The sequence below is a fragment of the Hyperolius riggenbachi genome, chromosome 9 (genome assembly GCF_040937935.1).
Source record: "Hyperolius riggenbachi isolate aHypRig1 chromosome 9, aHypRig1.pri, whole genome shotgun sequence".
Taxonomy (NCBI): Eukaryota; Metazoa; Chordata; class Amphibia; order Anura; family Hyperoliidae; genus Hyperolius; species Hyperolius riggenbachi.
Window position 1 is genome coordinate 78,725,415 of NC_090654.1, and position 130,880 is coordinate 78,856,294.

The 130,880-nt window shown below is 44.6% G+C and overlaps 1 protein-coding gene across 5 annotated transcripts; it reads left to right on the forward strand.

Annotated features, from left to right (window-relative positions):
* Positions 1-48,996: 48,996 nt before the first annotated feature.
* On the forward strand, positions 48,997-121,254 carry LOC137532517 (protein SSUH2 homolog). 5 transcript variants are annotated; one of them, XM_068253106.1, is made up of 14 exons: positions 48,997-49,085; positions 66,601-66,666; positions 89,188-89,255; positions 90,334-90,537; positions 98,757-98,832; positions 101,295-101,424; positions 101,619-101,679; positions 102,728-102,852; positions 104,245-104,307; positions 104,397-104,476; positions 108,419-108,511; positions 109,903-110,008; positions 113,480-113,587; positions 116,555-116,952. In XM_068253106.1, exons 3-14 carry the CDS (start codon positions 89,216-89,218, stop codon positions 116,693-116,695), a joined length of 1,227 nt encoding a protein of 408 aa, XP_068109207.1. In that variant the 5' UTR covers positions 48,997-49,085; positions 66,601-66,666; positions 89,188-89,215; the 3' UTR covers positions 116,696-116,952. The 5 variants fall into 5 exon arrangements, with proteins under 5 accessions (XP_068109207.1, XP_068109206.1, XP_068109208.1 ...); XM_068253105.1 differs by lacking the exon at positions 66,601-66,666; XM_068253107.1 differs by lacking the exons at positions 48,997-49,085; positions 66,601-66,666; positions 116,555-116,952 and adding exons at positions 82,645-82,752; positions 121,187-121,254.
* Positions 121,255-130,880: the final 9,626 nt, after the last annotated feature.

Here is a 130,880-nt window from a genome sequence, read left to right on the forward strand (position 1 = left end):
ATTTCATTGCGATAAATAATGACAAAGTTATAGACGAATGAATAGAAGGAGTGATGAAAGGTGAAAATTGCTCTGGTGCTACAGGGGTAAAACCCCTCAGTTGTGAAATGGTTAAAGTGTGAGGACCTGCTGGGGCTCAGTAAAGGGTCATTCACCTTGTAGTGTAAAATAGTCTGTGCTATGCTGTGTCAAAAAAAACAGTGACCTAAAAACACAGGTGTCCTTGGCTCAGAGAGTTTCTTTTTTTTTTGTTTTTTTTTGCCATCTGCCCATGTCCTGGGTGGTACTTGAACCGCTAACCTTGTGATTAGCAGGCAGTGACATTTACCCTCTGGACCATCTCATCCACCTGACATCATCAGCAGCTAAACTGCCTTATGGCAGTTGAAAGCGACAGTTTAAATTTTCCAACTGCTGTCACTCTCATAGCTTTGAATTTCTACTCAGTGGGATAATTAAAAAAATGCTGCCATTCATGAAAGTATTAATGTCAGAGTCCAAATACTTTGTATAGTTAATCACAATGTCACAGGGGAAGGGGTGTGTAAAATGTTGAAACTATGTGTTGGACGAACAACACCCAATCAAATTTCACCTATTGTTTTCAATGGAGAGATTCAAACTACCGTATATACTCGAGTATAAGCCGACTCGAGTATAGGCCGACCCCCCAACTTTTACCAAAAAATCCTGGAAAAAATGATTGATCCGAGTATAGGCCGAGGGTAGGAAATGCAGCAGCATTAATAATAAAAATAATTCCTCCTCCTCATCTGTCTAATCACAAATTGTAATTTGAACTCTCCTGTGTCACCTGTCAAGGTAAATAAGCTCATTTGAAAGCACAGGATGTTAATATGTCTGCTTCCATGAAAGCAGGAAGTAGACGCACTGCAGATGTATTGCAGGATTTTGTATCAGCTGTAACAAAGAATTGTTTTTCTTTACTATCTTAAGGTGCGTATCTTATAGAGCAGAGAGAGAGTACTGAGTTCTGCGTTAAAAGCTATCACTAATGGCAGCGTGCCCCCCTGCACTCCCCCACCGCAATGTGTAAAAAAAAGGGAAAAAAAGCTGAGCAGCACTAATGATCACATAACTCCCCCCTCCCCTCCTGCTCGTGGCTATGTGTACTGTAATCTGTGCCCCCTTCCCGTTTGCCGCAATGTGTACAGTAACCCACATGCCCCTCTCCCCCGCTATGTTTAACTTGAGTGCCCACCTCCCCGAGTGCACCTTCCTTCCGCAGAGTGTAAAAAAAAAAAGCTGAGCAGCGCTAATGGTTGATTAACTTCCCCCTCCCGCTCGCCGCAATGTATACAGTAACCCGCGTGTCCTCCTCCCCGCTATGTGTAAAGTGCTGTAATCCATGTGACAGTCTCTCCCCGGCAGACTGGAGTGTGTTGCCAACCTTGGAATTGTCCTCCGTGTCCCCCGAGTGTCACCATATGCAGCGCAGCTTTGAGTAACTCACAGTGATCCGCGCTGTGTTCGGATGCCTCTTCCTGCCTGTCGCAGGCTCGTTGCTATGACGCCGCACGTGGTGCACGTGATTGAGTCATAGCAACGAGCCTGCGACAGGCAGGAAGAGGCATCCGAACACAGCGCGGATCACTGTGAGTTACTCAAAGCTGCGCTGCATATGGTGACACTCGGGGGACACGGAGGACAATTCCAAGGTTGGCAACACACTCCAGTCTGCCGGGGAGAGACTGTCACATGGATTACAGCACTTTACACATAGCGGGGAGGAGGACACGCGGGTTACTGTATACATTGCGGCGAGCGGGAGGGGGAAGTTAATCAACCATTAGCGCTGCTCAGCTTTTTTTTTTTTACACTCTGCGGAAGGAAGGTGCACTCGGGGAGGTGGGCACTCGAGTATAAGCCGAGACCCCCACTTTTGGGCCACTTTTTTGGCCTCAAAAACTCGGCTTATACTCGAGGATATACGGTACTCCCATTTTTACATTACTGATGCCAAGAACCCCAAAGTTAACACAGTTGGTTTTTGGGTGACTTTGTTTTAGGGTACGTTTCCACTTGTGCGTTGCGTTTTTGATGCGAAAATCGCGCCAACGAATATGCATGTGGGTGCGGATTCGTTTGCGTTTCCATGCGGTTTTTCACGCGGAATCACTCGCGGGTTGCGCTATGCGATTTTAACCATGTCAATGCCGGTAAGCATTGACATCGGTTTTTATGCGACGACGCATTCGAAAACGCATGGAAAACTGCAAGACAAAAAACGCTTGTGGTTTTCCTATTAAATTACATTACCGGCGGTTCGCGTGCGGGTGTGCGGCATGCGAATTCTGACGGGTCTGCCGTACAGATTTTTTCTGCACAGCAAACCGCACAGAATTCCTGACAAGTGGAAACAGGCCCATCCACTTGTATTGGTTATGCGAATTTGCATGTAGACAACGCATGCGAATTCGTGTTAGTGAAAACATGCCCTCAGGGTTAGCAAGTGGGTGGAGCCACCAATCAATCACATTTCTTTGCAAGATGCTGCACACAAAGATGCTGTACACATTCAAAAGATCAGTATCTGCAAAAGATCCGCCCCTGCAAAATACATTCATAGTCTATGATATCTGCAGATCCTCATACACACCTTGTTTAACAGACTTCATCTGCAGATCTGAAAATCCATCCTGGTGGATCTGATCTGCAGATGATCTGCAGATGAATGTCTGTTAACAAGGTGTGTATGAGGATCTGCAGATATCAGACTATGGGCTCAATTCTGTTAGCTATGTGAGGTAAATACATTTTTGTAGCTAAAATACCTCATGAGGTATTTTCCTCTTCTTTTATTAATTCTGAAAGATTTTTCTCCATTTCCGAACATGAGGTAAAACATGAGGTAAATGCATAGAGTGAGGTAAAACATGAGGTATTTCAGTAGGAAGCCTGCAGCAAATAAGTAATAGTCTTTAATTGTCTTCCATAAGTTAGGCTAGTCTTTGGAAGATGTTTGTTTTTGAGGTGGGAAGGTGTATTTGATTATGTAGCAACCCATGAAAAGTAAATGTATAGGTATCCATTATAAAAAGGAAAATAAAAATAATCCAGCTCATTTACCTTTAGAGGCTGGGGGTGGGGGTAGGAGCACTTTTAGAGGCTGGGGGGAGGGGGGGGGGGCGTTGGAGCACTTTTAAAAGCTGGGGGAGGGATCAGCACTTTTAGAGACTGGGGGTGTGAGTACTTTTACTTTTAGAGGCTGGGGGTCTGGAGGGGGGGGGGGGGGGGGTTTAAAGCACTTTTACTTTTAGAGGCTGCTGGGGGGCGGGGCTTGGAGCACTTTTAACCAGAGGAGGAGGGGGAGGGAAATCGGTGCTTGCCGCAGTTTTACCTAATTTTTTTAAAAATAGAGGCTGTGGGTTGGAGCATTTTTACTTTTTTTTCCAACCAGAGGTTGGGGAATGGTAATGTTGAGGAGGGGGGGGGGGGGGGTGCGGCAGATGAAGGATTGTACAGGGTTTGGAGCACTTTTTCTTTTTTAAAACAAAATGGAAGCTGGGGGGGGGGGGGGGGGGATTCGTTGGTCAGGTCACTTTTACTTGTTTCAGCAAAATATGGGGGTCCTGAACACAGAACAAGCTGAAAAGGCTCCATGTTATGTGACAGATATCACAATTCTGTCACAGCACTACATTTATCATGTGGTAGAGGTAGGTCTAATTATGTGAGGTAAAAGACATGCAAACACGCCCCTTATTTCTCTTCAGAATTCATGTGTGAGGTATTTCACTTCTAAATACCACACATTTTTAGTCGAAAATTACCACATGAATTACCTCATGAAATTACATGAGGTAAAACTTTACTTAAAGAGACTCCGTAACAAAAATTTCATCCGGTTTTCTTCCATCCTACAAGTTCCAAAATCTATTCTAATGTGCTCTGGCTTACTGCAGCACGTTCTACCATCACCATCTCTGTAATAAATCAACGCATCTCTCTCTTGTCAGACTTGTCAGCCTGTGTCTGGAAGGCTGCCAAGTTCTTCAGTGTTGTGGTTCTGTGATGCATCTCCCCTCTCTGCACACTGCCTGTGTATTATTTAGATTAGGGCAGCTTCTCTCTTATCTTTTACAAGCTGGATAAATCCTCCTCTGAGCTGGCTGGGCTTTTACATACTGAGGAATTACATACAGGCAGAGCTGTCTGCACTCTGCAGGAAGAAACAGCCTGACACTTCAGTGGAAGATAGCTGCAGGGGGAAAGAAACACACAAATGATCTCTTGAGATTAAAAAGGAAGGCTGTATAAATCCTGATTGTGTATGGATGTATTTTCTATGTGTGGACATACTGTACATCAACCTACTTCCTGTTTTGGTGGCCATTTTGTTTGTTTATAAACAAACTTTTTAAAACTGTTTTTAACCACTTTTAATGTGGCGGGGAGCGGCGAAATTGTGACAGAGGGTAATAGGAGATGTCCCCTAACGCACTGGTATGTTTACCTTTGTGCGATTTTAACAATACAGATTCTCTTTAAACTACCAGAATTCAAAAGTTTATTTTCCTCATGAGGTAAATCAAATTCCATGAGGTAATTATTTACTAAACGCTACCAGAATTGAGCCCTATGAATGCATTTTGCAGTAACGGGTCTTTTGCAGGAACAGATCTTTTGCAGATACTGATCTTTTGAATGTGTACAGCATCTTTGTGTGCAGCATCTTGCAAAGATTTTTATCTGATGGCGAGTTCAGCTAAATAGAGTAGACAATGTAGAGTATGCTCTCATACTACATGGAAGGGGGTAAAATTGGTCTGTGATCTTGCCTTTTCCAAAGACTTTTACCTCAAGTGTGTATGTAGCCTTACGCCGCAGAGTGGCTCTCCCAGGACCGCCGAACGCCGATTGGTGTCAAGTCCTGGAGGGCGGAGATTAGCAGAGAACGCAAGCGCGCATGCGCACGTGTTCCCTGCTCTTAAACAGAGCGGGGATCCGTGATCAGCCAGCCACGAATGGAGCATGTAGTGATTGGATCTACATTATCTTACTCATGGATCTACGTTATCTTACTCAAATTATATTGTGGTTGGATCTCGGGGGCGGGGCAGGGAGGGGGCATATATGGAGGGAGGGGGCATATATGGAGGGAGGGAGGGAGGGAGGAAAAAAAAAAATTATATCGCAGCAGCAATCAGATACCACCAACTGCAAGCACTGTTGGTGGGAAGAGAAGGAGGCAATATTAATTTGGCTGCTAAGTTGTATGGCCGAGTAATAAACTCATGGCCGGATTTGTACTCATTACCGCCCAAGGCCACTGTCACCAGCTCCCCCCCCCCCTTCAGTATAGGTAGCGAGAGAACCTCTCCCTTCCTCCCTCCAGTATAGATTGCCAGATGAACCATCCCCCCCCTCTAGTATAGGTAGCCTGATTGCGGCTAGCAGCAGTGTGCCGCAGTCAGGCGCTCGCCTGATCTTCCTGCATTGCAGCATTTTCAAGCTTGCCAATGCTGCACCAGTTTAGCCTGCTGCTTTGGTGCCCTTCCCCCTGTGGTGCCCTAGGCCATGGCCTAGGTGGCCTTGACCTAAATCCGGCCCTGAATAAACTGTTAAAGCTGCAGAGTGTTTGGTTGTTTTGCTGCTTCAGGACCTGGAAGGCTTGCTGTGATAGATGGAACCATGAATTTACTGTCTACCAAAAAATCCTGAAGGAAAATGTCCGGCCATCTGTTTGTCAACTCAAGCTGAAGCAATCTTGGGTGCTGCAGCAGGACAATGACCCAAAACACACCAGCAAATCCACCTCTGAATGGCTGAAGAAAAACAAAATGAAGACTTTGGAGTGGCCTAGTCAAAGTCCTGACCTGAATCCTATTGAGCTGTTGTGGCATGACCTTAAAAAGACGGTTCATGCTAGAAAACCCTCAAATAAAACTGAATTACAACAATCCTGCAAAGATGAGTGGGCCAAAGTTCCTCCAGAGCGCTGTAAAAGACTCGTTGCAAGTTATCGCAAACGCTTGATTGCAGTTATTGCTGCTAAGGGTGGCCCAACCAGTTATTAGGTTCAGGGGGCAATCACTTTTTCACACAGGGCCATGTAGGTTTGGAGTTTTTTTCTCACTAAATAATAAAAACCATCATTTAAAACTGCATTTTGTGTTCAATTATGTTATCTTTGACTAATAGTTAACGGTTTTTGATGAGCAGAAACATTTAAGTGTGACAAACATGCAAAAGAATAAGAAATCAGTAAGGGGGCAAATAGTTTTTCACATCACTGTATATAGTTTTACATTAACTCATTACCTCCCACACTCCACATTTTTTTTTTGTTTTTTTTGTTGGGGTAATAAAAAAAAAATTGAATAAAAAAAAACCACACAAATAGTTACCTTAGGGACTGCACTCTTTAAATATTTATGTCAAGAGGGTATAACACTGTTACTTTATAAATGATGGGCTTGTAATTAGGGATGGCCTCAAAACTGAAAAAATGCACCTTTATTTCCAAATAAAATATTGGCACCAAACATTGTGATAGGGACATAATTTAAATGGTGTAATAAAGGGGACAAATGGGCAAGTACATTTCATGGATTTTAATTACAGTAGCATGCATTATTTAAAGACTATAATGGCCGAAAACTGAAAAATAGTGATTTTTTTCCCACATTTTTTCCTATTTTCCCATTAAACACATTTAGAATAAAATAATTCTTGGCAAAATGTCCCACCTAAAGAAAGCATAATTGGTGGCGAAAAAAACAAGATATAGTTCATTTCATTGCGATAAATAATGACAAAGTTATAGACGAATGAATAGAAGGAGTGATGAAAGGTGAAAATTGCTCTGGTGCTACGGGGTAAAACCCCTCAGTTGTGAAATGGTTAAAGTGTGAGGACCTGCTGGGGCTCAGTAAAGGGTCATTCACCTTGTAGTGTAAAATAGTCTGTGCTATGCTGTGTCAAAAAAAACAGTGACCTAAAAACACAGGTGTCCTTGGCTCAGAGAGTTTCTTTTTTTTTTTTTTTTTTTGCCATCTGCCCATGTCCTGGGTGGTACTTGAACCGCTAACCTTGTGATTAGCAGGCAGTGACATTTACCCTCTGGACCATCTCATCCACCTGACATTGTCAGCAGCTAAACTGCCTTATGGCAGTTGAAAGCGACAGTTTAAATTTTCCAACTGCTGTCACTCTCAAAGCTTTGAATTTCTACTCAGTGGGATAATTAAAAAAATGCTGCCATTCATGAAAGTATTAATGTCAGAGTCCAAATACTTTGTATAGTTAATCACAATGTCACAGGGGAAGGGGTGTGTAAAATGTTGAAACTATGTGTTGGACGAACAACACCCAATCAAATTTCACCTATTGTTTTCAATGGAGAGATTCAAACTACTCCCATTTTTACATTACTGATGCCAAGAACCCCAAAGTTAACACAGTTGGTTTTTGGGTGACTTTGTTTTAGGGTACGTTTCCACTTGTGCGTTGCGTTTTTGATGCGAAAATCGCGCCAACGAATATGCATGTGGGTGCGGATTCGTTTGCGTTTCCATGCGGTTTTTCACGCGGAATCACTCGTGGTTTGCGCTATGCGATTTTAACCATGTCAATGCCGGTAAGCATTGACATCGGTTTTTATGCGACGACACATTCGAAAACGCATGGAAAACTGCAAGACAAAAAACGCTTGTGGTTTTCCTATTAAATTACATTACCGGCGGTTCGCTTGCGGGTGTGCGGCATGCGAATTCTGACGGGTCTGCCGTACAGATTTTTTCTGCACAGCAAACCGCACAGAATTCCTGACAAGTGGAAACAGGCCCATCCACTTGTATTGGTTATGCGAATTTGCATGTAGACAACGCATGCGAATTCGTGTTAGTGAAAACATGCCCTCAGGGTTAGCAAGTGGGTGGAGCCACCAATCAATCACATTTCTTTGCAAGATGCTGCACACAAAGATGCTGTACACATTCAAAAGATCAGTATCTGCAAAAGATCCGCCCTTGCAAAATACATTCATAGTCTATGATATCTGCAGATCCTCATACACACCTTGTTTAACAGACTTCATCTGCAGATCTAAAAATCCATCCTGGTGGATCTGATCTGCAGATGATCTGCAGATGAATGTCTGTTAACAAGGTGTGTATGAGGATCTGCAGATATCAGACTATGGGCTCAATTCTGTTAGCTATGTGAGGTAAATACATTTTTGTAGCTAAAATACCTCATGAGGTATTTTCCTCTTCTTTTATTAATTCTGAAAGATTTTTCTCCATTTCCGAACATGAGGTAAAACATGAGGTAAATGCATAGAGTGAGGTAAAACATGAGGTATTTCAGTGGGAAGCCTGCAGCAAATAAGTAATAGTCTTTAATTGTCTTCCATAAGTTAGGATAGTCTTTGGAAGATGTTTGTTTTTGAGGAGGGAAGGTGTATTTGATTATGTAGCAACCCATGAAAAGTAAATGTATAGGTATCCATTATAAAAAGGAAAAAAAAAATAATCCAGCTCATTTACCTTTAGAGGCTGGGGGTGGGGGTAGGAGCACTTTTAGAGGCTGGGGGGAGGGGGGAGGGGGGCGTTGGAGCACTTTTAAAAGCTGGGGGAGGGATCAGCACTTTTAGAGACTGGGGGTGTGAGTACTTTTACTTTTAGAGGCTGGGGGTCTGGAGGGGGGGGGGGGGGGGTTTAAAGCACTTTTACTTTTAGAGGCTGCTGGGGGGCGGGGCTTGGATCACTTTTAACCAGAGGAGGAGGGGGAGGGAAATCGGTGCTTGCCGCAGTTTTACCTAATTTTTTTAAAAATAGAGGCTGTGGGTTGGAGCATTTTTTAACTTTTTTTTCCAACCAGAGGTTGGGGAATGGTAATGTTGAGGAGGGGGGGGGGTGTGGCAGATAAAGGATTGTACAGGGTTTGGAGCACTTTTTCTTTTTTAAAACAAAATGGAAGCTGGGGGGGGGGGGGATTCGTTGGTCAGGTCACTTTTACTTGTTTCAGCAAAATATGGGGGTCCTGAACACAGAACAAGCTGAAAAGGCTCCATGTTATGTGACAGATATCACAATTCTGTCACAGCACTACATTTATCATGTGGTAGAGGTAGGTCTAATTATGTGAGGTAAAAGACATGCAAACACGACCCTTATTTCTCTTCAGAATTCAAGTGTGAGGTATTTCACTTCTAAATACCACACATTTTTAGTCGAAAATTACCACATGAATTACCTCATGAAATTACATGAGGTAAAACTTTACTTAAACTACCAGAATTCAAAAGTTTATTTTCCTCATGAGGTAAATCAAATTCCATGAGGTAATTATCTACTAAACGCTACCAGAATTGAGCCCTATGAATGCATTTTGCAGTAACGGGTCTTTTGCAGGAACAGATCTTTTGCAGGAACAGATCTTTTGCAGATACTGATCTTTTGAATGTGTACAGCATCTTTGTGTGCAGCATCTTGCAAAGATTTTTATCTGATGGCGAGTTCAGCTCAATAGAGTAGACTGTGTAGAGTATGCTCTCATACTACATGGAAGGGGGTAAAATTGGTCTGTGATCTTGCCTTTTCCAAAGACTTTTACCTCAAGTGTGTATGTAGCCTTACGCCGCAGAGTGGCTCTCCCAGGACCGCCGAACGCCGATTGGTGTCAAGTCCTGGAGGGCGGAGATTAGCAGAGAACGCAAGCGCGCATGCGCACGTGTTCCCTGCTCTTAAACAGAGCGGGGATCCGTGATCAGCCAGCCACGAATGGAGCATGTAGTGATTGGATCTACATTATCTTACTCATGGATCTACGTTATCTTACTCAAATTATATTGTGGTTGGATCTCGGGGGCGGGGGGGGGGGGGGGGCATATATGGAGGGAGGGAGGGAGAAAAAAAAAATTAAAAAAAAAAATTATATCGCAGCAGCAATCAGATACCACCAACTGCAAGCACTGTTGGTGGGAAGAGAAGGAGGCAATATTAATTTGGCTGCTAAGTTGTATGGCCGAGTAATAAACTCATGGCCGGATTTGTACTCATTACCGCCCAAGGCCACTGTCACCAGCTCCCCCCCCCTTCAGTATAGGTAGCGAGAGAACCTCTCCCTTCCTCCCTCCAGTATAGATTGCCAGATGAACCCTCCCCCCCCCTCTAGTATAGGTAGCCTGATTGCGGCTAGCAGCAGTGTGCCGCAGTCAGGCGCTCGCCTGATCTTCCTGCATTGCAGCATTTTCAAGCTTGCAAATGCTGCACCAGTTTAGCCTGCTGCTTTGGTGCCCTTCCCCCTGTGGTGCCCTAGGCCATGGCCTAGGTGGCCTTGACCTAAATCCGGCCCTGAATAAACTGTTAAAGCTGCAGAGTGTTTGGTTGTTTTGCTGCTTCAGGACCTGGAAGGCTTGCTGTGATAGATGGAACCATGAATTTACTGTCTACCAAAAAATCCTGAAGGAAAATGTCCGGCCATCTGTTTGTCAACTCAAGCTGAAGCAATCTTGGGTGCTGCAGCAGGACAATGACCCAAAACACACCAGCAAATCCACCTCTGAATGGCTGAAGAAAAACAAAATGAAGACTTTGGAGTGGCCTAGTCAAAGTCCTGACCTGAATCCTATTGAGCTGTTGTGGCATGACCTTAAAAAGACGGTTCATGCTAGAAAACCCTCAAATAAAACTGAATTACAACAATCCTGCAAAGATAAGTGGGCCAAAGTTCCTCCAGAGCGCTGTAAAAGACTCGTTGCAAGTTATCGCAAACGCTTGATTGTAGTTATTGCTGCTAAGGGTGGCCCAACCAGTTATTAGGTTCAGGGGGCAATCACTTTTTCACACAGGGCCATGTAGGTTTGGAGTTTTTTTCTCACTAAATAATAAAAACCATCATTTAAAACTGCATTTTGTGTTCAATTATGTTATCTTTGACTAATAGTTAACGGTTTTTGATGAGCAGAAACATTTAAGTGTGACAAACATGCAAAAGAATAAGAAATCAGTAAGGGGGCAAATAGTTTTTCACATCACTGTATATAGTTTTACATTAACTCATTACCTCCCACACTCCACATTTTTTTTTTGTTGGGGTAATAAAAAAAAAATTTGAATAAAAAAAAACCACACAAATAGTTACCTTAGGGACTGCACTCTTTAAATATTTATGTCAAGAGGGTATAACACTGTTACTTTATAAATGATGGGCTTGTAATTAGGGATGGCCTCAAAACTGAAAAAATGCACCTTTATTTCCAAATAAAATATTAGCACCAAACATTGTGATAGGGACATAATTTAAATGGTGTAATAAAGGGGACAAATGGGCAAGTACATTTCATGGATTTTAATTACAGTAGCATGCATTATTTAAAGACTATAATGGCCGAAAACTGAAAAATAGTGATTTTTTCCCCACATTTTTTCCTATTTTCCCATTAAACACATTTAGAATAAAATAATTCTTGGCAAAATGTCCCACCTAAAGAAAGCCTAATTGGTGGCGAAAAAAACAAGATATAGTTCATTTCATTGCGATAAATAATGACAAAGTTATAGACGCATGAATAGAAGGAGTGATGAAAGGTGAAAATTGCTCTGGTGCTACAGGGGTAAAAACCCTCAGTTGTGAAATGGTTAAAGAGTGAGGACCTGCTGGGGCTCAGTAAAGGGTCATTCACCTTGTAGTGTAAAATAGTCTGTGCTATGCTGTGTCAAAAAAAAAAACAGTGACCTAAAAACACAGGTGTCCTTGGCTCAGAGAGTTTCTTTTTTTTTTTTTTTGCCATCTGCCCATGTCCTGGGTGGTACTTGAACCGCTAACCTTGTGATTAGCAGGCAGTGACATTTACCCTCTGGACCATCTCATCCACCTGACATCATCAGCAGCTAAACTGCCTTATGGCAGTTGAAAGCGACAGTTTAAATTTTCCAACTGCTGTAACTCTCATAGCTTTGAATTTCTACTCAGTGGGATAATTAAAAAAATGCTGCCATTCATGAAAGTATTAATGTCAGAGTCCAAATACTTTGTATAGTCAGGGGCGGACTGACAACTCATGGGGCCCCCGGGCAATAGGAGATTATGGGGCCCCCATACCAGTGTTTCCCACCTTTCACGTTATATTTTTCCAGACTAAGATATAATCATTTATTGACAACAGTAAATATATTGAGATATTGTACAATGACAAAAATCCCTGCGCCGCGCTAAGCGCGGCGCGCCAAAAATGGATGTGGTCACGCAACAGAATGTGGGCGTGGTCATGGGTGGGGCAAAATATACATGACCTTAGCAGTGGTGTAAAAGGTCTGGCGGGGAAGTCTGAACTCTGCCATAGTGTTTCCCCCCAAAATACATGTAATCTGACAGCATTTCACCAAAAATCCATGCAATTTGGCAGAGGTTCCTCCAAAATACAGATAATATGGCAGTCGTTCCCCCAAAATAGACGTTATCTGGCAGCAGCGGTTCCCCCAAATACACATAATTTGGCAGCGGATCACCAAAAATACATGTAGCAGCAGTGGTTCCCCCAAAATACACAGAATCTGGAAGCAGCAGTTCCCCCATTATACACAATCTGGCAGCGGTTCCCCAAAAATACACATAATCTGGCAGATGTTTCTCAAAATACACTTAATCTGGCAGCAGCAGTTTCCCAAAAATAGTTAATCTGGCAGCAGTTCCCCCAAAATAGGTGCCCCCAGTATAGGTAACCAGGTCAAAAGGTATCCCCAGTGGAAGTATCCAGGTCTATAGGTTTTCCCAGTGCAGGTATCCAGGTCTATAGGTGTCCCCAGAATAGATAACCAGGTCTATAGATGTCCCCATTTAAGATAGCCAGGTCTATAGATGTCCCCAGTTAAGATAGCCAGGTCTATAGGTGTCTCCTGTATAGATAGCCAGGTCTTTAGGTGTCCCCAGTATATGTAGCCAGGTGTATAGGTGTCCCCAGTATAGCCAGGTCTATAGGTGCCCCCAGTATATGCAGCCAGGTGTATAGGTGCCCCCAGTATATGCAGCCAGGTGTATAGGTGCCCCCAGTATATGCAGTCAGATGTATAGGTCTCCCCAGTATAGCCAGGTGTATAGGTCTCCCCAGTATAGCCAGGTGTATAGGTCTCCCCAGTATATGCAGCCAGGTGTATAGGTGCCCCCAGTATAGCCAGGTTTATAGGTGCCCCCAGTATATGTAGCTAGGTCTATAAGTGCCCCCAGTATATGTAGTCAGGTGTATAAGTGCCCCCAGTATATGCAGCCAGGTGTATAGGTCTCCCCAGTATATGCAGCCAGGTGTATAGGTCTCCCCAGTATAGCCAGGTCTGTAAGTGCCCCCAGTATATGCAGCCAGGTGTATAGGTCTCCCCAGTATATGCAGCCAGGTGTATAGGTCTCCCCAGTATAGCCAGGTCTGTAAGTGCCCCCAGTATATGTAGCCAGGTGTATAGGTCTCCCCAGTATAGCCAGGTGTATAGGTCTCCCCAGTATATGCAGCCAGGTGTATAGGTCTCCCCAGTATAGCCAGGTCTATAGGTGCCCTCAGTATATGTAGCTAGGTGTATAAGTGCCCCCAGTATAAGCAGCCAGGCTTGTAGGTGTCTCCAGGAGGGGAGACAGCCAGTGAATGAGGGCAATGGGCATAGCAGCGGAGAAGGGGGGAAGTTCCCTCCCCCCTCTCTCACCTTGGGGCCCCCCTTCCTGGCTCTCCCCTCCATAATCTGTAATGTGTCGGACAGCTGGAAGCGGCTGACAGCAGGCGGAGACTTACCGCTGTTCAGCCACCGGAGGCATCGCTGATCTGTGTGCAGCTAGTCTGGGCTTCTCAAGCCCACACTAGCTGCACACAGATCAGCGATCCCTCAGGTGGCTGAACAGCGTCTCCGCCTGCTGTCAGCCGCTTCCAGCTGTCCGACACATTACAGATTACGGAGGGGAGAGCCAGGAAGGGGGGCCCCAAGGTGAGAGAAGGGGGGGGAACTTCCCCCCTTCTCCGCTGCTATGCCCATTGCCCTCCTTCACTGGCTGTCTCCCCTCCTGCTCAGGGTTCTCTGGCGGGTGGCGGGCCCCCCCCTGACCACGGGCCCTCGGTCCGTGCCCGACTGCCCTAATGGTCAGTCCGCCCCTGTGTATAGTTAATCACAATGTCACAGGGGAAGGGGTGTGTAAAATGTTGAAACTATGTGTTGGATGAACAACACCCAATCAAATTTCACCTATTGTTTTCAATGGAGAGATTCAAACTACTCCCATTTTTACATTACTGATGCCAAGAACCCCAAAGTTAACACAGTTGGTTTTTGGGTGACTTTGTTTTAGGGTACGTTTCCACTTGTGCGTTGCGTCTTTGATGCGAAAATCGCGCCAACGAATATGCATGTGGGTGCGGATTCGTTTGCGTTTCCATGCGGTTTTTCACGCGGAATCACTCGCGGTTTGCGCTATGCGATTTTAACCATGTCAATGCCGGTAAGCATTGACATCGGTTTTTATGCGACGACGCATTCGAAAACGCATGGAAAACTGCAAGACAAAAAACGCTTGTGGTTTTCCTATTAAATTACATTACCGGCGGTTCGCGTGCGGGTGTGCGGCATGCGAATTCTGACGGGTCTGCCGTACAGATTTTTTCTGCACAGCAAACCGCACAGAATTCCTGACAAGTGGAAACAGGCCCATCCACTTGTATTGGTTATGCGAATTTGCATGTAGACAACGCATGCGAATTCGTGTTAGTGAAAACATGCCCTCAGGGTTAGCAAGTGGGTGGAGCCACCAATCAATCACATTTCTTTGCAAGATGCTGCACACAAAGATGCTGTACACATTCAAAAGATCAGTATCTGCAAAAGATCCGCCCCTGCAAAATACATTCATAGTCTATGATATCTGCAGATCCTCATACACACCTTGTTTAACAGACTTCATCTGCAGATCTGAAAATCCATCCTGGTGGATCTGATCTGCAGATGATCTGCAGATGAATGTCTGTTAACAAGGTGTGTATGAGGATCTGCAGATATCAGACTATGGGCTCAATTCTGTTAGCTATGTGAGGTAAATACATTTCCTGGTGCCTCCATGGCATCATAACAGCTGGGTTAGCTCCGCCCCCTAACCCCCATAGGACAAAGATTTCTATAAGTTACCTCCCTATGTGCGGCCCTATATTCTTTTTTCTGTCCTCCCTCAGGACATAGGTTTCTATGCGGTGTCCCTTTTAAAATTTTAAATATTCCCAGCAGGTTTACCCTTTCCTGCTGGCAGACTTTGTGTTGGGTGCTAAAGGCCTCTTATCAAAGTATCCGGGTGCCTGTACCGGAATACGTGACCGCAGCTCACAAGGTGGTTTGGTCACGCGCGTGTAAGCTGTGGATCCTCTTGATGATCCTCCATTTAAATTCCTCTATGGTCTCCTTTCTATCCTTTTATGCGGAAAGTTATTGGTGGTCAGTGGTTTCGCTTACCTGAACTGTACAGATAGCGTGAGCTGGACAGCGGGTAGCGGCTCGGCGTCTTCCGCATTCTTTCTACTCCTTCTCTCCCCGGCTACCTAGTGCGCGCGCGCGCGAGGAGGAGGATTCTTATGCTGTGCAGGGCAACCGGTCTGCGCGGCGAGTCCTTATGACGTGGTGCCCTCATGTGTATGCTGTCGGCCATCTTGCTTGTGGGCGGATGGCTGCGCGGAGCATGCTCAAGGCTGGGGGGAGGTCCCGGGCAGTATTTAAACAGCCACTACAGCGCTTCACTTCGAGTAAGAAGCTGGAGACGCTGGTGGACTGTACCTACTCAGGATACCTCTGCTCTTTAGGTAGATTTTAATAGTATATATACCTGCTGCATAAAAATTTCTTATATGGCTGTAGGTGTATATGGGACAAGAGGAGTATATATACGTATATAGGTATATATATATAGAGATATGTATATATAAATATGTAAAAAAAAAAAAAAAAAAAAGTATATATATGTATAGATATATATATGTATATAGATGGGTAGGTGAAATAATGATGTGATAGTATAGTTCATTCCTAGATTCAACCTTTTAGTAAAATATTCCGTTCTCGTTTTCTTTTTCTCTCTCTCTCTCTCTTTCTATCCACAGCCTACTCTACTAGAGATATAGTATGGAACGCGATACAAATGATCAGGCGGATTACCGCAGGTGGGACAAATATCTTTTTCTTATTAGCGGCCTAAAAAAAAAAAAAAAAAAAAAAAAAAAAAGGAGGGTAATAAATTAAATTACCTATTATGGTCTGCTCTTTTTTTGCAGTTCCAAAAGTTCGAAGAAGACTTCAGCGTCCACGTCTGCGAAGAAATCTTCTCATAAAGATCAGAGACCTTCATCGAAAGATCGTCACTCAGACGATGAATATCGTTCGATGAGAGAGTCAAGATCAAGATCGAAGAGACGTTCCCAGGAGAAACAGACTTATAGGGAAAGCACGCCCAAGGAAAGATCGAGATCGCCTAGGGAGCGCATTAAGCGTTGTTGGGCATGTGACGAACCAGCACTACAAGATAAAAAGCTCTGTGCCAATTGCTTTAGGGATGCATCGGGACAAAAAGAACGAGATTCCGCTGAAGCCTTAGAACTGATTAGGAAAGCAGTAAGGGAAGAACTGGAAAAGGAAAAACAATATAGTGCGACAGCCACACAGGAACAAGTTATGCTACAAGGGCAAGAAGAGGAAGAACTTACGGGAAGTTTCGACTTCGCATTAATCCCAAAATTGATACAGGCGGTAAAAGAAGCAATCGATTGGGAAGAGACGGAGGAGATTCCGGAACCGGAGAAATCAGCTAAATATTACCCCCATCTCCAGAAGACTGGACCCACTTTTCCTTTCATGCCGGAAATTAAAAACCTTATACAAGAAGAATGGGATACACCTGACAAGAAGCCATCCCTTCAAAATAAATGGGGAAAGTTATAGCCTTTAAATCAACAAGAAGCATTTTCCTTAATGAATACTCCAGCAGTAGATGCATCAGTCTCGGAGCTAGGAAGGCATACCACGCTCCCCATGGATAATTCAGCTGCATTTAAAGGGAACCAGAGACGAAGCACCCTTGTGTATTTTACCATGTATATCAGTAAGAACATTAGAGAAACACTTACCATGCTCTCTGTTTCCTCCTCACTGCTAAAAGTGTCTGTTAACAGCAGTCACAAGAATCCCAGACTGAGCAATTAAATCTGGCTTTGCTGGGAATGATTATAGCTGAGTCATTATAGCAAAGCCACAAGGGGGCAGGCTTGGGCTTGAAATAACACCACAGAATACAGATTTAGCTATAATCTTTCTGTAGCAAAGCTAGACGGAGCAGCCTGACTTCTCAGTCGGGGATTCTTATCAGACGTGATAACAGTCAGATTACACAGAGAACAATGAAACAAAGGGCAGATTAGGTGTTTACTGTCATGTTCCCACTGATTTATAAGGTAAAATACAAGAGGGTGCTTCATCTCTGGTTCTCTTTAAGGATGTTTTATAAAGGAGAATTGAGAGTGACTTGAGAAAAATCTATATGTCAGCGGGCGGTGCATGTAGACCAGCAATCGTATTGACCGCTTTAGCAAAAGCAATGAAGAACTGGACTTGCAACATAGAAGACGCGATAAATAATGGAGGAAGTAAAGAAGAAATCATTTCTATCTTACAAGATCTAAAAGTGTCAGCTGACTTTATGGGAGAGGCAGCTATAGACTGTGTCAGAGCTTCCGCCAGATCTATGCTTTCAGCTACTATAGCAAGAAGAGCACTATGGCTTAAGCCGTGGTCGGCCGACCTAGCCTCAAAACAGAACTGGGTCAAAATACCTTACGACGGGAAACTTTTGTTCGGTAAAAAGATGGATGAGGCCATTACAAAAAAGACAGGTGGAAGATCTGGAATGCTGCCACAAGATAAAAAAGTTAGAGCACAGAGATTTCAACAAAAGTTCCAACCACAAAATAAGTACAAGGAGACCAAAACCTACAGGCCGGGTAAACAATATCGGCGTAATTGGAGAAGTGGACAATCCGGTTCTAGCAGAAGCAATAAGCCAGCTACAACCAGTCAACAAACCCATGGGAAGTCTTTTTGAGGGTACGTCCACCCACATCGATCAAGTAGGAGCAAGACTTGCCTTATTCACTCAGGTGTGGGTGGAAAAGACGACGGATTCTTGGACCCTAAATACTGTCAAACACGGTCACAAGTGGATGTTCAAAAAGAAACCACCAGACATATTCGTGCAAACAAAAATGCCTCAAAACCACGAGAAAAGACACTGCCTATTTCAGTATGTGGAGTCATTGGTGAAACAGAATGCAATAGAAGAAGTACCGACTCATCACAGATTCGAAGGGGTTTATTCCAGAGTGTTCCTGGTACAGAAAAAAACTGGAGACTGGAGGCCAGTGATAGACCTCAGAATATTAAACGAACACATACTACTTCAGAAATTCAAAATGGAATCCTTACAATCCATAACATCATTAGTTCAGGAAGGAGACTTCATGCTTTCAATAGACCCCAAGGACGCTTATCTTCATATTCCAATACACCGGCAGTTCAGAAAATTTTTGAGATTCCATTTTGCAAACATCCACTTACAGTTCAAGGCACTTCCGTTTGGCCTATCAACATCCCCAAGGACGTTCACAAAAATACTGCAAATAACAATCGCACTGATCAGAGAAAAGAAGATACGTATATTCCATTACCTGGACGATATACTAATCTTGGCACAATCAGAAACAGAACTACTGATACACAGAGATACAGCCCTTACTCTACTCCAAGAGATGGGGTGGCGCATAAACTGGGAGAAGAGCCAGTTAATTCCCACAAGAAAGATGGTCTTCTTAGGAGCATTGTTCGACACAACCCGGAACATAATATCTTTGCCGGAAGAAAAGGCGTGCCACCTGGTGAACACGATAAAGAAGATATTCCAATCAACCTGGATCACAGCCAGACAATGTCTCAAGATACTGGGACTGATGGCCTCCACGATCCCCACAGTGAGGTGGAGTCATTGGCAAATGAGATCGCTACAATGTCACTTTCTGGATACATGGAACAAGAAGAATTTGTCACAAAAGATTTATATTCCACAAAAGACGAAGGAAGAACTAAGATGGTGGCTAGACGTTCAAAATCTCACTCAGGGGAAGACGTTCCTGCTTCCGAACTGGATCGTCGTGACGACCGATGCCAGTGCATGGGGATGGGGAGCCCACTGTCAGGGTCAACTGATACAAGCCCCGTGGTCATCCAGACAGGACCATACCCAGTCCAATATATTAGAACTGAGAGCAGTACGAATGGCGCTGGCGAGACTAACCCCACTATTAAGCAAGCAGTCAATATTAGTGAAGTCGGACAACAGAACAACTGTCTCTTATATAAAAAGACAGGGTGGAACGCACAGCCGGACTCTGTTGGAGGAAGTGAAACCTTTGATGTCTTGGGCTCAAAAGAATGTTTTGGAGATTTCTGCAACATATATTCCTGGCAAAGAGAATACAACAGCCGATCAATTATCCAGGGGATGGAAAAACAACAACGACTGGTCTCTGTGTACAACAGAGTACAACAGGATAGTGAAAATATGGGGTCTACCCGAAATAGATCTGTTTGCTTCAGAGAACAATTACAAGGTGAACAAATTTTTCTCCAGAACGAACTCCGAGCTGTCGGACGGAGTAGATGCTCTAATTCAGCCATGGAGAGCGAAGTTAGTATATGCTTTTCCACCAGTACCTCTGATTCTACGTTTCTTGAAAAGGTTGGAGAAGGAGAAGTTAATAGCAATTGCCGTAATACCGAATTGGCCAAGAAGGATATGGTATCCACTTCTACTTCAACTCAACACTACACAACCGATCACATTGAAAGTGACCAGACGACTATTGACTCAGGGGAGCACTTGCCATCCGAATCCAGATCGATTACTGCTGACGGCCTGGAGGCTGAAAGGTCGAGGTTAGAGCAACTGGGATGTACAGATACGGTAATTCAAACACTCTTAAAATCAAGAAAGGCATCAACTAATGCTACCTATTCCAGAGTATGGGGAAAGTTTCAAGAATTCTTGAAAGTGCAAAGCCTGGAGACTTCGGACATAACGACTAATCACATTCTTGCCTTTTTACAAGCAGGACTGGAATTGGAACTCGGATATAATACTCTAAAATCACAAATCTCGGCCTTGGCAGCTACAACAGGGAAGCCTTGGGCAAAAGATCCTCTGATACAACAATTCTTAAAAGCAGTGTTGAAAATGAGACCTCCAAGGAGGGATTTCCATCCAAAATGGGATCTAACAGTTATCTTGGATTGCCTATCAAAACCCCCATTCTTCCCTCATGATAAGTGTAATATACTCAACTTGACTCAAAAAGTGACTTTCCTGACTGCAATTACTTCAGCGGCAAGAGTATCTGAATTACATGCTATTGGATGTAAAGAACCTTCACTCACCCTTTATGAGGATAGAGTAGTCCTACGCCCAATGGAGCGTTTTCTGCCAAAGGTAGTGTCACCTTTCCATCTTAACGCAGAATGGACACTCTCTAAGATGTATCAGGACTTACAACTGCAGTCCACACATCCGTTATGTGTGCCATCAACAATAAAGGCATATTTAGATTTGACAGAATCCTTCAGGGTTTCAGAACAACTATTTGTAATACCAACGGGGAAGAGAAGGGGGCAAGGAGCTTCTAAAAGAACTATCGCTGCCTGGTTAACAAGACTGATCAAAAGAGCTTATGTTATGGCAAACCTGGAACCTCCGCAAAAAGTCACAGCCCATTCAACCAGAGGCGTCTCCTCTTCCTGGGCATGTTTAGCGGGAGTGTCTTCAGTGGCAATCTGTAGATCTGCTAACTGGTCTTCTAAGAACACTTGTGTAGATCACTATAAAATTGACTTGTCGAATCTTGCCTCTGCACAATTTGGTAAATCAGTACTGAATGTAGCAAGCAATGTAAATAAAGTGTGAAAATTGCTATTGTGGTCCCGCCCATTTGTCTGGGTAGATAGTTAAGACCCAGCTGTTATGATGCCATGGAGGCACCAGGAATACAGGAAAATTGTATACTTACCTACGGTAATTTTCCTTTCCTGGTGCATACTCCATGGCAGCATAACAGACCCTCCCAATGTCCTTCGGGAGGAGATAGCAATTAGAATATAGGGCCGCACATAGGGAGGTAACTTATAGAAATCTTTGTCCTATGGGGGTTAGGGGGCGGAGCTAACCCAGCTGTTATGCTGCCATGGAGTATGCACCAGGAAAGGAAAATTACCGTAGGTAAGTATACAATTTTCCTGTATTTTGTAGCTAAAATACCTCATGAGGTATTTTCCTCTTCTTTTATTAATTCTGAAAGATTTTTCTCCATTTCCGAACATGAGGTAAAACATGAGGTAAATGCATAGAGTGAGGTAAAACATGAGGTATTTCAGTGGGAAGCCTGCAGCAAATAAGTAATAGTCTTTAATTGTCTTCCATAAGTTAGGATAGTCTTTGGAAGATGTTTGTTTTTGAGGAGGGAAGGTGTATTTGATTATGTAGCAACCCATGAAAAGTAAATGTATAGGTATCCATTATAAAAAGGAAAAAAAAAATAATCCAGCTCATTTACCTTTAGAGGCTGGGGGTGGGGGTAGGAGCACTTTTAGAGGCTGGGGGTAGGGGGGGGGGGGGGGCGTTGGAGCACTTTTAAAAGCTGGGGGAGGGATCAGCACTTTTAGAGACTGAGGGTGTGAGTACTTTTACTTTTAGAGGCTGGGGGTCTGGAGGGGGGGGGGGTTTAAAGCACTTTTACTTTTAGAGGCTGCTGGGGGGCGGGGCTTGGAGCACTTTTAACCAGAGGAGGAGGGGGAGGGAAATCGGTGCTTGCCGCAGTTTTACCTAATTTTTTTAAAAATAGAGGCTGTGGGTTGGAGCATTTTTACTTTTTTTTCCAACCAGAGGTTGGGGAATGGTAATGTTGAGGGGGGGGGGGGGTGCGGCAGATGAAGGATTGTACAGGGTTTGGAGCACTTTTTCTTTTTTAAAACAAAATGGAAGCTGGGGGGGGGGGGGGATTCGTTGGTCAGGTCACTTTTACTTGTTTCAGCAAAATATGGGGGTCCTGAACACAGAACAAGCTGAAAAGGCTCCATGTTATGTGACAGATATCACAATTCTGTCACAGCACTACATTTATCATGTGGTAGAGGTAGGTCTAATTATGTGAGGTAAAAGACATGCAAACACGCCCCTTATTTCTCTTCAGAATTCAAGTGTGAGGTATTTCACTTCTAAATACCACACATTTTTAGTCGAAAATTACCACATGAATTACCTCATGAAATTACATGAGGTAAAACTTTACTTAAACTACCAGAATTCAAAAGTTTATTTTCCTCATGAGGTAAATCAAATTCCATGAGGTAATTATCTACTAAACGCTACCAGAATTGAGCCCTATGAATGCATTTTGCAGTAACGGGTCTTTTGCAGGAACAGATCTTTTGCAGGAACAGATCTTTTGCAGATACTGATCTTTTGAATGTGTACAGCATCTTTGTGTGCAGCGTCTTGCAAAGATTTTTATCTGATGGCGAGTTCAGCTCAATAGAGTAGACTGTGTAGAGTATGCTCTCATACTACATGGAAGGGGGTAAAATTGGTCTGTGATCTTGCCCTTTCCAAAGACTTTTACCTCAAGTGTGTATGTAGCCTTACGCCGCAGAGTGGCTCTCCCAGGACCGCCGAACGCCGATTGGTGTCAAGTCCTGGAGGGCGGAGATTAGCAGAGAACGCAAGCGCGCATGCGCACGTGTTCCCTGCTCTTAAACAGAGCGGGGATCCGTGATCAGCCAGCCACGAATGGAGCATGTAGTGATTGGATCTACATTATCTTACTTATGGATCTACGTTATCTTACTCAAATTATATTGTGGTTGGATCTCGGGGGCGGGGGGGGGGGGGGGCAGGGAGGGGGCATATATGGAGGGAGGGAGGGAGGGAGGGAGAAAAAAAAAAATTATATCGCAGCAGCAATCAGATACCACCAACTGCAAGCACTGTTGGTGGGAAGAGAAGGAGGCAATATTAATTTGGCTGCTAAGTTGTATGGCCGAGTAATAAACTCATGGCCGGATTTGTACTCATTACCGCCCAAGGCCACTGTCACCAGCTCCCCCCCCCCCTTCAGTATAGGTAGCGAGAGAACCTCTCCCTTCCTCCCTCCAGTATAGATTGCCAGATGAACCCTCCCCCCCCTCTAGTATAGGTAGCCTGATTGCGGCTAGCAGCAGTGTGCCGCAGTCAGGCGCTCGCCTGATCTTCCTGCATTGCAGCATTTTCAAGCTTGCAAATGCTGCACCAGTTTAGCCTGCTGCTTTGGTGCCCTTCCCCCTGTGGTGCCCTAGGCCATGGCCTAGGTGGCCTTGACCTAAATCCCGCTCTGAATAAACTGTTAAAGCTGCAGAGTGTTTGGTTGTTTTGCTGCTTCAGGACCTGGAAGGCTTGCTGTGATAGATGGAACCATGAATTTACTGTCTACCAAAAAATCCTGAAGGAAAATGTCCGGCCATCTGTTTGTCAACTCAAGCTGAAGCAATCTTGGGTGCTGCAGCAGGACAATGACCCAAAACACACCAGCAAATCCACCTCTGAATGGCTGAAGAAAAACAAAATGAAGACTTTGGAGTGGCCTAGTCAAAGTCCTGACCTGAATCCTATTGAGCTGTTGTGGCATGACCTTAAAAAGACGGTTCATGCTAGAAAACCCTCAAATAAAACTGAATTACAACAATCCTGCAAAGATGAGTGGGCCAAAGTTCCTCCAGAGCGCTGTAAAAGACTCGTTGCAAGTTATCGCAAACGCTTGATTGCAGTTATTGCTGCTAAGGGTGGCCCAACCAGTTATTAGGTTCAGGGGGCAATCACTTTTTCACACAGGGCCATGTAGGTTTGGAGTTTTTTTCTCACTAAATAATAAAAACCATAATTTAAAACTGCATTTTGTGTTCAATTATGTTATCTTTGACTAATAGTTAACGGTTTTTGATGAGCAGAAACATTTAAGTGTGACAAACATGCAAAAGAATAAGAAATCAGTAAGGGGGCAAATAGTTTTTCACATCACTGTATATAGTTTTACATTAACTCATTACCTCCCACACTCCACATTTTTTTTTTTTTGTTTTTTTTTGTTGGGGTAATAAAAAAAAAATTTGAATAAAAAAAAACACACAAATAGTTACCTTAGGGACTGCACTCTTTAAATATTTATGTCAAGAGGGTATAACACTGTTACTTTATAAATGATGGGCTTGTAATTAGGGATGGCCTCAAAACTGAAAAAATGCACCTTTATTTCCAAATAAAATATTGGCACCAAACATTGTGATAGGGACATAATTTAAATGGTGTAATAAAGGGGACAAATGGGCAAGTACATTTCATGGATTTTAATTACAGTAGCATGCATTATTTAAAGACTATAATGGCCGAAAACTGAAAAATAGTGATTTTTTCCCCACATTTTTTCCTATTTTCCCATTAAACACATTTAGAATAAAATAACTCTTGGCAAAATGTCCCACCTAAAGAAAGCATAATTGGTGGCGAAAAAAACAAGATATAGTTCATTTCATTGCGATAAATAATGACAAAGTTATAGACGAATGAATAGAAGGAGTGATGAAAGGTGAAAATTGCTCTGGTGCTACAGGGGTAAAACCCCTCAGTTGTGAAATGGTTAAAGTGTGAGGACCTGCTGGGGCTCAGTAAAGGGTCATTCACCTTGTAGTGTAAAATAGTCTGTGCTATGCTGTGTCAAAAAAAACAGTGACCTAAAAACACAGGTGTCCTTGGCTCAGAGAGTTTCTTTTTTTTTTTTTTTTTTTGCCATCTGCCCATGTCCTGGGTGGTACTTGAACCGCTAACCTTGTGATTAGCAGGCAGTGACATTTACCCTCTGGACCATCTCATCCACCTGACATCATCAGCAGCTAAACTGCCTTATGGCAGTTGAAAGCGACAGTTTAAATTTTCCAACTGCTGTCACTCTCATAGCTTTGAATTTCTACTCAGTGGGATAATTAAAAAAATGCTGCCATTCATTAAAGTATTAATGTCAGAGTCCAAATACTTTGTATAGTTAATCACAATGTCACAGGGGAAGGGGTGTGTAAAATGTTGAAACTATGTGTTGGACGAACAACACCCAATCAAATTTCACCTATTGTTTTCAATGGAGAGATTCAAACTACTCCCATTTTTACATTACTGATGCCAAGAACCCCAAAGTTAACACAGTTGGTTTTTGGGTGACTTTGTTTTAGGGTACGTTTCCACTTGTGCGTTGCGTTTTTGATGCGAAAATCGCGCCAACGAATATGCATGTGGGTGCGGATTCGTTTGCGTTTCCATGCGGTTTTTCACGCGGAATCACTCGCGGTTTGCGCTATGCGATTTTAACCATGTCAATGCCGGTAAGCATTGACATCGGTTTTTATGCGACGACGCATTCGAAAACGCATGGAAAACTGCAAGACAAAAAACGCTTGTGGTTTTCCTATTAAATTACATTACCGGCGGTTCGCTTGCGGGTGTGCGGCATGCGAATTCTGACTGGTCTGCCGTACAGATTTTTTCTGGACAGCAAACCGCACAGAATTCCTGACAAGTGGAAACAGGCCCATCCACTTGTATTGGTTATGCGAATTTGCATGTAGACAACGCATGCGAATTCGTGTTAGTGAAAACATGCCCTCAGGGTTAGCAAGTGGGTGGAGCCACCAATCATTCAAATTTCTTTGCAAGATGCTGCACACAAAGATGCTGTACACATTCAAAAGATCAGTATCTGCAAAAGATCCGCCCCTGCAAAATACATTCATAGTCTATGATATCTGCAGATCCTCATACACACCTTGTTTAACAGACTTCATCTGCAGATCTGAAAATCCATCCTGGTGGATCTGATCTGCAGATGATCTGCAGATGAATGTCTGTTAACAAGGTGTGTATGAGGATCTGCAGATATCAGACTATGGGCTCAATTCTGTTAGCTATGTGAGGTAAATACATTTTTGTAGCTAAAATACCTCATGAGGTATTTTCCTCTTCTTTTATTAATTCTGAAAGATTTTTCTCCATTTCCGAACATGAGGTAAAACATGAGGTAAATGCATAGAGTGAGGTAAAACATGAGGTATTTCAGTGGGAAGCCTGCAGCAAATAAGTAATAGTCTTTAATTGTCTTCCATAAGTTAGGATAGTCTTTGGAAGATGTTTGTTTTTGAGGAGGGAAGGTGTATTTGATTATGTAGCAACCCATGAAAAGTAAATGTATAGGTATCCATTATAAAAAGGAAAAAAAAAATAATCCAGCTCATTTACCTTTAGAGGCTGGGGGTGGGGGTAGGAGCACTTTTAGAGGCTGGGGGGAGGGGGGGGGGCGTTGGAGCACTTTTAAAAGCTGGGGGAGGGATCAGCACTTTTAGAGACTGGGGGTGTGAGTACTTTTACTTTTAGAGGCTGGGGGTCTGGAGGGGGGGGGGGGGGGGGGTTTAAAGCACTTTTACTTTTAGAGGCTGCTGGGGGGCGGGGCTTGGAGCACTTTTAACCAGAGGAAAAGGGGGAGGGAAATCGGTGCTTGCCGCAGTTTTACCTAATTTTTTTTAAAAATAGAGGCTGTAGGTTGGAGCATTTTTACTTTTTTTTCCAACCAGAGGTTGGGGAATGGTAATGTTGAGGAGGGGGGGGGGGGTGCGGCAGATGAAGGATTGTACAGGGTTTGGAGCACTTTTTCTTTTTTAAAACAAAATGGAAGCTGGGGGGGGGGGGGGGGATTCGTTGGTCAGGTCACTTTTACTTGTTTCAGCAAAATATGGGGGTCCTGAACTCAGAACAAGTTGAAAAGGCTCCATGTTATGTGACAGATATCACAATTCTGTCACAGCACTACATTTATCATGTGGTAGAGGTAGGTCTAATTATGTGAGGTAAAAGACATGCAAACACGCCCCTTATTTCTCTTCAGAATTCAAGTGTGAGGTATTTCACTTCTAAATACCACACATTTTTAGTCGAAAATTACCACATGAATTACCTCATGAAATTACATGAGGTAAAACTTTACTTAAACTACCAGAATTCAAAAGTTTATTTTCCTCATGAGGTAAATCAAATTCCATGAGGTAATTATCTACTAAACGCTACCAGAATTGAGCCCTATGAATGCATTTTGCAGTAACGGGTCTTTTGCAGGAACAGATCTTTTGCAGGAACAGATCTTTTGCAGATACTGATCTTTTGAATGTGTACAGCATCTTTGTGTGCAGCGTCTTGCAAAGATTTTTATCTGATGGCGAGTTCAGCTCAATAGAGTAGACTGTGTAGAGTATGCTCTCATACTACATGGAAGGGGGTAAAATTGGTCTGTGATCTTGCCTTTTCCAAAGACTTTTACCTCAAGTGTGTATGTAGCCTTACGCCGCAGAGTGGCTCTCCCAGGACCGCCGAACGCCGATTGGTGTCAAGTCCTGGAGGGCGGAGATTAGCAGAGAACGCAAGCGCGCATGCGCACGTGTTCCCTGCTCTTAAACAGAGCGGGGATCCGTGATCAGCCAGCCACGAATGGAGCGTGTAGTGATTGGATCTACATTATCTTACTCATGGATCTACGTTATCTTACTCAAATTATATTGTGGTTGGATCTCGGGGGCGAGGGGGGGGGGAGGGAGGGGGCATATATGGAGGGAGGGAGGGAGGGAGGGAGAAAAAAAATAAATAAATAAAAAAATTATATCGCAGCAGCAATCAGATACCACCAACTGCAAGCACTGTTGGTGGGAAGAGAAGGAGGCAATATTAATTTGGCTGCTAAGTTGTATGGCCGAGTAATAAACTCATGGCCGGATTTGTACTCATTACCGCCCAAGGCCACTGTCACCAGCTCCCCCCCCCCTTCAGTATAGGTAGCGAGAGAACCTCTCCCTTCCTCCCTCCAGTATAGATTGCCAGATGAACCTTCCCCCCCCTCTAGTATAGGTAGCCTGATTGCGGCTAGCAGCAGTGTGCTGCAGTCAGGCGCTCGCCTGATCTTCCTGCATTGCAGCATTTTCAAGCTTGCAAGCACAAGCTGAAGCAATCTTGGGTGCTGCAGCAGGACAATGACCCAAAACACACCAGCAAATCCACCTCTGAATGGCTGAAGAAAAACAAAATGAAGACTTTGGAGTGGCCTAGTCAAAGTCCTGACCTGAATCCTATTGAGCTGTTGTGGCATGACCTTAAAAAGACGGTTCATGCTAGAAAACCCTCAAATAAAACTGAATTACAACAATCCTGCAAAGATGAGTGGGCCAAAGTTCCTCCAGAGCGCTGTAAAAGACTCGTTGCAAGTTATCGCAAACGCTTGATTGCAGTTATTGCTGCTAAGGGTGGGCCAACTAGTTATTAGGTTCAGGGGGCAATCACTTTTTCACACAGGGCCATGTAGGTTTGGAGTTTTTTTCTCACTAAATAATAAAAACCATCATTTAAAACTGCATTTTGTGTTCAATTATGTTATCTTTGACTAATAGTTAACGGTTTTTGATGAGCAGAAACATTTAAGTGTGACAAACATGCAAAAGAATAAGAAATCAGTAAGGGGGCAAATAGTTTTTCACATCACTGTATATAGTTTTACATTAACTCATTACCTCCCACACTCCACATTTTTTTTGTTTTTTTTTGTTGGGGTAATAAAAAAAAAATTTGAATAAAAAAAAAACACACAAATAGTTACCTTAGGGACTGCACTCTTTAAATATTTATTTCAAGAGGGTATAACACTGTTACTTTATAAATGATGGGCTTGTAATTAGGGATGGCCTCAAAACTGAAAAAATGCACCTTTATTTCCAAATAAAATATTGGCACCAAACATTGTGATAGGGACATAATTTAAATGGTGTAATAAAGGGGACAAATGGGCAAGTACATTTCATGGATTTTAATTACAGTAGCATGCATTATTTAAAGACTATAATGGCCGAAAACTGAAAAATAGTGATTTTTTCCCCACATTTTTTCCTATTTTCCCATTAAACACATTTAGAATAAAATAATTCTTGGCAAAATGTCCCACCTAAAGAAGGCATAATTGGTGGCGAAAAAAACAAGATATAGTTCATTTCATTGCGATAAATAATGACAAAGTTATAGACGAATGAATAGAAGGAGTGATGAAAGGTGAAAATTGCTCTGGTGCTACAGGGGTAAAACCCCTCAGTTGTGAAATGGTTAAAGTGTGAGGACCTGCTGGGGCTCAGTAAAGGGTCATTCACCTTGTAGTGTAAAATAGTCTGTGCTATGCTGTGTCAAAAAAAACAGTGACCTAAAAACACAGGTGTGGAGATATATTGAGGTGCTGATGATATTAAGGATAACAGGAACATATTTCCTTCATTTTTTGACTGTAACATATGGGATTGTCTGTTAGCCAGTCTTCCTGGAATTCCGTATAAAGTGTAAATTACCTATCATTGCCTGCTTCTAATGAGGAAACCCTTAATTAGACAGTTGCTGTGAAGCCTATACAGGTGGTCAGACCATGTTGTCTGAATAATGCCTCAGATGTGTATTGGGCTTGGGAGTAATTGGTCACCTGGCCAGAGTAAACTGAAGTCTGTCTAATGTAATTCTGTATGTAGATGTCCATTACCTCTGCCCCATTGTCCAGCAGGGGAAACTGTGTCTACTGCTAATTACCTGCCAATTGAGGAAGAATAGGCTGGTCAGCATGGCTTTTGAGTCTGGTGTCAGCCATTGGGACAAGGCAAGCCTGCTAGAGTCTTGGGGGCAGGGGGAAGCTGACACCTGAATGTTTGAAATGTATTTGACAGCCTACTGGAAATTATTGAAGAGGTGAAGTCCTTTTGATACCATTTTCTACCTGTGGAAATTGAATTATTGGTGGAGTTGAAAAGCCTCATTTAACAATCTCTTGATGTAAAGACATTGTAACCTGGGGAAATTGGGCTAAGGAAGTCTTTTGTTGGGTGTGTGGACTATAGTGGATGTTGGATCTCTGGAAATCCAATTATGACTGAGGATGTAATTAAATCCAGCTTCCCCCCCCCGTCCACACAGGCTTACAGCCTCGAGGCGAATATTTCATTATAAAAACCAGGGGACAGCTACCTCAAATTAGTTCTCTTCTGACGGTAGTGGCAGCCGGTCTCCTGGCCCAAGCTAGTGAACTCCTGGTCTAGCCAGACTGTGTCCGTCCACACCAAAGTCCACGATTCTTCTATCGGGATCCCTTTATTTTGGTAAGCAAAATCGCTTTGTGTGTTATCTTTGTACATTTTATCTTGTAACTATTTTTACTTGTTTTTTTTGTAATCTCTTTGTATATCTTCAGTTTTGCACTGTTCTATGTTTTTCTAGAATATTAAATTATTATTTAATAAGTTTGACTTCTGCCGTACTAAACTAACCCTCATAGCCTAGAAGAGACTGAAGTGTAACCGTGTATAAGTTCATGCCTAATTGTACGCTTGAGCAACACTACCGTATGAAATTGTAATTGCATTGTGTGTGGGGGCGTTTGTCATACGTTGGCCTAAGCGCGCAGCTGACCCAACGTACGAACAACGCCAGTGCGAGTAGCGACAGCAGAGTGGCTAACAGTATCGTTCGGAACGACTGTTAGTGGGTCTTTGCTTCACGACAGTGTAAGATTGCAACTGTGTGTGTGTGTGGGTGCGTGGCGTTCCCGTATTTGGCCTAAGCGCAAAGCTGACCCAAAATACGAAAACGCGGAGTGCGCGCTGAGGACTCGACAGCAGAGTGGAAGTGTCTAGCGAACAGCTAGTGGTGGCAGTGAGAAGTGTTTGAGGGGTTCCAGCCTTGTTTGTAGCTTAAATAAGGCTGTTCCCCGCTTAATCTGGTCAAACCCGCAGTCGGGAACCGTATACGCAGGCGTGCCGCGGGCCGGTTCCTGACATAATTGGTGGCAGTGGTGGGATACTGGCAGGTCCCTCTAACAGCTGAGGCACGGGAGAGGTCTGCCTTTATCACCCCCTCAGGTCTGTTTGAGTTTAATGTGATGCCTTTTGGGATGAAAAACGCCCCAGCCACCTTCCAAAGGGTTGTAAATGGTCTCCTGGAAGGTTTGGAACACTGCGCTGTCGCCTACCTAGATGACATCGCCGTGTTTAGCGCCAACTGGAACGACCACTTAGCGCAGCTGTCACAGGTTTTGGGGCGCATCACTGCAGCAGGACTAACAGTCAAGCCTAGCAAGTGTCAGATAGGCATGAAACAGGTACAGTACCTGGGACATGTGGTGGGGGGGGGGAGAGCTTCGTCCAGATACTGGGAAGGTAGATGCCATTGTGTCCTGGCCCACCCCCCACACGAAGAAGCAGATTCAGTCCTTCTTAGGGACTGCGGGGTACTATAGAAAGTTTGTCCCCAGCTACAGTGCCCTCGCCAAGCCCTTGACAGACCTCACAAAAAAGAAGCTGCCCAAGCAGATTCTCTGGACACCAGAATGTGAACAGTCATTCACAGCTCTGAAGAGGGCCCTAGCCAGCCCTCCCGTGTTGCAAGCGCCAGACTTCAGCCGACGGTTTGTAGTCCAGACGGACGCCTCAGCCTTTGGCCTAGGTGCTGTATTAAGCCAGGTAAACCAAACTGGGGAAGAACATCCGATTCTGTACTTAAGTCGGAAGCTGCTACCCCGGGAGGTAGCTTACGCCACCATAGAGAAGGAGTGCTTGGCAATTGTATGGGCCCTACAAAAGCTGCAGCACTATCTCTACGGTCGTGTATTCACCGTCGTAACCGACCACAACCCTCTTAGTTGGTTACATCGGGTTTCTGGGGACAATGGAAAACTGCTGAGATGGAGCTTAGTTCTCCAACAATATAGCTTCACCATTCAACATAGGAAGGGGAGCAATCATGGGAATGCTGATGGGCTGTCCCGTCAAGCAGAACCAACAGTGTAGGTGCAGGCAGGATGATCTGGGAAGATCATCTGCCTTGCACCAAGTTAACGGCGGAGGTGTGGAGATATATTGAGGTGCTGATGATATTAAGGATAACAGGAACATATTTCCTTCATTTTTTGACTGTAACATATGGGATTGTCTGTTAGCCAGTCTTCCTGGAATTCCGTATAAAGTGTAAATTACCTATCATTGCCTGCTTCTAATGAGGAAACCCTTAATTAGACAGTTGCTGTGAAGCCTATACAGGTGGTCAGACCATGTTGTCTGAATAATGCCTCAGATGTGTATTGGGCTTGGGAGTAATTGGTCACCTGGCCAGAGTAAACTGAAGTCTGTCTAATGTAATTCTGTATGTAGATGTCCATTACCTCTGCCCCATTGTCCAGCAGGGGAAACTGTGTCTACTGCTAATTACCTGCCAATTGAGGAAGAATAGGCTGGTCAGCATGGCTTTTGAGTCTGGTGTCAGCCATTGGGACAAGGCAAGCCTGCTAGAGTCTTGGGGGCAGGGGGAAGCTGACACCTGAATGTTTGAAATGTATTTGACAGCCTACTGGAAATTATTGAAGAGGTGAAGTCCTTTTGATACCATTTTCTACCTGTGGAAATTGAATTATTGGTGGAGTTGAAAAGCCTCATTTAACAATCTCTTGATGTAAAGACATTGTAACCTGGGGAAATTGGGCTAAGGAAGTCTTTTGTTGGGTGTGTGGACTATAGTGGATGTTGGATCTCTGGAAATCCAATTATGACTGAGGATGTAATTAAATCCAGCTTCCCCCCCCGTCCACACAGGCTTACAGCCTCGAGGCGAATATTTCATTATAAAAACCAGGGGACAGCTACCTCAAATTAGTTCTCTTCTGACGGTAGTGGCAGCCGGTCTCCTGGCCCAAGCTAGTGAACTCCTGGTCTAGCCAGACTGTGTCCGTCCACACCAAAGTCCACGATTCTTCTATCGGGATCCCTTTATTTTGGTAAGCAAAATCGCTTTGTGTGTTATCTTTGTACATTTTATCTTGTAACTATTTTTACTTGTTTTTTTTGTAATCTCTTTGTATATCTTCAGTTTTGCACTGTTCTATGTTTTTCTAGAATATTAAATTATTATTTAATAAGTTTGACTTCTGCCGTACTAAACTAACCCTCATAGCCTAGAAGAGACTGAAGTGTAACCGTGTATAAGTTCATGCCTAATTGTACGCTTGAGCAACACTACCGTATGAAATTGTAATTGCATTGTGTGTGGGGGCGTTTGTCATACGTTGGCCTAAGCGCGCAGCTGACCCAACGTACGAACAACGCCAGTGCGAGTAGCGACAGCAGAGTGGCTAACAATATCGTTCGGAACGACTGTTAGTGGGTCTTTGCTTCACGACAGTGTAAGATTGCAACTGTGTGTGTGTGTGGGTGCGTGGCGTTCCCGTATTTGGCCTAAGCGCAAAGCTGACCCAAAATACGAAAACGCGGAGTGCGCGCTGAGGACTCGACAGCAGAGTGGAAGTGTCTAGCGAACAGCTAGTGGTGGCAGTGAGAAGTGTTTGAGGGGTTCCAGCCTTGTTTGTAGCTTAAATAAGGCTGTTCCCCGCTTAATCTGGTCAAACCCGCAGTCGGGAACCGTATACGCAGGCGTGCCGCGGGCCGGTTCCTGACAACAGGTGTCCTTGGCTCAGAGAGTTTCTTTTTTTTTTTTTTTTTGCCATCTGCCCATGTCCTGGGTGGTACTTGAACCGCTAACCTTGTGATTAGCAGGCAGTGACATTTACCCTCTGGACCATCTCATCCACCTGACATTATCAGCAGCTAAACTGCCTTATGGCAGTTGAAAGCGACAGTTTAAATTTTCCAACTGCTGTCACTCTCATAGCTTTGAATTTCTACTCAGTGGGATAATTAAAAAAATGCTGCCATTCATGAAAGTATTAATGTCAGAGTCCAAATACTTTGTATAGTTAATCACAATGTCACAGGGGAAGGGGTGTGTAAAATGTTGAAACTATGTGTTGGACGAACAACACCCAATCAAATTTCACCTATTGTTTTCAATGGAGAGATTCAAACTACTCCCATTTTTACATTACTGATGCCAAGAACCCCAAAGTTAACACAGTTGGTTTTTGGGTGACTTTGTTTTAGGGTACGTTTCCACTTGTGCGTTGCGTTTTTGATGCGAAAATCGCGCCAACGAATATGCATGCGGGTGCGGATTCGTTTGCGTTTCCATGCGGTTTTTCACGCGGAATCGCTCACGGTTTGCGCTATGCGATTTTAACCATGTCAATGCCGGTAAGCATTGACATCGGTTTTTATGTGACGACGCATTCGAAAATGCATGGAAAACTGCAAGACAAAAAACGCTTGTGGTTTTCCTATTAAATTACATTACCGGCGATTCGCGTGCGGGTGTGCGGCATGCGAATTCTGACGGGTCTGCCGTACAGATTTTTTCTGCACAGCAAACCGCACAGAATTCCTGACAAGTGGAAACAGGCCCATCCACTTGTATTGGTTATGCGAATTTGCATGTAGACAACGCATGCAAATTCGCGTTAGTGGAAACATGCCCTCAGAGTTAGCAAGTGGGTGGAGCCACCAATCAATCACATTTCTTTGCAAGATGCTGCACACAAAGATGCTGTACACATTCAAAAGATCAGTATCTGCAAAAGATCCGCCCCTGCAAAATACATTCATAGTCTATGATATCTGCAGATCCTCATACACACCTTGTTTAACAGACTTCATCTGCCAGGGGCAAACGCAGGATTTTTAAGGGGGGGGATTCCTGAAAGGTCCAGAAGCACTTATGACCTTGAGTGCTTCCGAATACAGGTGGCTCCATACTGCCCATGCACAAAAGTGCGCTGGCGTATTACGGAGCTGCCTATCTTTGGAAGTACTCAAGGACACAAGTGTTTCTGAGGGCTTCTGGAAGCAGCAAATTTGAACAGGGGACAGCACTGGCACAACTCCCGGAGAGAGGAACGGGAGATGGACTTAGTTTGGACAATTCAGTGGAATATGTCACATGTCACATAGCGCAAGCGATACCCATATGATGCAGGGATATATGCATCTGCGGAAGATGGCGGCGCTATATAAATACTAAATAATAATAATTTGCCTCACCAGGATTGCACTTTTATTTAGCTTTCCTGTATGACAAGAAGACACAGCCAGCCAGCACTAGGGGAAGAGGGAAACAAAGGTGAATGAGGGAGGGCTGGTGCACACCAAGAGGGCTTCTGAGCGTTTTTCAAAACAACATTGATTTGAAAAGCGTTTGGCTAATGTTACCCTATGTGGGTGTTCCCACAGCAGCATTGTGATTTTTTCAAAATCGCAGGTTTCCAGGCAAGCTCTGCATCATGCTGTGTATATTTACCAGCTTGCCTGCCCTCTAATTGCACTTTTATCACCTAGCCTAGTATTTTGCATTACCTTACAACAACAAACTTGAATACACCAGACACCGGACCAGCCCTAAATCACTGAATGAAAGGGGACTTGGGGGGAGATTGCCCACCAGGTGGAGTGGAGAGACTGAGATAGAGCAGATAGCGTATCTGTATTGCAGTCCCACATCACACAGGCTACTTGCATGTACTGTGTCTCCTGTCCCTGCCAGCCAAATCCAAAAAAGCTTTATTGGCAGTGTCACAGACCGCGAGCCGGTCTGCGGGTGGGGTAAATCGATCAGCGTCAGAAATCCTCTTACACGGTCATTTGTTCATCACGAAGGGTAACCCGCATTCGCAATTTGATGAACTGACTCGCGAAGGGAGCGTTCTGATACCAACCGAATCACTCCACACACATATACAATTCAAAGATCTGCCACCAAGCGAGTTACACAGCCCGCTACTGTAATTTTACTAGGACTTCGAGAACACTTTAGTAACCCCTAGCAGTATGCAAGAATCTGGGCCAGATCGTTATGTCTGGGCCGGGTTCTCGCATACGGGTTATAAATGTATACTTCTATTAAACACAGGGTAGCGAGTTCAGGAGAATAGGTACGATTGTGTATGTTCAGCAACAGGTCATAACCGCTAAACGATTTTTAAACGTTTAATAACACAAATGCATTACATACAGTTATATACACCTATTAACATATAAATCACAGAGCTTAAAAATAAAAGGAATAAAACAGAAAGTTCTTACTTAGTTAGCTGAGCAGTCCATTTGAATCATGAAGAAAATAGTCCAGTTTAAACGTAGGCATTCAGCTTAAAAGTCCTTTGTACACAACATGCGCCCGGTTCTTCCGTGAGCACATGTCTGGACTTCCCTAGTCGATGTAAATTGAAGAACTGGGTGGAGTTCCTTGCAAACGCTTTTTACTGACCAGAGTTTTGGGGCGGTCACTACCTGGAAAGTAGGTGTGTTGGAGGCAGGGTTACCTCCTGGCAAGTCAGGTTACCACCCACAGACTTGGAGCAAGGAATGTACCAATTATTAATAATTTGTGTAATTCCGCCCCAGATGGGTGCATCGCAGATCCGAGACCATATTCATAAGCAGCATGCGACTCTGTATTAAATGAGACTATACACGCCTAGTCTAACGAATTTGCTCTACGCATGCCGGATAAAGCGGTTTCTCAATTGATTCCTGATAGCTAGAGAAGGATAATTCATGTGAATTATAGACCTGTTTCCTAGGTATCAGGAAATGTAATTTTGGTCTTGCTGTGACAAACCTATTTTGAATTATTAATAAGTTAACGTTCCCTTTGTGTGAAGCTATACGCTTGGAGGGAAATTTTGAATCTCAACCAGTTTGAGCTGGTTTTCCTTTTGGGGAAAGATGAGCTATGTACCAAATGCTGCTCCCCAGGTGGTCTGGCTACTTGTGAAATTCTTTCCTGACACAGGATGTGGGGGAGGTTACTGTACTCAGTAAGAGAGAGGGAAATTGACATCTATTGTGCATTTACCCAAGACTGACAGGAACTGTGCACGACCATGCGAAAGTCGATGGCGCTTACGCGCACGACTTTCGTAATATTCGTCACATCTCTCCCCTACCAGACGGACGCACAGAGTGGGTCTGCATGACCCGCTCTACGCGGCGCTTAGCTACTGAACGGGTTCTCGACTTCTTATCTGACTGCCCGTTAGACAACTCACCAGAAGCATAAGGCCTCATGGTCCGGTGTGTCCCAGTGTCCGCTTTGCAGACGGTGCGATGCACACCAACAGGCTTACCGCTAAAGGCCTGGCTGGGTTTGCGTAGCGCTTCCTGTAAGGGAGAGAGTCGCTGGCTGACATCCGGGTCACTTCCTGACTCTCGGGTGTCAGCCTGCGAATCTGGAAGCAGCGTGGCATACCCCTGCTCTAACTGACTACACCTTGGCACAACATTTTGGTCAGCACAACCTAGGTGGACATTAGAGTACATTTTAAAAAACGAATTAGCCTTTACCTGGGTGGCGAGGCTTGCCCCTTCTCCAGGAAGGATAGAGGGTGGACCTGTGGGCAGTTTTGCACTGGGTTGCTTCTGCAAGGGGAAGACATGCAAGGGTGAGACAGGGAAGGAACGGCCTGTCTCCACCAGCTGTTTGTTAACAGCAGACAATGGTGGAGCACTCTGGCTGTCATAGCAGGAGGGGAGGTCTAGGCCCCCAGCTGCCTGCTCTGACACCTGGCCTGCTTCCACTGCCCTGGACGGATATGACCCAGGCAAAACAAGACTGTTACCTCTTAGATTAGAGACTGTCACATTTGAACATACATCATTTTTAGCACTGTGAGATTCAGCATGAAAGCTATTAGCAACATCTGGTACAACATTAACATCACAGTTACGTTCATTTTTCACATGTACACAGGTATCTGGAACAACAGTGACAGGTTTAGAGTCAGACAAACCGTGACTGGACAGCTGTCCATTAGAAACAGGTACCGCTTCCTTCCCTCCTTCCCTAGGAGGGCTAGGTACCATTACCCTGGCTGCCTCCCTCTGTCCCACCCCAAGCTTGTACAGTACCTGAGTGGGTCCAGACTGGCAATCCTGGGTGTTGATCACAGGTTCATAAAAGGATCGTAGGGTGCCAAGATCGGTGCCCAACAGCACAGGCACTGGGATGTCATCTGTCACCCCCACAACTTTTGACTGGCGGCCCCTTCCCCAATCGAGAACAACACGAGCTTTGGCGATGCGTGCGTGTGCGCCACCAACTCCCAAAAGTGTGACACGCTCATTAGGCAGGAAATTCTCCCTGGCTACAAGATGAGAGCGAACCAAGGTAAGCTCTGCGCCTGTGTCACGGAAACCAACAGCGATCTGGTCGTTAACTTCCACGACTTGATGATTTCCGGAAAGTCGAGGATTTGCTGCTCCCATGACGAGGTAGGCGTGTGCAGTAGAGGATGCGCTAGCCACTTCTGCGCTAGGCTCTGGAGACGGCGTCCTCACCTCGGGGCAGGCAGACTTGAGGTGTCCTCTCTGTCCACAGTGGTAACACTTCGGAACATATGTGGCATCAGGCGGATGAGTTGCAGGTGCAGCATCCGGCCTCTGTGGCTGTGGGACCCGATTCCCACGGTTAGCAGGGGGAGGAGAGCTGGGTTGCATAGGTCTCCCCCCTTTCCAGCTCTGGGCTGGAGGTCTGCGGCTGTCCGGAACACGGGTGGCCACAAAAGTGTCTGCAAGTTCTGCGGCAGCTTTGGCGGATTCAGGCTTCCGCTCCAAGACAAACTGCCGGACATCTGGAGTGCAGCAGTTCAGCAACTGCTCCTGTACGATGAGGTCCTCCAGACCTTGGTGAGAGTCTTTTTTGAGGCCCCGTGACCACTGCCTGAACACAGTCAGCAGGCGACTCTCCAGGTCGGTGTAAGAGTCGGTGTGGCCTTTCTGCAGGGAGCGAAACTTTTTGCGATAGACCTCTGGGGTCAACTGGTATTTGGCGATAATTGCAGCTTTTATCGCAGCATAGTCATTGTCTTTCTCAGCGGGTAAGTCCACAAACGCCTCAAGCGCTTTGTCCCGCAAGTTGGGTGTCAGATATCTCGCCCACTGCTCCTGGGGCAGATGATGCTGACGACAAGTCTTTTCAAAGGAGTGTAAATAAGTGTCCGGGTCGGTTCCCTTCTCCATTTCTGGGAATTTAAACTTTGGAGTCCCAAACGGACCTGCTGTGGGCCGGAGTTCCGGAGCACTTTGTGAGGAATTTTGGCCTTGCGCTCGCAGTTTGGCCATTTCAAGGTCATGTCTGCGTGCGGCTGCTCTCTCCTCTCTTTCCGCTTCTCTCTCAGCAAGCCACCGGCGCTCTGCCCGTTCCGCTTCTCGCTCTGAGGCTTCCATTTCCGCCTGGCGCTGGCGTTCTGCACGGTCAGCATTTTCTCTGACAATCTGCATGTACAGCTCAGGATTTGTCTCCAACAGCCTTTGTAATCCAGGTTGCATTCCAGCATCAGGAACACAGAACAGGTTGGCATGGGCGGGCTCCTGCCGGCCACCATGCTCCTCAGCAGTTACAGCGACCGGTTCAGACGCGGTACCGTTTTCCTCTGGGTCGGGAAGTGGGTTGCTTTGCTCCAACCGCTCACTTTCCTCTGCCCCAGTTACAGCACCGTCTGAACCAGGAGTGTGCTCTCCCAGCATCTGCTCCGGCTGGGTATTCAGTCGCAACAAGTCCTCGATCAATTGCGATTTCTTTTTTCTATAAGTCACAATGCCTTTTTCCTCACACAAGTTTACTAGGTCTGCCACTGACATTTTCTTGTATCTTGCTGCAGCCATTTTTGCCAAATAAAAGATAGGATAGCAAAAGAGATTGGGGGGGGAACTCTGTGCTACACGTTTAGTCTATATAAATGGTAATGCACCGGTTATCGACCACAGATTTTTGATCTGTTCTGGCAGGTTAATCAAATAACGTTGCCGTTGATGTTCTGAACATACACAAATCCCAAAAAGCTGCCAACCAAATGTCACAGACCGCGAGCCGGTCTGCGGGTGGGGTAAATCGATCAGCGTCAGAAATCCTCTTACACGGTCATTTGTTCATCACGAAGGGTAACCCGCATTCGCAATTTGATGAACTGACTCGCGAAGGGAGCGTTCTGATACCAACCGAATCACTCCACACACATATACAATTCAAAGATCTGCCACCAAGCGAGTTACACAGCCCGCTACTGTAATTTTACTAGGACTTCGAGAACACTTTAGTAACCCCTAGCAGTATGCAAGAATCTGGGCCAGATCGTTATGTCTGGGCCGGGTTCTCGCATACGGGTTATAAATGTATACTTCTATTAAACACAGGGTAGCGAGTTCAGGAGAATAGGTACGATTGTGTATGTTCAGCAACAGGTCATAACCGCTAAACGATTTTTAAACGTTTAATAACACAAATGCATTACATACAGTTATATACACCTATTAACATATAAATCACAGAGCTTAAAAATAAAAGGAATAAAACAGAAAGTTCTTACTTAGTTAGCTGAGCAGTCCATTTGAATCATGAAGAAAATAGTCCAGTTTAAACGTAGGCATTCAGCTTAAAAGTCCTTTGTACACAACATGCGCCCGGTTCTTCCGTGAGCACATGTCTGGACTTCCCTAGTCGATGTAAATTGAAGAACTGGGTGGAGTTCCTTGCAAACGCTTTTTACTGACCAGAGTTTTGGGGCGGTCACTACCTGGAAAGTAGGTGTGTTGGAGGCAGGGTTACCTCCTGGCAAGTCAGGTTACCACCCACAGACTTGGAGCAAGGAATGTACCAATTATTAATAATTTGTGTAATTCCGCCCCAGATGGGTGCATCGCAGATCCGAGACCATATTCATAAGCAGCATGCGACTCTGTATTAAATGAGACTATACACGCCTAGTCTAACGAATTTGCTCTACGCATGCCGGATAAAGCGGTTTCTCAATTGATTCCTGATAGCTAGAGAAGGATAATTCATGTGAATTATAGACCTGTTTCCTAGGTATCAGGAAATGTAATTTTGGTCTTGCTGTGACAAACCTATTTTGAATTATTAATAAGTTAACGTTCCCTTTGTGTGAAGCTATACGCTTGGAGGGAAATTTTGAATCTCAACCAGTTTGAGCTGGTTTTCCTTTTGGGGAAAGATGAGCTATGTACCAAATGCTGCTCCCCAGGTGGTCTGGCTACTTGTGAAATTCTTTCCTGACACAGGATGTGGGGGAGGTTACTGTACTCAGTAAGAGAGAGGGAAATTGACATCTATTGTGCATTTACCCAAGACTGACAGGAACTGTGCACGACCATGCGAAAGTCGATGGCGCTTACGCGCACGACTTTCGTAATATTCGTCACAGGCAGGACCAAATACATTTAGCATTGCCAAAGCAAAAACAAAACATTAACAACATGGTGGGGGGGGTTGTGGGAATAGGGGAAGGATATAGGTATACCGTCCATAGGGGTGTGGAGGATATAAGGGATGGTCAGCCTCTCACACAAGCTGCAGGCAGCCCTCCTGGAGTTTAGGGACTGTCAAAAACTTTTCAACCTGTGACATACCTTATGTAGCTGTCTACATGCAGTCTTTACAATAGGGAAAGAGCTGAGTTTTTCCCACAGACCATGCAGGCAAGCCTCTGTATATTTACCAGCTTGTCCGCTTCAGCGATTTCAGGGAATTTTTTTAAAGGTACAGGAGTCTCAGGGGGGTGTTCCATACATCCAGAACCCCCGTCTGAATACGTCAGTGTCTGCAGATCTGAAAATCCATCCTGGTGGATCTGATCTGCAGATGATCTGCAGATGAATGTCTGTTAAACAAGGTGTGTATGAGGAATGGATCTGCAGATATCAGACTATGGGCTCAATTCTGTTAGCTATGTGAGGTAAATACATTTTTGTAGCTAAAATACCTCATGAGGTATTTTCCTCTTCTTTTATCAATTCTGAAAGATTTTTCTCCATTTCCGAACATGAAGTAAAACATGAGGTAAATGCATAGAGTGAGGTAAAACATGAAGTATTTCAGTGGGAAGCCTGCAGCAAATAAGTAATAGTCTTTAATTGTCTTCCATAAGTTAGGATAGTCTTTGGAAGATGTTTGTTTTTGAGGAGGGAAGGTGTATTTGATTATGTAGCAACCCATGAAAAGTAAATGTATAGGTATCCATTATAAAAATAAAAAAATAATAATCCAGCTCATTTACCTTTAGAGGCTGGGGGTGGGGTGGGGGTAGAAGCACTTTTAGAGGCTGGGGGGAGGGGGGGTCGGAGCACTTTTAAAAGCTGGGGAGGGGTCAGCACTTTTAGAGACTGGGGGTGTGAGTAATTTTACTTTTAGAGGCTGGGGGTCTGGAGGGGGGGGGGGGTTATAGCACTTTTAATTTTAGAGGCTGCTGGGGGGGGGGGGCTTGGAGCACTTTTAACCAGAGGAGGAGGGGGAGGGAAATCGGTGTTTGCCGCAGTTTTATCTAATTTTTTTAAAAATAGAGGCTGTGGGTTGTAGCATTTTTACTTTTTTTTCCAACCAGAGGTTGGGGAATGGTAATGTTGAGAGGGGGTAGGGGGGGGGGGGGGGGTTGTGTGGCAGATGAAGGATTGTACAGGGTTCGGAGCACTTTTTCTTTTTTAAAACAAAATGGAAGCTGGGGGGGGGGGGATTCGTTGGTCAGGTCACTTTTACTTATTTCAGCAAAATATGGGGGTCCTGGACACAGAACAAGCTGAAAAGGCTCCATGTTATGTGACAGATATCACAACTCTGTCACAGCACTACATTTATCATGTGGTAGAGGTAGGTCTAATTATGTGAGGTAAAAGACATGCAAACACGCCCCTTATTTCTCTTCAGAATTCAAGTGTGAGGTATTTCACTTCTAAATACCACACATTTTTAGTCGAAAATTACCACATGAATTACCTCATGAAATTACATGAGGTAAAACTTTACTTAAACTACCAGAATTCAAAAGGTTATTTTCCTCATGAGGTAAATCAAATTCCATGAGGTAATTATCTACTAAACGCTACCAGAACTGAGCCCTATCAGTTTTATGATCGCTGATTGTGTTTCACGTTTTGCATGTCTAGGAACAGCAGAGGGCCTATTCAAGTGGCTGCTATTCTGGGATGACAACATTTTTTTTCTTTAATTACAGTGGGTTGCAAAAGTATTCGGCCCCCTTGAAGTTTTCCACATTTTGTCACATTACTGCCACAAACATGCATCAATTTTATTGGAATTCCACGTGAAAGACCAATAGAAAGTGGTGTACACGTGAGAAGTGGATCGAAAATCATACATCATTCCAAACATTTTTTTTACAAATAAATAACTGCAAAGTGCTGTGTGCGTAATTATTCGGCCCCCTGAGTCAATACTTTGAAGAACTACCTTTTGCTGCAATTACAGCTGCTAGTCTTTTAGGGTATGTCTCTACCAGCTTTGCCCATCTAGAGACTGAAATCCTTGCCCATTCTTCTTTGCAAAACAGCTCCAGCTCAGTCAGATTAGATGGACAGTGTTTGTGAACAGCAGTTTTCAGATCTTGCCACAGATTCTCGATTGGATTTAAATCTGGACTTTGACTGGGCCATTCTAACACATAGATATGTTTTGTTTTAAACCATTCCATTGTTGCCCTGGCTTTATGTTTAGGCTCATTGTCCTGCTGGAAGGTGAACCTCCGCCCCAGTCTCAAGTCTTTTGTAGTCTCCAAGAGGTTTTCTTCCAAGTTTGTTCTGTATTTGGCTCCATCCATCTTCCCCTCAACTCTGACCAGCTTCCCTGTCCCTGCTGAAGAGATGCACCCCCCGAGCATGATGCTGCCACCACCATATTTGACAGTGGGGATGGTGTGTTCAGAGTGATGTGCAGTGTTAGTTTTCCGCCACACATAGCATTTTGCATTTTGGCCAAAAAGTTCCATTTTGGTCTCATCTGACTAGAGCACCTTCTTCCACATGGTTGCTGTGTCCCCCACATGGTTTGTGGCAAACTGCAAACGGGACTTCTTATGCTTTCTGTTAACAATGCCTTTCTTCTTGCCACTCTTCCATAAAGGCCAACTTTGTACAGTGCATGACTAATAGTTGTTCATCACAGGCAAAGAAAAACGTGGGCACCAGTAAAATGCACACCTCTGTGTTTAATGATGCATTGCAGGCAACATTCCAACAGATTTGACAGCAAAAAGGCAATACTTCACCCCATCCAGGTGCACCCAGCATAGAGACCCCTCGGTCAACAATTGTTTCACATCAGAGATGCATCATCAAGGACCCTTCAGATCTTGGCAGCGTGGGACAGGAGCTCCACGCCAGCAAGACAGCGCTTCCCTTTTAAAGAACTTCCGGGGGCGCTCACATGATCCCACCGGCCAATCAGATTGTCCTGTACGCATGACGCGGCCGCATGCGTACAAAAATACGCATGCGCATGCGGCATATATGGGTTGGCTGCCTCCCACGGCTGAATGTCGCATACCATGCGTCCATTCATCCGCGTGGGATACATCATGCTGCCAATCCCTAGCAAAAAACTTTTTGCTTAGTACAGGGTTACTGACTAACCAGGGGGAGCAATGGCCTGGCGGCCTGTGCACACAAACTGGAAGAATACTCAGGATAAGAGGCACGGTAGCTCATACATATAAGTAATTACAAAAACCATTAGCGAGAGGTGAGAAAAGGTCACCAAGTGTAATGAAACAAGAAAAGCAACGCCACAGATTCAGCCCAAGAAGGAAGTATATCAAGGAGATCCAAATTGGAATTAGCTCGACCATTCGCTTTACCCTCCCACTTAAATAGCCCCTCCCATACAAAGACCCTCCCTCAAATATTCCCTTACAGCAAATTTATAAATGCATATCTAATATTTACATTAGGAGCAAGAAAAACCTATGTCATTTTTTATCTACCTTTCAAGGAACACAGCAAGGTCATTTTTATCATTGAAACCTAACGGACCCATGGCCTCGGTTTTAGAGATTAGGTAAGCTTCTCGCTGCAACAATATTTTCTCACGGCCCCCTCCCCTTTTGGGATTCTGGACATGCACCAAACCCACCATCCTCAACAGTGAAGGGTTGCTGTCGTGCGCTACACTAAAATGCTCGACCAGCCTAGGTACTCCTCCTTCACCTTTTCTTATAGACCTGATGTGTTCCACAAGTCTTTCACGCATAGGACGCGTGGTTTCACCGATATAATATCGAAGACATGGACAGAAGAGCACATAAACGACAAATGCGGTTCTACATGTAATAAAGTGTTTGATCTGGACGTCCAAATGTCCTAACCTCACGTTAGATGCTCTCAGCATATGGCTACAAGTGGGACAAAAACCACAAGGGAAACTACCCATAATTCTTCGATTGTTTAGCCAATTGTCCTGATGCTGTTGAATCTGCTCGCTTTGAGTAACCACAGAACCCAGGGTAAACCCCTTTCTGTAAGCTATAGTAGGTGCCTTAAGCACCTTATCTCCTAATCCTGTGTCACGTTCTAAGATGGACCAATTTTTGGAAATAATTTCCTTAATTTTTCTTGACATAGGTGTGTAATCAAACACAAAGATGAAGTTATCCTTGTCTTTTGCTCTCACTTCTGGGGATTTCTGGTCTTCCGCCCCCTCCAGCAACTGGTTCCTATCCTGCTCTCTTACTCTCTCCAGAGCCCTATCAAGGACGGCAGCCTCGTAACCTCGCTCTAAAAATCTCTGGTACATCTCACCTGACTGTAATTCAAAATCCTGTTCATTAGTATTATTTCTTTTTAACCTCAAAAATTGGCCATAAGGGATGGCTGATTTAACATGGGGGGGTGATAACTGTCGTTATGTAGCACCGAATTTGTCGCTGTGCTCTTCCTGTACCCCTTAGTTATTAGGGTATCCCCCTGTACCTCCAGTGTTAAATCAAGGAAAGCGACCCGATCACCTCCCCATTCACCTGTGAACCGCATATTCAACACATTATCATCCAGGTACTGCATAAAACGGTCGAACCTGTCCCTGGTGGACGCCCAAATGACAAGCACATCGTCCACATACCTCTACCATGTCCTCAGATCATATCTATAGGGATTTCTTTCCCCATAGATATACTCTGCTTCCCATTTCGCCAGAAACAGATTAGCGAAAGTTGGAGCTACCGCTGTTCCCATTGCTGTACCAGCTATCTGTTTATACCACCTCCCCTCAAATCTGAAGGCATTGTGATCTAATACAAACGAAAGGCAATCACCCAGAAACCGACTTTCTGCGTCAGTTTTCCAACCACAGTCATGTAAGTGTTCGAGGACTGCCTCAACCCCCATTTTCTGCGGTATCCTGTTGACAGTGGGGATGGTGTGTTCAGAGTGATGTGCAGTGTTAGTTTTCCGCCACACATAGCATTTTGCATTTTGGCCAAAAAGTTCCATTTTGGTCTCATCTGACCAGAGCACCTTCTTCCACATGGTTGCTGTGTCCCCCACATGGTTTGTGGCAAACTGCAAATGGGACTTCTTATGCTTTCTGTTAACAATGCCTTTCTTCTTGCCACTCTTCCATAAAGGCCAACTTTGTACAGTGCATGACTAATAGTTGTCCTATGGACAGAGTCTCCCACCTGAGCTGTAGATCTCTGCAGCTCGTCCAGAGTCACCATGGGCCTCTTGACTGCATTCCTGATCAGCGCTCTCCTTGTTCGGCCTGTGAGTTTAGGTGGATGGCCTTGTCTTGGTAGGTTTACAGTTGTGCCATACTCCTTCCATTTCTGAATGATCGCTTGAACAGTGCTCTGTGGGATGTTCAAGTCTTTGGAAATCTTTTTGTAGCCTAAGCCTGCTTTACATTTCTCAATAACTTGATCCCTGACCTGTCTGGTGTGTTCTTTGGACTTCATGGTGTTGTTGCTCCCAATATTCTCTTAGACAACCTCTGAGGCCGTCACAGAGCAGCTGTATTTGTACCACCACTTTGCAGTTATTTATTTGTAAAAAAATATTTGGAATCATGTATGATTTTCGTTCCACTTCTCACATGTACACCACTTTGTATCGGTCTTTCATGTGGAATTCCAATAAAATTGATTCATGTTTGTGGCAGTAATATGACAAAATGTGGAAAACTTCAAGGGGGCTGAATACTTTTGCAACCCACTGTATCTAGCAGTTAGGTGTGAACTCTCACATGAAAAGAATCTTCAGCAGGCAACTCTCACAGAGGTGTAAACATCAGCTTGAATAAAACCATTTGGTAATACACTGCATAACCAACTTTTATTTCAGCATGGGGCAGACAGAGTGGAAGCAAGAGTCCTGGCTATAGTTAATAACTATACTTTCTTATTTTGTCCTTTAAGGAGATACCATACTTGTGATCTATATGAACCGTATATCATTTTAATGCGAACGTCGAGCCAAGCATTCTCATATTTCATTTATGAAGCTGACATAACCAGTAACCCGGTTATTATAATTCTCAGGAAGGGAATGTCACACACTATTCATGTCTGGTATTAATGTGATCCATATTCATTGGGGATTGTGAATTTGCTATTATTAATTGTGTGCAATGAATGTGGCCTGAAATACAAAAATATCACATATTTGAAATTCAAAGATCCCTCCAAAATAAAGGAATGCCCCATCCCAGAGTCGGGTTCTGAGTTCCACCTTCAAGAGCGGGCTCCTATATAAGCAAAGGACTGAAATATGATAGGAGTTCTCACTTTAACACCACGTATGGATTGAAGCTAGCAAGAGAATCCACGGCTAGCTTCCCTGAATTCTGAAACACGCAGCGCATCGCCAGCACAATGTTTACCTAAGCACTGCCAGTCAGTGCCGCTCCCCCACCTCCTCTGCATCGGCGCTACCCGCCCGCGTCACTTCCCTCCCATCAGCGGGAGGGAAGGGACACAGGCGGGTAGCGCTGATGCTGAGGTGGCGGCGGAGCGGCGCTGACAGACAGCGCTTAGGTAAACATTGTGCTGGCGACACGCTGCGTGTCACCAGCACTGCAGGGGTATAGCGGCGCAGGGGGGACATGGAGGCACACCATGGGGCAACAGAGGCTGGTGTTAGTGTGCACAACCAGCCTCTGTGCCCCACTAACAGAATGAAATCCCACCTCGGGTTCTCTTTAAGCACCGCAGAAAGAATCCTAGCCTTTCTGAAGATTCAGTACCTGAAGTATTGTATTGTTTGAGCCAGACTAGAGTGTTTTAAAAAATTTATTGGCAGATTAAGGCCTCAATTCACAGAGCTTTATCAAACACGTTATCAAACGTTAGATAATTTACCTCATGATTAAAATCTAATTTTGAATTCACTAAGGTATTATAGATTTATTGAACGTTTTATCGATAAAACATTCTATAAATCTATAACACCTTAGTGAATTCAAAATTATATTTTACCCATGAGGTAAATTATCAAACTTTCGGTAAAGTGTTTGATAAAGCTTAGTGAATTGAGGCCTAAGAATAATTGGGCAGGTCCTCTGTCTTTCTACAGAGGTGGTGGCAGCCTTGTACCTGAAATATTGTGTATAAAAGTGTTTATGTTGCTTCCACATTCTCTTCTGGCCTGTCTGTTTGCCCAATTCCAGGAGCATCATGGGAGACATCATATGTTCACTCCAATCTGAATAATCACAAATACCTTCTGTTTTTAGAAGGCAAACTTTTATTTTGCATAACATTTTAGTAAGAGGCCTTTTTTGGTCCTTTGTAGTCCCTTATACACTTCTAGGAGTTCTGGTTCAACTTGAGCTTGCTGTGTAATCTGTATCAGTGAATAAACTATTACAGCTAGTTTTAATGCAATGGTGTTTTTAAGTGTTGGTTTATAATAGTTTTTACTGTTAACCTAGTTTGTTACAGCTACAATACTTGTACAGAAATTCCGATGATTTTCTCCCATGAGATGTTTTGATTAAATAGAACCGTTATAGAGAAACGAAGCAGCAAAGGGTTTTAGTTTCGTTTCACCTAAAGGACTGAGGAGAATTCCCTCCCACTTATAGCCCCCTCTGTTAGACTTCCTACTCTGCTCCACTCTATTCTTTTTTTCCTGTCACAGCAAAACTCTCACCTACAGGCGCCAGGAGATCTCTGCTGTACATCTAACCAGCTGCTGAGCTGTAACCAGGTAATTTATATGTATGTTCTGCATGCTGAATGAAACCTTCCATTATTTCTAATAGTTATGCAAGATAGGGAACTGTTTGCCAAAGGTTATACAATGTTCCTGTAATTCGTGTCTCTGATGCTGAAGCACCCACCCACCAGAGAAGTGCAAGACTAATGCAGCAAGTTTGGCCATATATACATAATGCTGATTGATATACTAGAACCCCAGAGTACCTCTGGGCAGTGGGCACCAATAGAAGGAGAACTGTGTGCTGTGGTCATGAAAATGAATGGTTGTGGTTGAATTATATATGTAACCCTACCACAGGTGAAACTAGAAATCAGTTACAACCATGCCTCCACAACATTTTAGACCACAGGTGTCAAACACAAGGCCCACAGGCCAAATGTGGCCCTCCTTGCCATTTTATGTGGCTCCCTCAAGAGCTTAAAATGTGCATCATTGTAAGCAGTAAAAGAACAACAGCACACGGTCTTCCCATTCAGAGGAGCAAAGTGAAACATTGTCAGTTTGAGCTGGGGGTGCAGCAATAAACCACGAGACACCCTTCCCCCCCAACCACAGACACAAAAATTAGCATGGGGCTTACTCTGGGCATCCGACCTCTCAACCGCCCACATGGCTGGTGAAACACACATACTTTCCCCCCAACAGCAGAGTAGCACAGCAGAGCAGTGTAATATTTACCTGCTCTAGCGATGCATTGTCTCTTCTGTACTTCCTGGAAGTCACACGCTGTAAGCTGTATACTTTTCCAGATCACGTGATGCGCCTCAGGAGCCTGAGGTATGCAGTATAGCGTGTGTGGCTGTCAGGAAGGACAGAGGTGGCACAAAGCAGTGCTGGAGCAGGTAAATATTAAACTGCACCACTGAGCTACTCTACAAAAGGGGCAGGAGTGGGGCACCCACAGTCGCTATAGTTATGCCACTTAGTTTGAGACTGTTCAATAAATTGTAAATACTGATAAAAAAATTGGCCCTCAACTTAGACTATGTTTTAGAATATGGCTCCTTACGTGATTGAGTTTGATACCCCTGTTTTAGGCGAATTCCCTTCTCAAATAACAAATTAGGTTGTACCACACAAACATCTATATGAGACATAATAAAATGGTGTATTTTCTGTCATGCACATCAATAAGTTCCAGAATCTTAGATCAAAGTTAAAGACTATCTCCAGTATAAGAAGACAGAGCCTTTCATCAGAGCCTTTGGTACATTCCGCTGCTGACGCAGAAGCAGTGATAACCCTGTAGGGGTACTACATTGATCGTGGTGCAACAGTAACTGCAGTGCGTCATGTGTAGTTTAGCCGGAAGTGAGGCATACTTTCATTGGGTCATGGACTGCTTTAAGTGTGAAAGAGGCCATAGAGTCTTGGGCCTCAACACAATCTGCATGGAGTTTCTTGCTCCCCCCACTCAATGTCCATTAGGCTACAACAGATAATATAAACACATCACAACACTATTCAATTCTATACTTATTTCTACCATGCACAGTGCAAGCATAAAATCTATGGACTGTATGATGCACTGTATGGGTTTGCAGCGATAGGCTTCGATGAGTCTTAACATGACCTTTGCGATCCTATTGCTCAAGATGCGCAACACAACAAATATAGTGTGAAAATAGCCTGTATGTTCTACCCTTGTTTGTCTGGGTTTTCCCTTAGCTCTCTGGTTTCTGTCTCCAACTCAAAGGCATATTTACAAAAAGGGGAGTGCTCAGATTTTCAACAGTCATTTTCACGTGATATTTACATCTTTGTAGGATAAATGTTTTGTTTAAAATGAGAACTGTCTTGGAAATGTGTTTTCTCATGCCCATTGACTTCAATGCATTTGTGAAAATGTGTTTTCTCATGCCCAATGACTTCAATGTATTTGTGAAAATGTATGGATGGATGTGTGTACCAGGTTTAAGTGACATGACTATATAAAGCATTGTGGAAGATGTCAGTGCTATTTATGTGACATAACAACACCAACAATAATAATAAATCTGAAGAGCACACCAGTGATCCAGTGGAACCAATTCCCTGCTTTCAAAACTGAAATTGTCAATTAATAGGGATGGTCATTAAGATGAAAATAATTTCTGAGTCGATGCAGGATTATACAATTGTATATGCAAATGTATGCAGCTTGAAGATGGACCAATCAAATTCCACCTCTGAGAGATTTGATTGGTCCATTTTCAAGCTGCATACATTTGCATAATTCTACATCCCTACTTGGAATTATTTGCATCTCATTGACCATTAATAAACCCGTTTTTGGAGGTTACATTTTCTAATTTACCTACTACTCAAATTAAAGGGAACCTAAACTGAGAAGGATATGGATTTTTCTTTTTAAAATAATACCAGTTGCCTGAGTCTCCTGCTGATCCTGTGTCTCTAATACTTTTAGCCACAGCCCCTCAACAAGCATGCAGATCAGGTGCTCTAACTGAAGTCAGATTGGATGGGCTGCATGCTTGTTTCAGGTGTGTGATTCAACCATTACTGCAGACAAAGAGATCAGCAGGACTGCCAGGCAACTGGTATTATTTAAAAGGAAACATCCATATCCCTCTCAGTTAGGGTTCCCTTTAACCTCCTTGCCGGTTATCCCAAGCTCAGCTCGGGGTAACCTGCGCAGGAGGATTTCTCAGGCCCCACTGGGCCGATTTGCATAATTTTGTTTTATTGCACGCAGCCAGCACTTTGCTAGCTGCATGCATATTTCGAATGCCGCTGCTACCCGCTGCGCCGCCCCCCCCCTCCAGACCCCTTGCGCAGCCTGGCCTATCAGTGCCAGGCAGTGCTGAGGGGTGGATCGGGGGTTCCCTCTGACGTCCATGACGTCGGTGACGTCATCCCGCCCCGTCGCCATGGCACGGGGGAAGCCTAGCAGGAAATCCCGTTATGAACGGGATTTCCTGCTTTCAGAGAGCGCCGGCGGCGATCGGCTTAGGTAGAGGGATGCCGCTTGTCAGCGGCTATCATGTAGTGAGCCCTGGGCTCGCTACATGATCTAAAAAAAATAAAAAAAAAAAGTGCTGCGCCGCCCCCTTGCCGACACAATCGGAACGGCAAGGGGGTTAATGCAATGTGAACTGCATATTAAAGGGAGTCTGAAGCCAAAAAGTAAAAACAAATAACAGATCCTTACCTAAGGAAGGGGAGGGGGGGAGACTTTCCTCCGTTCCTCTCCTTGTCTCATTGTTCCTATGCTGTCTCCCCCGCTAGCAGACCCTGACTCACCGGTCGGAGACTGCTCTATTCCGATGCAGGTGGGCTTTGGAAGTCTTCAGGAGCACTCGGGCTCCCGATGATGGGCCACTCCGTACTGCGCACATGTAAGCGCCCTCTCTCTGTTTCGGGTTTCCAAAGCCTGCTGAAGCCCCCCATGGTGGGAGATTTAAACGGAGGAGCCTGTGGGGGAATAAAGGGAAGATGAGAGGAGCAGGAAGGATCTATAGGACCCGGAGAGCCTTCCCTCTCCTTCAGTATTTGTTTTTTGTTTTTGTTTTGTTTTTCATGTTTGGCTTCAGACTCACTTTAACATATATGATAATAAGTGGCCAGCAGATAGCAACCAGAAAATGTATAACGTGCATTTGCTTGCTGCCTATATTAAAAAAAAAAGATTCAAAGAACAGTAAAATAAATGTGTTTGACTCTAAACTTTATTGTTATTTTCATGTTACAGTAATATGAAGGAAACTAATGATGGTAGAAAGAACCTGTGTGGTGTGGGCAGCACGGTGGCGTAGTGGTTAGCTCTCTCGCCTTGCAGCGCTGGATCCCTGGTTCGAATCCCAGCCAGGGCACTATCTGCAAAGAGTTTGTATGTTCTCTCCGTGTCTGCGTGGGTTTCCTCCGGGCACTCCGGTTTCCTCCCACATTCCAAAAACATACAGATAAGTTAATTGGCTCCCTCTAAAAAATTGGCCCTAGACTACAGTACTTACACTACATAATATAGACATATGGCAATGGTAGGGGTTAGATTGTGAGCTCCTTTGAGGGACAGTTAGTGACAAGATATATATATATATACACTGTACAGCGCTGCGTAATATGTCGGTGCTATATAAATACTAAATAATAATAATACTACATTTTTTGCTCATTAATTCTTTGTGGTATTTGGGACTAGGGGTGTGGCTGAGGCATGATTAGAGGTGTGGTAGAGGCATGTCTTAAAGGATACCCGAAGTGACGTGTGACATAATAAGATAGAGATGGGTATGTACAGTGCCAAGCACACTAATAACTATAGTACACTGTAGGGGATATACCACTCGGCACTCAATCACAAAGTCCTGGAGGGGGATGGACCAGTAGCCTGCATCAGCCTCATGCAGAGGCATAGACTTGACACCAGAACACCTTTGTACTAGGCATACAGCAAAAGCCAAAGGGACGTGCAGCCGGTATGAATTACATGGAAGGAACAGACTTGAATACTGTACATCAGAGTAAGCCGGGCAACTGTCACTTTAAATCGCTTTTATTCCATCTTCATGCCGCATATTGTACATACATATGGATAACACTTGTTAATTCCAAACCTGCTTTAGGTGCTGGTGCGAGGATGTTCCTGGGTGAGCAGGGTGGAGGACGGACGTCTGTCTCAGTTCCTGGATCCTTCTACGTCCCCTGCTCGTGGGGGTCCCGGCATACCTGGCCGATACGCTTGACGCGATTAACCTCGTGGAAAGCGTAACATGGGAAGCAGGCTACAAGTTAGCCACGATAGACGTAGAAAGTCTGTACAGTCGAATCCCCCACGAGGAGGGGATAAGGGCGGTCCAAAGGTTCCTAGACAGAACCAACAAAGACGATGGGTATAAGGAGTTTCTGTGCGAATGTTTGAAGTTCATTCTGACGCATAACGCGTTCATGTTTGATGGAAGGTGGTACCACCAGACCTCTGGGACTGCCACTTCTGTGGCATGTACCTATGCTGGCCTTTTTTTAGGAGCCTGGGAGGAGGACTACGTAATGGGCCAGAAAAACCTATTTAAACGGAACATTGTAACCTGGGCCCGTTATGTGGACGATGTGCTGGTCGTGTGGCGGGGAGAAACAGAGGAATTTCATGCCTTCATGAACTTTCTCAACAATAATCGGGTGAATATGAGATTCACCTCAGAGATCAGTAATAGGTCCATCAGCTTTCTGGACTTAAAAATCAGACCAGATGGGGCCAGACTGTTGTGTGAGGGCTACAGGAAAGCAACGCCTGAGACGGAATAATACCAACTTGGACACATTCGAGATACAATCACAGGAGTTGACTGCGAGACTGGAGGCGAGACATTATGACAGGGATCTCTTTCAGAAGGCCAAGGATAGAGCTAGAGACACAGATAGATCGTCCCTACTCTCCAGGGTCCCCAAGCGCAGAGATAGAGATCCCTTCACCCTTACGGTCGGCTTTTCTCCAATGTCGAGGAAACTGTCACAGATTGTCAAAAGAAATTGGGCAATAATAGCCAGAGACCCTGTCCTCCAGAAAGTCTTCCCGAACCCACCCAGGATAGCGTATGGAAGGGCTCCCACACTAGGCGATATACTTACCAGAAGCGAATTTCGCTCGCCCCGAACCCCTAACTGGTTAGGCATTAATCGCCCCAGGGGAAATCACAAGTGTGGTAAATTTAAGTATTGCCCACATATGTGGGAGGGCACGAATTATCGCTTGGGTGGGGTCCAGTGGGAGATACGGGGCTTCATCACCTGTCAGACAGAGTTTGTCTCCTACGCAATGTTCTATCCCTGCAACTTTTATTATGTGGGTAAGACTACTAGACCCCTGAAAGAAAGGGTGAAGGAGCATTTTAAATCCATCAAGTCAGGAAAGGGTTGTCCCCGGCTCATTAAGCATGTAAGGGAGGTCCATGCAGGGGAGGACTGGGACCACTTGGCCTGGGGGGAAAACACAACCTAGAGGCCCGGTCACGGAATCCCCAGCCCAAATACATTTGCACGCAATAAAGATATGTTTCAATGGTAGTTTAAAGCAACAATACATTTTGCATTTACGTTAAGAAAGCATGGATCCATCTTGCCTCTTGTCAGCCTTTCAGGCTGGGGGCGTAATTGTGTGGGGGACATTTTCTTGTTGCACTTTGGGCCTTTGAGGGTACTATCTGCATTAGGTTTGTATGTTTTCCCTTTGTCTATGTGGGTTTCTTCTGGGCACTTTAGTTTCCTCCCACATTAAAAAAAATACAGATAAATTAACCATTTACTGTCAATGTAACGTATTAAAACGTCATGCGTTAGCCTATTAACGGCAACATGACGTTTTAATACGTCGCGCATTCCCGCCGCCACTCCGCACGTGTCCGCGCCAATACTGCCGCCGTTTCCATCGGGATCCCTTGTTAAGTGATTGGGGAAGAGGACCGAGCGGTCCTCTACCCAATCGCAATGCCTGAAGTGAATGGACGTGACCGCGAACAGCGGCCACCTCCATTCATAAAACAGGAAACTGTTTAAGTTTAATAAAGTGTACCAAAAAAAAAAAGTGATCACTTCCTTAACGGGAAAGTGTTCACTAGCGCCATCTTGTGGCCAAAAAGTATATTACACACAAGCACAAACATACTATGTAAAATATACAATATTAATAAAATAAATAAATTACACTTCCACCCCCCCCCCCCCCCCTTTAAAAAAAAACAAAACACTTGTAAAAAAAAAAAAATCAGCTTAAAATCAATAAATAGTTGACTGAGGGAAAATTAATTTTATTACATAGGAGTTTAATTATGGCTAAAACAAAAAAAAAAAACAAAAACAGAAAAATAACACCTATATTTTAAAATAATATATTGTCACCATACATTGTGATAAGGACATAATTTAAACGGTTTAATAATCAGGACAACTGGGCAAATAAAAAGTGTTGGTTTTATCCACAGGAGAATGTTTAATTTTAAAACTATAATGGCTAAAAACTGAGAAATAATGATTTTTTTCCATTATTTCTGTATTTTTCCCATAAAATGCATTTAGAATAAAAAAATTCTTAGCAAAATGTACTACCCACAGAAAGCCTAATTGGTGGCGAAAAAAACGAGGTATAGATCATTTTCTTGTGATAAGTAGTAATAAAGTTATTAGGGAATAAAAAGGAGGAGCACTGACAGGTGAAAATTGCTCTGGTCCGTTAGGGTAAAAACCCTTGGGGGTGAACTGGTTAAAAGGCTTACCCCTAAATTGGCTCTAGACTACAATAGACATATGACTATGGTAGGATTAGCTTGTGAGCTCCTCTGCGGACAGTCAGTAACATGACTATGTACTCTGTAGAACGCTGCAAAAGACATTTTATAAATACTAAAAAATCTCCCTCAAGGTATTCCCTGGTGGTCTTATGTAGAGTGACCAGACATCCCGGATTGCCCGGGACGCGTCCCGGATTCGGGGTCCGCTGTCCCAGGCAGCATGAGGTCCCGGGAAACGTCCCGCTTTCAGCAGCGGGACGTCCCGGCCTCGGGACTCTGGCCACTCTCTCCGCATGAACTGGCAGCGGCGTCTATAGACGCCGTGCCAGTTCATTGCCTGCAGCCCCGCTCCAGCCTCCTCTTCCGGTGTCTGCTCCGACACCGGCAGGCGAGCAGGGCTACGGCAAGATGGCTGCCGAAGCCCTGTACTGGAGACTATGTGTCTCCAGTACAGGGCTTCGGGCGCCATCTTGCCGTAGCCCTGTCAGCGCGGGAGACCAGAGCAGGAGGAACAAGACGGTCCCGGGACGGAGCAGCGCGCCAGAGGAGACTTCTGCCAGGTGAGTAAATGCTTTCTTTTCCAGGTGAACTTTGCCCGCATTACGTTTCTTGCCTGGTGAAATGTTTGCCCGCATTGCGTTTCTTGCCTGGTGAAATGTTTGCCCGCATTGCGTTTCTTGCCTGGTGAAATATTTGCCCGCAGTGCGTTTCTTGCCTGGTGAAATGTTTGCCCGCAGTGCGTTTCTTGCCTGGTGAAATGTTTGCCCGCATTGCGTTTCTTTTCTGGTGAAATGTTTGCCCGCATTGCGTTTATTTTGTACTGACATGTTGCCCGCATTGCGTTTATTTTGTACTGACATGTTTGCCCACATTGCGTTTATTTTGTACTGACATGCTTGCCCGCATTGCGTTTATTTTGTACTGACATGTTTGCCCGCATTGCATTTATTTTATACTGACATGTTTGCCCGCATTGCATTTATTTTATACTGACATGTTGCCCGCATTGCGGTTATTTTGTGCTGACATGTTGCCTATTGCGTTTATTTTCTGGTGTCCGGGGTAACTGTTACTGCATTTATTATTTAATGGTCATAGATGGCTATGTTTGCTGCTTTGTGGTTACGGTATACTATTAGCATCACACAGTTTCTGCACACCCATGATGCAAAGTCTCGTTTGTGCACATCATGGCGTAAACACTGCTTTCTTATGCCTCGCTGTTACATCATTACGTTAGCTCCGCCCATACAATGTCATGGCCATGCCCATTTTTCGCCGCGGCGCGCTAAGCGCGCCGACCCCCCCCTCCCCCACGCCCCCCTCCCCGTCCCAGGTTGGACCCACAAAAATCTGGTCACTATCTTATGGTCCCTTGAACTCCATATAACTTTACCTAATGATCTTGTGGTCCCATCTCCCCTTTACAGTAAGCCCTGGTTTGGTTGTTTAGTGGTCCCCTATCCTCATTTAGCTCCCCTAGTGGTCACCCTCCCACTCTTCTCCTGTATAAACAGAGTAGTGGTGCAGCAGTGGTGCTTGACAGTCTTACCTTCTCCAGCAATGTGTCCGTCCTCCACAGCTAGTGGCTGTCTGCTCTCTGTCTATCTCTATCTCCTGCACATTGTGTGTAATCAGGCGATGTTCAGGATAACCAAGTTGTAGTGAGCAGGTGGCCGCTACAGAGGACAGACATCTAGCTGGATGAGCTGAGACTGCTGTGCTGCTACTCCTCTGCTCAGTGCAGTGTTGGGTGCAGCCAGAGTCCCCTCAGTCATGGGCCTAATGCAGCCACCACCAGCCGCACCCCCTAAGTCATTGGTGCCCAGTGTCCCTAAATGAAGCAGGTGCCCCCAGCTTCATAATGCCTAGTACACACAATGCTATTTTCCGTCAGATTGATGGGTCAAATCAATAATTTCCGGCATGTCTGATCTGTTCCTGATCAAGAATGGGATCGATTTTTAGATTAGTACTACAAAAAAAAAATGGATCCCGTTCTCGATAAGGAGCAGATCATACATGCCGGACATTATCAATTCGACCCGTGGATCTGATGGAATATAGCATTGTGTGTACCAGCCTTAAAGCTACACTGCCTGTCCCCTCCCTTCAGTATTTCACAATACCCCATCTAACAGCAGTGACAGTACATGGAAATGGTCACATAGGTTTCTTCAGTGCAGAAGCTTGACCATGGGAAAGCATGTCCATACTGGGCATGTGCAAACGAGGCCCACACATGCCCAGGAGAACTAAGGCACTTGTGCATGGCTCTTTTCATTCATGTAAAAGCACTCCATTTGACTGGGCATGTGTGGATGTTACTGGCGCATGCGGAGTACAGATACAGCTCCCAGCATACCTCTCCCACTCCATAGAGCAGAGTTCCACAACCCTGTCCTCAAGGCCCACCAACAGTGCATGTTTTGCAGGAAACCACAAACATGCACAGGTGGGGTAATTAGTGTCTCAGCAGAGCTGATTAGCTACCTCTGTGGATTTTCACAAAACATGCACTGTTGGTGGGCCTTGAGGACAGGGTTGGGGAACTCTGAGGCACTACAGCTCCCATCATGCTCCTCCCCTTCCAAAGCGGCACCACAGCTCCCAGCATGCCTCTCCTCCTCTATATAGAATTATATAGCCCCCAGGGCTCCCCAGGCTTTTTTCAATGTGAATAATGTTTCCCTGGTGCCCCTGTAGAGTATTTACAGTGGCGCACACTCACCTGTCCAGCCAGCGGGCTCCCTCCATCTGTGTGCTTCATCCTCTCAGGCACCTCATCTCCATGACTTGGTGACATGTACACACCTATGTGCTGCTGGGTCACTGAGATAAGGTGCCTGTGAGGATGGAGACGTTAGCACACAGCTGAGCGTGCTCTGCTGTGAATACTCTGCAGAGGCTCCGGGGGTCCACTATTCAATTTGGGGAGACCAAGGGGGGCCCAGCAACCAGCTGTGGGGCCCTGGGGAACAATCCAACAATATATGGAGTAGGGGTATGCTGGGACCTGTGGTGCCTCTAGGGAAGGCAAGGAGCATGACGGGAGCCGTGGTGCTTATAGGGAGGAGCTTGCTGGGGGCTGTGGTAACTCTTTTGAGGGAAAGAGACCTGCTGAGAACAGTAGTGCCTCTATAGGGGAAAGACTTGATGGGGCTATGGTGCCTCCATGGGGGGGGGGGGGGGGGGGGGGTCATGCTGGAAGCTTTAGTGCCTCTATCAGGGAGGGGGAGACTTCCTGGGAGATTTGGTGCCTCTATTGAGGGAAAGGGACATGCTGGAACTTGTGGTACCTCTATGGAGGGGAGGGACATGCTGAGAACAGTAGTGCCTCTATAGGGGAAAGACTTGATGGGGCTATGGTGCCTCCATGGGGGGGGGGGGGGTCATGCTGGAAGCTTTAGTGCCTCTATCAGGGAGGGGGAGACTTCCTGGGAGATTTGGTGCCTCTATTGAGGGAAAGGGACTTGCTGGAACTTTTGGTACCTCTATGGAGGGGAGGGACATGCTGGGAACAGTATTGCCTCTGTTGGGGAGGGGGAGACTTCCTGGGAGCTTTGGTGCCTCTTTTGAGGGAACGGGACATGCTGGGACTTGTGGTGCCTTTATGGAGGGGAGGGACATGCTGGGAACAGTAGTGCCTCTATGGGGGGAACCTGCTGGGAGATATGGTACCTCTCTAGAGGGGGAGGGGAAAAACGGGCTACCTAATGCTGTGGAGTGGGGGAGGGGTGTCAGAAACTTACAGGCATGCAGCAGAGTCACAGCAGCAGAAGAAATTCCCAGCCATGCATCTGATTCTCTCCCAGTGCAGTGTGGTGTTTCTCTTCTCTGGGGCCCTGGCTGCTTCTCCCCATGAATGCATACCACACAGAGCAGCCTGGCAAGTGTGTCACAGCGTGGTCTCCACAGGCCGGGGGCGGAGCCTACACACATATACACAGTGCACCACGCAGTCTGTTGGTGCACAATGAGAGAGGATGCCGGGAGAAGCAGCAGCTTTCAGCCAATGTCATGCTCCCTGGCCCTACTGAGTAAGGGCCAGTTCACACTTGCGGTTTCCTACCAAACGGACCGAATGACCTGACCGGATCCGGACCGGATCCGGATCGGAACCGTACGGTTCTGATCCGGATCCGATCCGGATCCGGTCAGGTTGCATCAGGTGTTCATCAGGATGCGATCCGGATCCGTTTGGCAAAAGATAGTAGAAACCGAATAAAAATGTTGGGGTCTGGGAGGTCAGCAGAAGGTGGACCTGTGGAATCAGGCCCTCTGCTGTTTAGCACTCACCTCCACCTCCGACATACTGCCAACATCTCCAGCACGTTTAAAGTCACTGCTGCTCCACTCCAAAATGCTTGCCCATGTGTCCCCATCCAAAATCGCCGCTACAATACGCATAGGAAGTGGGGTAGAACATCCGGATTTTTAGCCAGTGTGTTGCGCGCTCTCCGGTTCTCATTGGTTTGTATTGGCCGGATGGTGCAGTCCAGCTCCGCTCCGGATACGGCTGCCGGAGGAGCCGGACCAAAAAATAGCGCATGTTGGGTCTTATGCCGGAGTCCGGATCCGGTCTGGATCCGGTCCGGACGAAACGGACGCATGTGAATGGACGCATAGGCTTTCATTGCTATGTCGTGCGTCCGTTCCGTCCGTTCTGCATGCGGTCCGGCTCCGGCACGGCGATTCCGGACGGCGACCGCTAATGTGAACCGGGCCTAAGCCTATCAGAACAGCAGTGGGCTACTGGGGGCGGGGCTGAATCGAGTGGCTGCGGAGCTGCTCTAAACTATTTTACCACTGCACCGACCCTGATCAATTGAGGTGGCGGCGGCCCGGGGGGAGAATGCCACCCGCCCCCTCCCCCCGGGCCAGTCCGCCCCTAGGTCCATGGAGGGAATGCCAAATGCCTGAGATTTGCAGGTCTCCTGCATGTAAGCCCCTCCAGTAGAGGAGGGGACCGCGATCGCGAGTTGACACGACGAGAATCACGGGTGATACTGCGTTTGGAGGCAATGGGACCAATAGGTCTCAATGACAGGCTGGATTTGGCTTGTTTCCTTGATCCATGACTCCACTGGTGCTTCATGGGCTAGGGCCAAAAAAGTTGCGTATATTTTCACAGAACTTTAAGGGGACACAATTAAGGGGTGTCTCCCTGGGTTCTCCCTTTCTGGCCTTTCTCCGTCTTCTTTTTTTTTATCTCTCCCCATCCGGCCTCTCCTTAAGCCTTGCACTGGGTTCAAAGTACTTGGTTTTCTCCTGGTGGCTTCAGGACAGGTTTCTGTCTCTCTCACTCTTGTCCCTTTCGGATTCTTGGTACGTAGTTCTCTTTGTGGGCAGTGGGTTAGACTTGGGTGCGTCCAGTAATAAAGGTCCTGGTACACAGGACCTAAGTGCAATGTGCACTGTTGGTTTACCAGAAAGGTAACCATATACCCTTGCAGGAAAGGCAAGAGAAGATATATGTACGGAATTTTCTGTAGTGCCTTGGGGCACCCCTATAGATAACCAACAGAAGTCCCCCAATTCAGTCATGTAATGGGGGACCATTCCTCTTCTAGCCTCCACAATTTTATCTGCTAAGGTATTTTTGGATGCACACAACTTTGCCCAGCTCACCTGAAGTCCGGGCGTTGGCTTTCCTGTTCTGTAACCCTCTATTTCCCTTCCCATTCTCTCCCCTTTTTTGGGGGGAAGGGGGAGAGTATAGACCCAAACAACCAGGAATCTTACCTGGATTTGGATTAGGGTCAGCTTTTATAGTATTTCCTTTAGAGATTGTGGGATGCTGTAACTGGGTGGGCATAATTTGCAGCCCAGTCTCTAAATATCTTGTTCCCTAGAGAGTTAATAGTTGTGGTTCAGCAAATAAGGAAGATAAAGTATCTCAGATGGTCTCTTAAGTCTCGCAGTATACCCTCAGTCTTTTTAATCGGGGTTTTGGGTTTCCCTTTTGGGATTTTAAATGTTAATAAACATTTATGCTTTTTAGTTATGCGGGTAAATAGTAAATATTCAATACATGCCACGCTATACCATGATGGGCACACTTACTCAGCACACCAAATTATCACAATGTTTGAATAAGTAATGTATGAGGTTGAAGTTGTTTATGTCACATTTTTTGCAAGTTTTAATGTTTCAGTACATAATGCACTAACACGTTTCACCACTATGACGATCTATGTTGCAGTATGCGTCCAGAAATATTACATACGCTTGTTTTCAAGCATATGCAGATCACTATCACTTCTCGCCGCTGGACGGCGAGTCCCCGCCCACTCTCCCCTCACCCCAATGATGCAGTTCCATGCACCAATCACGAGCACTGGAGGTGCGGCTCCCAGACATTATGCAGGAAGCCGCGCGACGCTCTGGTTTGTAGTAGGACACGAGCACGTGAACAAGCGCCAGTCAGGCGCGAAACGGCTGTAAAGTGCCGTCCTTCACCCTGGTCACCCCGAACCCCGGAACATCCTCGCACCAGCACCTAAAGCAGGTTTGGAATTAACAAGTGTTACAATACGCGGCATGAAGATGGAATAAAAGCGATTTTAAGTGACAGTTGCCCGGCTTACTTTGATGTACAGTACACTAATAACTATGCTGTGCTCCTTTTTTTCTTTCTTTGCCTGAAAGAGTTAAATATTAGGTATGTAAGTGACTGACTCAGTCCTGACTCAGACGGGAAGTGACTACAGTGTGACCCTCACTGAAAAGAAATTCCATCTATAAAACACTTTCCTAGCAGAAAATGGCTTCTGAGAGCAGGAAAGAGATAGAGGGTCAATAGTTCATACAGTAGATTTTAGCATACTTCAATGAATGTGTCATTGAGCAAAAACAATAAAACAGTTAAAACTTAAAAAGTAGATTTAAACATAAAAAAACCTTGGAATATCTTAAAAAGTAATTTTTAGGAGAAGGAAGATAGATACAATCATTTATTTTAGTAGTTTATTTTTGCTTCAGGTGTCCTTTAACCCCCTTGGCGGTACGCAGTTTCCGACGCTGCGTCCGCCAGGCGGTTTTTTGCCCCCCCCCCCCCAATTTTTTTTTTAATGCTTTAGCTAGGATTTCGCTAGCTAAGCGTGTGTATTAGGTTGCTCCGGTCCCCCCCATGCCCGCCGATTGCCGCCGGCTATACATACCTCGCCACGATCCCACGCAAAGCGCAGTTTCCTGATCGGCTTCCGGCGTTGCCATGGCGACGATCGGAGATGATGTCATCGCCGTCATGGCGTCAGCCGCAATCCCGATCGCCGTCATCGCGAAGCCTGGAGCCGATTGGGTGGCTGCGCCTGCGTGGGAACGCTGGGGGGTACGTATACCGGCGGCTATTACGACGATCGCGGGGGACCGGAGCAACTTTGTACATACGAACCGCTAGCTAATGCATATTGCACCATTTTTTTTTTTTATGTAAAGTCCTGGGGCCATGTGATCCTCCGCGGCGGCTACCCCGTATGTAGCACGGGGTTACCGCTAAGGAGGTTTAAGGTGTTCATCTTTTTATCTCAAAATGTTGAGAGATATGGTACTGTGTACATCACATTGCTTGTGCAATTCACCATGTGACTTTACCCCTCCAACATGATCCTTTTTTTTTTTACAGGATGTGCAACACGACTACCCAGTGTGCAACTAGACTTAAAAAGACACCGAAGAAAATAAATAAATAAAATTATGATATAATGATTTGTATGTGTAGTAGGGCTGGTGCACACCAGAGCGGTTCTGGAGCGTTTTTTAAAACACTTGCAGGGAGAAAACCGCTTGGCTAATGAAAGTGAATGGGCTGGTGCACACCAGAGCGGCTCGTTTTTTCCACAAACGCAAACTCAGGGGCTGCAGCATTTTTTAGATTTCTGAGGCGTTTCTGCCTCAATGTTAAAGTATAGGAAAGTGTTAAACCGCTCTGAAAAACACTAGATCAGAGCGGTTTTCCAGGCATTTTTGTTACAGAAGCTGTTCAGTAACAGCTTTTACTGTAAGAATATTTGTAATCTGCTACACAAAAACGCTCCAAAAAACGCTAGGCATGTTTAGAAAACGTCTCTAAACATACCTAGAATCGCTCTGAAATCTGCTCCAAAAACCGCTAGCGTTTTGTGGATCTGCTAAAGTTTTTTGGTGTGCACTGGGCCGTACAGATAAGAAATAAAACATTAGAAGCAGAGTCATACGTCTAATATTGAGACAGTTAAGAAACTCCAATTGTTATCTGTACAAAAGAGCCATTGAGCTCCACGACTTTCAAAGTCGCAGAGAGCTCTGTCTTCTGAAGCTTATTATCTCAAGTGTCAGTCCGTCCCTGTATTGTTTTTTTTCCTGCAGAGGACAGTTCAAAAGTTCACAAGCCTGCTCTGTAAAATCATTTACAATGCTGAGCAGTGTGTAAACTGCAAATGTTAGAGAATGATGCAATGCTATAAAAAAACTATATAACTGAAAATAAAAATATGAGAATATTTTCTTTGCTACTAATGTTAGTAATTATCTGTACTACACAACCAATTCATTATATCTTAATTTTTGTTTCGCTTCAGTGTCTCTTTAACCACCCTGGCGTTCTGATTAAATCGCCAGGGTGGCTGCGGGAGGGTTTTTTTTAAATAAAAAAAAACTATTTCATGCAGCCAACTAAAAAGTTGGCTGCATGAAAGCCCACTAGAGGGCGCTCCGGAGGCGTTCTTCCGATCGCCTCCGGCGCCCAGAATAAACAAGGAAGGCCGCAATGAGCGGCCTTCCTTGTTTTGCTTAGATCGTCGCCATAGCGATGAGCGGAGTGACGTCATCGACGTCAGCCGACGTCCTGACGTCAGCCGCCTCCGATCCAGCCCTTAGCGCTGGCCGGAACTTTTTGTTCCGGCTACGCTGGGCTCAGGCGGCTGGGGGGACCCTCTTTCGCCGCTGCTCGCGGCGAATCGCCGCAGAGCGGCGGCGATCAGGCAGCACACGCGGCTGGCAAAGTGCCGGCTGCGTGTGCTGCTTTTTATTTCACGAAAATCGGCCCAGCAGGGCCTGAGCGGCAGCCTCTGGCGGTGTTGGACGAGCTGAGCTCGTCCAGACCGCTCAGCAGGTTAAAGCAAACCAGAGGTGGCAAAAAATAGTAAGTTACATACTTACCAGGGCTGCCATCAGAAAATTCTAGTCCCCACACTGGGAAAACCTACTAGGGCCCCCTCACTCCCCTATATTTAAGGTAAACCCCAATATTTAAGGTGTTCGCCATCAATCGTCAAAACGCTGTGCCACATGTAATCCTATGGGATTACTCTCACTGCAGTGCTTGAGCAGCACTTGCTATATGCGAAGATTGCAAACGCTGCATGCAGCATTTTCACAGCAATTGTGGTTTTCATTCAGGGCTCGTTTCCACTATCGCGAATCCACATGCGTCCAACGCATGCGGATTCGCACATGTAATGCAAGTGGATGGACCTGTTTCCACTGTAGCGTTGTTGAGGTGCGTTTTTTTAGCGGTGAAAAAACGCACAAAAGAGCCACAGAATTCACTTCACATATTCCCCTATGTTTGAGAGAATTAAAAAATCAATTAAAAATAATTGGTGGATCTTGCAAGAGGACAAACTTTTAGTGGATAACTGCAGACAGACCCCATGTATTTCCTATAAAAAAGTCCCTAACCTCAAAGACCAATTGTCCTACAGTGAGTTTGTGAGTCAGAATACTCGTAATTGGTTAGGTATAAATCGACCTCCTGGTAATTACAGGTGCAATTCATGCTCTTGCTGTAACTTTTTGATTACTGGTAAAGAGTTCTTTAGATTTGGCAAAACGGTAAAATTCAGACAGTTTATTAACTGCAAAACTAAAGGAATTATATATGCGCTTATTTGTCCCTGCCAATGTATCTATGTTGAGTTATCTACACGCATGATGCAGGATAGATACCAAGAGCATTGTAGATCCTTGGGCAATCACCGAGCTAATGGCTGTCCCAGGGTCATGGAACATATGAATACTGTACATTCAGGAGATTCCTCACAGTTGAGATTTTTTGGGTTGGAGGTAGTAGAAAAAGATTCTAGGGGTGGCGATTGGGTTAAAAAGCTACAACGGAGGGAAAGTTTTTGGATTTCTTTTTTTGAGGCGGTTGGTCCTATGGGACTAAATGAACGCAATGATTTATCAGTGTTTTTGTAGTTGCTGTAGTTGTTTGTCTTTATTAATCATATTTCTGTATTTTGTAATGTTACATTTTTGAATTTAACTCTCTTTTTGTCCCCTATTTTGTATTTTAGGTCGGCGCTGAGGAGGAGGAGGCCTTCTGTAGCATCACCTACTAGTGGTATCATTCCTTGGGCCAGGTATTGTACTGCGGGCCATAGCCCGTTGGGGTCCTTACTTATCCTCATCCCTCACATTATGGTAGAGTAACCCCCCCCCCCCCCCCCCATTTGTATTATTGGGGTGGTATATATATATATATATATATATATATATATATATATATATATATAAAAATATTTGATGCCCTGGCCTATTTGTCCCCCCTGTTTTTTACACCATAGACAGACAATAGCCTATGGTAGCTCTTTGAGCGCAGAGTGTGCTGTATGCACACCCTATTGGCCCTTAGGTTTGATGTTGACCACTTCCGGTCCGCCTCTTCCGGCCGTTGGAACGCAGTTGGCGTCCAGGAAGTGTACATTGCGGCGATGGTGAGTGTGCTCGGCATGGCGTCCTCCTCTCCTCGGTTGCCGTATTCCGTGAGTACAGTATTTAAGGGGTTATGCTTGGGAGGGCTCATATGTCCTGAGGAAGCGCTCGTTTGCTGAGCGCGAAACAGCTGTCGACTGTTTAATCTCGCTTGTCCCTCTCTCTCCTGGCACCCTGCTGCTGTTGATGCCTTACACCAGCTTTTAACTTGTTCATAATAAAGGTCAATTTTTACTGGATGTGCCTAGCCGCTTTCATCTACAATAGTATCAGAGCCGCAGAATTCGCCGACGAGTGGAATGCATGCGAATCTCAGGCAATGTATTTAATAGGGAAATCGCATGCGTTTTTCTTACGCGTTTTTTTACGCGATTCCGCGTGCGATTCCGCATAGGAACCATGTAAATTAACACAGGCAGTGACATGGTTAAAAATGCATATAGCCTAACCGCATTCGTAATCACGTAAAATAACGCGTAAAAAACCGCACCTGCATGCGATTTCATCAGCGGTGGAATCCAGGCGATTCCGCAACGCAATAGTGGAAACGAGCCCTCACTAAAACCGCCAAAGCACAAACATTGTAAAATAAAAGAAAAAAAAATGCAATGCAAAATTGGCTGGCCGAGGCAAACATTAACTCACAGTCTGTACATTCTATGACAGACTTGCTGCTGGGGATTATTAATTACTAGCAGACCTTAGCCCGTTTAAAAACGGGCTCTAGGTCTGTGATTCCCCGCCGCCACCGCCGCCTGTTAGTGTGCACACTCGGCCGCCCTCTCACATGCCCATCCTCCTGTCTGTGTGAGGCTGGATCCGTGCTGCGCACATGCGCAGTAGCAAAAAGCACGGACCCAGCTACACAGAGGGTACGCAGGGACAGTTGCCTATTATTATATAGGATTGGGAGCAGGGCCGGCCTTTGACCTGAGCGACTGGAGCGATTGCTCAGGGCGCCGGGGCGCTGGCTTCCAGGGGGGGCGCCGCCGCTCTCCTGCCGCCCGGCCGCATATTGTTAATATATTTGCTCACTTGCGGCGGCCGGCGGCTGCGGGCTCCGGCTTGGTTGTGCGACTGGTTCCGCCCCCTGGTGCCGCTGAGGGTGATGGGGGTGAAGACCAGCAACAACTTCTGCAGCCTCATGGAGGCAGTGTGAGTCTCCACCCCGCGCTGCTTGCCCCGTGATAGGAGGAGGATGGAAGCGCGCGGTGTGCCAGCCAGTGGCACAGTGCCAGCCACCCTGCCCTGACCTGGCTGTGTAACAGTGGATGTGACTGTCCCTCGAGATCTGGGCTGGCCATCTCCCCAACTGACTGGACAGAGTGACCACACCAATAAAAGTAAGGCTCCGCTCCCTGGGACCCAAATATATATATATATATATACTAGCTGATTGCCCGGCGTTGCCCGGGTATGTATTTGGCTGGTGTTGGCTCCGCCTACTTTTTCTAACCCTAACACACAATTACTCACTACTCACTGACCAAGTTTGTGAGCTTTGCGGTCTTTGGTATCAATAATCTGCATTGAAATCTGAGTGGCTGTTTGTGGCTCCACCCTCTTTTCTGAATTTGAACCCCAGTCACCCAATAACCAACTGTGCCAGGTTTGAGGCCTGTGCCATTAACAGTTCAAGAAAGGTAGCAATTAAATATTCCCCTTGAAAAGCAACAGGTGAAGTTTGATTCACTTTTGTAGGCTCCACCCACTTTTCTGAATATTAATGCCAGTCACCAAGTGACCAACTGTGCAAAGTTTAAAAACCCTGCCATTAACAGAATGGCTGCAGTTTACATTTTCGTAGTGACATTTGTATTTGTCTCCACCCACTGATGACCCAGCGTTGCCCGGGTATGTATTTGACTGGTGTTAGCTCCTCCCACTTTCTAACCCTAATACACAAACACTCAATGACCAAGTTTGTGAGCTTTGGGGTCCTTGGCATCGATAATTTGTATATTACCATAGAAATTAAACAAATCAGCTGTTTGTGGCTCCACCCCTCTCCAGCATTTGAACCCCATTCACCCAATGTAAAAATGGCAGCAATTTAAATATTCCACTTGAAAATCAACAGGTGAATTTTGATTGGCTATTATAGGCTCAACCCACTTCCCTGAATATTAATCTCAGTCACTCAGTGACCATCTGGGCAAAGATTGGGAACACTGAAATAAACAGTGTAAGAAGGGCTGCAGTTTACACTTTCCCAGTGAAATTTGTTTTTGGCTCTGCCGACTTTTTGTAACCTGGACACAAAGTCACTATTCAATGCCCAAGTTTGTGAGTTTTGGGGCCCTTGGCATCAATAATTTGTATTTTCCTATGAAATGAAAGAAATTTGATTCACTGTTTGTGGCTCTGTCCCCTTTTCTGAATTTGAACCTCAGTGACCCAATGACCAACTGTACCAGGTTTGAGGCTTGTGCCATTAACAGTGCAAGAATGGCAGCAATTTTAATATTCTCCTTGAAAAGTGACATGTGATTTTTGATTGGCATTTTAGGCTCCACCCACTTTTCTGAATATTAATCCCAGTCACCCAGTAACCAGCTATGCTAAGTTTGAGAACCCTGCCATTAACAGTGAAGAAGGGCTGCAGTTTACAATTTCCCAGAAAAATCTGTTTTTAACTCCACCCACTTTTTGTAACCTTGACACACAGTCACTACTCAATGACCAAGTTTGTGAGCTTTTGGGATCCTGGCATGAAAATTGTGGTAATGGAAGCAGTTTATCCAGAAAAGAAATCTGGCTGTTTTTGGCTCCACCCCTTTACTGAATTTGAACCCCAAACACTTAACGACCGACTGTAGCAGGTTTGAGGCCTCTGCTATTAACAGTGTGAGAATGGCTGCAGTTTCAATATTCCCCTTGAAAATCAATAGTTGAATGTTGATTGGCTCTTGTAGGCTCCACCTGCTTTTCCTAATAATAATCGTAGTCACCCAGTGACCAACTGTGTGAAGTTCGAGAACCCTACCATTAACAGTGTAAGAAAAGCTGCAGTTTACATTTCCCCATGTAAAAAGTTAGTTGTTTTTGGCTCCGCCCACTATTTCTAATGTTGACATACAGTCACTTAATGACCAAGTTTATGAGCTTTGGGGTTTTTGGCATCAATAAGTTGCATTTTACCATTGAAATTAAACAAATCTGATTGGCTGTTTTTGGCCCGCTCCCTTTAGAATTTAAACCCCAGTCTCCCAGTGACTGACTGTAGCAGATGTTAGGCCTCTGCCATTAAGAGTGCATGAATGGCAGCAATGTAAATATTCCCCTTGAAAATCAAAAGGTGAATTTTGATTGGCTGCTGTAGGCTCCACCCACTTTTCTGAATATTAGTCCCAGTCACCCAGTGGCCAACTGTGTCACGTTTGAGAACGTAACAGAATAACAATAACAGAATGGCTGAAATCAATCTAACAAATCTGATTGGCTGTTTGTGGCTCCACCCCTTTAGTGATTTTGGACCCCAGTCACCCAATGACTGACTGTATCAGGTTTGAGGCCTCTGCCACTAACAGTGTAAGAATGGTAGCAATGTGAATATTCCCCTTGAAAATCAATAGGTACATTTTCATTGGCTGTTGTAGGCTCCACCCACATTTCTGAATATTCATCCCAGTCACCCAGTGGCCAATTGTGTAAAGTTTGGGAACCCTGAAATGTAAAAAATGAAGTTGTTGGCACCGCCCACTTTTTCTAACCTTGACATACAGTCACTCAATTATCAAGTTTATCAGCTTTGGGGTCCTTGGTATCAATACTTTGTATATTCCCATTGAAAAATAAACAAATCTGGCTGTTTGTGGCTCCGCCCCCTTCCTGAATTTGGACCCTAGTCACCCAGTGACCAACTGTGCCAGGTTTGAGGCATCTGCTTTTACCAGTATAAGAGAATGGTAGCAGATGAAATATTCCCTTTGAAAATCAGAAGGTGATTTTTTATTGGCTGTTGTAGGCTCCACCCACCTTCCAAAATCTTAATATGTCACCCAATGACCAACTGTGCAAAGTTTGAGAACCCTGCCATTAACGGTGTAAGAATGGCTGCAGTTTATATTTTCCCAGTAAAAGTAGTTTTGGCTCCGCCCACTTTTTGTAACCTTGACACACAGTCACTCAATGACCAAGTTTGTGAGCTGTCAGGTTCCTGGCATCAAAAATGTGTGAATGGAAGCAGTTTATCCACCAAGGAAATCTGATTGGCTGTATGTGGCCCCGCCCCTTTAGTGAATTTGGACCCCAGTCACCCAATGACCGACTGTAGCAAGTTTGAAGCCTCTGCCATTAAAAGTGTAAGAATAGCAGCAGTTTAAATATTCCCCTTGAAAATCAATATGTGAATTTTGATTGGCTGTTATAGGCTCCACCCATTTTCTTGAATCTTAATCACATCCACCCAGTGACCAAGTGTGGCAAGTTTGAGAACCCTGCGATTAACAGTCTAAGAATGGCTGCAGTTTACATTTTCCCATTTAAAATGAACGGCTGAAATTTGATTGGCTGTTTTATGCTCCGCCCACTTTTCCTGGATTTGTAACCTCTGACACCAAGTGACCAACTGTGCCAAGTGTGGGGACTCTGGCTTGATTACTGTGAGAATGGCAGCCTTTTACATTTTTTCCATTGACTTGAATGGGTGGAATCTGATTAGCTGTTTGTAGCTCCGCCCAGGTTTGCAGGGGGGGCACAAGACCCCCAGAACATATCATCCCAGGTAGTAAGGGATCTGTGTACCAAGTTTCGTTCAAATCAGTCAAGCCGTTTTCGCGTGATCGACACACACACACACACACACACACACACACACACACGCACGCACGCACGCACGCACGCACGCACGCACGCACGCACACACACACGCACACACACACGTTGTGTTACATTTTGCTTGGATCATACTGGGGTCAGCTCAGCTGGGAATCTTACCTGCTGGCTGCTGCATATTATAAGCAACTAAAAGGGGATCTGGTAGCCTAAGTATGTATATGTATGTATGTATGTGTATGTATGTATATATATATTTACACATACACACACACACACACACACACACACACACACACACACACACACACACACTAAGTGGGGGTCTGCCTATATACATACACACTAAAGGGGTGATCTGCCTACACTAGTAGCCTATATACACTAAGGGGGGCCGGGGGGGGGGGGGGTGGATCTGCCTATAATAGGCAGGTCCCCCTTAGTGCATATAGGCTATTAGTCTTGTATTTGTAGGCAGATCCCCCCTTTAGTGTATATATTAGTGTATATATTATATATACACTATTTATTTAAGTATTTATAGCGCCAACATATTACACAGCGCTGTACAGAGTATATATTGTCTTGTCACTAACTGTCACTGTGTGTGTGTGTGCGTGCGTGCGAAAAGGATGAATGGGGGGGGGGCACCAAAATCTGATTACGCTCAGGGCGCTGTGAAACCTAAGGCCGGCCCTGATTGGGAGTCTTAACATACAGTATGTAAGTTCTCAGGATCCGCATGAATCTAAAATCTTTTTATTTTTGGCTCTTTAAAAGCATCATACAAGGCATAAAATGTATGTAATGTGTGTATCGCACCGCCATGACGCACAGCGTTTCAGAGTAGCTCTTTCCTCAGTGCTGTTCCACTTGAAATAGTAACATACAGTATGTGTCAATTTTTTTGTTGTTGCCTGTATCCCCATAAAGAGAACAGAAGGAAAAAGTGACTTCTTTCAGTAAGAACACTGACAGAAATAACCAGTCTTAATTATTTAGGGTGTGAGCCCACTGCTGCGTTTTCAAAAACGCATAGAAACGTATGCGTTTTTTCAAGCATTTTTGAAATGCATTTTCAGGCATTTTGATGAGTTCCCGGGCACTTTAACACGTTAAAATGCATCAACGCGTTTCAAAAACGCTTGAAGAACGCATGTGGTTTTATGTTTTTTTTTTTTTATAAACGCAGCAGTGGGCTCAGGCCCTTAAAGGGACTCCGAGCTCACAATAAAAAAGAAAGTTGAACTCACCTGGGGCTTTCTCCAGCCCAGTGCTGGTCGGGAGGTCCCACGACGGCGTCCTGGCTCCTCTCCAACACCCCGATCCGGAATGGCTGACAGGCCGCAGCCCGGGCGACACTCTCCCGAGTGTCGGGCTGCTCCTTCCGCGTATGACGCGGATGACGTCACACGCCGGCCGCCTCGCGTCATTACGGCGGCCGGCGTGAAAGTACTGCGCATGCGCGATTAAAGCGCGCATGCGCAGTACTTTCACGCCGGCCGGCGTGATGACGCGAGGCGGCCGGCGTGTGACGTCATACGCGGAAGGAGCAGCCCGACACTCTGGAGAGTGTCGCCCGGGCTGCGGCCTGTCAGCCATTCCGGATCGGGGTGTTGGAGAGGAGCCAGGACACCGCCGTGGGACCTCCCGACCAGCACTGGGCTGGAGAAAGCCCCAGGTGAGTTCAACTTTCTTTTTTATTGTGAGCTCGGAGTCCCTTTAACTGGTACACCCATCCAATTTTATTTGGCTAATTATACCACTTCCATGTAGTACGAGAGCTTACCTACACAATCTGTTCATAGCATTCATAATCTTGTTGCGTTCATGCTACATGAAAATCGTAAAATCGGCTGATCAAAATTGGATGTATGTACCAGGCTTTAGGGCATTTGACTGTTTTTTTATTGTTACCTTTGTCCTCATAAAGGAGATCCTCCTCCTTTCCCATTTCAATGGCACTGACAACAGAAAAAGAGGCAACGTCACTCCAGTAGGAACCTAAAAAAATAATAAATGTAGATGTAAAAAGCTATTGATTCCTCAAGCTATTTAATACTCATAAAATATGTTTGGCTTCAATTTTTAGTTGATTAGACTAAAGGTGGCCACACATGACACCATAAAATTATCAGATTTTACGGGAATTCAAATAAAATGATTGGTGTCCTGAAAAATCGAGAGCTTTTTTTTATTCGAGCGAAAATTTTTTTTTTATGAAATGGAATGGTGTAGGGTAGATTGTACATTTCCTTATATGTACTCCAACGCAATTTTCGTAGAGATTTCAATCATTTTTTTTCAAAATTGAGCACACGTGTGTGGTACATTGGTCAGATTTTTACAAGATGTTACAATCAATCACAAAAATCAATTGTAGTCCTTAAATTGAAAAGAAATAAAAAAACAATTGTATTGTGTGGCCACCTAAAAGTCCAAAAAGTGTTTTTGACTGTATAGGAGGAGTGAGAGGGGCTACTGTGACATCTTGAGATGTGATTAATTTAATTTCATCTTTAATTTCTCTACAATTAGTTATTAGGCCTGGATCCTATAACCTATTAGCTAGCGATTTGGGGAGCGATTTCCCTGCTCCTGTACAATTCATTAGGATGGAAACGCTCCCAAAATGCTGCATGTCCTGCCATTTGTTTAATCTCAATTGCTGTAGTGGAATCTGTCCCTTCCATTTACATTGGTAGAGCATTTAGGGAAATTGCTAGCGCTTTAAGGAGACACTGAAGCGGAAAAAAATTTATGATATTATGATTTGTATGTGTAGTACAGCTAAGAAATAAAACATTAAGATCAGATACATCAGTCTAATTGTTTCCAGTACAGGAAGAGTTGAGAAACTCTAGTTGTTATCTCTATGCAAACAAGCCATTAAGCTCTCCGACTAAGTTAGTCGTGGAGAGGGCTGTTATCTGACTTTTATTATCTCAACTGTAAGTGAACTGTTTACTTTTTCTCTGCTAGAGGAGAGGTCATTACTTCACAGACTGCTCTGAAAGACTCATTTTGAATGCTGAGTGTTGTGTAATCTGCACATATTATAGAATGATGCAATGTTAGAAAAACCACTATATACCTGAAAATAAAAGTATGAGAATATTTTCTTTGCTGCTAATCTTCTAGTAATTATTCATAGTACACAACCAATTCACTATATCTAATTTTTTTTTAGCTTCAGTGTCTCTTTAAAGCGCTCCCTAAAGGCTCAAAAAAACGCTCTAGTGGGTTCCAGGTCTTAGGGCTCGTTTACACTAGAGGTGCTTTGTGATTTTTTTTTTTTGAAGCGCTGGCGATTTCTTAAAATCGCCCTGAAAGCGCTTGTGCAATGATTCTCTATGAGAGAGTTCACATCTGAGCAGTTTGTTTCCAATCCGCTCAGAAAAGCGCTGCTTGTACCATTTTTGAGGCGATTTTGCCTCAATGGAAGGTATAAGAAAAACGCGAAATGCTCACAAAATTGCTTTGTGCAGCGATTCCGTTTTTAAGAATAAATACATTGTATTTATTATTTTCCCGGGTCAAAGAGTTCACTTCCACTCCAGGGAGTGAATTAAAAAAAAGCTTAGGAAAAGTGCTTAGAAAAACGCTTTTCACAAAAACGCAACGCCCACCCCAGCGCCGGGAATCGAAAAAAAAAGTGTGAGAGTGTGTACACTGTACACAAGCTAGATGAAACCGAGGTGGCTGATAAAGACCACCTCTGCCAAGAATCGGGTGCGTGTACAGCAGCTCCCATCCACTCTGGGCCGCTTGGCCAGTGATCTATCCAATGGATTGCTGAGGCTTAGAGCATTGCACTCCCCATTTGCTCTGCCATCCGGATGATGTCATTTTGCGCTGCTCTACACCCCCTGCACATAGGAACAGAACACGCCGCTTGCCTGCAGGCTAGGAACATGACAGCCTTGGGGTGACATGCCTTGAACGTGTGTACGAGGCTATACTACCAGATTCTGAATAAACCATCGCAAAATTAGCACATAACAGTGGTTCTCGTAGATAAAGAAAAAAAACAAACAGGAACATCAAATTCGAGCCTCAGGGCAAGGAGGTGACTTAACTTTACTATGTGACAAACACATAGAATATGTGACAAACACATAGAAGGCTATTTTGCATTGGCCTTGTGGGTGAAAAAATGTTCAACATAAAGCCTGATACACACATGTAATTGTGTTTGGCCAATCACTGACCAATTTTACCATCTCCATGTAGTATGAGGGGCAACAGATTTTGAATACTATGTAGGTATGAACAGCGCTGAGAGTAGTAGTTGGATAATATAAGCTTTAATGGATTGTTATGGTCTGTATATATTCAGGATAGATTTCAAAGCACAAGGTCAAATGTTAAAAATACAAAATTTGAAATCTGTAAAAAGTCTCACAGCATATAGCTAGAGTGCATATATTGCATACACGTACCCTGTATGTGTTTAGGATTAATATTCAATCAAAAAAATCCCTATTCAAAGGTACAAAAAATATATAAAATCGCATAGCATGTAATTCAAATCCATATATTGCATACAGTTGTGTTATAAATGGAGTTTAGATAGGTATGAACAACTCTGAGAGTAGTAGTTGGATAATATAAGCTTTAATAGATTGTTATGGCTTGTGTATATTCAGAATAGATTTCAAGGCACAAGGTCAAATGCTAAAAATACAGAATTTAAAATCTATAAAAAGTTGCACCGCATATAGCTAGAGTGCGTATAATGCATACACATACCCTGCGTATGTTTAGGATTAATATTCAATCAAAAAAAGATCACTATTCAAAAGTTCAAAATATTTAAAATCGCATAGTACGTAATTCAAATGCATATATTGCATACAGCTAACTGGGTTGTTATAAAAGTTGTAAAAGTTCACACCGCATTGGGAGTATTCACCATAAATTCTGTGACAAAGAATGCAATATTCAGTCTACATTCAACAATCAACCCCCATTCACTCCTGAGCCACCCGATGCTGTTTATGCACAAAAATGTGCTAAGAAAAAAAAAAAAAAAAAAATTGGTCAGATAATTCTAGGACCAAAATGTCCGAAAGCAGGGGGGGGAGGGGGGGGGAATGATAAATGATGGATGTTCTAGCAGTAGAGACTGAGCTTAGAGTACTTCTCGTGGTTGCGCTTCAATTGCGCTTGCGGAATTCCGCCGGATGTAGATAATGGTGGATCACAAACTTGATGAACGGATCTTTTCCCCGATCAGCGGGGGTACTCACGCTCCTGCAGCTATCCAGGTGTACAGCGGTTGGTGTCGTCCTGTGCGGGGCTCCGAATGTCCTTGTCCGCAATCCAGGTGCGTATCTTCCGCTGGTTGCAGCGCTCCAGTTCCAGTGTAAGTGCTCCCTGACAGCGTGAGAGCTGTGCAGTGTGACAAGAGTCCTTCCGGATCTGCCTAGACGCCAGTGGTATGCTTCCGGGTATGGATGGTGACGTCACCCTTCTAGCGTGTTCGCAAGCGTTGGGTCTTCTGGTCTGCAGTACCTGATGGCCCTGCTCACACGCTATATCCCTCCAGCTGACGCGTTTCTGCGGTCCCGGCCGCCTTTATCAAAGCTTAATGGAAGTATGTACTTCAGGTACTGCAGACCAGAAGACCCAACGCTTGCGAACACGCTAGAAGGGTGACGTCACCATCCATACCCGGAAGCATACCACCGGCGTCTAGGCAGATCCGGAAGGACTCTTGTCACACTGCACAGCTCTCACGCTGTCAGGGAGCACTTACACTGGAACTGGAGCGCTGCAACCAGCGGAAGATACGCACCTGGATTGCGGACAAGGACATTCGGAGCCCCACACAGGACGACACCAACCGCTGTACACCTGGATAGCTGCAGGAGCGTGAGTACCCCCGCTGATCGGGGAAAAGATCCGTTCATCAAGTTTGTGATCCACCATTATCTACATCCGGCGGAATTCCGCAAGCGCAATTGAAGCGCAACCACGAGAAGTACTCTAAGCTCAGTCTCTACTGCTAGAACATCCATCATTTATCATTCCCCCCCCTCCCCCCCTGCTTTCGGACATTTTGGTCCTAGAATTATCTGACCAATTTTTTTTTTTTTTCTTAGCACATTTTTGTGCATAAACAGCATCGGGTGGCTCAGGAGTGAATGGGGGTTGATTGTTGAATGTAGACTGAATATTGCATTCTTTGTCACAGAATTTATGGTGAATACTCCCAATGCGGTGTGAACTTTTACAACTTTTATAACAACCCAGTTAGCTGTATGCAATATATGCATTTGAATTACGTACTATGCGATTTTAAATATTTTGAACTTTTGAATAGTGATCTTTTTTTGATTGAATATTAATCCTAAACATACGCAGGGTATGTGTATGCATTATACGCACTCTAGCTATATGCGGTGCAACTTTTTATAGATTTTAAATTCTGTATTTTTAGCATTTGACCTTGTGCCTTGAAATCTATTCTGAATATACACAAGCCATAACAATCTATTAAAGCTTATATTATCCAACTACTACTCTCAGAGTTGTTCATACCTATCTAGACTCCATTTATAACACAACTGTATGCAATATATGGATTTGAATTACATGCTATGCGATTTTATATATTTTTTGTACCTTTGAATAGGGATTTTTTTGATTGAATATTAATCCTAAACACATACAGGGTACGTGTATGCAATATATGCACTCTAGCTATATGCTGTGAGACTTTTTACAGATTTCAAACTTTGTATTTTTAACATTTGACCTTGTGCTTTGAAATCTATCCTGAATATATACAGACCATAACAATCCATTAAAGCTTATATTATCCAACTACTACTCTCAGCGCTGTTCATACCTACATAGACTCCATTTATAACACAACCAGAGGTGGTTGGGAACCCCTGGCCAGTGAACAGCAGCGGGTGAAAAGAACCACACTATCCCCATCTGTACTCCCATATCACCTAAGCGCCTCTCCACCTTTTTAAAAATTTTGAATACTAAGAACAGATTGCGTAGGTAAGCTCTCATACTGCAGAAAGAGGTAAAATCAAAATTGAATGTGTGTACCAGGCTTCAGGGCTCTTTCCCACTAAGACATTGCATTAGATGCGACGTTAAGGTCGCATAACATGCTCCTAACGCAACGCATGTGAGCTTTGAAGTTGGACATTTTATAGACCCGCGTTATGCGTCTCTTGATGCGTCCGTGATGCATACTTTTTGACGCATACTATCGGACGAAAACGGCGCATGCGGCAAAAGACTGTGAAGACCGCGTGATCGGAACATTCCGCATCACGTGGTACCGCCAGCCAATCGTAGCACAAAGCGGCCGCTCCATGAAGTAAACACGTGACGTCACACAGTGCAGTGAATATTAATTAGCCATGTGGCTAGGCACAATAGCAGACTTTCCCCTCCGCCTCCAACATTACTGAGCATGTGCAAACAGTCTAACGCGGCTAAAACCGCGTATAACGCACAGCATGCTGCACTTTCATTGAACGTGCAGCGTTGCACTGTAACGCAACGTGGGCACTGTGAACAGCCCATTGGTTTTTCATTGCTGTGAGTTGGGCTTCGTTACAGGCTGCTCTAACGTGCGCCTGTAACGTCCCACTGTGAGAGCAGCAGATTTACTTACCTGGGGCTTCCTGCAGCCCCTAGAAACCTATGGGCTCGATTCACAATCACACATGCGGTAAGAGATTTTTTACCGCTATATTACCGGCAGGGATCATTTTCTGCATTTTTCCACATTCACTAAAAATGAGGTAAGAGATTTTTTACCGCTATATTACCGGCAGGGATCATTTTCTGCATTTTTCCACATTCACTAAAAATGTTTCACGTTTTCCGCGTAAAAAAACTGGGGAAACATGCATAATTATGTTGTAATCATGCAGAAACCATGCATAAAAAAGTGGCATAAAAAAAAAAAATTGTGGAAAAAAAAAAAATTAAAGTTCAGCAAACACAGCGCTCAAGGCTGAAGACTCCATTTAAGTCAATGGGAAGCGAAATGTATCACCAAGTACTTGTAGGTAATATAAAATAGGTAGTTAAGTCAGAAATAATGCGCCCCTTTTTCTTTGTGAATTTATTTTTAAAGGAATTACCGACTTTTGCAAACTTTTACCACACTTTTTACGCATGCGGGTGAACAATAAGTGCAATTTTACGCATGCGGTAAATAACCATTCGTAAAAGTTTTGTGAATGCCAAGATGGTGTTATTTCGGTCGGGAATTTACTGCAAGTGCATTTCCACATGTGGAGAATGATTGTGAATAGTGCCCGATGTGTCCCTTGCCGCAGCTCCAGTCTCAGCCATTCTCCTGGGGTCCCATCCATAGCAGTCGGGTCTGCCACCTCTGCTCATGTATACAGATGCACTGGTCGTGCATGCCCAAAGCCGCTACTAGGAGATCCCAGGAGACTGGCTGAGAGGTGAGCTGCTGCAGTGAGGGACACATAGACTTCTAGGGGCTGGAGGAAGCCTCAGGTAAGTAAATCTGCAATTATTAGATTCACTTCACGTATCCTTTAAGGCTACTTACACACTAAAGGTGGGTACACACGTCAGATAAAAGTCTTTGGAAAATGAAAGATCACAGACCAATTTTACCCCCTTTCATGTAGTATGAGAGCCATACTCTACACAGTCTATTCTATGGAGCTGAACTCCCCATCAGATAAAACTCTTTGCAAGATGCTGCACACAAAGACCGCTGTACACATGCAACAGATCAGTATCTGCAAAAGATCAGTTCCTGCAAAAGATCCATTCCTGCGAAACGCATTCATAGTCTATGATATCTGCAGACCTCATACACACCTTGTTTAACGGACAATTATCTGTAGATCAGATCCACCAGGTTGGATCTTCAGATCGGCAGATAATTGGCTGATCTGCAGATGAATGTCCATTAAACAAGGTGTGTATGGGATCTGCAGATTTCATAGACTATTAATGCATTTTGCAGGAATGGATCTTTTGCAGGAACAGATCTTTTGCAGATACTGATCTTTTGTGTCTGTACAGCATCTTTGTGTGCAGCATCTTGCAAAGATTTTTATCTGATGGGGAGTTCAGCTCCATAGAATAGACTGTGTAGAGTATGGCTCTCATACTACATGAAAGGGGGTAAAATTGGTCTGTGATCTTTCATTTTCCAAAGACTTTTATCTGACGTGTGTACGCACCTTAAGACGTTGCGTTTTAGGGGACGTTATGGTCGCATAACGTGCCCCTAACACAACGCTTGGTGCTCTTGGATGTGGACGTCAGAGTGAGCCGCGTTGTGCAGCTCACTCTGGCGTCCGTGATGCATACTTTTGGACGCATGCGGTATCACGTGGTCCAGCCGGCCAATCACCGCACAGAGCGGCGCTCCAGGAAGTAAACACTGCACGTCACACCGTGCAGTGAATATTAATTAGCCACTTGCCTGGCCGAGGAGGAGGAGGGAAGACCTCCTCCTCCAACACTACTGAGCATGTGCGCACAGTCTAACGCGGCTTAGCCGCACATAACGAACAGCATGCAGCATTCTCAACGGACGTGCTGCGTTACAATGTAACGCAACGTGGGCACTGTGAGCAGCCCATTGAATTTTCATTACTGTGCGGTGGGCTGCGTTACAGGCTGCACTAACGTGCGCCTGTAACGTCTTGATGTGAAATCAGCCTAAGGGCTTGTTCACACTAAGGGCCCGTTTCCACTATCGCAAATCTGCATGCGTTTTCTGCATGCAGATTCGCACAACCAAGACAACTTAATTAGCCTGTTTCCACTTGTCAGGAAAACAGAGATCGTTTTTTTTCTGTGCAGGAAAAATCTGCACATCAGAGCCATCAGAATTCGCAAGGCGGTGTGCGATTCGCATACAATGTATTTAATAGGAAATTTGCATGCGTTTTTGCTATTTGGATTTTTCATGCGAATTTGCGTATGTTTTCGCCTAAAATCAATGTAAAAGCACACAGGCACTGATATGGTTTAATTTGCATACTTAAAAAAAAGATAGAAAACGTACGCAAATTCGCGGTAAAATTTACATCCACATGCGAATTTGTTTTCGCGTTTTCCACAACGAATTCGCACCGCACAAGTGGAAACGGGCCTTAAGGGCAGTTTTGGCTTTTTTTAAGCGTCTAAAAGCGCTTGTGCAATGATTCCCTATGAGAGAGTTCACAGGTGAGCGGTTCGATTATGATCTGCTCACCAACGCGGTGCCTGTACCATTTTTGGGGAGATTTGCCTCAATGGAAGGTATAGGGAAATCGCAAAATGCTTGAAAGCGCTTTGTATAGTGATTTCCCCAGCGCTTTTAAGAATAAATACATTGCTTTTATTTTTTTCCGGGGCCATACAAATCGCTCTGCAAAAGCGCTTAGAAAAGCGCCTTACAAAAAAATTGCAATGCGCAGGTAAGCGCCAGGCGACGCTAAAAATAATCACGCACAAAATCGCAAAATGCTGGCGTCAGTGATTGCGATTTTAGATGTGAACGAGGCCTAACTGAGCAGCCAGCAGCAATGCTTACATCTGAAAATTGCGCCTACGAATAATGGCGCACGGTGTTGCCGCTAATCCGTTAGCCACTTATCGCTATTTAACGTTAAAGCCTTATTGTTATTTAGCGCTAAAGCCTTATCGTTATTTAGCGTTAATATCGCGTGCCTGCTGTGAATCATTACCTGGTCTCTGTGTGGTTTCAGTTGTAACTACTATTCTATGGAGCAACTTATTCATTGCCCAACAGAAGTGAAAGAATAATTGAGGCAATGCTGTGTGAGTCATGTGACAGGGATTGCCTGCTTCCTGATTATAACTGTTGTCACTCAGATTAGGCTGAGCAGAAGGAGGAAAAGGAAGTGTTCAGGGGAAAAGCTGCTTGTTATGTCCTCTCACTCAGTTCCAGCAGCCATGGCAGAGAGTGATGGTATCAGGTGAGTGACAAGATATTCAGGACTTTCTGGGTCTCCTGGTTTGGGCCTGCTGCGTAATAGTTTTATCACCTATGAAAACTACAACTCCCAGCATGTGAGGTTGTGAGAACACAGTGCACTACATAAGTAGAGATACGTTTTGAATTTTACATTTCTATGTTTGTTTCTTATGATCTACCAGAGCTGGAATTGGGCTCTTTGCACAGGGTTAATCCCATGCAGGAGTGAATAATTCATCAAGCAAGCTGTCAAGTAATAATTACTTATAAGAAACTGTGCAAAGTTTTGGTTCAGCCCCCAATGATTCCAGGACCTGTAGAACAAAACTTTCACTGTCAGCATTTTGAGAACCGATTTCTGATCATTTCTGGATTGCAAAAGCTAGGTCCTGCAGAGCTACTGGAAACGGTTAATTAGTGCGATTTTGCCCTATTGCAAGTGCATTGTAATTGGTGAAAGTATAAGAGCGGTGCAAAATCGTATAGCAATTGCAGAGCTACACAAATGAGTGTAAAAAAATAAATGCTGGGTAGCATGCATCGTGATTGTACACCTAACAGCTGAAGTTTATCAGTCTTGCCTAAAGCTTTGTACACATTCTAGTTTAGCGGCTGCTAAACATTGGGTGTACAGTGGAATCACCCCAGCTTTGCCCAATGTGTCAGCGAGAAATCCGGCCTGCCGCATCATCTCGAATGGTGCTCAACTCTATTGTTCTCCTTCCTTACCCCTATGTTGTGTGCGGCTTGTCTTCCCTCCCCCTCCATAGTAACAGAAGGTGTTGCTAGCCTGGAGGCTAGCAATTTCTGTACAGCATCAGCCCTGAACATTTTGCCTTAGGGATCAATTGCTGATCCCTGCTGGGTGACGGTGATTGTACGTGTGTACACTGGGGAGTTGCTTTGTGTCGCATTTCTAACGCCATGCAACGATATTGTAATTGCACATTCACATTGGTGCAACAGATTCACATAACACAATGCATGCAGGTGGTACTGCTTAATGTGCACGTTAACAGTTGCAGTGAAGTACACTTTGTATGTACTGTATGGTTCTCTTCCATGCATGCTCATTGACAGGGGCATTTCTAGGTTCCTGGGAGATCCAGGGCACCAAGAGTGAATGAGTGTGCGGTATGCATAGCGGTGAAAAATGGGTGTGGTCATGCTGCATAAAGTGGGTGTTGTCGTAGGTGGGGGCCAAATGTATGTGAACATAGCAGTGGCATAACTTAAATATATTCAACTAGCTGACCTGCAGGGTAGCGGGCAGGAAGGGGGTATTGGGCACAGAGGGGAGGGCCCCCCCCGTCACCTGGGTCCCCCATCTGTGCTCCCCCTGTAGCTTAAGTTCAGCAGCAGCTGCCGCTATTAGTAAGAGGCAGCGGGCGGGGATGACTCACCTCTTGTGCGTTCCACTATCGTCACTTCCTGCAATGCCGCCCACTGTATTGTAAGCTGTAACGCGGAAGAGGTGAGTCATCCTCGCCCGCTGCCTCTTACTAATAGCGGCGGCTGCTGCTGAACTTAAGCTAGAGAGGGAGCGCAGATGGGGGACCCGCCTTCCTGCCCGCTACCCCCTTCAGCTTGGTGGCAAGTATAGGACCGGGGGCAGGGCGCTACTTCTTGCTTGAAGGTTGAGGCACGTAGTGTATCTATCTATCTATCATTTTGCCCCTCACCTGGCTTCTGTCTTGTTTTTGGCTGGCTGGCCTGTGCGCTGTACTCGGCTGGCGGTTATGCTGGTCTGCCTGGCTGGTGGTGATACTGGTCTGGCCTGACTGACGGTGATGCTGTGCCAGCTTGGCTGGCGGTGATGTTAAGCCGGCCTGGCTGGGCAATTTGCACTGGGCATGTGCAGCTCTTTAGCTCACACATTCCCAGTTCACAGGATCATTTGTGTGCAGGGGCGTAATAATAGACCCAGCAAGGGATGCAGCCGCAGGAGGGCCCAGAAGCTGCAGGGGGCCCCATGCGGGGGAAACGTTTATTTTCCCTGTCCTGAGAAACTGACCATTAACCTCCCTGGCGGTTTAATTATTTTGCCAGGGAGGCTGCGGGAGGGTTTTTTTTGAATAAAAAAAAAAATATTTCATGCAGCCAACTGAAAGTTGGCTGCATGAAAGCCCACTAGAGGGCGCTCCGGAAGCGTACTTTCGATCGCCTCCGGCAATCGAAAGTAACAAGATAGGCCGCAATGAGCGGCCTATCTTGTTTCGCTTTCCTCGTCGCCATGGCGACGAGCGGAGTGACGTCATGGACGTCAGTCGACGTCCTGACGTCAGAGCCGCCCGATCCAGCCCCTAGCGCCGGCCGGAACTGTTTGTTCCGGCTGCACTGGGCTCGGGCGGCTGGGGGGACCCTCTTTCGCCGCTGCACGCGGCGCATCGCCGCGGAGCGGCGGCGATCGGGCAGCACACGCGGCTGGCAAAGTGCCGGCTGCGTGTGCTGCTTTTTACGGAATTGAAATCGGCCCAGCAGGGCCTGAGCGGCGACCTCCGGCGGCATACCCCGAGCTCAGCTCGGGATTACCGCCAAGGAGGTTAAGGGCACAGAGATAAAGCTTTCTGCTCTCTGCACAATTGTTCTAATGACTGCATCTGCTCAGCCACTGGTAAAGAATCATACAAATATTTGTAGACAATCCCTATTCAGTGTGCAGCAGGTTCTTGTCTTCCCCTCCCCATGTGCTGTGTACTGTAGTTATGCTGGAGAAGTCTGCAGAGGCAGTTCTGCTCCATCAGAGATGGACAGAGGCCTAGTGCACACCGGAGCGTTTTCGCTGCGGTTTGCGATCTGCTTGCAGGTGCGGATCCGCTAGGGTAATGTATTTCAATGGGCTGGTGCACACCAGAGCGGGAGGCGTTTTGCAGAAACGCATACTCCCGGGCTGCTGCAGATTTTGGATTGCGGATGCGTTTCTGCCTCAATGTTAAGTATAGGAAAACCGCAAACCGCTCTGAAAAACGGCAGTTCAGAGCGGTTTTCCAGGCGTTTTTGTTACAGTAGCTGTTAGTAACAGCTTTACTGTAACAATACATGAAATCTACTACACCAAAACCGCTACACAAAACCGCAAAACGCTAGGTGAAACGCTGCAGAAAAATAAGAAAAAGCGTTTCAAAATCTGCTAGCATTTTGCGGATCTGCTAGCGGTTTTTGGTGTGCACTAGGCCAGAGTGAGTGTAATAAGCGGAGGCTGGGAGCACACTCATTTGTCGATTTATCTGTGTGCGTTTTCTGCACACCACATGTGTCTGTATGTGTGAAAACATGCGTATAATAGAAGCTTTTATAGTTTTATAACAGAAGCTAATATAATTGATAGATAAAATGCATGCAGTGCTTCACTGCTGTCTATTTTTATCTGCATGGTGAGAACGCATTCAAGTGTGCAGTGGCCAATTGAAAAACATTGGTTCTCTATCCTGTGCAGAAAGCAAGGGAAGGGAGCCCGATCCAAAGTTTTGCAGGGGGCCCAGTAATTTCTAGTTGTGCCCCTGCTTGCCTGGACCTGGGTGATCCAGTCTCACGCCAGAGGCACACTAGAAATTGCAAAGCGCTAACGCAGTAGCTGGCGCTTTGTGTCAGTGTTTTGTTGGCTAGTGTGTCCGAGGCCTGAGTCTGCAAATAAGCCTATGATTGGGAATTAACAAAGACTGCTGCTGTTTCCTTTTTTATGTGGTGCCATTTTTAGTAAATTAAACTTCACTTCTAAAGAGGAAAGGGGACGAAGGGGTAAGGAAGGACTCACACACTTTTTAAAATTTGCATGCATTTTCATACCATGCAAAATGTCATATTTCCAGACAACTAATGTAATACTTTATAAGTGCAGGCAAAGATTCCTGCAGTACATTTATTGCATTTTTATAAAAATAAGATTGCCTTAGAAAACAGTAATAATTTGTGCTTCATAGCAAAGCTGCTGCATGCTAAAGATAAGAAATCACCGAATGCAAACATAAAATGTTTAGACCTACAGTACAATTAGTCCAAGGCTTTGGAGCTGGAATGACTAATGTTGAATATCTCGAGGTACCCTAGGACCTAGGTTCTCAACGTGTGGTACGCGTACCCCAGGGGGTACTTCTAATGGTTCCAAGGGGTACTCTGGCTTGAGTTACTTAACCAAGAATAACAATTTTAAGGTTTTAGAAAGTGATAAAGCTTATTTAAACAACACCAAATGAGTGTTTTAGCTGATTAAAAGCAATAGTAAATGCTTAGAAATTGTTTAGAACCAATTATCATGTACTAGGAATAAATATATATTTGTCAAGGGGTACTTGTGATAATGTTTACTATGCTAGGGGGTACTTGGTGAGTACAGGGTTTAAAAAGGTGTACATACCAATAAAATGTTGAGAAACACTGCCCTAGGACACTGAAAGTATGAGATTAGTAGGAGTGGATGGATAAAGACGCCACCTTTGACACAGGAGACCAGGGTTCGAATCCTGGCTGCAGTCAGTTACCTATTCGGCAATGAGTTCTTGGGAAAGACACCCTCAGGCTCCAGGGTGGCCTACTTAGCGTGCCTTTAGGCTGCTTATACACTAAGACGTTACAGGCGCACGTTAGTGCAGCCTGTAACGCTCGCCCAACGCACAGCAATGTAACACAAGTGGGCTGTTCACACAGCGTACGTTGCGTTACATGTAACGCTGCACGTTCTTTCGAAAGTGCAGCATGCTACGGCGTTACAGCGGCTTAAGCCGCGTTAGACTGTTTGCACATGCTCAGTCTTGTTGGGGAGGAGCAGAGAGCGGCCAGGCACATGGCTAACATTCACTGCACGTTGTGACGTGCAGTGTTTACTTCCTGGTGCGGCCGCTCTGTGCGGCGATTGGCCGGCGGGACCACGTGATGCCGCATACGTCCAAGAGTACGCATCACGGACGCCAGAGTGAGCTGCACAACGCGGCTCACTCTGACGTCCACATCGAAGAGCACCAGGCCTTGCGTTAGGTGCACGTTATGCGACCTTAAAGGGATACTGTAGGGGGGTCGGGGGAAAATGAGCTGAACTTACCCGGGGCTTCTAATGGTCCCCCGCAGACATCCTGTGCCTGCGCAGCCGCTCACCGATGCTCTGGCCCCGCCTCCGGTTCACTTCTGTAATTTCTGACTTTAAAGTCAGAAAACCAATGCGCCTGCGTTGCCGTGTCCTCGATCCCACTGATGTCATCAAGAGCGCACAGCGCAGGTCCAGTATGGTCTGTGTCTGCGCAGTACACTCCTGGTGACATCAGCAGGATCGAGGACACGGCAACGCAGGCACAGTGGTTTTCAGACTTTAAAGTCAGAAATTACAGAAGTGAACTGGAGGCGGGGCCGGAGCATAGGTGACTGGCTGCGGGGGACCATTAGAAGCCCCGGGTAAGTTCAGCTCATTTTCCCCTGACCCCCCTACAGTATCCCTTTAACATAGCACCTAACGCAACGTCTTGGTGTGCAAGTAGCCTCAGTGGCTGTAGCTCCCAAGCGCTTTGAGGGCTGGAACCCACAAGGGCGTGTTTGTGAGCATTTAGGGAGCGCTTGAAAACTCTAGCGGTTTCCCAAAACACTCAGCTACTGTTAATGGTTTGCGCAGGACATGTAGCATTTTGTTGGCATTTGCGCTTCAATGTAAAGGATATCATCGCTGGCGTAATCGCTCATCAAAACCTGCACGGAGCGATTTTGCTAGCATTTTAGAGTTACTGCACACTGAAACAAAATTAATGTAAAGAACCAATCGGACTTTAAAACGCTAATTGCTACACAACCGCTGGCAAATTGATACACTTTTTAAAAAACGCTCCCTAAAAAGCTCATGAAATCGCTTACAAACTGCTCATACAAAACTCTAGCGATTGCGATTAGCGATAGCGTTTTTGTAGCGGGTTCCAGGCCTGAGCCTGACAGGAGGAAAGTGCTATAAAATGTTAGTAGTACACTGTAGCAACACACACCACTCGGCACTCAGTGCTATTTCTTGAAGGAGGACAGAGAGAAAAGCAAGCCTGCATAGGTCCTTTTAAACTTCACCTCTGCGTCTTCTATAGCAACATATACACAAAAGCAAAGGAACGTGCAGCCGGTACGGCGTAGTGCAGTCCCCTCACCCTGGTCACCCACACCCTGGCACACCTCAGCGCTGATACCTGCACCAGGTTTGATGTATCAAGATTGTTTGCATGCATGTATATGTTTGGCATCAGGACACAATAAATAAGAAAGCGGAACAAGGATACAGTTGCCCAGCTTGCTTTGATGTACTTTATGCTATAAAATGTTAGCATCCATTAGGATAGATGGAATGAAACGCTTCACGGCAGCTTTGTAGTTACCTAATTCAATTCTATACAGTTCTTACTTGGACATCCTTGGAATTAAGAGGATGCAACCACCACTGACTGTTCTTACTAACATTCTTACTTTTTCCTCGTAGAACAGGAAATCCATCAAACTACGGGACGATGGGACAGCCATTCCAGCCCAACTACCTCACCCATCCAGGTATGCTGGCTAATATTTACTGCGGACTCAGTAATGCAAGAACAGGTGCTAGGAATGTATTGAATATTAATTGTCAACTGGCAAGAAGCCATCCTGGGCACAGGTTGTCATTGCAACACGCGTTTATAATTGTGTGATTGCAAATTCTGTACAGCAGTGAAGTCAAGCCTCCTCTCCCTGGTGCCTGCTGGGTAGTTCACGGGGAAGGGAGAGGGGAAGCCGGGCCTCATTGTTCAATGGAATTGGCACCCGCACAGTAAGAAACAAATACTGGAACCAGGGCTGTGGCGTTGAGGAGTCTTGCGTACCTGGAGTCCGTGGTTTCCTAAACTGAGAAGTCAGATGATTTTATACCAACGCTACAGCCCTGGTAACTATAAGACTAAAGAGTTGGAGTCGAAGCAATTTTTGGCTACTTGGAGTTGGTGGTTTCATAAACTGAGGAGTTGGATGATTTTTGTATTGACACCTCAGACCTGACTGGAGCAAAGACCTGTCCCTGGGGGATTTCCTGGTGGATGAGAATGGATTTGGTTTGTCTGTTTGTCCATTTGCCAGTATTTGCAGCAGTGCCTTTGCCTGTCCATTCCCCTCCAGAAGTCTCTGATATGATGGTTTTTCATTTGTGTATATAAAGTTTATTCATTACTGTGTGGTAATCATTTGCCATTTGTGGCAATCGTTTTATGGGGGGGGGAGAGGTCCGTAAAGGTGTGTGTGTGTGTGTACCCTGGGTGGGGTAGGTCTACGAAGTTCATGGTTTACATGTATACATATATACTCTTCTTAGCTGTTCACATTTCTTCTAAAGGCTATGCGTCTTTTCACACTGCATCTGTTGTGGAAATAATGCTGTGTGTCAACTCGCTGCCTACACAATCTATGGGCCTGTTCAAATTACTGTGCTGTACCAGATAGCGTTTTTCTAACTTGCTGCATGCAACCTTTGCACTAACATGTATGGTTTAATGCGTGCATGTCCATTGCAGTTCACATGCATTATAACGCATGCAATATGCAACACACTGTGAATCCAGCCTATTTCTTTCTGACTACATCTGTGTGTTTCTTTGGACAGACTTGGATCGGGCCCCTCTACTCGCTGACTCCAGTGACTTTGTGGGAGGCAATATGCCATCCGCTGCTATGAATCCAGCTATGACTCCCTATCCTCCAGCTGTCACAGCGGCAGCTCATGCCATTGGCCCTGAGGGTCCCACAGCTCCTCCCCCTGAGTGGGCTGACTTTCCTGGATATGAGAACATGGGCACTGGTGATGATGGTAAGAGTATGTCTGTTGTCACATGACTTATTTGTTAGTACAAGCATTTGATTGGTTGTTTTTTTTTTTTTTTTTTTTTTTTTTTTTCCCCAAGCTCCATTTACATCAAATGAACCTAAAAATGCCTCAACTCTGATTTGTTATCATCTCATTGACCATCCCTAATTATAGTTTACCAACTACTTGGCATTTTGGCTCAGCAATTATAGCCCCCCCACAAAAAAAAAAAAAAAAATAGAGAAATTAAGACTATAAGGGAGCTCAGAGCTTACCGAGCTTACCCATATAACAGATATTTTTTGCCTAAAGTAGACAAAATGATGCTATAGAAACCAGCTTATAAACCACCACCATTAAAATCAAAGCTAAGCAGTCAAATCATCTGACCTGATGGCCTGAGACTGTTCCTTTAACCCATTAGCAGCTTCAGTAGCGTTATCTCGTTTGAGACCTCCATCGGCAGAATTCTTGGAATGCTTTGATCTCTCTCTACTAGCAGAAAATATAGAAACTGAAAGCAGAAGTCCTGTTATTGCCAAACACTGCCCCCTGGTGACAAGTGGCAATAAATACACATTACAGCAGTACTAATTAGAAGCAGGGAAATGTAACATTAAGAAAAAAGTGCTAAAATAAATTGGCCTGGAGCACTTGCAAGCCTCTAAATAAATTGGCTGCTAAAGGGTTAAGGAGTGCACTGCACTTAAACCAAATACTGGTATTTTAATAACCTCAGGCCCAGTTTACAGGATTATCCACTAAAGTACGACATTCACTGAGGGCTCGTTTCCACTATCGCGAATCTGCATGCGTCCAACGCATGCAGATTCGCACATGTAATGCAAGTGGATGGGCCTGTTTCCACTGTAGCGTTGTTGAGGTGCGTTTTTTTCAGCGGTAAAAAAACGCACAAAAGAGCCAACGAATTCGCCTGCGAGTGGAATGCATGCGAATCGCCGCTAATGTATTTAATAGAAAATTCGCATGCGGCTATGGTATGCGAATTTTCATGCGAATTCGCATAGGTACCAATGTAATTGAAAAAGGCAGTGACATGGTTAATTTCGCATATACCCTTACCTATGCGAATTCGCATGCGAATTCGCATGCGAATTCGAGGCAAAAAACGCGCAAAAATTCGCATCCGCATGCTAATTCATGGAATTTCAACAGCGGTGGAATCCAGGCGATTCTGCACCGCAATAGTGGAAACGAGCCCTGAAGGAATCCACTTTCAACCTTCTTCACGGGATGTGTGTCTAGCTGACACGCCTCTTAGTGTAATGCTGCAACGCACTCATTACTGCCACATATATGCGGAGTGTCAAACCTCCAACCACCCCAGCCAACTTGCAATATACAATGAAGGCCAATATGGCAACTCAAGAGCTACTGCCCTGTGTAGTAAGACAGCGGTCCTAGCCGTATGTCCCAGCAGGAAGGATCCCTGGATGTAACGGACTTCCCCACAACCCCCAGTTTGTCTCATATGATGGTTGGAGAAAAGCTCCGCTTTGACTTACTAGTAACTGTGTTTGTGTATGTAGACGTCATTTGGAACAAGGTCCATAACTCTTCCCTATGTGATGTACTTTCCTGGTGTCTCTCTATCAGCTGATGCCATGCTTCCTTCAGCATTCCTATCATGAGGCAAAGAAGCATACAGTTGGACTTTCCTGGTGATTTATGGTGGAGCACAAATTTTCATATTTTCTTGCACGACTGCAGTATTTTTACAAAACTTTTTTTTATAGACATTTCATGCACAACAATTATCTATTAAATGCATTTTAAAAGTGTGCCTGATCTTGAGGTTCAGGGCTCATTTCCACTATAGCGAATCCGCATGCGTTGTCCGCATGCGGATTCGCACAGCCAATACAAGTGGATGGGCCTGTTTCCACTTGTGCGGAGCGTTTTTGTGTGCGGGGAAAATCTGCACGGCACAGTCGTCAGAATTCGCTCCCCGCATACCGCTAAGCGAATCGATTTCGCATAGGAGGTGATGTTAATTTACACAGGCAGTGACATGGTTAAAATCGCCCACCTACTACCCTATGCGAAATCGCGGGAAAAAACGCATGCAAAATCGCACCCGCATGCAATTTCGTCTGCTGTGATTTCCTGGCGATTCCGCACCGCACAAGTGGAAATGCAGCCTAAAGCATAATCCATCTTTCCCCCAGATGCTGTGTGGTTGTGACATGTGACAGTAAAGTCCCGGGTACAGAATGTATTCCGTTTTGTGATCATGTGATTGCTAGTGAGCACAAGAATGATAGTATCAGCCTGTAATTTCGTTAAAGGAAATGTTTCATCATGAACAGGAAAATCTGTGGAACTGAACACCGATAACAGAGAGACCTTTCGGTTGTGTTGAGGTTTTGTGCAGAAACCATTACTCTAATTTTTTTTTTGTCCTGAATTAGTATTGAGAATGGTTTCTCAGATATCCTGTGTGTAACCTCCTTGGTGGTTCATTTTTTTCGCCAAGGAGGCTGCATTGCACTTTTTTTGTACAGTGTTTTTTTTTTTTTTTGTTTGTTTTTGTTTCATGTAGCTACCTGAGTGATAGCTACATGAAACGCCACTAGAGGGCGCAAGTGTCCCTCTAGTCCGATCGCCGCTGGCAACAGCAGCAAACAGGAGATTGCGTATAGAATGCGATCTCCTGTTTGGCTTCTCCTGTCGTTGGTCTGGGCTGCGCAGGGCTCTGGCATGGGGGCCTCTTCCACCGCTGCGTGTGGCCGATTGCCGCGCAGTGGCGCCAATCAAACTGTACGCACGGCTAGCAAAGTGCTAGCTGCGCGTACAGCACTTTACGGAATGGAAATTGCCCCACCAGCGACTGAGATATCCTCCGTGGCGGCTTACCCCAAGCTCAGCTCGGGGTTACCGGCAAGGAGGTTAAAAACATTTGCTTTAAATCTCTAATTTTCCAAGTTTTTATTCATAGAGCCATATTGGGCCATGCCTTGCATTGCTTAAAGGGAAGGTTCAGGGAGGGAGACAAAAAAATAAAAATCCATATCCACTTACCTGGGGCTTCCTCCAGCCCGTGGAAGGCAGGAGGTGCCCTCGCCGCCTCTCCGGTGGCCGACCAGACCTGGCCAGGTCGGGCTCTTCTGCGCTCCGACGGGCTCTTCTGCGTTCCACGTGGGCGCGCTGACGTCATCGGACGTCCTCCGGGCTGTACTGCGCAGGCGCAGAACTACTGCGCCTGCGCAGTACAGCCTGGAGGATGTCAGATGACGTCAGCGCGCCCCCGTGAGGCGCAGATTGGAGTGCAGAAGAGCCCGACCTGGCAGCCGGGCATGGCCAGGTCAAGTCAGCCACCGGAGACGACTGGGAGCCTCCGGAGCTGGAGGAAGCCCCAGGTAAGTGGATATGGATTTTTATTTTTTTGTCTCCCTCCCTGAACCTTCCCTTTAAGGCTAATCCAGCCAGAAGCAGTTGCTGTCTAGAAGATAAATTAGCAAGGCCGGATTTATACTTTTTGTGCCCTTAAAGGAGAACTGTAGAGAGAGGTGTATGGAGGCTGCCATATTTATTTTCCATTTAACCACTTGCCGACCGCGCACTCATACCGCGCGTCGGCAAAGTGGCAGCTGAAGGACCAGTGACGCAGTTCTGCGTCGCCGGCTGCAGGCTAATTAATCAGGAAGCAGCCGCTCACGCGAGCGGCTGCTTCCTGTCAATTCACGGCGGGGGGCTACGTGAATAGCCTGCGGGCCGCCGATCGCGGCTCGCAGGCTAAATGTAAACCCAAGCGGAAATAATCCGCTTTGTTTACATTGTACGGCGCTGCTGCGCAGCAGCGCCGTAAGGCAGATCGGCGATCCCCGGCCAATCAGCGGCTGGGGATCGCCGCCATGTGACGGGACGTCCTGTCACATGCTGCACAGGACGGATAGCGTCCTGTGCAGCCCCGATCACCAGGGGGCCAGGTAGGAGAGGGGGAAGCGGAATTTCGCCGCGGAGGGGGGCTTTGAGGTGCCCCCCCCCCCCCGCCAGCCACATGGAGGCAGGAGAGATCGGACCCCCCCAGCACATCATCCCACAAGGGGGGTGGTCTGATCTCTCTGCCTGGTGTTTGATCTGTGCTGGGGGCTGTAGAGCCCACCCAGCACAGATCACATAATTTAACGCTGGTCCTTAAGGGGGGGTAAAGGGTGGGTCCTCAAGTGGTTAAGCTATACGAGTTTCCTGGCTATCCTGCTGATCCTCTGCCTCTAATACTATCAGCCATAGACCCTGACCAAGCATGCAGCAGATCAGGTTTTACTGACAATTTTGACTGATCTGACAAGATTAGCTGCATGCTTGATTCTGGTTTGATTCAGCCACTACTTCGGCCAAATATTTCAGCAGGGCTGCCAGGCAACTAGTATTGCTTAAAAGGAAATCAATATGGCAGCCACCATATACCTCTCACTACAGTTCTCCTTTATGGTCCACACTTCAAAAGGATCCATTTTTGTAAACCATTTTTTTTTCTCTTTGTTTTGAGAGAAATGGCCTTTTTTGCAGCTACGTTTCCAGTCCGTGGAAACGGCCCCAGCCCGTGGTGGGCCGCCATGCTCACCTGGGTCCCCGCTCCCCCTCCAGTTAGTTTCAGCATAAAATCATGAATGTAACTGTATAGCCAAGTGGCGAAACGTCATTGCCGTCCACTGAACAACAGAGGGCGGCATTGCAGGAAGTGACGGGAAGTAAGTTCCCTGCTCGTCGCTTGGCTATACAGTTTAATATTTTAATGATGAAACTAGCTGGAGGGGGAGCGGGTAAGGGGGGACCCAGGTGAGGGGGTGACCCCCCTTCTCCCCGCCGCTGCCTCCCTTTCCTCCCTGGTGCCCCCCTCCCCTGGGACACAGAAAACGGATCAATTTCTGTGTCAAGTTATGCCTGTGTAGAGGGGAGTCCATTTTGTTATTGCTTTTCACTACCCCTCAGTGTATCCGGGGTCCATGAAAATGCAGCAGATCCGTGGTGGGTTTATTTTATTTATTTTTTTTTTTTTTGTGAAGGTGACTGCTATTTTTAACATTGGTGTCCGTGGTTCCGGTTTTGATCCTGGCTTAAAAACTGAGCCACGGATACGTTTTTACTACAAGTGTGAATCAGCCCTTAGGACAAGTATGTTGTAACACCACTTTCTTGTACCACAGTGCCCCACCTACTCCATGTGTAGCCCCCTCTTCCATGCGTATCCTCCATGTACAGCAGCACCTCTCTTTCATGAACAGCTCCCTTGAGCACCAGTTTCCATTTTCACGCGTTGTTCCCCATTTTCACCCTCCTCTTTCATATGTAGTAACTCCTTTCTCATGTCTAGTTGCCCCTTGGCCCGCAGCCGCCCAAGGCTCAGGCCTTTATGATCTTTCCAGAAATCATGCCCTATGAGTGAAATAGTATGGCTCTGTAAAATTAATAGGCTGTACACCACAGGTGTCGAACTCAAGTCCTTGAGAGCCGAGGTCCTCACAGATTTTTGGAACAGATCAAACTAATTGATGAGACTTTATCAGGAAAGGTATGGTTCATCAGGTAGAACACATTTCTCTTTCTCAGTCCATCCTAAACACTGGCATGGCCCTCAAGGACTGGCATTTGACACCTGTGCCGTAAACACACTGTAAACCAGCTGTTCTAGACGTGTGCTTAGCATTTCAGGGACATAAAGGAATGATTTGCATATTCACTCACTGAGCAGAAGTGATGCAATCATTGGTGTTCCTTTTTTGCTCACATGAGGCTCAAAAATTTGCAACTACTTTTAGTTTTAAAAAGGCAAATTTAGATTAAACGTTGAGTATATTTTAAAGTATAACTCCAGCTTAAGATATTTTTCATGTACCTCACTTCAGGTGCACTTCACTTAAAGCAGGAGGATAACCCTACTATGCCAGGGAAAAAGAACGAACACACACACCACACACACTGATCTTCTTACGTAACACATGTACTGTCCACGTTCTGACTTCAGTGAGTTTCATTTAGTAAATGAAAAGAATTCTGTTCCTGGTGGGAACCATGTCTTTTGCCCACAGTAAATACTGATGTAATTTCTTCCCTTAAATGTTTTTTCCTTTCTCCTCCAATCACTGAGTCACCTCAGCCTTGCTTGTAAAAAAAAAAATAGTGAGCAGTAGATCATGTTTCAGCTAGGCAGGGAAATAAAGGTAAGAGGAGGAGTATATTATAGATAAAAAGATTTCCTTCCCCCCACCCCCCCACCCCCAGCATGCAACTAAATGGCAATGGCTATTAAAGGGCCAGTGCTCCTAAGGTATGTGATAACTCCAAACCATAACAGCAGAAAAAGTTTTGAATGCAGGATTAGCATCTTTATCACTTAATACACTCAGACCAGTTGCTGTTGAAATTTGATTTTTTTTTTATGGTGACAATACCGCTTTAAATCAACCCCGAGGTGAAACTCAGGTAAATAAAAGGCATACTTGCCAAGAAGGAAGGCTCTGGATACAATAGAGGCTTCCCCTGTCCTCCTCATCACTGCCGCTGTTAGCCAGGACCCTCCAAAAGTTCCAGGCCATGGTCCATCCTGCACCGCCTTACCCGCACAGTGGCATGGAGTCACTCATGCATGCAGGCGCAGTACGGCCATGCTTGTGCTTGAAGAGGAGTGAGGCTCCGATCTTCTTTACGGCAAACCCTTGTCAGAGTACTTCAGGATGTCCGCACTCAACAACTAGGGACCAGAGGCCAGTGTGGGAAGCCTCTAAATGATTCAGAGGCTTTCCTCTTCTGGTAAGTATGCCTTTTTTTTGTTTTGTTTGTTAACCCACGGTTAAAGAGGAACTCCAATGAAAATAGTAAAAAATTGCTTAATTTTTTACAATAATTTATTTATAAATGATTTAGTCATTTAGTGTTTTCCCATTTTAAAATCTTTCCTCTCCCTTATTTTTCATTCTGACATAACATGGTGGCATTTTTACCGCTGGCAGGTGATGTCAGTGGAAGGAGATGCTGCTTGCTTTTTTTTTTTTTGGCAGTTGGACCCAGCTGTAAACAGCTGTTATTTCACACAATGCAAGAGGTTCACAGACAGGAAACTGTCAGGACCATGGTTCTGACATCCCACTGTAGGAGGGGTTTCACCACACTATCAGCCATACAGAGCCCCCTGATAATCCGTTTTTCAAAAAGAAAAATTTCTCATGGCAAAGGGGTATCAGCTACTGATTTGGATAAAGTTCAATTTTTGGTCACGGTTTCTCTTTAAGTACTGGTACATCCATAAATTGTACCACTTGAAATGTCAATGTGCTACCCTACTGGCTACTTTTCCCAGAACGCCATTTCGGACAGCACCCCTGGATGAGACTTGTCTCCCTCCCCACTGTGGACAGGAAACTGTTAAAAGAATTTGCATAAGCAATAGGCAGCCACATATAAGATACTACACCTGCCACAGTACCTCCAGTTTAGTTTCCTGTCCCGGACGGAAAGCACTATTGCCTTAATGTATCTGCCTCTGCAGGTTTATCCTTCAGAAGGAAAGTTTTGCAAGCTGTGGTCCCACCCTAAGGTTTTAACTCTTGTATATCGTCTCATCCTGGGGTGCTGTCCGAAATGACGTTCTGGGAAAGACCACTTTACTTACGGTAAAGTCTTTTCCAGTAGTCATGAGGACAGCACCCCTGCAATCCGCCCTTATTTGGGTAGGAAAGAGAAATAAGTTTGTGTAAGCATCATTAAATGTCCGTGTCATCTTTTTATTAACTGAGGTACTGTGGCAGGTGTAGTATCTTATATGTGGCTGCCTATTGCTTATGCAAATTCTTTTAACAGTTTCCTGTCCACAGTGGGGAGGGAGACAAGTCTTATCCAGGGGTGCTGTCCTCATGACTACTGGAAAAGACTTTACCGTAAGTAAAGTGGTCTTTCAGTTACGTTTATTTACATTACTCTGCCCCTTTCTGTTTTGAAGGAAGCCTGAAATGGATGGAATATGGGGCCAGGAAACTGGGGTTTTTGTCTTGAACGGGAGTAAATATGGTTGCCTTTGAGCTTCTCCTAAACTTAATTTTAATTTTCTTTTAACCTTTTTTATGAATACAGCAATAAACTGTTATATGCCCTCACTCCCACAGGTTGGTTTTCTTGTTTGAAGATCCAGCTCTAACCGTTATGAAGGAGATGCATGTGATTATTAATGGCACATTTAATTGATCTGTTCTCTTCTCTGGTAGGTGGTAAAGTCTCTCCTCCACCAAACCTGGGACCAATTTCTGGTGATGTGCCAATGCCGGCTGAAACCAACTGGACGTAAGCAATTTTGCAATTATTTTCTCAGCACCAGCTAATAATCAGTGTTTTGAGCATATAATTTGTTTTTATTTGACACACACACTGCTATATTACAGCAGCTGTTCAGGGATGACAAATCTCAAACCATTTAGTGGATGCATTTTATTTTGCACGTTTATGCAATACTGAGGGCATTGAATAATTTTATAACACAATTTTTTTTTCTACAGCCAGGCTTCTAATCTATTGTCCCTACAACAGTCTAAGGTTACTTTCAGGAGAGAAACTAACTTTAGACTGGTTTTAAGATCTAGAAGGTAACAGAGGTACAGTTTGACAGTTAAAGGTGATGGCAATCTAGTATAGCTTATCAGAATGTTACTTTTGCTTTGGCTAGTATGGAAAGGAGTTAAGGCCTTCAGTCTACACCCTACTGGGAGGATTGTCCAAGGGATGTCCATTGCTTTAATGAAAACCCTGGTGGTCCTGGGGGACAGGAAACATGTACTCCTATATTTTTTGCAGGAATTGTCTGGTTCTCTTAACATTACTGATGTACGTGCAGATTGAGGCAAGGGAAGGGTTCAACAAAAGGAATGACTGGGTCTCTACCTAGATTTTTGCAATAGTTGCAAATGTATTATAGTACCATAACCACAAATAACACAATGTTTTGGCCTGTGGGCCTATCTCAAGTGCCGAAACGCTGTTTTATTTGTGGTTATGGCACTACAATAAATTTGCAAATATTGTAAAGGCCCTGTCATTCCTTTTGTTGGCCTCTGGCTATTACACACCTTTTGGTGGATTCAGGTGTAGAGTGGTAGACTCCCTGGTAAACTGATTTAGCAATTTGAGCAGCAGGACCATTCGAAGGAAGGGTTCAGGACTCAGGAGTCGTGCTTCTATGAAGACAAAAACGCACAAAGAGAAACAATATTACCATTATAGTGTAATGGTTATAAGTAACGGGAGAGAAGTACAAAATGAAAAATTTTTTAAAACTGGGTAGAAAACCTGTCTTCATGTAGCATCGTGGTATCTCTCCAGAAACTAGTCCCTTGGCTGTAGGCGAACCTCAAAAGTGGGAGGAGAATCTTAAGTGCAAGGGGGTTTTTGTTGCACACTTAAAGAGACTCCGTAACAAAAATTGCATCCTGTTTTTTATCATCCTACAAGTTCAAAAAGCTATTCTAATGTGTTCTGGCTTACTGCAGCACTTTATACTATCACTGTCTCTGTAATAAATCAATGTATCTTTCCCCTGTCAGACTTGCCGGCCTGTGTCTGGAAGGCTGCCAAGTTCTTCAGTGTTGTGGTTCTGCTATGAACTCCCCCTTCCAGGCCCCTCTATGCACACTGCCTGTGTGTTATTTAGGATTAGAGCAGCTTCTCTCTTCTCTCTTATCTTTTACAAGCTGGATAAATCGTCCTCTGAGCTGGCTGGGCTTTCACATACTGAGGAATTACAGACAAAGGCAAAGCTGTTTGCAGGAAGAAACGAGCAGCCTGAAACTTCAGTGCATGAGAACAGGGGGAAAGAAACACACAAATGATCTCTTGATCATTTGTGTGTTTCTTTCCCCCTGTTCTCATGCACTGAAGTTTCAGGCTGCTCGTTTCTTCCTGCAAACAGCTTTTGTATACAGCCTGCTTGTGTATGAATGTATTTTCTATGTGTGGACACACTGTACATCAACCTACTTCCTGTTTTGGTGGCCATTTTGTTTGTTTATAAACAAACTTTTAAAAACTGTTTTTATCCACTTTTAATGCGGCGAGGAGCGGCTAAATTGTGTCAGAGGGTAATAGGAGATGTCCCCTAACGCACTGGTATGTTTACTTTTGTGCGATTAACAATACAGATTCTCTTTAAGGCACCTGTTCACACTCCAAGCTTCACACCTTGTCAATAAAATACCCTCAAAGACCACCAGACAGCCAGAAAATATGCAAAATAATTTTGATAGTACTTTGTCACCTACTTTGTGGTACCTTTTTTAATTGCAGAGTGCTGAAAAGTTATTTTAAAGAAAAGATTAAAAATTGCCCAGGAGAAAACTCAGTAGAAAAAGTTAATTGCATATAGGTAATTGTCTTTTAAGTGTACAACACAATCTTTATTCCTAACTGCTTTATCCTCATTAGGTAAGCCTCAATCACATTCTAAATGTGTGTTTTTTTGTTTTTTTTTTCTTCTACTTTTTACATATATTTTTTGTGGTGCCTCCTCTGCACCACCACTGTTGATTTGGCTGACTTTGTTTTAGCTTTGGTTTGTCATCTGGTGATCGGCACACTCAGATGTGGATTAATGCAAAAAAGGGCAAGGTAGCAGTATTGGCTCATCCTGCTTTTCACCTGCGTATTTGATCAGGTAATGGTGGGGCCCTAGATACTTGCTTATGTTGCCTTGTCTGTGAATTGGTTCTTGGTCCACTTTGTGCCTGAGTGGCTATCGTGTGTGATTCTCTTTGCAGAATTCCATTTATATCAGAGGACACAGCTCGGAAAGCTCTTCTGGATTATGCCAAGAATAAATGCTGCTATCGCACTGCCCCTGCAGTAGAGATGGACTTCCATGAACTGCAGCCTTACAACACGTATAGAGTGAGTACTCTGCTAGGCCCAATGTGTTGTTGCCTATCATAGTTTCTGCTGGTCTTGCTGAACCCAAGTGCTGGAACTCAAGTACCAAAATTTAACCACAGCATTAGCTTGACCTTTAAACGCAATAGCTGTGAGGGCAGTGAATATTTTACTGGGGGTGTTGTGTAACTGCTCATCTTATGATTTATTTGTAGTATCGCCTGGAGACCTTCGCAGAGTCCCGGTCATGCAAATGGGTGTCCAAGCCTTATAATGGTCAGTGTGTGTTGTTATGTATTTCTGAAGATGTTCTTTCTACACTTTTTTCTCCTTATTACATTTGTCTCTCTCTGTTCCCTCTTCTTCTTACCAATCCTTCACACTGACAATGTGGGACATTTATGAGAAGATCCTTTTTTTTTTTTTTTTTTTTTTTTTTTTTTTTTTTCCTTTCTTGCTCGCTCCGGCAGCGGTTGGATAGTGTAATGTGACATAGGAGACCTGGGCCCATATGCAATTCACTTTTTCACTTTTTCACCTGAGTTTTCTCCTAGGAGATAATTTTTCATCTTCAATTTAAAATAACTTTCCAGCACTTTTCAACTAAAGTACCAAAAAGTGGGTGAAAAAGTACTATCAAAATTATGTTGAGTATTTTCTTGCCTTCTGGTGGCATAAAAGGCATTTTATTGCCAAGTTTAAAAATATCAACTTGGAGAAAACTAAGGAGAAAAAGTGAATTGCATATGGGCCCTGGGGCCATATACAATTCACTTTTTCACCTGAGTTTTCTCCTACGAGATTATTTTTCATCTTCTATTTAAAATAACTTTCCAGTATTTTTCAACTAAAAAAGTTACAAAAAGTAATTGAAAAAGTGCTATCAAAATCATTTTAGTATTTTCTTGCTTGCTGATGGCTTAAAATGCATTGTATTGACAAATTCAAAAATATCACCTAGGAGAAAACTCAGGTGAAAAAGTGAATTGCATATGGCCCCTGGATTCTAATTTCAGCGCTTCTTATTCATTAAGCCAGCACCTATTTAGTAAGGAGTTCTTGGGCGAGACTCCCTAACATAGCTCCTGCCTACTGAGTGCTCTCTAGTGGCTGCTTGCAACCACTTTGAGTCTGACAGGAGAAAAGCACTATAATGCTGGAAATTATGGAATTATACTGGAATTATGATGACCTGCTTTACCTCACTGTCAGTAAATGAAGAGCAGTCACATACATTGTAGTGCACACACCATTGCAAGTCTTGAACCATGCCTTTCTATGTCTGGAAATGTGAGCTATCTCTGAAAAGGTCTTGTCCTGGCAGGTGAGACAGTGGACTCTACAGGGTATGGACCCCCTCCTATGCCCTGGCACATCCCCATTCCTGTACCGGCCATGTTCATTGATGACAAATTGGTCATGCCCGTTCCACACACGTCTTCTGTCAAGGTAATTATTGTGTTGGGAATGTCATTCTATGTTGATTTGTAGAATTCTAATGTGTACTCTGACACTTATTACATCGAGCATTGAACCACAAATACCAGTCTCTGCCCCAGAGGTGCTTTAGCCTCTTGAGGAGTCGGACCAGAGGTTTATACCCCCCTAGTGACTTTTTTTAATTTATTTTTTTATTTGCCACTTCACAACTTTAACTGTTTATTGCTCGGTCATACAACTTGGCACTCAAATTAAATGTACCTCCTTTTCTTCTTGCAAATATAACTTTCTGCTGCTAATTTTATTACATTTTTTTTTTTATTGATGAAAAAAGACCTAATTGCTGGGTCCTGCTGTGTTTAGTGACGGGAGCTCGCGCCCGTGCGAGTGAAGCTCCTGTCAAATCTTCCTCCTTGCAAGATGACACCATGTGGAATTGCGGAGGAACAACCGAGCCATCCTGCGTTAGATGGTCGGCAAGTGGTTAAGTCCCCACCACAATATACACATGATTTTTATTACCTATAAACACATTATCCAAGACCACTAATCCATTTACACTGGTATAAATCCTGGAGTATTTCAGTATCTCCTCCACAGTGACACGCACAAATCTGAAGGGAATCTGGGATAAGTTTGACACCCCAAAGATGAAACCTCTGGATTGCAAAAAACTCAGTCCCAAGGAGAAAGAGATAAATGCCATCTTGCTAGAGCCCTCTATGAAATTATTCCGGAAAAGCAACCACTTGCTGTTAAATTGCGTGCATCATTAGGTGAAGGAGGGGTGCTTGTCTGCAGTGGGGGATGCTGTTAATAGTGGTACCCTGTGTAGAACTAATATAATGGGTGCTTTAGGTGGTGAACATAGCTTGCTGTTGTAAAAAAACTTAAAGTGAACCTAAAATCAAGTGAAAGCAATGATTAACTCACCTGGGGCTTCCCTCAGCCCCCTGCAGCCGATCGGTGCCCTCGCAGCCCCGCTCCGATGGTCCAGGACCTGCCGGCGAACACTTCCGGTTTGGCCGTCACCGGCCAACAGGCATTGGAACGCGAGTGATTGTTCACGTTCCCAGCCTGTATATCGCCCCCTATGCTGCTATTGCGGCCAAGAGGCTGATGCTAGGATCTAACCCTTTTATGCTGGGGATACACTGTACGACTAGGCAGCTCGATTAGCCGCCGGATCGACTCCCGCCGTGTCGCCGCCGCCGTCCGGATTGATTCCCGCTCGTCCCCGCGGGCGCTTCCTTATCTTATGCTCGACTCCCCGCTATTGTCCGCCCGCGGGGATCGAGCGGGGTCATCGGACCTGTCGGAAATTATCAAACGCACCGTGTATACCCAGCATTAGCTGCAATTATGTCATTAACTAATTCCTGCTTTTATTTCTTTTGTAAGCCATGCCCAAAGTGTTTGGGGATCTGCAGAACGTTGTGCAAGCAATGTCATGGAGCAGGCAGGGTAAGTGACTGAAAATGTAAGTCATGTGACAGCTACGAGAGATCAGTTTAGTTAATACTATGGAATAATCTGTCTTATTTTTTACACAGGAAAGATGCTGGGTGTGCAGCGGGACTGGACGCCGTATGAACGACCCCTGCAACCGATGCGGAGCCCTTGGATCGCGAAGGTGGGCCCTGAAGTTTACAAGCAAAGCACTAATGGGGTTATTTAAATGTTTGTTTTCCAAGAGTGACTGTTCATCAGTGAGTGGAAACTGATGGACCTGTTTCAAAGTTTTAGGCTGGGAACACACGTAGCAGAAACGCTAGCGTTACGGAAAACGCAGCATTTATGCATGCAATGTTAGTCAATAGGCCGCATCAAAAACCGCATATAAAAACTGGATATACGTTTTGTACGCATTTTTATATAATGTGTTTTTAAAAACTCTGATTTTGTTGCATATTTTTCAAAAATGCATCAAAAACGCACATAATGAAAGTAAATGGTGACACAATGTAGAGTTTTGTATGCATTTTTTTCATGCGTTTTTATACAGGTTTTTTAAAGAAACGTTTTCTGATGTATTTCCGATTCCTATTGTCTTCCTGGTGATTTGCATAAAACGCAATAGAAAAATGCATGTAAAACGCATGTGTGAACCGCAAACGCATTAAAATGCGCGCAAAAACCGCATGTGTGGAAACAAATGCATAGAAAATGCAATACAAACTCCTATGCATAAAAATGCGGCTTTTCCCGCACCGTAAGTGTGCATCCAGCCTAAGTTGTTAGTATTTTGCCACCATTTAACTAGGAGTGAGAGTCGCATAACCCTCTTTCTCCACATTTCCCCATATGACTAATTCAGGAGTAGAGATAAAATAGTTGATCATTCAGGGCAAGCGTACAGTGGTGTATCAATAGGGCATACAGAGGTTGCGACCACACCAGAGCCCCTGGACCAGAGGGGTCCACTAAGCACCCTTCTACATTCATCTTATTAGCCTTTTATTTTTGCTATGCTGGTAAAGAACACCACTATATGTGCATTTAATAGTGTTAATCCTTAACTGTTTCCTTACTTTGATTACACTTCTCTGACACTGAAACTCTTCTTGGTAGAATTTGGGGAATCCTATCAGTAGAGTGCTACGGCCTTAGTGGCCGGACTGCTCAATGCCTCCCAATCTGTTTCAACCCACAGACAATGCAATATCGTGGATGCACTGAAACTGCTTGAATTGGGCAAACAGACATGCCAGGAGGGAGCGTGTGAGCAACACAAACACTTTGATATACTCTAGTTAACGTGCAAGGCTGCCACCGCCCCTTTTATCAGGGAAAAGCAAACCCACTAGCTGTTCTGAGCTAAGAAGAAAGGGTTAACAATCTATTTTTACTGAAACAGTGCAATACTTCAGGTAGCGAATCTTCAGAAAGGCTAGGATTCTTTCTGTGGTGCTAAAACCAGGTATGTAGCTGAAAAATTACCTTAAGTCTTTTATTATAAATGCAATATAATCAATGCCGAAGATTATTAAAAGTTACAATTATGGAGATGGCCACAGGTAAAATAAAAGGTCGAAACAAAGAAAATGAATACTTAAAGTTTTGGAAGAAATGTGTCCTTTGTGTGGAAATTCAATGTTCCCTTGTTTCAGAAGGAAAACAGCAGGGAAACCAGCCTCGTGTTTCTCTCGCTGGCTTCAGTCAGGTAGTAAAAAAATAACTATTGCTGAAATTGCTGTTTCATTTTATAGAAATCTGCTCGGAGGGAGGAACTCGGGCTACAGCCCATGCCCTTGAGATTAATTGGCCCCTATACATTTGGGGGAAATTAAATTCCAAATATGACCTTTCCATATCTCAGCCCACGTTCATTGCACACACATAATAATAGCAAACCCACAATCCCCCAAAGAATATGGATCACATGTATACCAGACATGAGTATTGTGTGACATTCCATTCCTGTGAAGTTGAATAATGGGGCAGGACGTTAGAATTCCAATGATAAACTTTCCATACAGCTCACAAGTACGGTATCTCTGAAAAAACAAATCCTACAATACGGCTGTTTATTATCTGGTCCTAGTGGCTCTACTATGTCTACTACACTGAAATGCTGAAAGCGTGCTTTCTGCGTGAGGTGCCTGATGCAAGAATATCCTTTTTTTTTCCAGGTAATTAAAGAAAAACATTGTCATCCCAGAATAGACGCTTGCCTCCAACTTGAATAGGGCAGACCCCAGGCTTTTGCCCCTACACATGCAATCTGAATTGTAATGTGAATCAATATCCGTGCAGAAAACTGATTTTGATTGCGTTTTTTTTTCATGGTTCGTTCGTGACCGTAAACGGATCCCATGTTAATCAATAGGCTCTATCTACACATGTATGACTGCAATGGATCATGTGGATCCAATGAGGTTTTAAATACCTGCATGAATTTTCTGCATAAGCAGATGCATTTCCCATAGAAGCCTATGGTGGAAACAGATCTGCTCCAGACTAGACCACCGAAGCGGATCTTGCGCTGTCTGCCATTTGGGATCCATTTGGCCAAGGTGTGGCCCAAGCCTGAGCATGCTTACTGTATTTTACTTCAATTTAACATCAGTATCAGTCTTGGATTACATTTTACTGGCTGCTATGACTTGCTGTACTTTATGCATAATTATTGCTCTGTGGACTGCTTGAGTGAGTTTGCCTGAAAAGTTGGTGTAAAGAATATTCATTCTATAGATCATAAGATATCAGATGGATGTGGTGAACCATCAGTTCTGTGAATTTTTACAAGATTTACTCTGCGCTGTATTTCAACCATTTGTGTTAATGCAAGAGCACAATAACTTTTTGTGACAGGAACCTGACACTTCTGCCAGTGTTACTTGTTCCAACAGGGAAAGCACCTGAACACACTTAAAATGTAGCTTTTATTGGTTTACATATAAAATTATAATAGTGGGCAAACAACAACCTAAATTCTATATAAGAAACTGTCCACACCATACAAAACCACATTCCGTCAAATTGTGCTGTGCGACAGCTCTTTGACTCGCGGCTTGGCCGTGTTCCGTCAAATTGTACTGCTCTGCTGCCTGTCCTGTGCAGAGCAGCACACGGCCTGTCAGGGAAGAGCAAGGGGAGAGGCGCGGCTGAAGTGAGAGATAACGTTTCTTACCCTCCAGGCTGTGCACAGCAATATGGCGATACCCCCTCAGTTCCCGCGGTACTTTGAGGATATAGTTTGTCTTTCCCAGGCTTAGAGGAAGCTGAGAGGCAAAATAGGGCAGAGGAGGGGTGGCTTTTTGAGGCAACACAGTATATTGTGGCGTACGCTAAGTAGCTGGCTGGGCTGAGTCATATGACTAGAGAGCCAGCTCCTGACATCCTCTCAGCCTAGGAATGAGAAACTATATCTATATCCTTCCTTCCTCTTTTAAACCTTTAGAAACCGTAACCAAGAATTTAACCTCATCCCATTCAGCAGCTGATACCCCCTTTCCCATAAGAAATCTTTTTTTCCTTTTCACAAACTGATCATCAGGGGGCTCTGCATGGCTGATGGTGGGGAAACCCCTCCCACAGTGTGATGTCAGGACCAATGTCCTGACATCACTCTGTGGGAGCCTTGTTGCATTGTGGGAAATAACAGCTGTTTCCAACTGCTAATAAAGCAAGCAGCATCTTTCCACTGACATCACCTGCCAGTAGTAAAAATGTCACCATCTGATAAATGTCAAAATGTAAATCGGGGATAGGAAAGATTTTACAATGGGCAAACGCTGACTAAATCATTTATACATAATTATTGTAAAAATGAAGCACTATTTTTATTACGTTATTTTCAAAAGAGTTCCTCTTGAAGTGTCCCAATATAGACCATTGCTGGTTGCGTGTGGACACAAGTTTCTTATATGTATTTATGTTTTAATTTGCGCCTATCAAGATTTTATATGTAAACCAATAAGTTACATTTTAATTACGTAGAGGGGCTTTTTCTGTTGGAACAAGTTATTGTTTCAATGCCCCCAAGTACTCAGTGAGTGTTTTGTACTTATTTCTCTGTCTCATGCTATCTATGGCCTGATTCTTAGTAGTTTTCTTTCTTTGTCATCAACAGCTGCTCGGTCTGTCATGGTTTAATGTATGAGAAGTGTACAGGATGCTTGGGACGTGGACAGATCCTGCACTACATACAGCTAACCGTCATATGGTAAGAAAGTGCACACATAATTGTTGCATGGTGAGAGTACATTCATCACTGTTGTAGGGCGGGAGTACACATGGTGAGACAATACATAATTAAGTGGAACCTGAAGCAAGAGGTATACAGAAGCTGACATTTTATTTAATTTTAAACAGGTACATACATTGCTGCTGTGTGGTGAGAGAGTATATGGGTCACTGCTGCGTGGTGAGGGAGTGCATGCATCACTCCCATGTAAAAAGGGAGTACATGCATCACTAGCATATGGGGAAGGAATACACGCTTTGCTGCTGTGTTGTGAGGAAGTGCATGCATCACTCCCATGTGATGAGGGAGAACACACATCACTGGCATATGGAAGGGAAGTACACATGTAGCTGCCATGTGGTGAGGGCGTACATGAATCACTGCTTTGTGGTGGAGTACACGCATTGCTGGCATGTGGTAAAGGAGTACATGCATCACTGGCATGTAGTGAGGAGTACACACATCGCTGCCGTGTGCTGAGGAAGTACACACATCGCTGCCTTGTGGTGAGGGAGTACACACAACACTGTTGTCTTGAGAGAGAGAGAGAGAGAGAGAGAGAGAGAGAGAGAGAGAGAGAGAGAGAGAGAGTACTTGGTTGTTGCATGGTGAGAGAGTACATATGCCACTATTGCGGGGTGAGAGTGCTGCATACATAACAGCTGCAGGGGGGAGAGTACATACATCACTGTTCCATGGTGACAGCATTGTATATTTCGGAGAGATACAGATTGGGGATGATGTGATTATAGTAACAGATTCTTGAGCTCAGCAGTGATTGTAAAATGTCCAGATACCAGAGCTGAATTAAAAAGTGAAAATGGGGGGAGCAGGCAAGTATAAGCAGTAGTCCCCATGCCCACCTCTCCCATTCTCCTATGTTCCCCTCCTACCTCTGGCAAATACCCTCCGCAGCCACTTCCTGGTTGGCCGGGTCGGGCAATGCTGCGCAGACGCTGGCCTGGCTGTGCGCGTCCTTGATCGCACACCTGCAGGTGTGAACGCTCTGCGCATGACATCACAACTATATCATGCGCAGAGCACTCCCAGCCACGGGCATGTGATCAAGGATGCGCAAACCCGGGCAGAAGCCTGCGCAGTATTGGCCGACAGGGAAGTGGCTGCAGAGGCTATTTGCGAGAGGTGGGGGGGAGAACAACCAGGAAAAGCGGTGGGTATTGGGACTGCTACTTGTACATGCCTTCTCCTGTGTTTTTTACTTTTAAATTCAGCTCTTGTATCCATCAAGTAGCTTATCTCAATATCTCTACCGAACAGGAGCAGATAATGGACATTTAGTGGGTTACTGTAAAGCATCAATAATGGTTATGCATCTTATCAAGGAAATGCTCATTTGTACTCCATTCCAGGAAAAACAACATTTATGAGCATGTTATGGATCACAATTCTGACTTTCCCACGGAGCTGTTCAACAAAGTGAATGGGGAGAAGGTTTTCACCGATGAACAGCTAAGGGTAAGAATTTCTGAGATGCCCCAAGCTGGTAATGCACAATATCCCAGAATCCTCTGCTAGTATCAGTCATGGGAGAAAGCGGCACTCTTTTGAAAGTGTCCTAAGTGTTTTAAGAGGCATATTTATAGCAATAATGGATGTTATGGGGCCCTGTTAAACACCACTTGGCATTTTCTACTTCCGTCACAGTGTGAAGACTGGACATTATTACTTACATCTCAGGAAGTGGGAGTAGAATGCATTAAAACCACTTCACAACTCAGGGGTTTTACCCCTTCAGCATCCAAGCAATTTTCACCTTTCAGCTCACCTTCCATTCATTTGCCAATAACTTTATCTCTACTTATCAGAATGAAATGTGTTAAATGTGTTTTTTTATCACTAGTTAGGCTTACTTTGGGTGGAACATTATGCCAAGAATTATTTTATTCTAAATGTTTTTTAATGGAAAAAAATGGAAAAAATCCTTATTTTTCAGTTTTGGGCCATAATAATTTTTAAATAATGCATGCTACTGTAATTAAAATCCACGTAATTTGCCCATTTGTACCGGTTATTACACCATTTAAATGATGTCCCTATCACAATGTCTAGCGCCAATATTTTATTAGGAAATAAAGATGCATTTTCTTTCAGTTTTGCATCCATCACTAATAAAAAGGCCATAATTTATAAAAGTAACAGTATTATACCCTCTTGACATACATATAAAGAAAGTTCAGTCCCTAAGAAAACTATTTATGTATTTTTTATAATTGTCAATTTATTTTTTTACAAAAAAAATAAATGTTGGTAACTATTAGGGAGGATGGGAGGTAAGGGGTTAATTTAAAATGTAAAAACAGGTATTTGCATTAAAAAACAACAACTTTTAGATGTAGTTTTACTATTTGGCCACAAGATGGCCTCAGTCTTTTTTTTTTTTTTTTTTTTTTAATGCGTCCTGTAAGCGAAATATGTATGCTTACAGGAAGTGTACTGAGGATGGGAAACTTGTATTTATTAGAATGATTGTGCAGCTTCTCATAAACGGTGCCGATCATTGCTACGGGGACTTAGATCAATGATTAGGAATTGCTTTCCCATTCATTGATCTCCTGGTGGGCAGATGGCAACATGAACGAGCACACAAATAAGCGGGAGCGTGTACAGCAGTGGTAGCAGCGGGAGTAAGAATATTTACTCCCCTGGTCGGCTAAATGAAGTCTGCAGGGGAGTAGATATACTGTACTGAAGCTGTGAAGTGGGCGTGTTCTTATTGAAAATTTTCCAGCTATAAGGGGGTAAACTGTATATGGGTGGACAACATTTGGATGTGACCACATGTGATAAATTTAGTTCTCTTTGTAGTTTGGGTCTCAACTATCCAGAAACACCTATACTTGTGTCAGCTTTCTAATGTTCCTCCACCCCACGGTATGCCATACATTGCTCTGACCTTTTGTTGTCTTTCACCCTAGTTTGTCAAATCTTCCCAGTGTGCTCCTGCATAGCTTTCCAGTGTCCATTTGTTCTGCTCCGACTTCCCAGTACCCGTGTACTCTGCCCCAGTTTACCAGTGAATTCAAAATACTGAATTCTAACTTTCAGTCTGGATGCCCCAGATAGATGTACACTGTGCGTGAGCGTGGACTCCCTAATCCCATCTCCTGGCTGTATCATTATCTGCTAATCAACTACACATGGTAGAAGGTAGATTAGGGAGGCCACCAGGGACATAAAAAGAAGCCCTCTGGACACCAAGCAAAATGTCTACCCCCTCCCAGGTCAACAAATTCCTCCCTCCTGCATGGCCGGTCACAGATGTTGTCCCCTAGCCCCTTTCTCGACAGGGTAAGTGCAGGGAGCTGTGTAATATTTACCTGCTCCTGCTGTGTCGGGTCTCGTCTTCCTCCTGGTAGCCACTCCATCTATGATGCATACCCAGATCCCAATCACATGACCTGCATCGAGAGCCAGAGTTTGCCGCATAGCGTGTACAGCGGCTAAGAACAGGTGACCCAATGCAGCGTTGGAGCAGGTCAACACTACTCTATGCTCCCTGCGCTTACTCTTCATGGTGAGAGGTAATAGGGTAGCAGGCCCCCATCACCAAAGCAGGGGTCGCAGGGGTGATTGTTAAGCCAATGGAGATAATTATACACAGACCATGTGCTTGGCCTGATGCACAGGGAACTGGTAGTGGCGTGCAAGGACAGTTGCGACACTTCTCCTGGCCCCTCTGTCCTTGTTAGCAGCTAGAATGAGGCTTAGTATAAGGACAGACAGATTGGTGAATACCACCCTGCCCCCCCGTTCTGTCCCTGCTGTCACCCAAGAAACAGATCAATAGACCTAATTTGCTTTGTGTCAACAGTCCAGGCTGATGGAGGTTAACCATCTCATAGAAAGGGAGATTCCTAGTATCAATGTGCAGCTGTCAAATCTGATGATATTGTGTGATGCTGCCAAGATGATGGGTATGTCAGAGTACTGTTTCCAATTCTTGTGGAAGGAATCCATTGACTACAGAAATGGGGCTGTACTGAAGGCAAATGAAGATCCTAGCCAATATAAGGCAGGGATCACCTTTTACACTTGCAGGTAATTTCTATTTTGCGTTACCCTATTTTACTGCACTAGGCCACAAAAGCAATGAAAATCTATGGAGATTTTCACACTTTCACAGACTGTTGCGATGTGCTGGAAGTATCTGAGCCAAATCAGGGGCAGCAGCGCGTTACCACAAGCACCGCCCTTAGCGCATGGTTCTTGGGGTAATGGAAGTCTATGGCGGACGCATGTAGTATAAATGATGGATCGTATGTGTGGACTGATGGGAATCCCAGTGACAAGCAGGGGGGCGGCACTATGCATATGACCCTGTCGGCATATTTTGATGCAGGGTCATATGAGTGAAGTTTGTAGCGGTGTGATGCATCAAAGGAAACAAGCCTGAGGGGAATTTGCATGCTTTCCTATGGGGCCCTGATGTGTTTTCAGGAGCCATCTGGATTAAAAAATAAAATACAACCTGCATTACTTTTCTGCACAATGCAGGTGATTCCTCATTGCCATTCTGGCTATTGTATAGAAACGCATTCATTCAATGCACATATAATGTCGAAGAAACAAATGCCATCATTCCTGGGGAACAGTGTGCAATCCTCTATAATAAAATCCCTGTGTCCCTGCGTCACGCTGTCCCTGTGTAGCTGGGTCCGTGCTTTTTGCTACTGCGCATGTGCGCAGCATGAAACCCAGCTTCACAGACACAGGAGGACAGGGATGAGGCCAGGGAGCCGGACGGGCATGTGAGCAGACGGCTGGGTGTGCGGTGGGTGAGCGCGCGTACACCGTTCATGCAGCGGGCCGCTGAGAAACACAGACCCTAGAGCCCGTTTTTAAACTGCTTGGGTCTGCTAGTTATAATATAATATTGTAAGTCATAATGGAATACAAAGTAACTTTCCTTATCCTCTGTTCATACAGCTCCCTCCTTTGGTCAACTTCCCAGTTCCGGCCATCAATCAGGCCTCCCAGAATGGCTTGCAGCAGCATCAAACCCAGTTTGCTTCTTTATGTAAAATCCTGCGACAGGTATGCGTCTCTTTCTATAATGAAAAACTGCAGCAAAGTAACTATATGAAGTGAATACAATGTGAAAGCACGATCAGCTACTTGCAGTGAGAGGGTGCCATCTGCTGCCTGAGCAGCCTGAGGGACAGTTCAGATGGACGCTCAGGGATGTCTCATTAAGCTGATGCTAAGCACTTTTCTGCAACTGAGCAGAAAGTTTGGCATTGGTTCTTGTCATTCAGTCATTGCCTAGTTTTTAAAGAACCCCCCCCCCCCCCCTCCCCGAAAGACACAGAAGCGCTGAATGTAGCCGGTCGTGGACGCTTCATGTGACTGAGTGGCATTTGAAGGAAAAGCTGGTACTGTCATTTCAAAAGCACTGTCCATTCATTGGCAAGAACAGCGCTTGAGTGAGGAACACCACAACCGCTGCGCTTCACATCCGTGTGAACTGACCCTAAACAAGGCAGAGGCAACAGCTATGCTGATTCAGCTAATTTATTACCCTGATAAGTAGTTCTGGCTGTGACTGTGTTACCTCTGAAAAGAGTTAGGCCTGGGCCACACTAGCTCCGGGTGCGGGACGCATCCGCGGTCCGGGCTCCAATTTTCAAAACCCGGAACACAAACGGATCCGTGCTGCTTTTTTTGCAGCACACGTTTTGGATCCGCTTGCGTTTTTTGTTTTTTTTTGCTAGAGGGGGTAGCAGCCAGGACGGGGGGCTGCGGGCAAAGCGGCGGCCAGGGGGGTCACATCCCCCCCCCCCTTGCTCACCTGGGTGCCCCCTGTCCCCGCTCCCCCTCCAGCTCGCATATAATGTAATAATTTGTACCTAATGAAGTTCGGCGAGCCGGGCACTTCCGCCCACACCGCTCGCCGTCACTTCCTGCAATGTCGCCCTCTGTATTTCAGTGGGCGGCATCGCAGGAAGTGACGGCGAGCGGTGTGGGCGGAAGTGCCCGGCTCGCCGAACTTCATTAGGTACAAATTATTACATTATATGCGAGCTGGAGGGGGAGCGGGGAGGGGGGCACCCAGGTGAGCAAGGGGGGGTGGATGTGACCCCCCCCCCTGGCCGCCGCTTTGCCCGCAGCCCCCCGTCCTGGCTGCTACCCCCTTCAGCATGGCGGCCCCCTCCTTCACCATGGGACACTGGAAACTGATCCGTTTCCAGTGTCCCAAAATGTCAGTGAAGAGGGAGGCCCGTTTCCCCATTGATTTTCACTACCCGTACGTGTATACGGGTCCGTGAAAAATGCTGCAAGTCCGGACTCAGCGTTCCGGGTTTAAAAACGTATTCCGCGGATCGCACGCGGATACGTTTTTAACTTGAGTGTGTGCTGTTCCTATTTTTAACATTGGTATCCGTGGCTACGTTTTTCGTCCGGGACAAAAAACGTAGCTACGGATACGTTTTTAAATTAAGTGTGAACTAGCCCTTAGAGAAACATCTAAGCAACATATGCACGGAGGATCTTTTCACTCTCTTCACTGGTAGATCTCAATTAGGCCTAGCCTTTCAGATGAGAGGCTGAACTGTGTGCTTGCCAAGCAGGTCAGAGTCCTGTCTGCTGCCCACCAGTGCAATTCGGGTTCAATTTTAATGCAGCCAAAGTGTAGCAGTAGTAGCCTCCTGCTTGTCGAGCATTGACACGCGGTGGTGTTACAGGGCGGCAGAAAATGGAGCAATCAAATTCTACCTCGGCAAGGGTGCATACAAACATCAGACTATATAGTCTTTGGAAAATGAAAGATCCGGGGAGAAGGAGAAGAGCCAGGACGCCGTCGTGGGACCTCCCGACCAGCACTGGGCTGGAGAAAGCCCCAGGTGAGTACAACTTTCATTTTTTTTTATGAGCTCGGAGTCCCTTTAAATCATGTGTGTATGATGATCTGCAGTTCTTATAGACTATCATTGCAATTTGCAGGAATGGATTTTTGGCAGGAACAGATCTTTTGCAGATAATGATCTTTTGTGTCTGTACAGCATCTGTGTGTGCAGCATCTTGCAAAGATTTTTTTCTGATGGGGAGTTCAGCTCCATAGAAAAGACTGTGTAGAGTATGGCTCTCATACTACATGAAGGTTGGTAAGATTGGTCTGTGATCTTTCATTTTCCAAAGACTATAGTCTGATGTGTGTATGCACCTCAAGATTGAATTCATCCAATTTATAGCTGCAAACATTTGCACACACTGCATAATTTTGCATCTCATTGACCATGCCTAGTAATCACCAGTAACCCTTAATGAAGGCTGCACAGGGAGAGCGGTATTCCTGACCATTCTAGTTGATACTGCATAAGGCCTGGAACCCACTGAAAACCGCAAACGCAAAACTCTACCGCTAGAGTTTTGTCTGAGCGCTTTGCAAGCGGATTCATGCGCGTTTGTGGTCGCGTTTTGCAACATTGTATTTTTTTGCTCAGCGGTTGTGTAGCGTTTTGCGTCTTTATCCTGATTGGTCCTGTGAATTATTTTTAATTTTGTTAGTGTGCTGAACCGCAAAACTCTAGCAAAACCGCTCAGTTTAGGTTTTGCTGAGCGTTTCTGCTAGCGTTTCAATACTTTACATTGAAGCGCTAGCGCTCCCAAGATGCTGCATGTCCTGCGTTTGCGTTTCTGGGAAACGCAAACGCTCCTGTGGAAGTTGCCCCATCCATTAACATCAGCTGAGCGTTTTGGCAAAACGCTAGCGTATCGCAGCGCTGCCAAAATGCTCAAAAAAACGCTCTTGTGGGTTCCAGCCCTCAGGCCCCGTTCATACACCCCATCCCCAGCATTGATGGCCAACTGTTATCCCAGTATCAGCAGCCCCCCTCTTCAGCATTGACAGCCAGCTGTTCTTCGGTGGGGGAGGCACGTGTCATCAATCCAATGATTGGTCCATTTTCAAGTTGCAAACCTTTGCATGCAAAAAATTGCATAATCCTGCATAAACTCTGTATCATTTGCATCTCACTTTTTTTTTTTTTTTTTTTTTTCCAGAGACACACTATCGAGTGGCTGGCTCTCACCAAAGTGGAATATGTATGGCGAGGGAAACCTTATCATTACTTTGTCTACGGGAAAGAAAACAAAGTTTATGCGGACGACTATCCACAGAAGTGCTGCTGTGTGGTCATGTGACCTTCCACTGCTGCCAATCTTCATCAGTACTTATTACAGTGCACTGTTTGCTCTACGCAGAGGAGGCCACGAGACGCATTGCCATGCGTCTGGCGGACCACCGCAACCAACCTATACCACTACTACTTTCTCATAAACTACTATTTACTGCCTTAATTACTTTTGAAAAAGCTGTGTTGATGTAGCCTCTAACATTTTACAAATTCAGTATGTAAACTAGAATATTTGTATTAAATAAAACTTCAGTGAAATGTAAAGGTCTAAGTCTCAATCCCCCCCCCCCCCCCCCCTCCCTTTGAATGCCATCCTGCACACTATATGTCCCACATCCCTCCTCCTCTGTGCACTCATACCAATTATCGGATACAACCAATGCAAAACTAATGCTTCATACACACTTCAGATAAAAGTCTTTGGAAAAGGCAAGATCACAGACCAATTTTACCCCCTTCCATGTAGTATGAGAGCCATACTTTATACAGTCTATTCTATGGAGCTGCACTCCCCATCAGATAAAATCTTTGCAAGATGCTGCACACAAAGATGCTGTACACATTCAAAAGATCAGTATCTGCAAAAGATCTGTTCCTGCAAAAGATCCGTTCCTGCAAAATGCATTCATAGTCTATGATATCTGCAGATCATCATGCACACCTAGTTTAACAGACAATCATCTGCAGATCAGATCCACCAGGATGGATTTTCAGATACAGAAAGAGTTAAACTTCAGTTGCTATCTATGCAAAAGAGCTGCTCTGATCTCTCCGTCCAAACTTTGGTCGGCTACAGTGCTGTTTTCTGAAGCACTTAATAAATCAAAGAAACCATGAAAGACCACTTCAGATAGCATTTTACTGCAGGGAAATTCAAAGGGTCATTAGCTTTGCTCTGTTTTATAGCTTAAAATTCAGAGAGTAGTTTGTAAACTGCAACTATTAGAGAATGACACAATGTTTGCTACTAATATTCTATTATCCGTGCTACACAGAATTCATTATCAGATTATTTTTTTCCGCTTCAGTGTGACTTTAAAAACCTTTTTTCCTTTGCATTTTTATAATCTATTTTCTAATAAACTACAAGGTCTTTTTTGAATAATTGTTTTAACTTGTTCCCCTTAACATACACAGCAATTTTGGTGACAATAGCTTGTATAGGAACTTTGATATTCACTGCTTAAGTCGGCACAAAATTATGAATGGATTGCATTAAATCAATAAAATTTCCAAATCATACATATGCATGGTCGTAATTGCAAAACTGTACATCAAATTTTGCGTAATCATAAATAGCAGATTATGATCATCACTATGTGGCATATCTTGACATTTCGTATTCTTTTAGTGTATATGCTGTAACAATAACATTGCTATACCACTTTTCTACCATAGAACTCAAAGCGCTTAGGCTCTCTCAAATTCAGTAGTTGGTAGTAGGAAGTATTCACACAACAAAAATATGTATACAAGAAAATATATATATATATATATATATATATATATATATATATATATATATATATATATATATATATATATATATATATATATATATATATATATATATATATATATATATATATATATATATATATATATATATATATATATATATATATATATATATATATATATATATATATATATATATATATATATATATATATATATATATATATTTTTTTTTTTTTCTTTTTTTTTTTTAAATCTAATGCTGAGTGCTCTGAAGTTATTTCAAGATAAGTCATAATCTACAGGGTGAGCCATTTATATGGATACACCTTAATAAAATAGGAATGGTTGGTGATATTAACTTCCTGTTTGTGGCACATTAGTATATGTGAGGGGGGAAACTTTTCAAGATGGGTGGTGGCCATTTTGAATCCATTTTTTTTCAATAGGAAGAGGGTCATGTGACACATCAAACTTTATTGGGAATTTCACAAGAAAAACAATGGCGTGCTTGGTTTTAACGTAACTTTATCCTTTCATGAACTATTTACAAGTTTCTCTTTGTTTACAGCCATTGACATGGCCCACCCTGTATAATTCATTATTATAGAGAGAGCAACCCCCTGCATTGCCCTATACAATGATTGCAACGCTTTATTACAACGCTTTAGAAGCTGGATCCTTTACTGAGTTAGTGATCCTATAAAGCATTCATGTCAAACTCTGGCCCACGGGCCAACTCTGGATCGCAAAGTCATGATATTTGGCCCCAAGTTGTTTACCCACTTTGCATTATATTTGGCCCATTTTAGACCATCAGGGAAGCTATATTGGTGGGGAAGCCCTCGATCACCAGGGAAGTCATATGGGTAGAAAGAGGCAAAGCAGTAGACACCAGGAAACTGCATAGGGTGGGAAGGTGATCCAAACCACCAGGGAACTGTATAGGGGAGGAAGAGTTGGGTACTAGACACAAGTGAACTGTCAAGTGGAAGGAGGACCACTAAACACCAGGGAACTGTATGAGGGAGGGAGGGGGGCCATTTGACGCCAGAGAACTATGAGGGAGGAAGCCACTAGAAATTGTTTTTGGTTACATGACTTGGTCCCGGTGTTCTGTTTTAACCCACCTTGTATGTGAGTTTGACACCCTTGATATAAAGGTAGATAGCGCCTCGGTTTCTAACAGTACACTTGATGTGTGTGGATTCTGTTTAATGCTTTATTACTGAAGCCTTCATTCCCATGATTTACTATTTTTAATGTGAGATTTATCTCACAAGCGAACCGGCGCAATGCGAATCGGTAATGCTTTGTATCTGATGCTGTTGCCTAAACTATCCAGCTCAGTTTCCACAGAGCAGAAGCTTTCCCAGAAGCTAAACATGTCCACCTCCAGGGATAGAAAAAAAAAGAAAATACAGCATGGGGTTCCCCACTGAGGTATACCAACCAAGTGCAATGATACATAACTCTTTACCAATGGTTCTCCAGTATTTATTTTTAGCACAGGATATTAACCACTTGATGACAACTAGACGTGTGTGTATATATACATCCAGTGTATTTGTGGAGAGTGCACCACCAGTTTACTAAGCTGTTTTAAAGCTTGGGCATAAAAAATGAATACTGTAAATCAAAAAATATATATATGCATTACCCTTTTCGCTCTCTCTCTGCTTCTAGAACCACGTGTAGGAGGTACATTTTGACATTTTACATTATAAGTGGGAAATTAATGTCAGTAATTAGACATAGACATGAGTACTCATGAGCCCTTATTCAATTCACCTTTTCTTTTGAGTTTTTTCCTTGGAGATGGATCATTTTTCAACTTATTAAACTGACATTTTCCAGTTGAAAAAGTATCAAAAAGTAGGTGAAAAAGTATGATCATAATTATGAGTATTTAGACATTTTATTGACAAGTGCAAATATCACTTAGGAGAAAAATGTATTTGCATAAGGGTCATTGAGTCTAGAAAATACCTGTAAACAATATTCAGCAGACATTTTGACTTCTGATTATAAAATTTCCCACCCTATTTATGACGTGATTTGTCTCTTAGGCCCTATTTACTCTTAGGCCTTGTTCACATTGCGTTTGGCTCTCGTGTCCGTCCGTGGTGGGCTTATTTTGAGGCGTTTTTCATTTCCGATTCCCAGCACTTGGGTGGGCGATTCTTTTGCGGTTAGCGGTTTCTGGCGCGTTTTTCCCGAGTGTTTTGGTAATTCACTCCCTGACGCAAGTCAGGAAGTGAACGCTTTGATCCGGAAAAGAATACAATGTATGTATTCTTAAAAACGCGAACGCAATCGCTCCGCAAAGCAGTTTTGTGAGCGCTTTGCGTTTTGGCTATACCTTCTTCTATTGAGGCGGAATTGCCTCAAAAATGGCTCAAGCACCGCTTATCTAAACGGATTGTAAACAAACCGCTTAGATATGAACTATCTCATAGATAATCATTGTGTAAGCGCTTTCAGGGCGATTTCTTTAAAAAATCGCCCGCGCTTAAATAAACGCTTGCAGTGTGAACAAGCCCTTTAATATGTTGCGTTGAGTTTCATTGTGTCCCATTTGGCAAATGGAATACAATGCAACTCAACGCATTAAGTGTCATTAGGACATTACTCATAATTGCTCTGAGACATGTCTGTGTACATCTTGGCTCAATTAAGTATCTAGACTTCTCAACCTGCAGTCTTTACGTTTAACAGTATTCTTCTTAATACAGATGTAATGACTGTATAACGGTCCTTACAGAAAATAACTGAAAAAATATATTCAGATCATAAATTCACTTATTAAAAATAATGCAATACTTTTTCTTATGAATAAATATTTACAAATATTTCATTTAGTTAAAATGTGGATTATTTAGACTCCAAGTGTCGTTTATTTTCTATTCTTATAGAAAAGATAGGTTTTCTAATGTAAAAACCTTGAATTCATTTGTCAAAACAAAAGCATGTTTATATTTGAATGCTTATCTTTAACCCAACATCTCTTCATTGAAACAATGTTTTTTGTATCTTGCAGTTCCATGTGTGAGACTTCGAGTTTGGTAGATCTTCTATACAATACAACAAAACATTATTCATCAATGCAGTAATTAAAATGCATTTTACAAATCTGTAGACTGTGACTACATATGAATATAAGGCAGGGTATTTAAAAGATCATAGTTAAAATCAAACCGGTACAGGTGACCATATTTGACTATTGAACTGGTAATTTGTGACAGTACTCGGGGGCAGTGCTAAGAGCCTGGGAGATCCGGGGCCCAGCCATAATGTGTCATTGGCGGAGTCAGTGACCCTAGCAGCAGTGTACTTCAAAGACAGTGGGCCTGCTGAGCAAAATTTATAATGAAGCTCAATTTTGTTTATTAAAGAAGACCCTAGTAACCATACAAACAGCCAATTATGTAACAAAATAAATAGGCAGCATGTTACCCCAGAACATATAATTTAGCAATGTGTGCACCAAGCAACACAGTTAGCAGCATGTCCCCAAAAAACATTATGGGCTCGTTTCCACTATTGCGGTGCAGAATCGCCTGGATTCCACCGCTGTTGAAATTCCATGAATTAGCATGCGGATGCGAATTTTTGCGCGTTTTTTGCAGCGAATTCGCATGCGAATTCGCATAGGTGAGGGTATATGCGAAATTAACCATGTCACTGCCTGTTTGAATTACATTCGCATACCATAGCCGCATGCGAATTTCCTATTAAATACATTAGCGGCGATTCGCATGCATTCCACTCGCAGGCGAATTCGTTGGCTCTTTTGTGCGTTTTTTTACCGCTGAAAAAAACGCACCTCAACAACGCTACAGTGGAAACAGGCCCATCCACTTGCATTACATGTGCGAATCTGCATGCGTTGGACGCATGCAGATTCGCGATAGTGGAAACGAGCCCTATTAGATAGCGTTGGCTCCAATCAACATAATTAAGCAGCATTTCTTCTGCAAACACAATTAGACAAAGATTCTCCCACAGAAAACACAATTGTGCAGTTTTTGATCCTCATAAAATGTATAATTAAGCAGAATTTCACATAAATGGGCAGCATGTTCTCTAAATACAATAAGGGCGGATTCCCTATCTGCCCAAAACAAAAAAATCATAATCAAGCAGAATCCCCCAAAATCTTAATTAGATTTAATTTACAAAATCTTAATTAGATGCAATTCACAAAACATTATTTTTTTTCAACAAAAGATTTTATTGAAGATAATAAACACAACTTTCAAAAACAAAAAACGAAAAAAAAAAAACTGCTAACGCAGCTTGTATAGGGTGTGAGTTTTTAGTCAATACCACAATTTCAATGCACGTTTTATTTATGTATTTTTTTTTTTCAATAGGCTATCTTATCCACATTGGTAAGTATGAGTCTACTGCCACCCTTTCTCTGTGCTGGCATTCAGCCAGAGACATACTACCAACCTTGTGCTCTTTGGCCTGGTGCACACCAAAAACCGCTAGCAGATCCGCAAAATGCTAGCAGATTTTGAAACGCTTTTTCTTTTTCTGTAGCGTTTCACCTAGCATTTTGCGGTTTTGTGAAGCATTTTTGGTGTAGTAGATTTCATGTATTGTTACAGTAAAGCTGTTACTGAACAGCTACTGTAACAAAAACGCCGGCAAAACCGCTCTGAAGTGCCGTTTTTCAGAGCGGTTTGCGTTTTTCCTATACTTAACATTGAGGCAGAAACGCATCCGCAATCCAAAATCTGCAGCAGCCCGGGAGTATGCGTTTCTTCAAAACGCCTCCCGCTCTGGTGTGCACCAGCCCATTGAAATACATTACCCTAGCGGATCCGCACCCGCAAGCGGATCGCAAACCGCAGCCGAACCGCTCTGGTGTGCACTAGACCTTTCAGTATGGCTACAGCAAGTCTCATCAGTGCCTGTTATGGCGGTGTCCAAGCCCTGATCTCAGGAGCGTTCCACTAAGTTAAAGCCAGTGGATACCGTTTTAAAAATAAAGTCAGATACTCACCTAAGGAGAGGGAAGGCTCGGTCCTAATGGGCCTTCCCTCTCCTCTCCCGGTGCTCTCGATGCTGCGCTGGCTCCCCCATTCGCGTCTGCCGCCGCAGGGACTTCGGAGGTCTTCGGAAGCACTCGGGCCGCTCCATACTACGCACGCGCGAGTGCGTCATAGAGGGCGCTCGCGAAGGCTTCCGAAAGCTCCCTTTGGCATGTGGAAGTGGCAGTATTTGACCGAACTGGTCGAATACTGCCACGGGGGATCCTGCGCGGGATCGGGCACCGGGAGAGGAGTGGGAAGGCTCATTAGGACCGAGACTTCCCTCTCCTTAGGTGAGTATCTGACTTTTTTTTTTTTAAAAAACGGTAAACATTCACTTTAACAGTTATCAAAAACGATTATCCAGAGAGCACTGCATGTGTAAAAAAAATCAAAGTGAAGTTTCCAACTGTGCATCTCTAGAGTAAACAATATTAAAAAAAGAAAAAGCCTCTCAATGCACCAGTAGGGAAATATATACAATAATCTTTATTAATTGCTACAACATCCATAAATGCAGACATCAAACCAACGTTGATTCCGGTGATACCTTTAATTACTAACTGTACATGGTTTATTGCAAGCTTTCGAAACATTGTTTCTTCTTCAAGCATGATACAGAACTACAGTATATCACCAGAATGAGGGCCCGTTTCCACTTGTGCGAATCTGCATGCATTTCCTGCATGCAGATTCGCATAGACAATACAAGTGAATGGGACTGTTTCCACTTGTCAGGATTTCTGAGCGTTTTTCTGTGTAGAAAAAATCTGCACGGCAGAGCCATCAGAATTCGCATACCGCTATGCCATTCGCATACAATATATTTAATAGGGAATTTGCATGCGGTTTTGGTATGCAAATTTTCATGCGAATTCGCATGGAATCAATGAAAAAGCACACAGGCACTGCCATGGTTAAATTCGCATACATCGTCATCCATGCGAATTCGCATGAAAATTCGCATACACTCGCATGCGAAATTCGCAACCGCATGCAAATTTTTACCGCGGTGATTCGCACCGCACAAGTGGAAACAAGCCCTGAATGTTTGTTGGTTTGATGTCTGCGTTTCTGCTCCTCGACTAACATCGGACCACACTTCACTTACAATATCCATAAAAACAACAAATGAGACACAGAACAATTTAAAAAGTGGAGTGTATGTGTGTGTGTGTGTTCAAACCCACGAGCAGCCTTTTCTAAGCGCTAGTGGTTTGAGGAAGCTCTTGCTAATGCAATGCTATGGGGGATTTTTATAAAATCACATCGCTCAAGTGGTATCACACCCATAGCATTACATTAGCAAGAGCTTTTAAAATCACAAAGGGCTCTATTCATAAAAAATTTGTGGCGAAAAAACTCCTGGAGGGAAAATACCGCATCGGTATTTTAGACTTCTGGGTGATCATTCATAAAAATCTTGCCAGCTGCGATGCAAGTGCGGAGATCTCCCGCTGAAGGCTGGCGGTAAGCTGTCGGAAGGCATGCGGAAACACTTAAGCCTGCAGAGTCCCTCCGTGCGCTGCTCTCTCTGGGAGGTCTGTCCCATTCACTTGTATGTAATCCGCAGACTTCTCGCTACATCCGAGGAAGCGGTATTTCCCGTCTACATACCGCTTCCTCTAAACTTTATGAATAGCCATTTTGTTCCTTTTTTCTAGATAAATCTAGAAAAACACTGCAGAAGGCATAAATTTCTCGCTCTGCTGGGGGATTGAAGATTTTCATGCGGGAACAGCTTTTATGAATGCCCACTTTGCTAAATGGTCGGGAAAGTCCGCTGTTTTGTGCGCTAAAACTTGCGGTAACGTTTTATGAATAGAGCCTAATGTGCTCAGAAAAGCACTCCATGCCTAAAGGTACATACACACATCAGACTATAGTCTTTGGAAAATGAAAGATCACAGACCAATTTTACCCCCTTCCATGTAGTATGAGAGCCATACCTACACAGTCTATTCTATGGAGCTGAACTCCCCATCAGACAGAAATCTTTGCAAGATGCTGCACACAAAGATGCTGTAGACATTCAAAAGATCAGTATCTGCAAAAGATCTGATCCTGCAAAAGATCCGTTCCTGCAAAATGCATTCAAAGGGCTCTATTCATAAAAAATTTGTGGCGAAAATACTCGTGGAGGGAAAATACTGCATCGGTATTTTAGACTTCTGGGTGGGCATTCATGAAAATGTTGGCAGCTGCGATAGCAGAGCGGAGATCTCCCGCTGAAGGCTGGCGGTAAGCTGTCGGAAGGCATGCTTCAACACTTAACCTGCTGAGCGGTCTGGACGAGCTCAGCTCGTCCAACACCGCCAGAGGCTGCCGCTCAGGCCCTGCTGGGCCGATTTGCACCAAATAAAAAGCAGCACACACAGCCGGCACTTTGCCAGCCGCGTGTGCTGCCTGATCGCCGCTGCAGCGCGGCGATCCGCCGCGTGCAGCGGCGAAAGAGGGTCCCCCCAGCCGCCCGAGCCCAGCGTAGCCGGAACAAACAGTTCCGGCCAGCGCTAAGGGCTGGATCGGAGGCGGCTGACGTCAAGACGTCGGCTGACGTCAATGACGTCACTCCGCTCGTCGCCATGGCGACGAGGGAAGCGAAACACGGAGGGCCGCTCATTGCGGCCTTCCGTGTTATCTCTTGCCGCCGGAGGCGATCGGAAGATCGCCTCCGGAGCGCCCTCTAGTGGGCTTTCATGCAGCCAACTTTCAGTTGGCTGCATGAAATAGTTTTTTTTTTATTTAAAAAAACCCCTCCCGCAGCCACCCTGGCGATTTAATCAGAACGCCAGGGTGGTTAAAGAGATACTGTAGGGGGGGTCGGGGGAAAATGAGTTGAACTTACCCGGGGCTTCTAATGGTCCCCCGCAGACATCCTGTGCCCACGCAGCCACTCAACGATGCTCCTGCTCCGCCTCCAGTTCACTTCTGAAAACCACTACGCCTGCATTGCCATGTCCTCACACCCGCTGGCGTCACCAGGAGCGTACTGCGCAGGCCTAGTATGGTTAGTGCATGCGCAGTACGCTCCTGGTGATGTCAGCGGGAGCGAGGACACTGCAATGCAGGCGCAGTGGTTTTCAGACTTTAAAGTCTGAAATTCCAGAAGTGAACCAGAGGCGGGGCCGGAGCATTGGTGAGTGGCTGCGCGGGCACAGGATGTCTGTGGGTGACCATTAGAAGCCCCGGGTAAGTGCAACTAATTTTCCCCCGACCCTCTTACAGTGTTCCTTTAAGCCGGCAGAGTCCCTCCGTGCGCTGCTCTCTCTCGGAGGTCTGTCCCATTCACTTGTATGTAATCCGCAGGCTTCTCGCTACATCCGAGGAAGCTGTATTTCCCATCCACATACCGCTTCCTCTAATCTTTATGAATGGACATTTTGTTACTTTTTTCTAGATAAATCTAGAAAAACACTGCAGAAGGCGGAAATTTCTCGCTCTGCTGGGGGATTGTAGATTTTCATGCGGGAACAGCTTTTATGAATGCCCACTTTGCTAAATGGACGGGAAAGTCAGCTGTTTTGAGCGGAAAACTTGCGGGGAACGTTTTATGAATAGAGCCCATAGTCTATGATATCTGCAGATCATCAGACACACCTTGTTTAACAGACATTCATCTGCAGATCAGATCCATCAGGATGGATTTTCAGATCTGCAGATGATTGTCTGATCTGCTGATGAATGTCCATTAAACAAGGTGTGTATGATGATCTGCAGATCTCATAGACTATGGGTATCATTCATAAAGCATTTCCGCATGCGGAAATGCTTAACACCGGTGACATTCCCGACCACTCAGCATAAGCCCCATTCATAAAGGCTCTTTCCGCATGAAAAGGTGACAGAGCGATACATTTCCGCCTTGTGCGGAGTTTTTCTAGATTAATCTAGAAAAAGTAACAAACACATCCATTCATAAAGATTAGAGCAAGCGGTATCCGGAAGGAAAATACCGCTTGCTCGACAGTAGCGATAGGCGGGCGGAATACATATAAATGAATGGGAGGGACCTCCCAAGCAGCATCAGACAGAGCAGCGCAGGGAGGGAATCGGGCAGCTTTTAAGTTTCCGCATGTCTTCCGCCACGCTCCCGCCAGCTTCCTCCAGAAAACCTCCGCACTTCTTCCGCAACAGGCAGACTTCTTTATGAATGGCCACCCAGAAGTCTTAATTACCGGTTGCGGAGAAGAACGGTGTTTTCCCGCACTACCGACAGCCTGTTTATGAATGATACCCTATGAATGCAATTTGCAGGAATGGATCTTTGGCAGGAACAGATCTTTTGCAGATACTCATCTTTTGTGTCTGTACAGCATCTGTGTGTGCAGCATCTTGCAAGGATTTTTTTCTGATGGGGAGTTCAGCTCCATAGAAAAGACTGAAGGTATAACTCTCATACTACATGGAAGGGGGTAAAATTGGTCTGTGATCTTTCATTTTCCAAAGAGTGTGTGTCTGTGTCTGTGTCTGCATACTATATATACAAAACCAATACATTAAATTAAAAAAATACAATGCAAACTTCAGTGTCATAATAGTAAAGTGCATTGCGCAAAGATGTAAACAAATACTGTACATCAAACAGATGAATACTAGATGGAAAATATGTGGCTACAAGCACCACAAGGAAGCACACTTCTGTATTGTCAGAAAGCGTCACCTATGAATATCACAAATAACATAGATCTGAGCACAAGACTATGCAAAAGGTAAAAACCGCCATGATACCTGATAAACCGCCCCACTCCGAGCCACCGCAGCCTCCCCCAAGCTTGTAATACATCATGTTGGCAACCATGGTTCTCCTGCCACCCTTTCTCTGTGCTGACATACAGCCGGAGACATACTACCAACCTTGTGCTCTTTCAGTATGGCTACAGCCAGTCTCATCAATGCTTGTTATGGTGGTGTTAAAGCCTAATGGTGTGTACACTCAAACCTGGTACACACTTTAGATTACGATTGGCCAATTTTACCACCTCCATGTAGTATGAGGGTCAACAGATATTGAATATTATTAGAATATTGTGTAGGCAAACCCTCATACTACATGGAAGTGGTTAAACTGGTCAGTGATTGGCCAATCATAATTGAAAGTGTGTTCCAGGCTCTAAACTACATACCCAAAGGGGGATATGTATCCAAGTTCTGGGAGGACAACCACGCACGTCAGAGACGTTTCGGATGATGGAGCAACAAAACCACTGGCATCATGCCGTGCTCAGACCTTACTAAAGATCTGTCATAACAAACAATAACATTTCTATAGCGATTTTCTCCCATAGGACTCAAATCGCTTAGGCTCTCTCAGATTCAGTAATTGGTAGTAGGATGAAGTATTCACACAACAAAAGTTATATTTCTGCAAATGCCAAACTGAACTCGTGGGTTTTCAGTCTGGATTTAAACACATGCAGAGATGGAGCTGCCCTGATCTGCTGAGGTAAGGAGTTCCATAATTTAGGATCAGCATGACAGAAGGCTCTGAGACCAAAAGTTTCCAGGTGGACTCTGGGTATTACAAGATTATTAGAACCTGTGGATCTGAGATTGCAGTGATTGCTATGCAGCTACAGCATTTCTTTCAAGTATCCAGGGCCTAGATTATGTAGTGACTTAAATGTCAATAGGCTGATCCTCCACTTTATAGGTAGCCAGTGAAGGGAAGTGCAGAACCGGTGTTATGTAGCAGTGAGGGGGTTGGTTGGTTAACAGTCTGGCAGCAGTATTCTGTATCAGCTGTAGGCAGTACAAGTCCTTTTTGGAAGGCCGATGTAAAGAGCAGTACAATAGTGCAGTTGGGATGCAATGAAGGCATGAACTAAGGTTGCTTCTGGGGGGGATGAGGTGCTTGATTTTTGTGATGGTCTTCAGGTGAAAATAGGATGATGTCACCACAGCAGAGATGTGAGTTCTGAAGTTTAGATCCCCATCAATTAGAGCTCCCAGGCTACGCACATGATCAGAGCTGCGTAGATCTGTGCCTCCTATTTCCAGTGGTGAAGACTGCAAGTGAAGTTCTTTTGTTATCATGCACTGCCCTCCGATCAGAAGGATTTTAGTTTTATCTGCATTTAGTCTCAGCCAGTTGTCATTCATCCATTGCTGTAGTTCGCCTAAGCAGGCGTTTATAGTTGGAGTTGGGTCTGTCACACCGGGCTTGAAGGAAAGATATAGTTGGGTGTCGTCAGCATAGCAGTGGTATGTCATGCAGTGTTTTTGGATTATTTTTCCAAGCGGTAACATGTAAATCATGAAAAGCTGGCGAGAAAGGGTGGAGCCATGGGGCACCCCATACTTAAGTCATACAGAGGTGGACAGGAAGGGCCCCATATACACTTTTTGGGTTCTGCCATTCAAGAAGGATTTGAACCACTGGAGAACTATGCCATCAATGCCACAGTAACAGTATTCCTGTAGCCTATTTATTAAGATGTCATGGTTAACGGTATCAAAGGCTGCAGAAAGGTCTAGCAGTATCAAGATAGAGCACTGACCTCTGTCTCTTGCCATGAGCAGGTGTTTAGCAGTTGCAGTGCGGCGACTGTACCCACTCGCCAAAATCAGCACTGCATGCAGTGTCAAATTTAGAGAAAGGCTGATCCTGTACATTTTGTTGCTGTTTGCATGAAGCTTGAAATTGGATCTGGTACTTATCCGTTAGCCGGGCGCATCCGGCAGGTGGCGCTAATTACTATTCCCCCTCCAGGCCGCCATGGATAGTAGGGAAAGATGTAACTCTGGTGGAGTATTGTCGCCACCTAGAGGATGCGCCCGGCTAACGGATAAGTACCATGGATCGATTCAACTCAACAGCTAGGGCTAGTTCACACTATGGATGCACAACACGAAGGATTTTGCCACAATCTGCATTGGGATTCCCATTCAACAGAAGAAGAATCGCATTGCAATCGCCCCAAAGAGATGCATACAGCACATTTGTGAGTTATGCAAATCGCAAACGCTGCAGTGAGAATGATCGTATAGGGATATATTAGCTATAGGGCTTTGCTGATCTGAAAAGCGCCCAAGTGTTGACCAGACCTGAGGCCTCATTCACACCTAAAAACAAAAACGTAAAGACAAGCATTTTGTGTTTTTGTGTGCTGCTTGGTATAGGAAGTGAACTCTTTGACCCGGAAAAGAATAAATACATTGGGCTCTATTCATAAAACATTTGCGGTAAAAAAAATCTTGGCGGGAAAACACCGCACCGGTATTTTAGACTTTTGTGTGCTAATTCATAAAACAGTTTACACTTGCGATGAAAGGTCTGGGAATTCCCGCACTAAACTGGTGGTGCTGCTGAGTTGATACATTTTCTCTGTGCAGAGACAGCATTTTTTTAAAAAAAAACTGCCTCTCCTAGCTCTGAATCTTCTCTGAATCTGTCTATTAGTCTTTCTAAACAATCTATTTAATTGCGGCAGCTTAGAAGAACTTCAAGAAATGTTACACATGCAGGCTTTCTGATGTGAAATTTATCTGAAAACAGGTACCCAAGGGGTTAAAAAACACAGCCTGGGTATTCCGGGATGCCTTGTTTGCTCTGCTCTCACTGCTGCTGCCTGGGAGGTCTGTCTCCACTAGCTTGCCTGTTATCTTACCTGTTATCGCTGGCTTATCTCCTTTTCTAAACAGTCGGTATTCTCCGTTCCCATTCCGCTTGCTCTAATCTTTATGAATAGACAT

Coding starts and splice junctions, on each gene's coding strand:
- LOC137532517 (XM_068253103.1), top strand. CDS start 82,703: ATGTCCTCTCACTCAGTTCCAGCAGCCATGGCAGAGAGTGATGGTATC. Junction 98,833..101,294: donor CCGGCTGAAACCAACTGGAC/GTAAGCAATTTT, acceptor TTCTCTTTGCAG/AATTCCATTTATATCAGAGG. Junction 101,425..101,618: donor AGCCTTACAACACGTATAGA/GTGAGTACTCTG, acceptor ATTTATTTGTAG/TATCGCCTGGAGACCTTCGC.